This window comes from Taudactylus pleione, unplaced genomic scaffold (genome assembly GCF_031769625.1).
Source record: "Taudactylus pleione unplaced genomic scaffold, aTauple2 ptg000265l, whole genome shotgun sequence".
Taxonomy (NCBI): Eukaryota; Metazoa; Chordata; class Amphibia; order Anura; family Myobatrachidae; genus Taudactylus; species Taudactylus pleione.
Window position 1 is genome coordinate 5,476,919 of NW_028284667.1, and position 144,179 is coordinate 5,621,097.

Here is a 144,179-nt window from a genome sequence, read left to right on the forward strand (position 1 = left end):
GAAATTTACATGTTACCCTGTAATAAACAATTTGCATGCAACAAATGTATAATGCCCCCAACATTGCTGTACATTAATTAAACATAATAATAATGATAATGATATAGCATGGTTAGAATTAAGTATTTAAGTTTAACTAGGGTATACATTATTCAGTGGTGGAGAATATAAAGTTTCTACATATATTAATTGTTGAAAAATCATATATTTGTGAATCAGAAATATAAAAGAAGAACAATGTGTGCAGCAAATCTAGCTCTTTGTTTATGCAGCAAGATGAAATAAACTTCACGCTGAAGCAATCTAACTGTAATTCATAAACCAGCAAAGTGAAACCATGATTTTTAAGAATCATGAGCCAGAAATAGTGACACATAAGTAGACTTATAAATATTGCAATTCTGGATTTTTCTTCACTTTTATATTGTGTTTATTTATTTCAGTTATTTATGTTTTTATTTATTTCATTTTTGCTAATAAAAATAAAAAATATCACTGCTTTCCTGAAATGAAAGTTATCATAAATAACATACCTACAGATGTATTCTCATATACCTAGCGTCTATTCGCCATACTGCACAAGACGCCTGGGGTGACGGAAACACTTTGAAAAGGTGTAGCATACAGTCTTTTTCTTGAAATTTTGCATCTTTGTACATGTTTAATTAGTATTAAACATGGATAAAGACGCAGATGAAGCACTTCATACACCTATTGCATAGAGATATACAACTGCCAACCACTAAATTGATCACTGCAGTCTAACGAGTATTCATTCCAGGACTAAATAGTTTTGTCATTCCTAGTTGTTTTATTTATGAGAAAAAGATGCACATTTTGAGCAAGAAAGACTTAACCCGCGACCTGGTATGCCGAGAGTGGCTATTTGGCGCAACTGAAACCACAATGTACAGTTAGAAATGTGTAATAGTAAAAAAACACACAAAATTTGCTCTAGTCTTTGGAAAGAGCTATGATGATAGTCAATTAATTCTGCCATGCGATTTGGACTGGTAACACTAAGGCCAAATTCTGTAAAGAAAATGAAAGAACTGTTCTGGAGTGAGATGAATATAAAACATAGAAGCGTGGCAGCCAAATCTTTCTGCTTTGTGCAGGGGAAGATTAGGGGTCAGATCGCCCCTATCCACAACATTATTCGCAGCTCTCACCAAAACTTCTAGAAAAATGCACATTTATAATAATAAAACAAGCCATGAGCTATGACTTTTTAATTTTTTATTATGCAGGTTATACACACAGGTCCTTCCTCTATTAACACAACCCTCATAGCTATCACTGCCCTCCTCACTGTTCCATTAGGAGCTATTACTACCCCCTTCACAATCTACCCCAGAGCTCCCACTGCCTCCACACAGCTAACCTGCCTCCACATAGCTCTTATTGTCTTCCTCACAGCCCTCCTCACAGCTCAACTGTCCTCTGCACAGCTCTTCTGCTGTCTTCGCACCCCCACTCACAGCTATCACTCCATCCTCACAGTCCATCTTATAGCTCCCACAGCCCCCTCACATATCTCACTTCCCTCCTCACAGCTCCACTCACAACACAATCTGTAACCTACCACAGATATCACTGCCACCCACCACAGCTATCACTGCCCCCCTAACAGCCTCCCTCATAGCTCCCACTTCCCTCCTCAAAGACCCTCTCATAGCTCCAGCACACTTGCCTGCTTTCCTTTGGTATTGTCTCCTCCCCTACTCAGTCCTGTGACACAGAGCCAGAGGAGAGGAGGATGACCCTCCATGCTGTGCAGCTCTACTGTGGGCCAAGTAAGTGGATTGTAATATTTGTAATATATTTGTCACCCACTGCTTGTCACCCTCTGCCTCTCCCCGTCACCCACAGCCTCTCCCTGGGGGAGCTCTGCCTCTCATTTTTAACCCACTCCATGTTACCGTATGACTTTCACAAACACCCTCTGCCTCTCCTCATCACCTTCTCCCTGTCACCCTCTGCCTCTCACTTTTACCCACTCCCTGTCACTGTCTGACTTTTCCCATCACCCTTTATCTCTCCTCATCACCTTCTCCCTGTCACCATCTGCCTCTCCCTTTTACATATTCCATTTCACTATCTTCCTCTCCCTATTACCTTCTTCCTCTTCCTGTTGCCCACTTTCTCTCCCTGTCACTTGGTCCCCATCACCCTTTGCCTCTCCCTGTCACCTTCTGTCTCTCTCCATCACCCTCTGCCTTCCCCCATCACCCACTGCCACTCCCCATCACCATCTGTCTGTCACCATCTACCTCTCCCCATAACTCTCTCTCTCCATCACCCACTGCTTCTCCCCATCACCCATTGCATCTCCCTGTCATTTTCTGCCTCTCCCTGTCAACATCTTCCCGTCACCCACTGCCTTTCCATGTCATCTTCATCCTCTACCTGTCACCCATTCTCTCTCCCTGTCACCATCTGCCTCTCCCTGTTACCCACTGTTTCTCCCTGTCACTCACTCCCCATCACCTTTTGCCTCTCCCATCACCTTCTGTCTCTGCCTGTCACCCACAGCCTCTCCCCATCACCGACTGCCTCTCCATGTCACTGTCTGCCTCTCCCTGTCACCCACTGTCGTGTGGCATATTATGAACTTGGGGTGGGGTGGAGGAGCAGGGCCCAAAGCATATTTTTGCACCACTCACAAGTTCAGTTACTGAGTCGGTGACAGCATCTTACTTGTGGCTGTTCTGGCTCTGCTCATGTTGAATGGATGGCCTGGCTCCTCGTTATACTGCAGTGATGTGCAGCATAACATGATGTAATGATGTCACAACCGCAGCTTCCACCAAGCTGTGTGCACTGTGTGCCTCCTCCTCACTAAACAGTATGCCTGACAGAACCAAGGGAGCAGTTATACTGGACATGTATAAGCAGGCCAAGTCTTTTCAAATGGGGTCTGGCTCAGGGGGAGCTCAAGCCCCCCTGCCCAGCCTGCCCCAATCTGTGTCGCATCCAGCAAGTGGCATCCCCAGACATGTGCCTTACCATGCCTAGGGTGAAATCAACACCTGCTTTGTGGTATATTTGGGGTAGGACTGTAAAACCTGCCAGCAGCACATGTAACATTTTACAACCAAAGGCAGAATAAGGCAAATATTGCACTGAACAGTTTTGCAACTCTTACTCATCACTACCAAAAAAATAAGTTTGGGAAGAGTTATATGTCCAGATACGTTACTGTTCTTGATTAAACAAAATCCTTAGTACATACTGTAGTTAATAAACCCAGGATGATGGAAAAGCTGGAGGATAAGGGCACATGCACTGAGCCTCAACTGCAGGTTAAACAATCTTGCAAAGAGATTAACAAAAAATTGTATCCTTCTAAACTTCAATTAAGTTTTATGGTATAGGAGGTATTGCTGACTGATGCAAACTTTTATCAATGCTTATCAAAAATGAATCCTTTCTGGACACATTGCTTGCCTTGGTCCTGTAAATAAGCAATTATGGAGTTCAGCTAGCACCTTCTCCAAAATACACTATGATGAAGGGTATGTGATAAAAGAGCAGACTCATATAAAACCACCTGCAAGTAAAGTGCTTCATCTATTTCATATTAATATATTGTGTCTAAGTGAAAATATAATGTATTTACTAAAGCTGTGAAAGGAGGCAGTTAATTTAGCATATTAAGGTGGTGAGAAGTCAGTACTTATTATATAAATCAAGAAACACACTACACAACCATAACGTAAATAGATTAATATTTACTTCAAAGTTTCTAAGAAATACTAAGTGAAAAAAGTAAGGTTTTACTAAACAATATGATATGCAACATGTATTTAATATTTAGAGACTGATATTTGGTGATATGCTTAAAAAAATGAATTAAGTTCTCTGCATTCTGTAGTGTGTCTAAGATATAATTAAAGCTTAGACACATTAATAAATAGCAGTAATACCTTCACAGCTTATTTATACAGAAACAATACAATAAACATATCTGTTTAGCACGTGTCTTTCTTTTTTTCTTTTGATTAAACTGCATGCATGGGATAACAATTGTTAGTATCTTTTGTTACAGTAATTATTTCCTACTGTACATTGTCTTTACTATTCAATTGCAAATTTTATTACATTTCTTCACACACTCGCGCACACACACACATATATATAAAAATATATATTGTTATTGTTTTGGTTATGTCAATAATACAAAGGTGACTACACTTGATACACATTTATTTAAATAGGAGATATATTCACTTAAAATAGTACTGGATTGAGCACTATGTAATAATGGCTCAAAGACTAATTGTTTAGCATAGCTACTGACCTTTAAAAGAGGCCACACAAGTCCTTTATGTACAGATAAAGTACCACAACCTTCCTGATTAGAATGGCTGTGTTTTTAAAATCATCATTCGAATGTTAAAAATCTAATTTCCTGAAAACTAAGTCTCCTGAAATTGATAATGTAAATGACTATGATATAATTTTAAATGATCAAATGAAAACTGTACTTAACATTATAAAGATATCTGATCATAGAAAGTTCAGAACTACATATCAAGGCATGTCTAGTATATCAAAGTATAATGTTACTCTTAATTGGAGCGCTGCTTAATTTAGTGACTAAAATTACTGGGTTATCGCATTGTAAGTAGATAAAATGCTTAGGAAGAAAATCTTGAACATGGTAATTCACATCTAATATTATCTACATTTAGATCTCATTCCTTGTATTCATCAATGTTTTACAGTGCACGTATTAAAATATTATAAATTCAAAAAAACATTAGGTTGACATGAAAACATGTTAATGAAATATCCACACAATGTGCTGTCACGGTATATACGGAGGTTAAATTGATAAATAGGAGTGCAAATTGTTTGTTTCTTCAGTTGAAAGCTGGGTTATGTATACCGCATAAAACCAAACTGTTTTTCTTCTTTCTATTCAGTAGGGCAATAGAGATTATGAAGAAACAGAAGCTGGTAACACCAAGAATAACTACTCCTGAGATAAGTGCGCTGGTTACTGAGTTCATCTGAAATGGCGGACTATGTGGTTGAGCTGCAAAAAAAAAATTAAATGAAATTGGAAAAAAAAACAAATAGCTAAAGTAAATACATTTAATTTCTTAAATTATTAATGCTGTTGGAAATATCAACATTGATAATGGTAGGATTGAAATGAAATGCAAAATGACACAATGGGAATTGTAGCTTAATTGTAAAGAAAGCATTCAGCTGGCATTGTTATGGTAGCATATTAATAAAGTAAAAGATTGTAATTTTGTAATATGTGAATAGGACTAAGGAGTTTGTGAGAAATATTCTGCTCTGTGTAGTCTGCAAGAAGCATATGGGTGTAGGGAGTATGAGATATACATATGCAACAATGGTGTTTGTTAGTGATTTGGGGTCCTCCTGCCCAAGGAGGACCCCAAATCAGGAGTGGGGACCCCATAATTTTTGTGGGGTCCCAACTTTGAGAGGAATTCCAGTCCTTGACTGACCAGTTTGGGGCTAATTAATGTTATAACAGGGGACCCACACTGTGTGTCTCCCAGCTATACCTTATGCCCCCGGGTGGTCAACCTAGTGCTGGTTATTGGAAAATAGGGAGAGCCCCACACTGAATTTTCCCACTATTTTCCAAAACCAGACCAGGCTCAGAGGTACAGGGCTGGTTATGCATTTGGGGAGGGGAGCACATACTTTTAAACTATTTGAGGTCATATAAACAGTCATAATATAGGCATGTCTATAGTTTGATTGCCAACATTTTGACCTGGGGCAGACTTGATGAACCTTGTAGACCACCTGTAAAGAACAAAATTATTAACTATGCAATTACCATTACACCCCCTCACCCACCACTCAGGTGTGTGGCCATGAGCCCTGAGCTTTCAGCCCAGGGCTGGTTTTCCTTCAGAAGGGGAGATCCCATTTAATTTTAGGCTTCCTGAATTTCCAAGGGATTCCAGTCTGTGGCTAACCAGTATCTGGCTGAATAATGTTATGGTAGGGCAGGGGCAAATGCAGGATTTTTAAGGGGGGAGGGGGTTCTAGTGTATATATATATATATATATATATATATACACTGATATATATATATATATTTACACAAACACATAAACACACACACACATATATGTCACACATACTGTACATTACACACACACACATATACAGTATATGCCAAACACACAAACACATACACACACTTTACCATGCTGCAGGTTGGAGATGGAGATGGGACCAGGCACCATGTCAGTAAGTAATGACCTGCGGGTCAATTGGGAGGGGGCAGAGCCAAATGATGCAATTCTAATTCTAATGCATCATATTGCCTCCGTCTCTTCCCCATTGACCCGCAAATCGGGGTATTTTGCCGCGAGTGGGCGGGCTTAATAACATGATGGTGCTTGCTCTCCCCTCTGAGAGGGGGTTTCTGGGTACTCAGAATCCCCCTACATTCGCTACTGCAGGGGGACCCCACACTGTGTGTCTGCCTACTTAGCATTATCCCCCCAGGTGGTTCAGTCTGGTGCTGGTTATTGGAAAATAGGGGGAACCCTGTTCTGTGTTCTCTACCTATTTTCCAATAGCAGATCTGGCTGAGATGTTTGGTGCTGGTTTGGATTGGGGAAGGGGGAAGGACAACACATTTTTCTTAAATTTAACTTTCTGTGGTCATAAAGATATTCATAACATCGGCATGTCTATATTACGAATGTTCACATTTTAAATGTCTAAATTTTGGTTGTCTACTGTGTTGACATTTTGTCTGTCGACATTATGATTTGTCTATATTTTAAATGTCACCATCTTGACTGTGTCAAGTCAACATTTTGATCCTGTTGACATTTCAATCTGCCTATATATTACTTGTCTACATTAAGTACATGTCTACATTATGTACATTTTGACTGTCTAAATGTTGATTGTCAACATATGGTCCATCTCAACATTTTGGTTGTCTAATAAACCTGTGGACATTATGGTATTTTGAGGGTCCACATTTTGACTGTCTGAATAATATATCGCACACCTAATGGCTACATGTCAGGTAAGATCAGATTCCAGCCAAAGAGGTATTTATTCTGGACAGTCAGCTTCGAATGATACATTAGTTAATACAAAAGTAATGCTTCAACAAAATCTATACAAAGCATAGCATTGTAATACATAGTGAGTAGTGACATTGACATCAATTGTTGATGGTTAAATGGAGCATTTTATTAACAGTTAGAAAGATTCTGATGATCTCTGTATTTTGCAGACATCAAAGTCCATTCACTCATATATTTGAGAGAGCTTTTCATGCATTAGGGGTATATTTACTAATGTATGGGTTTATAGAAGTGGAGATGTTGCCCATAGCAACCCATCAGATTTACTTAACATTTATCTCGTACTTTCTAGAAGATAATAGCTAGAATCTGATGGGTTTCTATGGGTAACATCTTCACTTCTAAAAGCCACACTTTAGTAAATATATTGTGCCACTAGGAGTGCCGTAATAAGCCAGAAGTCCCGCCGCAGTTTTGTGTTTGATATTATATATTGGGTGAGGAACATTTTTGGTAATGATCACTAATAATACACTATTCCTGGAACCAGTTTTGAATATAACAGGGTAATGCTGAAAAAACTGCATAGTCAACTGTGTAGTTTGTTCTGTTTGTTTATTTGTTTGATGTAGTCAAATTATTACAATTAAATTAAATAAAATCATCTTACCAAGCTGGGAGTTGTTTGTTGGTGTTTCATCTGCAACAAAATAGAAAGAATAGATTGAGCTATCTTGGCGACCATTATCTATCTATCTATCTATCTATCTATCTATCTATATCCACTTTATTATTGACCGCACATATAATAAATACAATGATGACTATATAAAATAAATGTTCAAATGTTACATATATTGTGACTACAGTAGTCTCAGAAATTTCATGCATATTTCGGTGTAGGAAAACTGTAGCAGTAATGTTTGTTGAAGTCTGGGTCACTGTCTCAGCTGTCATATTGGAGCTACCAAATTTGAGTATACTTTATAATTCTGTAATTATGACATCAGTGGCTGATCTCTATCTCTAAGTTAGGTTTGCAATGGGCAATTATAATGAGAATCCACCTTCTGAGTTCCAAAACAAAAACTAAACATGAATAGTACAGATAGTAAATTACTGATTGTTATGTTGTACCATATAAATATCTCCCACAAACCGTACTTGTATGTGACCATACACATTATGCCTAGCAGTGCCCACACACTATGCCTAGCCAGATGCGTATCTTCCCATTGGCCTGGATGGCCCTCACGCCAGCCAAGGGGGGTGCCGTTGCCATCATTAGCAAATGATCTCTAGTCTCCTTTACTCTTACTGGGGTCATGCAGTCTTATGTCTCTTCTGCTCTTACCATTACCAGTGTCCTCCATTAATAGCTAATGTGTATAAGGCTTTTTATATGTCCCTTTATATCAGAAGCAATTAAAATTAGAGTGACTAAATATATATATATATATATATATATATAATTTATTTATTTTTTAAATATATCTCTTCCCCCACAACACCCACTGCATAACAATCACCACTCACTGATTCCCATATGTCAACCATGCAGGAAAAGAGTGCAAGCACCACATCAAACAGAATGCTCTATTTGCTTACCCATAGTGCATCTTGTTTGTTATTGATGCCCTCTTTTCCTGTGTTGTTGACATATAGAAATTAATAAACAGGGCTTTGCATGTAGTAAGTGTTATAACTGAAAAACTATAAACATATATATATATATATTAATATATATATATATATATATATATATATATATATATAGTCTCCCTATTTCTACAGGCATGTAAATAAAACTACCCCCAGTGTAAGTTTAATATGTGTTTATTTTTTTCTAAATATCAGGGATTTGCTATGACCTTTGTTGGTTGTAGAAAATCCCATGTTAGGAATAGGACATGATCCATATGGGCTTACTTCATACTTTTGTGGGAAATTGGAAAGGTCCCATGTGGGCTGTCATCCAAGTGAATTATATGGTGGAGTGTAACTATCAGTTGTGAAAAAGCATAATTTGTATATATGTAAATTATTTTACTCATAATGCATTATGTTTGTTTTTGATGCATTGTCTTTACTCTTTTCCTGTCTCTTCTGCTAATAGCTAATGTGCATCAGGCTTTTTATATGTCCCTCTATATCAGAAGCAGTTAAAATTAGAGAGACTAAATATATATATATATATATATATATATAATTTTTTCTAATATATCTCTTCCCCCATAACACCCACTACATAATATATGTAAATTATTTTACCCATAATGCATTATGTTTGTTTTTGATGCATTGTCTTTACTCTTTTCCTGTGTTTTTTACATAAATAAATTAATAAATAGTGGTTTGCAATACAGTAAGTTCTATAAAAGAGATATATATATATATATATATTAAAAAGAGAAATAAAAAATATTCTCCCTATATCTACAGGTGTGCGAGTTAAACTACCCCCAGTGTGTGTTATTTTTTTTCAAGTAGAAGGAGGGGGGTAGCCAGCTCCTTACATTGCCAGCTGCACTTGGACCCCTAGATACACCCCTGTGCCTAGCAGTGCCCACACACATTATGACAGTGTCCTCACGCATTTTGTATAGCAGTACCCACACACATTATGTATAGCAGTGCCCACACACATTATGTATAGCAGTGTAAACATACACATATTATGCCTAGCAGTGCCCACACACATTATCTACAGCAGTGTCCACACGCATTATGCCTAGCAGTGCCCACACTCATTATGTATAGCAGTGTCCACACACATTATGCCTAGCAGTGTCTACACACATTATGCCTATCAGTGTCCACACAAATTATGCCTATCAGTGTCCACACAAATTATGCTTAGCAGAGCCCACACACATTATGTATAGCAGTGTCCAAAACACATTATGCCTAGCAGTGTCCAAAACACATTATGCCTAGCAGTGTCCACACACATTATGCCTAGCAGTGTCCACACACAATATGCCTAGCAGTGCCCACACACATTATGTATAGAAGTGTCCACACACATTATGTATAGCAGTGTCCACACACGATGCATAGCAGTATCCACACACATTATGCCTATCAGTGTCCACACACATTATGCCTAGCAGTGCCCACACAATTATGCCTAGCAGTGCCCACACACACAGTGTGCCTAGCAGTGCCCACACACATTATACCTAGCAGTGTCCACACACATTATGCCTAGCAGTGCCCACACACGTTGTGTATAGTAGTGCCCACACACATTATGCCTAGCAGTGTTCACACACATTATGTATAGTAGTGCCCACACACATTGTGTATAGAAGTTCCCTACACACATTATGTATAGCAGTGCCCACACACATTATGTATAGCAGTGCCCACACTCAATATGTATAGAAGCGCCCACACACATTATGTATAGCAGTGTCCACACACATTATGTATAACAGTGCCCACACAGATAATGCACAGAAGTTCACACATGTATTGCCAATCTCCCAGCTTTTAAAGTTGATGAATAAGGACAACAACCGCATATAACCCCCCTTTATGCTCTAAAGGGACACCAGGTTACCAACTCCTATGTAATCTTTTTCACCCACCCTTAAACTCATGTTAAGTGGTGTACCTCCTATTACTAAAATTCAGTGCCTCCACCCAAGTATTGGTAGTAGACCGGTACTACTTGGGAAAACCCAAATGAGAATAAACTCATGCTTAAACTATATCACTGCATGCTTATAATTTTACTTAAGCTCACAACTGATACTCACAAATAATAAAATCTTGTATAGACATTATGTAACCCAATTACAATATGAGTGGTAAAATTTGACTGAACAGAGTAAAACTCAATCCTTGTATATAAATTAATAACTTAGATGTATATAGTGGTTATACAAGTCATATTTTACTGTAACACCTGTGGTCATAAAGTAGTTGATACATTTCAAGTCCTCAACTTGTTTAATACAGGGTAAGTACTTTACCCCACTGTCAGTTTGTAGTCCCTTTGACACTTGTCGATAATATGCTGTTCCTAACTTTTAGTATATAAAAGTTCTGTTGTCGGAATATCCTTTGACAGTAACTTTTCCTTTATGCTGCTGTCTATATCCACTCAAGGATAAATAAAGTTGATACATGTGTTGCAAATGTTTATAAGAGAATAGCATTTAGTTATAATCCACCTCCACCTTCTGAGTTTTTAAATATTTCCCAAGTTAGTAGTTTGCCTTATACCTTCAAATGTATTGTTATGCATATATATATATATATATATATATATATATGCATTTCCCCCTCTCCCAGCTATTTGCTAAGGTATGCAATCGGGAAGCCGACTGCCTAAATACCGGCAGCCATCATATCCCGGCAAGGGTGAAATGCCGGGCGTCTAGATGTAGACGCCCGCATTTCCCAGACGCCGGGAGACCGGTGCCCGGCATCCCGATCGTAGGGATGCCGGGCACTGCGAGTGGACAGCCGCGGGGGGGAGGGTTAGGTTTAGGGCTCCTGGGGGGGACTTAGGGTTAGGCACCCCCTGGGAGGGTTAGGGTTAGGCTAGGGGGAGGGAGGGTTAGGCACCCCCGGGGGGGACTTAGGGTTAGGCACCCCCCTGGGGGACTTAAGTTTAGGCAGCGGGGAAGGGGGTGGTTAGGGTTAGGCACTTAGAGGGGGGATTAGGGTTAGGCACTTGGGGGGGAGGTTAGGGTTAGGCACCCCTAAGTAGGGTTAGGGGGGTTAGGTTATGTTAGTAAATACTCACCTATCCACGATCGGGATTTCCAGCGCTGTCGGCCTTCCGCTGCTCGGAACTCTGCTCATGTCGGGCTGCCGCTGACGGGAATCTCATACCAATTCCATTTGCTAAGGCTAGTAGTTTAGGAGAGTCTGTCCAGCTCAATGGCTGGTAGTACAAATGTCATCCATCAATGCTAGTGTTATTTTTCCCACTTGCACTCCTGTGCTACTAACTTACAGTAGCTATGTATGTGCAGAGTTTGGAGTCTACTCACTGACCAGCAAGTATTCATACCACTACCTTTACGGAACTGAGGATTTCTCTGCCGGGACTCTGCTGCTATCACTACCTCAGCTGCCGATTAAAGAGCATATGATGAGGCTTCAATGCACTAACAGAGTAACCCTAGCCTTGTCCAACAGTAGCCCGCCTCCTTCCTACAGCTGACACCTCTAATGTCTGGTTCCACACCTCCGCTGGCCGCTACTGCTGCTATTCTGCCTCTACCTCACCTCAACTTTATGAGCAAATGTGCCCACATTGTGGAATACAGCCACTCAGCTGCAGTTATGGGCCGTGACTCCGGCCCCTCACAGCCTCTGCTCACCACCGATCCCACCGTGCAGCTCCCCCATCGGGAACACTGCTGCTGCTACATCCCCATGACCTCAGACTCTGACCCAGCTCCTGGGACCAACCACCAGTCAATCCACCAAAGTGCCACATGGTGAGCTGCTTACTGGGACGCCGCTGTCAACCTGCATCCCCAGCTCTGGCTGGGCTCCCTCTCCACCCCCTGTGCCCAGGAGCCTATCTACCACTCAGCTGCCACCTGGGACATGGGGGGGCGGGGGTGAGCACTCCAGCTCTCTCAGTCTGCTGGCAGCTCCTTCTATATGTCTCTGTCCCTGTCCTTCTTTTTTCTGACAGAAACCAAACCACACCCAGCTAAATCACTCCGCCCTTCTTCTAGTGTGTGTATGCCATCCAATGAGACACATCCCCACCAAAGAAAGAGGTACCATATAAACGTCTATGTAAATACATGAAATAGATATTCCTGTATACATAAATTATAGAAGGGCCATGTACATGAATGCAATAAATACATATATATACATATACTTTACCTCACAAATTGTATATTTATAAATATTACAATCATTTATGAGTACAGTACTTATTTTAACTCTTAACCAGAGTTACACACAGTCCATCACGTTTTATTGGGGGGTGTCAAGTACTTATGAGTGATGCTCCCAGTAGCTTTAGAAACACCTTTTCAGTGCTGTTCACACCAATATCAGATGCTTTGCAGAGCAGCAAGATAACTAGATTTACCTTCCTTATTTTCCAATGCAGGACAAAGCTATTGACATTGTAACTGTTTGGCCTAATTCACGACAGTTGGGTGGCATGTACAGGTATATTATGCCAGGTAGTGCCTACATACATACAGTAATACATAGAAATGCTCACGTAATTGTCAGAAGTGGCCAAATACATTTTGCCCTGCAGTGATCACATATAAATCTGGGCTTAATATGGTGACCAGTCTACAAAGCAGGGCCGGATTAAGGTCTGTGGGGGCCCCTGGGCAACAAACTTGTGGGGGCCTCTATGTAACCGCTATATATATATATATATATATATATATACATACATATATATACATACATATATATATATATATATATATACACACACACAGTATATCTGTATATATAACTATACACACACACACTCATATATAGGTGTTAGGGTGTATATACACACATATATACATATACTGTGTGTGTGTAAGCACACTATATACATTATATATATATATTAGGGATGTGCAGGCTCGGATAGGTTCGAGTTTGCACGTTGAGTTCGGATTTTTCCCTCCAAAAAAACGGAACTCAGAAAGAGGCAAAACGTCATCTTGCATGCACGAACATCATCATTCCTGGACAAAAGTCCAGGAATGATGATGTTCGTCCATGCAAGATGACGTTTTGCCTCTTTCTGAGTTCCGTTTTTTTGGAGGGAAAAATCTGAACTCAACGTGCAAACTCGAACCTATCCGAGCCTGCACATCCCTAATATATATATATATATATATATATATATAAGCACACACAATATATATATATATATATATATATATATATATACATACATACACACACACAGTATATATGGCTATATTTAGCCATATATACTGTGTATGTACACACACATAATGTGTGTATATATATATATATATATATATATATACACACATGTGTGTGCATATACACACAGTATATATAGCTATATACATATACATGTGTGTGTGTATATACACACTAAGGGCTACAGTACCTGCCTGTCAGCGCTCTGCACCGCTGAGGTGCACCAAGAGGGAACCATGACTCACCTCTGCTTTATGTTGGAGCCTCGGCTCCCTCTGACTGTCACTGATGACTGCGGCCACCGAGGAGCTTCCTACAGTCAGAGTCTCGCGAGATGATGACGTCAAATCTCGCGAGAATCTGGCTGTAGAAAGCTCCTCGGCGGCTGCTGTTAGGTAACTAACAGCTGCCGACAAGAACAATAGCGGAGCCGGAGACAGCTAAATGCTGTTAACAGCAGCGGAGACTCTGGGCAGTGTGTGGGGGCCCCTTATGTGTGGGGGCCCCAGGACGATCGCCCCCTTCACGCTCCCTATAATCCGGCCCTGCTACAAAGCAAAGTAATACCGTAGGTGCCATTAAAGCTGATTCTAAAGTGGGCCAGTAGAATCTTACTTAAACAATTAGAGGTTACATTTTATAAGGATATATGTATCTATATATCCTCCCTTAAAGAATGTAAGCTCTTTCGAGCAGGGCCCTCTACCCTCTTGTGCTTCTCCCTACTGTAATTTAATTTATCTTACTCCCCATTAGGGCAACTAACACTTGGCTGCTTATGTGGGCGTAAAGGTCGCTAATATAGCAATGTTTATTATCCATGTCCTGTACTGTATTGTATTGTATTGTATTGTATTGTAATGTAAGTCACTGGTTACTTATTTGTCAATGTACTTTGTAAGGCGCTGCGGAACACTTGTGGCGCCATATAAATAAATGATAATAATAATAATATATATATATATATATACATATATATATATATATATATATATTAGGGGTGAGCGGGTTCGGATTTCTGAAATCCGAACCCCCCCGAGCCCCCCCGAGACAACAATATTATAGTTTTTTCATTTTTAATATTATGCAACTTGCAGACTTCATGCATTACCACAATAGACTTTTCACATAACACACTAAACCTATGGTAACACTAAAGATATCAGGAATTTGAGTCAAGCTCAGTGGTAAAGTACTATATATTTATTCAATACATATTCATTTCCTTTACACAGTAATATTGAGAGTGTACTGTAAATGGATTAGTAATGTATTTTACTGTAAAGTTTAGTGATCATAAAGACATTAATAGTACTGATACATTTTCTTGTATCTTTCAAGCACATTTAATTCTTGGAAGACTCCACAAGCACAAAGTGCCTACATTTCTCTGTAACATATCAAGTAATATGTTTAAATTTCAATTGCATTCCAAAAGATATGTATTTCTGATTTTATGTTATGTCTGTCTTTATTATCCACAATAAAATTAACTAAAGATTATGGGCCTGATTCAGCTTCAGATGGAATTGCACAGCAGCACGCAAGCAGCTTTACAATTCCATCCTTACAATTATGGTACTGCAGTAGCAGGCATCACGCCTACTGCATGCATTACTTATCCGAGCTGCGCTGTACAATGCAACATTGCATAATCTACGGGATCATGGGCCGGCTAAGTGACCCATGGGGTCATTCAAGTTGGCAGCCACAAATGAGAGAAAGAGGCCAGGAAATCTCTGTCAACCGACATCCTGGCCTCCTCCCCCCCCCAACGGCGGCAACACGTCTATGTTTTGGAAAATGGGGGCCCTCGTCGCCCTCTCCCTCCCACATACTGTCAATCACTGACATACTGCTGCTGCTCTGCATGCGAACACACAGGAGTCATACTGCACGTGCGCAGTACGGGTCAGACAGCTGCGCAGTTACCTGAATATCGTGCACTGCTAAATCAGGCCCTATGTCATATTACCTGTAATATAACCTCTATAATCTGCAGTCTACTTCAGGGCAGAGGTGTTAGGTTGCATGAACTTATTGTCTTATACCCATTATTTACCTATAACTATGGGTACAAGCAGAGTTTAACAGCACCCCTTGGACAATTCAGCTTATTCCTTATTTCCTGCTGAAACATTATTAACACTTACATTAACTGATTATTTATTGCCAGAATGTATGTTGATGTCTGATCATCTCCTTTCCCTAAATCTTTTGCTCTTTGCCACCATTGTGTTATCTTATATCTCTGCTCCTTCTCTGTGTAGCCATTTTCCCTAATCCTGGAGAACTTTTGCTTGTTGCCGATTATATGTACCAAATATGTTCTCTCCATGGAATTTCCATCTTTCTGTCGCCCACTTCCTGTCTCATATGTTCCCAAAGCCATTAGATGGTAGACTTATTTTCATTTGCGATGTTTTTACAGTACCTCGAGTTGCTATGTATGTTGTTTAGCTTGAACTGCAGCCTACTGTAATGTACTTTATAAATAGTTAAAAATAATTTGAATAATGTGTTGATGTAAGTGCATTCACGTTTCTTTCATTATGAGAATGTACTGCAGCTGAAATTACAGAAAGGTCACTGTTCTGTGGCTTTAGGGAGCTATGCTTTGTACCAATCGCCTGCCCTTTTCACAAATGGAACGTTGTAATAATGATTAATCTGCCTTCAAAAGATCTACAGAGAAACTAAGCAAAGGCACTTGTGTTCTGAAATAGAGAATGGATACATATGGCGCTGGCAAATTATCCTTTTTTCAACTTTTGCTGTTTATCTGAAGTGATTTACAAATGAAAAAATATGACCAATTCTAATTACAAAGTTTGGGCTAGTATGCTTAACTGTTTATGTTTAGCATAGAGTTGTTACTAGAGATGTGCGCTGACCCCCGTGTTTTGGTTTTGGGTTTGGATCTGGATTCATCTTTGTGTTTTAGTTTTGGTTTTGCAAAACCCCCCGCAAGTGTTATGGTTTTGGATCTGGGTTTTTATTTTTTTTAAATTGATAAAAAGTTTTTAACAACAGCTAAAATCATGTAATTTTTTTAAATCCACAACCTCGAAATTCTGATTTAAAATCCAAATTCCAAACTGCGACTCGGATCTGTCCAGATTCAAGAAATTTGTCTGGATTCAGATTTCTGGAGAACCGAACCGCATGTCTGTAGTTGTTACAATGCTTCTGATCTATACAGTAACTAATCTGGTGAACAGCAGGTGGCAGGGTTTTATAGGTAATTAATCATATACAATACTACCATAAAGATGTTCACTGTTTTATATTAAAGTGAATTACATTAGTTCATTTTATTAATAGTTTTTTAGTAACACAATGACTGTACATTATGTTTACATTATGGTTACATCGTGTCACCTTCCACAAAGTACGTGAGTGAAAAGGGTGTGGTATAAAAGATAGACAGTTAAATGGTTGACAATGTCTAGATAGACACCAGGGGGTAAATTTACTAATGTTCCATTTGGTATTCAATTTTATGAATCTATAAAATCAACTGAAATTGAATTGAAATTGAACTGCAAAATCCCTTAGCAAATCCCTAATTTACTAATATTCGATTTTGCATTCGATTTTCAAATCAAATTTGATTTTGGTTGATTTTAAGAAGGGATTTTGGCCCTCATTCAGAGCCACTCGCTAGCGGCAGTACGCTCGTTCCGAGCGATGTTCGCACATCTGCGCATGCGCACGGATCGTTATACGCATGCGTGAACCAGTCAGTGCGGCCGAAATTCATGTGCTCGCAATATAGCGAATGCCTGCTATTTTGAGTGACAGAATGAGGCGTATGTGGGTGGTAACAGGGGAAGGTGCTTGAAAATGGGGAGTGGAGATCCGAACGCAGGCGTGCTTAAAGGTCAAAACGGGCGTTTTATGGGTGTGCATAATTAATACAGCAGCGTCATTGACCACGTCACTGGGTTATTTTATAGCCAGAACTGCTCGCAAGATTGTGGTAGCAAAAACCAACCACAAGAATAGCGAGCAGTTCATACGCTGGTCGATGTACTCGATTAATCTAATAAATAGCGGACATGACGTATGGTGCGAGCGGCCAGGGGGCGTTTTTAACAAATAAACGAGCGTATGTTTTGCTCGCTTGTTCAGACTTAGAGGTGTGAACAGACTGCAATTTGCGAACGGATCATTTGAATAGCCACCCCTTGTTTTTGAACGAACGACCGCAAATAGCGAACGGCTCTGAATCAGGCCCTTTGTGTTTAATTTATGAAATCCCTTCCAAAATCGAACCTCAATCCCAATTAATATTGAATGCAAAATACAATGCAAAATTAAACGCAACTTCCTCATTACTTCCTATTGGGCCAAATGTATCACATGCACACTAACAGGGGAAAAAAATTGAAACACTTGTGCACACTCTAGAAAAGTGAAAGTGATTTATAATGTTCTCATAAACATAATATGCTAATTTTAAATATATGTATATATATATATATATATATATATATAATATATATATATATATATATATATATATAAACATATATATATACATATATTCCATAAACAATAAACCTTACGGTTGCACATGACTCATAAAGGCTCCTCAGACAAGATCTGAAATCTAAAAAACCTACAGAATTTCTACGCAATACAGATATGGTATGCTATCACATCCTGTGGTTAACTGCAAATTCAGCACTCTCACAGAGTGAGATTGCTGTCACTCACAAAATGGTGGAGCTGCTAATTCACAGAATTTTGTGCACATTGGAATACACACATGCAGTCTATGCAACTGAGGTCTGAGCAGTTATGTTTTGCAACATGCATCCTACTCAGTGCCCACAATCTTCCCATTCATTCACTACAACAATCCCACTGGGTTCCAACATCCTTCTCTCTCCATCCATCCATCTCATTCAGAATACACATTCAGCTCCCTAATTTCTAAAACTATCATACTCTGTCTATGCATGTACACTATCTGCACCTCCATTTTGCTCTATCTTTCCCAATCTCTACAGCTGTGTGGTCTCCTTACTGTGCTAGTTCTTTATTCCCTCATCCGCACAAATCAATCTTTGCCCATCCGCACCGCCCTGTCTTCTTGCATCCATGCCACTCTGTTTCCTTCCATCTGCACCACTACTTTCCCCCAGCCATGCCACTCTGTCTTCCCCTAATCTGTGCCACTTTTTCTTCCTCCATCTGCACCACTCTGCCCCTCCCCAACCGTGGCACTCTGTCTTCCCCCCACCCGCACCACTCTGTCTTTCCCCCATCTGCACCAATCTGTTTTCCCTAATCCCTTCTGATGTGTGTTCTCCCATTGTGCTAGTCGGTATTCCCTCATCCGTATCAATCTGTCTTTACCCATCTGCACTGCTCTGTCTTCACACGTCCATGCCACTCTGTACCTCCATCCACATCACTCTGTTCTCCTAAACTGTGCCCCTCTGTCTCCCCCACATCCGTACCACTGTTTTCCACCCATCTGCATCACTTTGTTCCCCTTATCTGTGCTGTTTAATCTCCCCACCCCTCTCCATGCCTTTCTGTCTCCCCCATTCATGACGCTCTGTCTCTTCCCCAGCCACCCCACTCTTATCCCATCTGCGCAGTTCTATCTTCTGCTCAGACCTCAGTTGCATAGACTGCATGTGTGTATTCCAATGAGCACACAATTCTGTGAATTAGCAGCTCTACCATTTTGTGAGTTACAGCAATCCCACTCTGTGAGAGTGCTGAATCTGCAATTAACCACAGGGTGTGATGGCATACCATATCTGTATTGTGCAATGAACACGTCCATTAAGGTGTCAGCCTTAATTATCTGAATTTCATTGCTTTTTTAAGTTTGAGTGCAGAAATTCAGTAGGTTTTGTGAAATTTCAGATCATGTCTAAGAAGCCTTAATGGGACATGTTAAACTGTAAGGTTTTGTCTATGGAATTTCATTGCTTTTTTATTATTTATTAATAAATCAGAGATGGGAGTAGCAAACCGGGCCACCTGCAGGAGAGAAGGGCAACAAAATGGTACACTAGCACTGTTGGTGGAGGAGACAGCACACAGGAGGTGTTTCAGGGGAGCAGGCTGCAGGCGTGCCGGGCAGTGGCAGCAGTGGGGAAGTGCACTGGGGCAGCAATGGGGGTGCGGAGCAGTGGCAGCACCGGGGCAGTGCACAGGTTCAGCAGAAAGGCACACTAGCACTGATTTTGCCAGCCCTGAACTTCTTCTTAAGACCACTACACATGGAACGATGTGCTCACCATGTGATATCGAGAACAATTTCCCTTAAATATTCCCTGGCACTTCAGGACATGATATGGTGCTTAAACAGCACATTTTGACTTCTTTAGCTATCATGCAAGATCTAAAGATAGCTGACTGCATACACGGATCAGTGAGATCCATGATGCAAGCATCTGTGTAAAATAAATTATTTAGAAACACATGCACGGATCAGTGTGATCATCATGTGGCTTGCATCTGAAAAAAAAATCAATAAGACGCAGATGCATGGACAGATCAGAGAGATCCGTCCATGCATCTATGGTAAAAAAAAATGAATAAAAGTATATATTAAAAAAAAGCGTGCTCCCCCCCAAAGGAACAACCATCCCTGTGCTCTGGAGACCACTACTGGTTGTGCTAAATACAGGGGAAAAATTATGTAGGGGTCCGCCGTATGAGGCACAACCAGCACTGGAAATACCCAAGTGAAGCCACTTTGAGTACACCCCTCTGCTGGAGGCACCTACTGAGGCTGTGCAAAAAGTTGAAGCTACCTATCTGTATAATGGCGCAATTGTGAGGTAATAGTTTAAAAACTGCAACTCTCTCAATTACCTGAACCCCAAAAGCACCTACACTGGAACAATAGCTACAGTACCTAATAAAACAAACCACCCTGTACCCTGACTTATGCTTCCCAAAAATTCCCCATAGAGAACAGCAGAAAAGTGGTCCTAACTGAGAGTGTCAGAAAAAACTGACAGTTAGAGCTTTAGATTACTTCTAAATCCTAATTTTTTTATGTTTTTGCCCTGAAATTTGGCATGCAGCACCGAGCCACAGTTCTACCCATCCATGCCAAATTTTAGCTTGGTACTTCCAATAGCTTTTGAGGTGTAGCCCCTTAAACACCATGCCACCCCCTCTGGAGTTCTCTATGGGAGAATGCCATTTTTTCGATTAAGCCTTAATATAAGGACACGACTGTGCCCTTATAATATAGTTTATACCTATATATGTTTATATGTATATGCATATATAATTATATACAGGGCCAACTCAAGGCATGTTCGACCAGTGCGGTCGAACAGGGGTGCCACCCCATAGAGGGCGCACCCCTCCCAACATCCCGATTTAAGCAGGATAGTCCCACTTTTCAGGCACTGTCCCACCCATGGGCCGAAGTGTCACTCGGGTGGTCGGGAGGTTGGGCACCTCCGGTACCACCGCAGCTGTGCGGCGGTACTGGACCCCGGAGAAGCTAAATGGATGCTGCTCGCATGCACACAGCATCCATTCAGTGCAGGGAGAGGGCTGGGGAAAGCCTAGCTAGCGAGGGAGTGCTGGGCTCGCCCCCAGCCTGACATTACACGGGAGGCGTGCCAAGCGGACTTGCCCCCAAATAACATAATTTCAGGGGCATGGCCTATGGTAATTAGGCCACACCCTCATTTTCGGTCACGCGAGGCAAGTACGGGGCAACTATTACCCATCCTGCACAGGGCACGGCTACCGCTGGAGCCAAACTGTATATATGTATTTATACATTTATATGAATATATATACTGTATACATGTGTATATACTTAAAATGTATTTTTTTTTTACAAAAAATTTTTTGTTCGCCTGGCTATGTCGGCTGAACCCCACCCTGGTGGGGGTGGGCAGTGGCAGTGGCAGGCTGGGCCGGGGGGCAGGGTGCCATGTGCCCCCCTGGTCACAGCATCATGCGGGCCGCGGGCCGGGGCAGTCTGTGTCATTGTGACACAGACTGCACCGCGTGTGTAGCTCTGACCGGACGGAGTTCGATCAGCGATACACAAGTGACAAACACACAGCCGCCGGCTCCGGCAGCTGTGTGTTTGTTTTGATCAGCACTCAGCAGCTAATGAGAGTCTGTCAGACTCTCATTAACTGCTGCTGCTCCCACTGCGGGAGCCGCTCCATCTCCCAGCTCCCGCAGTGGGCAATGGAAGATGCGTCATGACGTCTCTCCCATAATGCAGAGCGGCCCGGGAGGACAGATGGAGGAGCAGATGCCGGCGGCGGGAGCGGGGAATCAGGTAAGTGGTTTTTTTAATTCTGCTTTTTATATTACGTGTGTCTACTGGGGGGGTCTGGCACTACAATGAGGAGACCACTACTGGGGGCACTGCAAAGGGGGGGACTACTACTCCTGGGGGCACTACAAGGGGGGGCTACTACTACTGGGGGCACTACAAAGGGGGGGACTACTAATACTGGGGTCACTACTAGGGGGGGACTACTACTGGGGGCACTACAAGGGGGGACTACTACTACTGGAGGCACTACAAGGGGGGGCTACTACTACTTGGGGCACTGCAAGGGGGGTACTACTACTACTGAGGGCACTACAAGGGGGGTACTACTACTAGGGGCACTACATAGGGGGAGGGGACTACCACTGGGGGCACTGCATCGAGGGACCACTGCTGGGGGCTCTATATAAAGGGCAATACTGGGTGTACTGCATAGGGGGAGACTACAACTGGGGCCACTATTTAAGGAGCATTGCATAAGGGTTACCACTATTGGGGGCACTGCATGGGGGTGGACTGCTACTGGGGGCACTATATAAGGGGCACTGCATAGGGGTACCACTATTGGGGGCACTATATAAGGGGCTTAATACTGGGGGCACAAGGGGCACTGCACAGGGGGGACCTCTACTAGGGGCACTATATAAGGGGCTTACTACTGGGGGCACAAGGGGCACTGCATAGGGCGGATCACTACTGGGGGCACTACTGGAGGCCTGCATAAGGGCGTTCTCTCCTGTGGCACACGGGGGCACTGCATATGGGCACTACGATAGGGGGCTGCCCCTAATCTTTATTTTTTCCTTACATTAATCCCATATGGACCCGCCTCCTCCCTGGAACACTTGAGGGGGGGGAGCGCCGTAGCACGCATGTCCTTCGGGCACCCTGGCTACACGCTACTCCTCTGCCAGGGCTGCCTGCATGCATTTGTCCCCCAGGCTAAAAGTTGCCAGCCAGCCCCTGGGGGTGGGCCTGTGTGCACCTTTCCTATGGGGCCCCCAAAGAGCTAGTTATGCCTTGATACCGTAGGTAGGTGCACAGCATAACATAGCATTGAGCAGCCATTATTCCTAAAGCCAGGCTGCCGCACATGCTTTTGGGAAATTTTCAAGGCATCACAATCAATTTCCAGTCAATAGAATGATGTTTAGAAGTTCAAATCAACTGTCTCTCTTTATTCTATTTATTTGGGGATTTCAAGTTCGATTTTCAGTTTGATTTACGTTCGATTTGCAAATCGAATGTTAGTAAATGAAGGGATCCTTCATTTAGACTATGGGAAAACATTGATGTTTTGCCTTTATTCGATTTTCAGTGAACTTCCATTTTCTTTTCGATTTGATATTCAAGTTTGGCTTTAGTAAATCTCCATTATCAAAATCGAATGGAGATAGAACCAAACTTGAATGGCAAATCGAACAGAGGAGCTCATTCAGACCGTGTCGCTAAGCTGCGCTCTCACGCAGCTAAAAGGGGCCAAGTATGCAAATGCCACGATCGAACTGTCTTCTATTTATTAGCGAGCGAAGGCAGATCGAACGCACGCCGGTATAAAGCCGCCCGCTTTTCTCTCTTAACACACGTCATCTCCAGGAAGTGTCTGAACAATCGGAACCATTGAGAGCCATCGGAGCAGCACGCAGCGCCGCCGCAAGCACTGTGATCACTGTAGGCTGAAAAACAACCAAGTGACGTGCACAATGATGCATCTTTGCTAATTATGCACACCCATAAAACCCCATTTTGATGGCCAGACACGCCTGCATTAGCAGCACCATTCCCCTGTTCACAAGCACCTCCCCCTGTTACCACCCACAAACGGCGCTATCTGTCACTCAAAATAACGTCCAGTTTGTGTACTACGAGAGCACAATTCCTGGCCGCAGTGACTGATTCAAGAATGCGTACTTTGACGCATACACATGCGTAAATGTGCTATAATCGCCCATAGCATGTGTTCGCAGCTTAGCAAACAGGTCTGAATCAGGCCCAGAATCCAAAATCGAACTTTAGTAAATATACCCCCAGATGTTAGACAGGCAATAGGTCGACAAGGATAAAAGGTCAACAATGACTAAATGTTGACACACTAAAGGACGACATGGAAGAAGGTTGACATGTATAAATGGTCGTCAGGGTCAAACATTTGATGCAAAAGTGGTCGACACATTTTTTATTTTAAATGTCGAACCATAATCTTCACCATAATCCTAACCCTTCCCTTGGTGCCTAACCCTAACCCCCCCCCCTCCTGGTGCCTAACCCTAACCGCCGAGGTAGTTGCCTGACCCTAACCATCCCTTCTAGTGCCTAACTCCAACCCTCCGGTAAGTCTCCTGACCATAACCATCCCTTCTACTGCCTAACCCTAACCCTCCTTCCTGGTACTAACACTAACCATTGGGGTAAGTGCCTAACCCTAAAAAAAACATGTGTCGATCATTTGTGTGTCGACAATTTGACCATGTACCTGTTGACCTTCCATGTTGACATTTAGTGTGTCGACCTTTTGTCCCTGTAAACCTATTGTCTGTCTTATCCTGGCCATACACTAGCAAGATTTCGGGCCGATTGCCCCATTTTAGACACATTGTACAATAAATTGTTTCGAAATCGTGTAGTATTTAGGTAGGATACGATCCGATGCGCACTCCCATCGCTATTCTATTGTATCGTATGATCAGATGTGTAGCCCATATTATCTATCGTAATCGTATGCAGAATGTGTGTGAAAAAAGCACCAAATTGTACGGCCGGGACTTCCAGGGAGTTGCCGAGGAGTTCAAGGGAAAACGTATGATGAATCGCATTGTACTGCATCGTACTAGTGTATGGCCAGCATAACATCTGGTGTCTATCTAGACATTGTCGACCTTTAACTGTCTGTCTATAGTCTAAATACTGAGTGAATGATGTGTGTGATACACATTAGAAGGAGTCTAGCCTTTTTTGTATGTTTAAAAAGTTTCCAGTTAAAGATTTAATCTTAGGTATGATGCTGATGAAACTGACTGTTGAAATCATTAGCCTGGACTTAAGTTCACCTAACAATGGGCGTAATTCATAGCCGCTCGCTAGATGCGATCGCTCGCACGATGTGTATGCAAATTGCGTAGGCAGTGCTATCAACCAGCAATGCATTTGCACGCCCAGTATTTCTTAGAGCGAGATCACATAGTGTATGCAGACACCCACCAGCCTGTTTAAAGATGCCCACTTGCGCATGTCATGTCCAGGAAGTGTATGCAACCATCGGTACATCGGGTAACATCAGATGCTACCACAGAGCTTGAGGTTGACCGTACCCTGCCACAAGCACTGCGAGCACTTCAGTGTAAAAACAAGCCAGGTGACGTGTACTAAGATGCTGTCTTTTAATTATGCACACCTCTACAACGCCGTTGAGATGCTCAGGCACGCCTGCGTTTGCTCCTCCACTCCCCCGTTTTTAATGGCCAGCCCCTGTTACCACCTACAAACTGCTTCTCCTGTCACTCACTCTGCTGAGCTGTCTGTGCACAGCGAGCTAATGCATTGTGTACTTTCGCTAAGGTATGCGCGTGCGCACTGGGATGCATACGCATGCGCACGCGCACAATGCATACCATCAGCAGCAGCGAGAGTATGCATCTTAGCGAGAGGGTCTGAATGAGCTCCAAGGGAAGCAGTCGGGAAGCTGGCGGACGCAATGCCAACCGCCCGCTTCTCGACTGCTTAATCCCCGGCAAGGGTTAAATGACAGGCGTCGAAGTCTCGACGCCTGCCATTTTACCTACGCTGGGAGACCGGCGCCTGGCATCCCGATCGAAGGGATGCCGGGTGCTGCAGCGGACAGCCGCGGGGGGGAGGGTTAGGTTTAGGGGCTCCCGGGGGGGGGACTTAGGGCTAGACACCCCCCGGGAGGTTAGGGTTAGGCTAGGGGAAGGGGTGGGTTAGGGTTAGGCAAATGACAATCAGCAATTTTCTCCCAAACGCCGGAAAATGGACAAAAACTGTTTGAACAAATTGTTTAGATCAAACATTTAACAAACTTGTCTAACGACCATTTTCATCTGTTTTCTGGCATTTAGGAGCAAATGCTGATCATCATATACTCCCATACGTTACCAGATTTTCATTCCAACCAATCAACTATTTGGATGGTTGGACAGAAAATCTTTAGGTGTGTACCCAGCTTAAGTGCTATTCATGGGTAGGATATTAACTTTTTTTCCTTCATGACATTACCTACTAATAATATGTGGGACACTTCTTAGAAGACATTAATAACACCATTAGTGTAGGAAATGCTCTAGCAACTCTGTGAATCAGGTATGAGAGCCTTGGCTCCTATGTCATAAATATCCACTCTCTTCATATATGTTATTGGATATATTTTGTATTACACAATAACAAGCAAAGCTCTTTATTTCAGCTAACCTAGCATTGAGGCTTGTCAAACTAAATAGTAGTGATTGTTCATTCCTAATGTCTGTTATGTTTGCAAAAATGCTATATACCCGTATTGTTATGTTGCCCATGGCATACACTGGTTAGATTCAGTAATACGTAGAATTACATAGCCTAATACCTGTAGTTCTATTCAACTCATTCTAGTGAGGCTTTGTTTTACATGAGAGATTATTGCTTTGCCTTATTTAATTAATGTTCAGCACTTGTAAATGCTGACAGGTGAAACAGTTGTTGTTGAAATCTACATAAAAATACACACATTGCTTCTCGTCCCTGTACATGTGCAAAACTCAATTTTCATGTTAATCAGGGTTTTGGCAATAAAACCAAAGCAGTTACATGTTTCCTATTTCCCCTGTCCAAATGGGCTTATAGTGTTTGTGGAATCATTTAGCCTCAAAAAAGCTGCATTAATTGCAAAGGATTGAGCATTTTCCTGCCAGTTCTATACGCACACCAATTGCTGGCAGCGTTACTTTAGCTCTTACAGAGTTGAATTAGCCCCAAAAACAAATACCATTTAAATAGCTGGTCAGACAGCACTCACACCTAATACCAACAATAGAATGGGAGGGCAGTATACTTTAATTAGGAGTACCTTTTGTGTTATCATTGCAGCTTTGATATAAAATGAATTCCACTTCAGAACAAATATATGTCAATTTATCTTCTGGAGGTATGATTAGAGCACTTCATTTCATAAGTACTACTTTGCTGTATTATTGATTAGTGGCTTTTAGTTGTATTGATTGAAAGATACTGATGGGTCTGAAGGACGCTATCCAAGTACTCTTGCCTAAGTGTAGGAAGGTGTTAATTTCCTATTACTGTGTACGCTTTCAAACAAACAGACTTTAAATGAAAAATAAAGATTTGAATTGAATTTGAAAATATGTATTTTTATGAAACATACTGTAATGTAGCAATGAACAGTAGTGCTTCTTTATTAAAGGGACAATAACATCAAAAATACATTGTATTCTATTGAAAAAAAAATGATCTTACAAATGACTAAGTAATACAAAGTACTAAGGTTCTGATTCAGAAAGGAACGCACAGATGCAGAAGCACGCACCCGGAAGCTGCGAGAATATGCTAATGAATGCATACGCATGGCAATCGCAGAAGAATAAGCAGACGCCCAGCACTACATGATACCACCCACTTCCCTTTACTTGTGTCCTCTATACCTGGCAGGACAGCAGAAACATCGGTAACATCAAGAACCATCGGACCCATACGCACAATAGTGATTGACCTGACCCTCCTGCAGACATAGCGAGACTTCCTGTGTGCAACTAGACCTCAGGCTGCGTCCGCTACCACAAGAGCTTAATTATGCATGCCCCTGAAATGCCATCCAAATGCACATGCCTGCGTTTGCCCGACCACTCCCCTGTCACCACCCTCAAATGGCACTTCCTATCAATCACTTGTCCCTGGGGCTGCGGACTCCCTCCGTACGCATACTCCATCGCACTGGCTGGTTCGCACACGCGTGCTGCAATGCATACACTTGTGCAGAGGAAAGCCATTGAACGATTGTGTGCGTCTGCATCCATGCGTTCCTTGCTGAATCAGGCCCTAAGTACAGTATGCCTTTCTTACAGAAAATGGTTTATAACAGGAAATGGTAGAAGACATTATGGGGGTGACTAGAGAATTAATTATTTAATTTTTTTTGTTTGTTGTAGGCTAAGGGCCTGATTCTGAGTTGGATACTATTCCGATATTAAAGCATACGGCAGATGTTTATTCATCTGCGCATGTGTCAGAGACGCTCCGCACATGCATCACAATTGTGTACATACAGAGTCTCAGTACAGATTTAGATGCATGGTAGCAGAAATGTAAGGGGCGTTCCTGGACACTGACTGGGGGTAATGGGGGTTTGCTAAAAGGATGCACGGAGATGTTGCACCTTATGAGAGTGTTGCAGGCATGTCACTTGTGTGTAGCTGAAATCGGTTAGATGCTGTACCGCTCACATAGGAGGCCATACTCAGATGGTGAAACTGCACCTACCATAGGGCAAGTGCAAGTTTCAGGAAGACGCTCTAAGCGGTATTCCAGCATCTGCGGATGCTGACAGTGGGCGTCTCAGTACTTGCAAGTTTGGATGCACGGATGTACACCAGGGAAGGACTTTGTGTATGCATTGTGCGCATGCGTATGCATCGCAGTTAGCATGTGCATACCTTCAGGGCCGTAGAGAGCTGCAGTGGGCCCAGGTACAGCCCTAGGGGTGCGTGGCCTAATAGCGGGAGGTGTGTCCATGCCCCCTCGAGCAAAAAAAACAACACAGTACTGCAGCGCCGTGAAGTGGCGCTACGCGCCGGGCAGGGAGGCGCTGTAAGCCCCTCAGCCCAGCGCAAAGCCAGGGGGTGTGATCAGTGTGATCGCTCACCCATCCACAGGCAAAGGAGACTGCTGTGGCTGCTGCTCAGCAACCACAGCAGTCTCCCAATGCAGCTCAGCACACGCTGTGTGCTAGGCTGCTGAGAGAGAGAAAGGAGGAGAGAGTGGCATCGGACCCGGGCCCCCGCCGGGTCCCTCAGGAGGCCCGGGCCTGGGTAATCTATACCTGCTCCCCCCCCTCTCGGCGCCCCTGCATACTTTAGTGAAAGTTCACAATGCATTCGCTCGCTGCGCACAGACAGCTCAGCAGAGTGAGTGACAGGGGAACCCGTTTGTAGGTGGTAACAGGGTCTGGCCATTAAAAATGGGGGAGTGGAGGAGCAAACACAGGCGTGCCTGAGCATCTCTATGGCGTTTTAGAGGTGTGCATAATTAAAAGACAGCATCATAGTACACGTCACCTGGCTTGTTTTTACACTGAAGTGCTCGCAGTGCTTGCAGGAGGGTATGGTCAACCTCAAGCGCTGCGATAGCATCGGCTGCTACGCGATGTACCGATGGTTGCATATACTTCCTCGACATGACGTGCACAAGTGGGTGTCTTAAAAAAGGCTGGTGTGTGTCTGCATAAATTATGTGACCGCTCTCTAAGAAATATTGGGCGTGCTAATGCATTGCTGTGCGGGAGCACTGCCTACGCAATCTAGCGAGCAGCTCTGAATCAGCTCCTAAGGGTCATATTTATAAACAAATATTTATGGTATATGCCCCCAAAACACCATACTTACAATGAGAATCCCTAGCATGTATCTAGGGATATCAAAATGGAATTTATATTACTGCTGCACAGTGCCTTTTAAATATATTACATTACTTTATTTTAGCAGAAACAGCCCTTTTCCTTTTATTGATGTTGCATGTTTGCATATCACTGGGAGACTTAGCGCCTCCCTTAGGTGATGCAGCTCAGCTAACTCTCACTCAGTGGCTTCACCGGGTGTGGTGTGGTGACACCTGGTGTGGCACTATAAACCCCTCATATAGCACTGATGTTTTGGTGTCACCCTGTGCAGTCGGCACCACCCTAGTGACGCCACTGCTCTCACCAGGTTTATAAAACCCTTAATACACAGTCCTGAGCAGTGGCAATTCCTTCCAGTTCCAAGTTGGGGAGATACCTCAATTGCAGCTCATGTCAATTCCGACCCAGACAATCTGATGCACATGTGCAGAAAATCTTGTCGTAGAAAAAAAAATGGGATGGGCACAAAACCCAATGTCTAGGGACTGCATTGGCTGCAGTCCCTAAAAGCCAGGTAACGCTTGCATTCTAGCAACCGAAGCAGCTTCACATTGGAAATGCCAGTGCACGGATTGGAGGCTTTATGGGAGTGGTGGTTTTTACTGCCTGGTCATGAGTTTAGGTCAGTGTTAGGTCTACCCCTAAAGGGGACTATCCATTAGGCGACCTGAAAAACTGAACATTTAGCAATCAATCCTTCAGGTCGCCGGGTGCGACCTCCTATCTGTGAACATGTGGAACCTGATGCACGTCATCAGGTTGACGAGCATGTTCCACAGATAGTCGGCGTTGGCAAGGACCAAGCATGCACGCGCATCGCTGGTCCTTGCCGGCTATCCATTAGATGACTTTCTGAACTTTCCAACCAAAACCTCCCGGTTTTGGTCGGATCGTTCAAAAAGTCATCTAATGGATAGGCCCCTTAACAGAGATCTCCTTGTCACTGGCAGGGCTGCAGACAGCCAGGCCGGGCCCAGGTGATAGGGGGTGTGGCCTAATCACTGGAGGCTTGGCCATGCCCTCTTAGAATTTTTTTTTTTTAAATCATTTTTGCAGCGACGCGAAGCGCTGAGGAGGGGGGGCGCTGTGTGCCCCTCAGCCTGGCGCACAGCCAATGTGGATTATGTTTGGTGTGATCATTCCCCCCATAGGCATAGAAGACTGCTCTGGCTGCTGCTTTAGCAGCCACGAGCAGTCTCCCGGTGCAGCCCAGCACATAGCAGCGTGTGCTGGGCTGCTGTGACGTAAGAGGGAGGGGGAGCGGTGCCACACCCGGGCCCCCGCCAGGCCCCTCCAGCAAGCCCAGGTAATTAAGGGCCTGATTCAGAGCTGAAAGCTCTGAGCAGAACGCTCGCTCTGAATCAGGGCCATCCTATTTAAATGTGGAGCAGCCTTTTGGACGCTCGCATTGCTGTGGGTTACTACCTTCAGCTTATGCGAGCGTCCATGATGATGGTCGCGATGGTCAAAGACCATCGCGACCATCGGGCTTGCGATGAGACCCTGCGGTAGGGTCTCGCTGCCGCAAGCCCAGGAGTGATTTTGGCTCTATCAGAGCCAAAGTCACTCCCACTGACATCATTACTTATGTCAGTGGGGCCGGACTCAGGCGGGGCGTGCTGTCAGTCACCATCGACAGCTCGTCCCCTTTGGTGCGAGACCCCGAGCGACGTATTTCTCTTCGCTCGCCGGGTCTTGCGCATGCGCACGACGGAGCTCCCTCCGTCGTGCGCATGCGCATTCGCACAACATCAACCCGCTTGCGAGCGACCTTTGCTCGCGATCGGGTCTGAATGACCCCCTTAGTACCCCTTCCCTCTCGGCGCCCCTGAGAACGCCTACCATCTGGGGATGGCCCCACTGACATCACAAGTGATGTAAGTGGGAGAGCTTTTGGCTCTGTTAGAGCCGAAAGCTCTCTTGGGCTTGCGGCTACGAGACCCTACCACAAGGGTCTCGTCGCAAACCCGATGGTCGCGATGGTCTTGACCATCATGACCATCATCATGGCCGCTCGCTATAGCTGTGGGTGGTCACCCACAGCTATGCGAGCGGCCAGGAGGCCGTTCTTAAAAAAAAAAGACCGGCCCTGATTCAGAGCGAGCACTCTGTCAGAGCGACCGGCTCTGAATCAGGGCCACTGTTTGTAGGAAAGTGGTAGAAAAGGATATAGGATTAGACATACTGTAGTTGGATCTGGAGTCGTTTGCAATCAGAAACCAGTGTTTTAATTTCTTGCTGAGCATGCAAAATGGAGCGAAATTCAAAGCAGGAAAGTTGGTTGCATGTTTGTCAGTCCTGGAACTCGTCAAAGGTGACTCTAAAGACACAGGGGTGAGCTTCTGCAGAGATACAGTGGGTTGGGCTGGAGAGATGCAGGAAGATGGTTCTGAAGCAGATGATATCGGAGAAACTCAGGGGGAGATGATGCTGGTGAAACACAGGAAGATGGTGCTGAAGAGAAGTTGGTGGGGATGGTATTGGTGAGACGCAGGGGGATGACACTGGTGAGATGTAAGAAGATGGTGATGAAGATACACAGAAGGGGATGATTTCAGAGAGACTCAGGGGGAGATGATGCTGGTGAGACACTGGAGGGGATGAAGCTGGTGAGACACAGGAAAACAGTGCTGAAGAGAAGCTGGTGCGGATGGTATTGGAGAAATGCTTGGAGGATGATGCCAGTGAGATGCAAGGGGAGGATGGTGTCGATGAGAAGCAAGGGAGATGGCGCTGATGAAAAGCAGGGGGGTAGTACTGTAGAGATGCAGAGGGGATGATGCTGTAGGCATGCAGGGGAGAAGGTGCTGGAATGATGTAGGAGGATGGTGCTTCTAGGATGTTTCATCAGGGAACTTCACATTTTGTTCATATACAAAAGTCGAGTCCACACAAGATTAGTTTCCAATTAAGCATCAGATAAATCCCAACATAATGGCTGTAAGGAACATATATAGTAGAGCCCTTGGTTGGTTGGTGCTCCCAATATTTAAGTATCTAAACTTATTTTCCTTATTCTTTGCAAGAAAGCAAAGAAAAGACAAAAAAAAACAGCTTTCTAATGTGTGCCCCAAAAAGCCATTTTTTTTCGTCTTTGCTTTGCTTTCTTGCAAAGATTAAGGAAAATAACTTCACATTTTGTCCTGCCTCAAAACTTATATCACTATATATTATCTTGTAAACATAATTTTTTCGAGCCTCTGTGCTTAAATTACAATTATTTTGATGTGGATAATTGATGTTATTCTCTTTAACTATGACATTTTGATGTACCTATTATCATGTATAAAGTGGTGTTGGCAGATTATCCAACACTGAGTAGTAACATTATTTGCTATATTATAACTATTGCAGGAGACTTGCAATTTTTGTTTCCATTATCATAATTTCATATCTAACCAGCAGTTTATTTCTGACCTTAAATGTCTAACTACAGAAAATTGCCTATTGATGTATGCACTGACATGGCTTAAGGATTTCCTTGTTTTTATTTAAGTGACATCTCCATAATATCTCTTTCAACACTGGGACACTTATTACTGTACATAGATAATTTCCTGGTCTTTTGACACATGTGAAATATATATATATATATATATATATATATATTATAAGGGCTCGGTCATGCCCTTGTATTAAGGCTGAATAGAAAAAAACGGAAATCTCCATAGAGAATTACGGAGGGGGGGGCAGGGTGTTTAAGGAGATACACTTCAAAAGCTATCAGAGGTACCGGGCTGAAATTTGGCATTGATGGGTAGAACTGTCGCTCTGTGCTGCACGCCAAATTTCAGGGCAAAAACATAAAAATGAGGATTTGGGAGTGATCTAAAGCTCTAACTGTCACTTATTTATGACACTCTCAATTAGGACCACTTTTTTGCTATTCTCTATGGGGGATTTTTGGGAAGGCATAACGCAGGGTAGGGGGCGAATTTAGACTTGGGGTTTGTTTCATTAGGTAGCTATTGTTCCAGAATAGGGCCTTTAGTGGTTCAGGTAATTGAGAAAGTTACAGTTTTTAAACTATTACCTCACAAATCTCCCATTATACAGATAGGAAGTTTCAATTCCTTGCACAGCCGCAATATGAGCCTTCAGCAGGTGTAGTCACTGTGGCTTCACTTGGGAGCAGCAATATGCGGCCGGGATGCGTGGGAGAGGGGGTAGTGGTTAACAGGCGTTAGCTGCGGCCGTGAACTGGGGATGGTAGTGGGTGTTGGCGGCGGCAGTGCGGGTGGCGGTGTAGCAGGCGTTTGGACCCAAGGGAGGTAGCAGCACACAGATGAATGCTCAGATCTGGAATATTCGTAATACCTGCATATGTGGTTAAAAAAACAAACACAGAAGCAGGGATGGGTCAGTGAGATCCATCTGTGCTTCTGTGTTTAATTAAAAAGAAACCTGTGTAAGAAGCAAAATGGTATGGCCCCCTCCCCAAAAACAACAACCGGCACTGAGCTTTGGAAAGCCAGTACTAATTGTGCTAAATACAGAGGACAAATGACATAGGGGTCCCCCGTATGAAGCACAACGAGCACCAGTCTTTTCAAAATCAGTCCTGGTTGCCAAAATACGGGGGACAAATGATGTAGGGGTCCCCCGTATTCAGCGCAACCAAAACTGGGATCTGAGCCGGCCCTGGTTCTTGAAATACAGGGGGAAAAAATGAATAGGGTCCCCCTGTATTTACCAGAACCAGTACCGGACTCTTTCTAGCGGGGGGTGATGCCACAGCCAGGGGAGCCCTTTCACCGGGCCGCCCAGCTGAAGCATAACCCCTGACAGCTAGTCAGCCCAGGCCGGGGATCCCTGGGGAGCTGGGGACCCCCCCATAAAGGAATCTGCCTATCAGGGCATCCCAGGCCCAAGCTGATAGCCCGGGGCTATCCCAGGCACCCCTGGCTGGTCGGTGCTGGGTTGATTGTGTAGTGTTGTGCATAAGAAAATATAAATATTGTTTTTTGCTGTGGAACTACAGTTCCCAGCCAGCATCCCCTGCATGCTGGTATTGGAGAACCACAAGTATCAGCATGCTGAGCATTACGGGCCTGCTGACACCTGTAGTTCCACAGCAAAAGCAATATTTAAAAACCACAGAACACATACACTGTAGAAAAGTACAATTTTATTAAAACATACATGCACACACACATGTACACACACATGCATACACACTATCTCACATACTTACCTAGTATCCCTGTAGCCAATCTGTCCTCTTCTCCAGTAGACAATCCAGCCAGCCAGAGGCGCCGTGCACTCAGTCATCAGCTGGGGAGCTGGAGAGAAGACCAGCAGAAGCAAGAAGATAATGTGGAAGCCCTGGATGGCAGCGGCTGTGAAAAAAAAGCTTAAAGGCCGCCGCCCTCAAGGTGAAGACACTGTAGAAGTCCTGGGGGAGCGGCAGCCATGAAAAAAAGCTTAAAGGCTACCATCCCCCAGGTGAAGGTGCGGCTAAATAAAATATTTTAAAATACGGTGTGTGTTTGTTTTATTTTAATATTTCTTTTGCAGGGGTGCTATAGGTGCCAGCAGGCCCTTAATGCTCCACCTGCTGGTACTTGTGGTTCTCCAAGTGCCAGTATGTGGGGATGCCTGCTACGGCCTGTAGTACTACTGCAAAAGACAATATTTATATTTTCATTTGCACCACACAATACAATCAACCCAGCACCCACCGCCCCGGGGTGCTGAAGATAGCCCTGGGCTATCAGTCTGGGCCTGGGGTGCCCTGAAGAGGGGGGACCCATTATTGGGGGGTCCCCAGCTCCCCAGGGATCCCTGGCCTGGGCTGACTAGCAGTCAGTGGTGATGCTTCAGCTGGGGGGCCCGGTGAAAGGGCTCCCCTGGCTGTGGCATCACCCCCTGCTAGAAAGAGTCTGATGCTAGTTCTGGTAAATACAGGGGGACTCTATGCAGTTTTTCTCTCTGTATTTCCAGGGCCGGCTCAGAAGCCAGTACTGGTTGCGCTGAATACGGGGGACCCCTATGTCATTTGCCCCCACTATTTTGGCAGCCAGTACTGGTTCTGAAAAGCCTGGTGCTGGTTGTGCTTCATACGGGTGACCCCTTCATCATTTGTCCCCTGTATTTAGCACAACCAGTACTGGCTTTCCAAAGCCATGCCATTTATTTTTTTTACACAGGGGTTTTTTTTAATTACACAGAATCACAGATGGGTCTCACTGACCCATCCCTGCTTCTGTGTTTATTTAAACACAGGTATCATGGATCATTCAGATCAAAGCCTGCATCAGTCTGCTGCTACCTCCCCCTGGGTCCTGCCACCTGCACCACCGCCACCGCTGACACCCATGGGTCCCAGCCGCAGCTAACACCTGCTATCCCCCATGTCTGGCCACAGCTTACAGCTGCTTCCTTCCCCCGACCCCACCGCCACTACCACCCACACTGACCTGCCATCTTGGTGCACCCAAGTGAAGCCACAGTGAGTACACCTGATGGAAGCTCCTACTGAGGCTGCGCATCAAGTTGAAACTTCCTAACTACATAATGGCAGATTCGTGAGGTAATAGTTTAAAGACTATAACTTTCTTAATTACCTAAACCCCAAAAGCACCTACCCTGGAACAATAGCTACCTAATAAAACAAACCCAAAGTATAAATTTGCCCCCTACCCTGAGTTATGCCTTCCCAAAAATCCCCCATAGAGAACAGTAGAAAAGTGGACCTAATTGAGCGTCAGAAAATACTCACAGTGGGAAATTTAAATTACTCCCAAGTTCTCATTTTTTATGTTTTTGCCCTGAAATTTGGCATGCAGCACCGAGCTATGTTTCTACCATCCCATGCCAAATTTCAGCACCATACCTCCAATAGCTTTTGAGGTGTAGCCCCTTAAACACCATGCCCCCTCGTGATTTTCTATGGGAAAATTCTATTTTTTTCGAGAGGACCCCTACGTCGCTCGTCCCCTGTATTTTGGTAAACAAGACTGGCTCTGATTAGTCTGGTGCTGGTTGTGCTTAATACAGGGAACCCCTATGTCATTTCTCCCCTGTGGTTGCTGGTTGTGCTGTGGAGGCACATAATTTTCTTTTTATATATTATACATTCATTTTTTAAAACAATACATGGATGGATCTCACTAATACGTCCATGCATCTGTGTCTTATTGATTTGATTTTCTCAGGTGCATGCCCAGCACCAGTGAGTCCCTCTGTTGGCCACTGATGCTTCTGTGCATGCCCGTTGCTGCCACTGCTCCGCACCTCCACTGCTGCCACTGCCCTACACACCTGCAGCCTGCCCTTGCAGCTGTCTCTCCCTCTGCACCCTTAAAACACCTCCTGCGTGCTGTCTGCTCCTCCACCCATGTCAGTGTACCTATTTGTTGTCCTTCTACCCTGTAGGTGGCCCTGTTTGCTAATCAAAACCCTGATGGTTAATAAATTAGAAAAAAGCAACGAAATTCTATAGACAAAAAACCTTACGGCTTTACATGTCCCATTAAGGCTTCTTAAACATGATCTGAAATTTCACAAAACCTACTGAATTTGTGCCACTCAATGCCTGCTGCCTTAATGGACGTGTTCCTTGCACAATACAGATATGGTATGCCATCACACCCTGTGGTTAACTGCAGATTCATCACTCTCACAGAATGAGATTGCTGTCACTCACAAAATGGTGGAGCTGCTAATTCACAGAATTGTGTGCTCACTGGAATACACACATGCAGTCTATGAAACTGAGGTATGAGCAGTTATGTGGCTCCCACAACCCATTAAGTGCCCACAATCTTCCCATTCGATCACCACAACAATCTCACTGGCTTCCAACATCCTTCTCACTCCAAACATTTATTTCATTTAGAATACACGTTCAGTTCCCTTATTTTTATAATTATCATACTCTGTTTATGCATGTACACCTTCTTCCCCTATATGCCTCCAAGCTGCTCCATTTTTGGAAATCTGCGCATGTGCCTGACCCGTTCTGCGCATATACGGGTCTGCGAGGCCACACGCAAACTGGCAGCAGACTATCAGTGATTGACAGTCTGCTGCCGTTTGTGAGCGGGGAGGGGGCGGCGATGCCCTCCATTTCCTGAAACAGAGGCGTGTCGCCACCATTGTGGGGGAGGGAAGAATCCAGGATCTCCATCAGCTGATGGAGATTTTCTGGCCTCTTCCCCTAAACTGCGGTGGCTGGCTGCAGGACCCCATGGGTCACCACAGCAGGCCAATGGTACGCAGATTAACCAATGCTGCGTTGAACAATGTAGCTTGGTTAAGTAATTCACAGGAGATGTGATACCTCCTGCTGCATTACTATATCTTCAAGGATCACAATTGCCTGCTTGCAGCTTTGCAATTACGATCCTTACAGAATTAGGCCCTTAGTGCTCTGTGAATCCAGATGCAATTTAGTGTACTGAGTGCACTGTGGGTCCAGATGTGTACTGAGTGCACTGAGAATCCAGACACACGAAGAGCATGGGGCATAGACACTGGAAACTTTTACTGGATGAAGTACTAAGGGTGGAAATTGATCCTGTTCCTGGGAGAACACAAGCGGAGGTAGCTGGTAGTAAAACTAAACAGACTTGAGAAAAAGATACTAGCACACATGGGTATCCAGACTTGGCACACTCTAGGAGGTGCCTAGATAATACTGTAGCTGAGAGTCCTGCTGCAGAAGTATGATCATAGGACAGTGGAGGCTGAGACGTGGGAAAACACGGAATATGAGGCTGGATGTCCAGACATAGATAGAACACTGGAAACCAGCCGCAGGCTTGCTCAAAGTAGCAATGATAAGAATACACAGTGAGTAGTCTCTGGTAGAAAGTATAACCATAGGCAAAACTGTGGGGTGGTCCGGGGGTGCACAGGAGCACCCATGCCCAGCAGCAGCTCTTCCCACAACCAGCAAAACAACGGAGCAGAAGGTAAGTGCTGGCGGCGACTGCAGGGAGGGGGATTGGAGCTTTGCACAGTGCTAAGGGGGAGAAAGGATTGGAGCTGTGTACAATGCTGAGGGGGAGGGGGGATTGGAGCTTTGCACAGGACTGAGGGGGGAAGGGGGGATTGGAGCTGTGCACAGTGCTGAGGGGGGATTGGAGCTGTGCACAGTGCTGATGGGGGGATTGGGGATGACTGCACAAGGGGCTGGGTGGGAAGGTTGGAACTGATTGCACAGGGCTGAGGGGGGAGGAGGTATTGGAGCTTATTGCACAGTGGGCTGGGGGGTATGGTTGGAGCTGACTGCACAGGGCTGTTGGGGATTGGAGCTGACTGCACAGGGGACTGGGGGGAGGTTGGAGCTGACTGCAAAGTGCTGGGGGGGAGGTTGAAGAAGTGGATGGTCACAGTGTAAAAGGCTGTGGAGAGATCAAAAAGGATGAGGAAGTGAACATTAGATTTAGCGCAGAGGAGTTCAATGTTGAAAAGGTCAGGGAGGTTTCTGTAGAGTGAATTGGGAAAAATGCAAATTTCAGAGGATCACGAGGAAGTTAGCTAAAACAAGAAAAGTGGAGAGGCAGTTGTAGATAAGTCTTTTAAGAAATATAGAGCTGAAGGGAAGCATAGAGATTGGTCAGTATTTTGACATAGAGGTAGTGTCAAGAGAGGGTTATTTGAGGATGGGATATACAAGGGCATGTATGAGGAGGAGGGTAAAATGCCAGTATAGAGGAAAAGATTGAAATGGTAAGCAAGGAGTAAGCAGATGTTTGTGCAAGAGGACTGAATCAAGAGGGCAGATAGAGAGGGAGAATCAGAGACAAGAGCTTGGATATATTCCTTGGTGCTGAAGGAGCAAAAAACAAGGGAGAGATGGTGGAAGAGGAAGTGGGGATGTGGAGAGGGCAGGAGTTGATTTTCTGCCTAATAGAATCTTACTTGCAGGTAAAGAAAGAAGCAAAGTCAGAGGGAATTGGGGAGAGGAGTGGGAGGATGGAAGATTGGGAGCAGACCATTTGGCTAGTCTGAGGGAGGAACTATAGGAAAAGAAAATAAGAATGACAGCAAAATTTTTTCACATGTGTTCAGTAGTGCAAGTGCATTTTTGGATAAATCAGGTCAATTTACAACACCAGGGTTGGGGCTTGGTCTGGTTGTGAGTGAGAGTGCAGTGTGTCAATAGGAAACATGTTTGCAAGTATGTGTATGGCTATCAAATCAGCTTTTAGGTTTGCAGATGATGAAAATAATTTGTTACAGATTGGCCTCATATTTTTTTCAACTTATGTGAAGGGTCTAAGAATAAAAAAAGTTAAAAGAAAAAATAAAACGGTACTTCCTCATCTTTGTGGCCCCCTGCTGGAGGCGCTGGTTACGCTACTTACGTAGCATAAAGATGAGGAAATACCATTTGGCCCCTTGCAGGCTCGCTTAACTCGCCAGGCTGCGGGCACGGTGGCTGGCTTCGCTCACCACAAGGATATATTCCCCCTCTACTTGGATGGTAGGGAGTGATGTTGGACACTGGCAGATACGTAAGTAGCATAACCAGCGGCCTCCAGCAGGGGGCCACAAAGATGAGGAAGTACCAATGAATCCTAATGAACCCAAATGTAATGCTTTGGTTCTTTTAAAATAAGGATCAGGACACCTATTGCATCAATTCTTCACATCTAGGTACATACAGCTGAGAAGCAGATAAAGTATTATAGGTTATAATACTGTAGGACAACATTTAGCAACAACATTTAGCAAATCATTACATTAAAACATCAATGTGGTAAAAGTTATTTTAGTATAGCGAGATGCCAACTTTGTAGACAATTGTTTTAAGTGAGAAATACTAGGCCAACAGCTTAGATTAGTGCTATGCCCTGTCACATTTATGCAGGAAGATATGGTATCAAACACACATCTATAAAAACAATGTTTACACAACTTATTTATTTATTTGTGATTGGATGCAAAGTCATTATTCTTCCTTTTTAAACATAATGGGCCTCATTTAGAGTTGGATACATTTTTCATGCTCTACATATGTGAAAAATTCACTAAAATAAAGTCAATATTTACGGTGTATACTGAGTCAGACGCATTTTACGATGCATCCAGCGCAAAATGCAACAGCATCTCTGCATAATTTGTGTGGCAGACATACTAAAGCGTATTTATACACCCAATGTAAGAGATGCATCTTTACAGGACTAGTTGTAAATGCAAAGTCACTTTATTCTATTGTATACAATATAATGTTAATAAAAATGTGAAAGTTGTATTTTCTTTATAAAATGACATGAATTGCAAACATACCTTCATCCATCTTTTACAGCTTACACGGAATCCAAATAGACTGCCATAACAACTTAATTTATTATAGCTGCAATGCTAATGAACAACGTTCTATCCGTGGGAGGGATCAGTTTGCAAAAGTGGTTTGATTGAGATGCTGGTGTCATCATTATCCTCATGTATCTTTACACGAATAATCCAGTACCCGCAAAAGATATGCCCCCTAAGAAGCGTATCTGAGAATGTATATTCCGGGGGCATGCTACATTCACGTAAACACAACTTATGCTTGGATACACCCCTATTCTGCCTTTGTAAGCATAAGTGATTGCAAGTCATAGATATGCACAAATGTACATACAAATGCATTTTCAAGCAGAACTGAAATGCAAACAGTATACTGTATTTACAACACAAAATGTGCCTAATGTCCATTTATATACCTAATCTACAAATCTCTATATAGCAATATATTTATAGTTCAGACATATTTTTGTTAGTGTATTTTGTAAAATTTTAACAAAGTCTGTCCTGTGTTTGTGTACACAGCCTAGGTTGGTAGTCCAGCTATAGGCATCTATAATATTCAATCCTCTACAATAAAAAGCACACAAATGTATTTCTTCATTCAGTTTAAAAAAATGGATGGCAAATAGTATATTAATGTAATTATTATTGTATGCAAAATAAAACATTACAGCAAATTTAATATTTTCAGATTCATATATCATTAAAAGGATTCAGCAATGTGTTTTATGTTAATAAACAAATAACATCTATAAAGAAATTAGCATTTCCCTTATATTTATTAATATGTGAATGAATATTATTGCATTTTCATTTAGTTTCATTATAAAAATACTGTATTACCCAATTAATTGCATATAGAACTCAAACTTCTTCATAATTATGACCTCAGCCTCCTCTGGCAAAAGGTACAGTACAGGTCTGTGACCATAGCTGCAGCCAAGAGGGATAAGAAGATAAGAGGCCGGTATGGCTGACCCTTACATGCCCCAGTGGTACCAGACCCTGTTCCCTAAAGAGACTCCTGGCTCTCCTCTCAAAACTATCAGCGGTGCACTGACACCACCTCTTCCCTAATGTAGTGGATGGGGCGGGGGCTGCAAATTGCATCATCATGCTTCCTTCTGATGTGATGTAATGCGCCAATGGCAAGGCCATGAAAATGACATCACCATGTCCCCTGCCCTTGCCACTAGGAGGTCTCAAAAGTCAAAAGTATGAAGGAAACTGACAAAATCACAATTACACCCAGGCAGAGAAAGAAACTCTCTACCACCTCATCTTACTTTTCCTTCTGCTCTGCAAGTGCTCATGATAGGGAAAAATCTGTAATTGGCTCCAAGGATATAGCCTACAGGAAGCTGCTACTTCCTGTTTCTCAAGACACAAATTGCAGGGACTAATGGAGCAGCGATGAAGGTAAGTGAATAATGTTTATTGGAGAGATAGACAGAATGACAAAGAAAAAAAATCGATTATTACCACTTCTTGTAATAATGGGCCCAGCAGATACAACAGCATTTCCAGAAAGACTCTGAGGGGCAAATGTAGTCTTTGTATGTACATCTCTTCTTTCTCTGTTGTGGCACGTCTGTAGTGATATAGAAAATACATTGTTAACATTAATTTTCCCTGACACATAGTTTACAGGGCAGTTTCTACCTTCACTACTTGAAAGTATAACAGTTGCATTTTTATTAATTGTATCGCTTTGTCTTTACAACTTTGTTTTTGAAAGCATAAAATTTGTAGCTGTGGTCATGTATGTTTAACATGGGTAACATAGGATATAATGCACTATACAATACATTCTAAGGCATAGGCGAAACTGGCGTGGTCCGGGGGTGCACAGGACCACCCATTAGCCCAGTTCACCGAACCACCGCTGCCCGCCCACCGCTGCTCAGGGCAGTGGCTGGCAGCCGCCCTGCTCCCTCCCACACCCGCTGCCACAATCGGAGGTGAGCTCTGTTCAGGCAGCTCTAGGCTACAGCTTCTGCGCAATGTGCATGCACAGAAGCTTACCTTAAAAAAAATGGCCACCAGGGCAGCTTCTGCGCATGCTCAGCAGCAGCTCTTCCCACAAGCAGCAGTGCAGACAGAGCAGAGGATGGAGCAGGTGGTGGCAACTGCAGAGGGGAGCTGGGAGGGAGGGGGGATTGGAGCTGACTGCATAGGGGGCTGAAGTGGGGGGAGCTGACTGCACAGAAGGCTGGGGGGGATTGGAGCTGACTGCACAGGGGGTTGAGAGGGGGAAGGTGAGCTGACTGCACAGGGTGCTGGGAGGGGGAAGGTTGGAGCTGACTGCACAAGGGACTGGAGTGGACTGGAGCTGAATGCACAGGGGGTTGGGGGAAGGCTGTAGCTGACTGCACAGGGGGCTGGGTTGTAGCTGACTGCACAGGGGGCTGGGGGTGATTGAAGCTGACTGCACAGGGGGCTGGTGGGGGTTAAAACTGACTGCACAGGAGGTTGGGGGGGAAGGTTGGAGCTGACTGCACAGGGGTCTGGGGTGACATGGGCTGGGGAATGATGCTGACGCACACTGGGGCTGATAGAATGGGGCAGAGTGATGCACACTGGGGCTGGGGAAATTGTTCTGAGATTTGCACACTGGGGTCAGGGGGAATGTGGCCGAGAGACGTACTCTGGGGCTGGGGGAATGGGGCTGAGAGACGCACACTGGGACCAGGGGAATGGGGCTGCGAAACGCACTGGGGAAGAGAGACGCACACTGGGGTCGGGGGGAATGGGGCTGAGAGATGCACACTGGGGCCAGGGGAATGGGGCTGAGAAACACACCCTGGGGCCAGGGGAATGGGGCTGAGAGATGCATACTGGGGACGGGGGAATGGGGCTGAGAGACACACACTGGGGCTGGGGGAATGGGGCTGAGAGATGCACACTGGGGCTGGGGGAATGAGGCTGAGAGCCACATGTGGGCCTGAGAATGGAAAGATGCAGGGGTCCTGGGGATGGAGAGGCCCAGGGGGTCCTGGGGATGGTGAGGCAAAGGGGGTCCTGGTGAGAGACAAGGGGGCCTGGAGAAGGAGAGACATGGAGGCCTGGAGATAAAGAGACACAGAGAGCCTGGAGAACCACTTGGGGGCCTAGGGATGGAGACATTGGGGTTTGATCAGGGAAATTCACATTTTTCTTGCACAAAAACTTCTGTTACTACAGTATATATTATCTGGTTATGATGATGACATGGGTTATATTTCTATGTAAACAGGCATCTTCCAGACAATATGATCTCCTACATGAATATTGCATACCGGCTGAAGACACTGCCCAGGGAGGCTCAAATTCGTCAGAGGTTCCTCGTTGCAGAGGAACTACCATATAGGTAAGAAAAGACTTTATAACTGACTGGGGCCCCAAAAACCTGCTGAGGGGTGACACCAAGGTAACAGGAGCCGGGTGCTGCACTGTAGCATTAAGTGCAGCACTCGGCTCCTGACAGTGTGAGGGAGCTGGCAGTGCACAGTGCTCACCCATACTTCTGGCACTCCCCCCACCACACCGGACCACTGGGGTTCGGGTGGCAAGGCCATACCCCTTCCCAAGTGACCATGCCCCCTGTCCTGAGGCCACACCCCCTTTCTGCTGGTGCGCGGCTTCGCCTCATATACAAGGTCCCTCCCCACACAGACTAACACTGTGGGAATAGATGCCACTGGTGTGTGTGTGATACTATTATCTTTTCCAAGAAGCAGTAACATAATATCTGACGTGCTAAAACTGGGACCACCCATTAATAGATCTATAGTTTCGCCTATGCTCTAAGGATATTAGAAATCAACAAAGTTATAACATTATGGAGCAGTGGTTTGCAGTGTTGAATCAAGGCATTGGGGTCATGGGTTCAATTCCAACCATAGCCCTTTCTGTGTGGATTTGGAATAGTTTTACAGTAGTTTGCATTGGATTCATCCGGGTACTCAATTTTTCTCCCACAAACATACTGGTAAATTACAGTACTTCAAAAAATAACACTATGGGCACACATTATATATGTGTGCCCATGTGGTAAGGAATATAGGAGCCTAAGTATAATTTTCACATTATTTTCACATTATTTTTGTGAAAACAATCCTCCTAGTATCGCAGAGTTTTGCAATGCGGAAGGTAACAAAAGAGTTAAGTGCAAATTAAGGTAAGGTAACAAAAAAGTTAAGTGCAATTATTTGGATGCTGACTCTCAATGCTCTATAAAACATTACATAGAAATGATATGAAGAAAACAACATTAAGAGGCTCATGCTGAGTTGCACGCATATGCATAAAAAAATTAAGCTCTAAAAAGCTAGCAACCAGTCACAAATATTTGCTTGAAGTCATTACTACTTTCTTTCATTTAAAAGTTGTAAACATTTTCAAGACAAGTGAGTGGATCAATGTGTTTAATGTACATATGCATGAAAATATCATTTATATTGTATATTAAACTTTTATTTATTTATTGATAGGACAATGAAAAGTATCTATTCAGAACATTTCAAAATAACTTAAATTTCTGGTATAATTCAAATACTACAGGAATATCCTCTCCATCAAAAAGTTAGAAAAGTTACTATGCAAATTTAAAAGTCTAGTGCTCTACTATATATTTCACTCACAAAGCAAAAAAATAATACATGCAAAAAGCCTATAAACCAATTGGACATTTTTATTTTTTGTTGCACTCAATGAACCACTAATTGCTAAATGGTTGCTACAGGTTACTTCACTTTTGCACTTTCATACTTTTTCCATAGTAAATAACCCTAGAGACTGCCTGTATGGAAATAATCCTTTAATTATGTCCTACTGCTTGACATAAACTGCCTTGTGGCATTGAGCAGAAGATCATAGAGAAATTATTCTTGGTCGTTGTTAGCATGTAATAACTGTTTAATTTATTTTGCACTTGAAGCCCACTCTAAGAAGAGATGCTGCAAAGTGTATCACTGAATGATTATTTTTCCTGTGAGTAAACCAGGAATCCAACATTGCAGATTTGTGTACTTTTTGAGTGCTAAACTCCTTCCGTATGTCTATCACAGAAAGTATATTGCCCAATCTCAAGGGGCATCTAAAGATGGCTATTGCCTGAAAGGTACTGCAATAATTCCAGCATGACATCTTTATATCATACATAAATAATTCAATCTAATTTGGGAAGTTCATGAGTGTGTTGGAAAGATTTTGCATAAGTCATGTACAATACCTATACTTTCTCCAAACCTGGACCCAACACTTAGGAATCCATAAAGGCAGCAGTGGAGCTTAAGGCATGAGAACAACAACTACTGAACAATGCAAGAACAGGTAGGAGAGCACAACAAAGTCTGCCAACTGTCCTAATTCTGGTAGAGTAGTCCCAACTCAGTCAGGACTTTGTCCTAAATGCAGGGATATTTGGGAGGTTTGTTCTGCTTTACACTGCTCACTCATGATGGGAGAGATGCATACTGGGCCGTAACTAGGGGTGTGGGAGTAGTGACATCACTCAGGGTGCAGGTCCCTGGGGGCAGTACTGTCCCTGCCCCACGGCACCAGCTTTTGGCTTGCAGGGTGCCTTGAATGGCTCATGCAGAACTGTCCCAGAGTAAAAAAAATATATTCTGGGCAGTGTTCTACTTCCTGGTTTTGGTGGCCCTGCCCCTCTGTATGACATCATGATGTCATATGTTTGAGGGCGGGACCAGCACAGGTTGCACAGAGCCCTGCTCCAGCACTGAATGCATGCATATACAGTAAAAGTATTGAATTCAGCATTGCTTGTCTATTTTAATGGCTTGGACTATCACCTAGAACTTTCTAAAATGATAGCTACACCATTGGCATGCTATTTATGCCCAGTCTGGCAGCATGGTGTACATTTGCCCATTTAGATTACTATAGGTATTGCAAAAGTACAATATAATAGGTAGAACTTCTTGGCTTTAGAGATGGAGAAACACTATAGAAATTCAGGCATTTTATTAATATTGTCTCATAAATGCTTCTCACTTCCCATAAATAGCTAGTGCAGATTTGAACAAATGATTCATTATATTTGTAGCAGTCTCTGTAAATAAAAAATGTATTAATTAATATTTATTGATCCTGTATGTTCAGTAGGATATGCAATATTATGAAGCAAATATAGTATATGTTAAAGTTATTACATTTGATTTTGAGTCTTTGAGTTTCTGGAAATCTGTAACTAGGGATTATTTAAAAAAATAAGTTTCGCTAAAGGTGTTAAACTCTTTACATGGCAGTTATTTGAGTTACTATCTCACGTCTTCAGATTTTTGAGCAAGGCGCCATATACTGACACAAATTTCCAGAGAGATATATTTGAGGCTCGTCTGGGCTCATCAGTGTAGGACAATTTCTTAGGAGTTGTTACTTTAGGGACAATTCCACCTTGAGAAATATATTGAAGTAATCCTCTTTTATTCCCAGGGAAATTCTTCACAATTTGTAATTGCAAAAAATCCATGTGCTTGTGCATTCTTTATAATGATTTAACAACTACCACACAACTACCACTACATTTAGATGCAAATTATAAATTGCTCAACAGCAACCAATCAGCAGTTAGCTTGTATTTGTTTAGTGGAAGTTAGATAGTGTAAATATGTGCCAAACAGAAGAGAAAGGTGCCAGACGCTGGAACCAGGAGAGACCCAAGATGAAAGGGATGCCACCACTGGATGAGGCAAGAAGAGGACCTCTTACCTGGATGTCATTGCTGATATCATCACTGTAGTTATTCATGCAGACACTGCCATCTTAGAAGACTTGTATGGTAGTTCATGCTTCCGTTTATAGAGAACTTGAATCTGAAAATTCTTGGAGTGTTATTTCGAAATCGGCACCAGTGGTGAGCCAATCAAGGCTTGCTGTGGGCTGGCCAACCACATATGGCTGCAGTGAACCAATTGCTGTGAGCCATGCCATTACCTTGCCTGTGGTCCAGCTTATATTGATCAGTTCTAACTGAGCGGATACTGTTTGACGGTGGACTTGGAGCAGTGAAAAACTCCCAAAAAATGAATGCATAGTTGGAGAGAAGAGGTGCCACTGCACGGAAGAAGACAGAAGATGCAGGAAAAAAATACGATGATGATATTGTGGAAACAGGAGAAAATGAAAGTCCTGGAACCACAAGGGATTCTTCATAAAAGAGCTTACACTAGCATCCTTGTGAAGAAGCAGAGGGTCAAGATCAAGAAGCTGTAAAGAGAGGACCCAGTGCCCATTAAACTGAGGATCTTTAGGAAAGATGCTGACACCTATAAGGAAGGACCAGTACAATGAAACAACTATTTAAAAAGAGCTACCGCCATAGTTGAAATCCATTGTGTCTGCTGAATATAACTAGAACTGGTAAGAAGACAGTGCAGCATCTATGTTGTTTCACGGTCCATTAGTCACAAAATGAATATTAAGCCCAAGGGGTAAAATTACTAAAATGAGAGTTTTTAGAAGTGAGTTTTAAAAGAGATGTTGCCCATAGCAACCAATCAGATTCTAGCTATTGTCTTCTAGAAGGTGCTAGTTAAATGTTAAGTAGAATCTGATTGGTTGCTATGGGCAACATCTCTTTTAAAACTCACTTCTAAAAACTCTCACTTAAGTAAATTTACCCCCAGGTCTCCCCACCAGTGCCACATAATCAGTGCATAGGGCCATACTCAAGGCCCCAGTTGCTTTATGTGGTGGTCCTCCAATGCTCCCACCTTACATTTAAGCCAGCAAGACTGTCCCTGTGCCAGTCAGACTCATGGATGACCTTGACATTTGCACATGGTGTAATAGGCATTTTGCCTACTATACTTAGCAGCCATCTAGGCCTGAGAGCAAGTCAGTATGTGGTCCCTGATTAAAGGTGTGGTACACTGGGCACAAGGTCCAAGTGTTCCTATCCAACAGGAAGTAATGCCAGACCTGGAGACACCATAAACCATGGTCCACACTGCCAAAATCCCTTTATTTCTAGCCAAAATTGGGTGGTTAAAAGCAAGTATTGAAGATTTAAATAGATAGTCCAGGTTAAACAATGTGTCATATGTTTCTAGTGTAACTCCCTTTGTCAACCTAACAATATGATTCCAGCAGTCAGGGCTCCATTAAAGTTAGTAGGTTAATAGAATTTACTGTTGTATAATTGTACTGATTGTATGATGCACTGTTTTGACCCTGTACTTTGGGTATGTGAAGGTGTGTTAAGAATATTTAGTATAAATGTAAAATAGCTAGGGTAGTACATCACACTTAATTATTGCTGTTCATACACCAGGGTCAGTTAGTGTTATATAGCCCAAGAACTGTTATTGATTAGTTTGACTAGTGGGGAGGTGTACACTATTTTGTTAGCTATGAGAGAGCAGCTGTGCTGGAGGAATCATATACAGTATGTAGTGATTCTTTTGAATGCTATAGTACACTGGAGGACAAGAGGTTTTCCTGGCAAACATACTTCCTTTGTGTTTTTGCTATGTGTTGTCCCATGTAGGCTGGGTAAGTATTACAAACAAGATAGACAAAATGGGTGTCTGAGATGTTTGTGCCATTGATGACGTAACATCCACCTGGTAAATAGGTTGCTTGGCACCCAGTGTTCCTTATTCTGTGAGGTTGTGTTGTTAGGTTCTGTGCAATGAAAATTTATTTAATACAACACCTAAGCACATCAAGGTAAAGCAGCCAACAGTGGGAACACTAGCGTACCTTAAACCGCTAAAGTGAAACTGGTGAGAAAAATTGTAATACGTGTAACCACCATGTGGCGCTATAACCAACCAATCAAGAAAAAAACAAATGGTTAACTACTTTCCTTTCCTGCTCCCTCTTTAGACGGTGTGTCAGGAAAATTCTCAATATGTGGAGAAAGAGGTATACACAATAGTGTGATATTGAAAACAATGGGTGAATTTATTCATCAAAACACACAAACATAAAATAGGCTTATTTTAGCCACAAAAATGCCTGTTAGGACATAGTATGATTATCTTTAAAATAGAGAGGGGGGCCCATATGCGATGAATGTGATCGATTGTTCTGTGATTGGTTTGAGGTGGTGGCACTAATGTGTTTTATTTCCTCTTAGGGGTCAAAGGACTGACTGTTGGGGGACCGGTGCCCTGAAGGAACAGTTAAGTTTCTAATTTTGCCCATCTTACAGTAGGAAAGTATATTTTGCACTTTTATGCATTGGCAGTCAGGGCCGTAACTAGGGTAGTGCGACCAGTGCCATGGCACAGGGCACCGCAGGGCAGGGGCCGCTGTTTGGGCCTGACAATTTTCCTCTTTATTATCATTCTCACTTGTAGCTTCCTCTTCTTTTATCCCCAGCATCTCCTGGCCTCCCCTATCTTTTCCCTGGCCCTTCTTCAGGTGCACTTCTTATGTCCCTATTTAAAAAATGGGGGGGTGCCAATGCGCTCTCTGGCACAGGGCACCAAAAAGTCTAGTTACAGCTCTGTTGGCATTAATTCAATCTAGAGACTCTCAGAAAATGGGTATGGTTGTAAAAATAAAATAAAAAAAGTTACATTTGCTATTACATATTACTTATTATTATTATTATTATTATTATTATTATTATTATTATTATCATCATCTTTTAATTATAAGGCACCACAAGGGTTCTGTAGCGTTGGTACAAAGGGGATAGAACAAGCCACAAGTAACATACTGTACATGTTTGTGCAAATTTGTACAGTCGATTCTCAACTTTATATAAATACATAATTAGAATGTGCAGTTAACATAAATATGTAGAGAAAAGAAAGGGAAAGGGACATTTTTATTTACTTAGTTTATCAAATGACAAGAATAAGCCAGAACATTACTTCTCACATTAAATAAATAAATACATAAATAAATATATTATGTTCTTATTAGAACAATTTTTTTCTAAAACTTACAGGTGTTAGGTAGGGGCAGTCATCTGATCTGCACAACTTTGTTACACAGTGTAAGAACACAGTGGACATTTTCTGGTTCTTATGCTTGACGAATCGGAACACTTCAAAAGAAAATCTCCCCATCTGGCTTTTGCCATTTTCAAAAATAGTTGTCTGTGGGTCTTTATCACAGCTTTAAAATAATGATTAAAGACACAAACATAATTTGCTACATGTATCAATCAATTGTGAATGGAAACAGAAAATGATGTCAATAAACATACAATATTCAAAGGGAAAGTAAAATAACAGAGGACAAAATATATCAACATGTCTATGCACCAATATTATCTACAGTTATGTTTATAGACTAATTGCAGCAAAGGAATAGAAGTAGAATTATAATGCTGGGTACACACTGAAACTACGGATCGGTCAGCAGTCCGATCTGCCATCATAGAGGCCAATTGGTAAACTACACACTTACCAATTGGTCACTCGATATATCTGGGCTGACATCACAACTGGGCGGGCATTTAAATTTGCCCACCCAGTTGAGATGTCAGTGTCGGCGGTCCCTGCAGCAAGTGTGCGAGTGGTCGGCTGTGCTGCAGGGCCGACCTGAACGATACACTCACAATATATTGTTTGTTGATCGAATGAACGATATAGCAACAAGTTTGTACCCAGCATAAGGTAAACAAATGAAAATCTGATATAATAGCTATTTCTTTTATTCTGTGTATTATATAAATATATAAGGAAAGTGACAGTTCAATTGTTTTTAAAATTTGCAACAAGTAATAAAACTATGTTAACTGGCTATTCTCTAGGCGTAATTTAGGATTACGCCAATTCATTTCTAGTTTCTCCAGTATTTAATGAGGCAAAGATTTGTGTTACGTAATCTCTAATTTGTTTTTGATATTATGTTTGTCACATGTTAAACCAAGAGTTCAATTTAATACCTAGAATTTGTAAAACAATAAAACACGTAAACATTAGTCAAGTGGGAATATGGAATGGACAAATTGAGAGTTAACATTATTAAAACATTTAAGGATGAGAGAGGAGTACAAGGCCTAGTTGCTTATTACTCCTATAAAGTACTTTTTAATATTGTAATACCTTTATACTGTATTGATACAACCATGCTTCTTCATTACTTTTTTAATTTAGTTATATTATCCATCTGTATTTAAAATTAGGTTTTAGAATTATTAATTTTGGGAATTACAGTAATTACATGTTAATTTGGTCAAAAGTAAGCATTACAACGAAGAAATATAACATACAAACAGCTTTCTAAAACTTTTTTTTGCTATAGTTAAAGTAGATAAATCTAATCGTTGAATGCAACTGTTTATCATTACAAACATATACCTGAGGAAGAGATCATATCTGATGTCATCATTTGGATGTCCAGAAGGGGTGGTGTAGCAGTAATCCATTAAAACATTCCACCTATTTTAATAAGGATCAGGCAAATCATTTATTTACAAACTTTACTCTCTTCTCTGTACACACACACACACATAAACAGTATATATATATATATATATATATATATATATATATATATATGGTCGAGTGCCGTGGATTGAGCCTGTCGTTTATTTAAATTTTGTGGTCACACTTGCTAGGGCACCCTGTTTTTCAAATGTAAGACAAACTTTTTTCTTTTTCCAGGTGCTTATTAACTGATAGCCCTGGGTGTGGTCCTGTCTCTTTAAGGCAGGACCCAGTTTCATGTTTAAAATGTATGCAAGCATGAGCCCAAGATGGCAGATCAAGTTCATTTATCTGAGAATCAGTGTATGGACTGGCTAGATGGGAATGACCGTGAAGCGGTGGCCAGCTTAACAAATTATTGCAATATTTTGGAACCAACATTCCCTATGTTGCAGTTTGAAAAGCATGTGAGTGCCGAGTTTGTATGATATTTTTTATGTAGATGGTGTGGTCACATACCAAGGGCACCCCAGATGGTCGAGTGCCGTGGATTGAGCCTGTCGTTTATATATATATATATATATATATATATATATATAGATAGATATATATACACACATACACAGTATATATATATATATATATATATATATATATATATATATATTTGTTATAAAAAAAACTGATTGCTGATAAATATCAGGTCATCACGTTGGCATGTACATGCAGGTCAGATCCACCATGCACCTCTGTTTACTGCTCCTTCACCAGCACTGCTTAAGCACAACAACACACTGTGCCCCTACCAGTTCTTTATGCAAAAAAAAGAAAGAGAACAAGAAATGTTTTTGTATTTATTTGCACAGTAGGGCCTCCATTTATTAATGATCGCACTTGCAGTGCGATCTGGGAATGCCAGTACCTCCCATGGTCGCATTGCAAGATGCAATCATAGTGCCGGGATGTATTATCTGGCACATGCAGGGAGAGGGGCTCTGAAAGGAGCCCATCCCTGCGATGTGCCGGAGAACTGCCATGGCTGCTGCGCATGCGCAGTCCCGCTGACTGCACATGTGGCAGTCATTGCCAGGCGAAGGTTCCGGAGGAGCCCTCTACCGGCAAATTATGCAAACCTATGGGGGATGCTGCTACCTGTGTGAATGGAGGGATCACAGCATTTATCGGAGATACCTACTGCGGTCCCTCCTTAATACATGCTGGGCATACTAAATATTTATGGTGAACCCCGAAAACAGGTGTTTTCGGGCACATAGCCGCAAATATACGATGAAAAATGGGACCCTAGTTTTTTAGATGATTTACATGTAGAATTTTGTCACTTTATTAACCCAATAGTACATTTAGAAATATTTTATTTATCTTTAGAGCTTCAGTATTATTTATCTTGTGTTAATTAAAAAATGATGGGGGAGATTGATCAAAGCTTGAAGAGAGATAAAGTGGAAAGAGATAAAGTACCAACCAATTAGCTTCTGTCATTTTACAGGCTGTAATTAAAAAAATTACAGCTACTACAGGAGCTGACTGGTTCGTACTTTATCTCTCTCCACTTTATCTCTCTCCAAACTTTGCAAAATCTCCCCATGTGACTTGTATTTGGTATGCTTTAAAAAAGACAATGTCATTTAGTATATCGATTTCAACAACTGCAGCAGTTGTTGCCCTACCACAGCAGTGATAGCACTGTCCTTGCTGCTGCGGCTGCCAGGCTCCAGTCTCCACATGATAGCTCTCAACGCTTACGAGATCTTGCATATGCCAAGTACAGCCAGCTGGGAGGTGAGACACAGCACATCAGCACTAGGCTGATGCACTGTGGGCTGTCAGGGAAAGCCAGAGGGGGGAGTTTACACTCCACCACACGGGCAAGCAAGATGGTCTTACATCTCCTCAGTACTGCTTCCTGCTTCGCCTCAGAAAAAAGAAGCAGGAAGAGTAATAGCAGCATGATAATACATCTCCCCCTCAGTCAAAATGGTATTCAGTATCTCACGCTGTCCCTCATGCTATGTCCCAGCCAAACACCAATGCATGTTTTGCTTTGGGCTTTCTTTATGTTAAATCAACATCGACAAGCTTTCCTACTGTAAAATCTGCATACTGTATTTATTATCCGTAGGGTTTCACCTTCATTTGAAGAAAGATTAATGTGCAGATTTTTCATTAGGAAAGCCCATCGATGTTGATCGATTTTAAATCGATCTAAATCGACCTTTAGTAAATTTACTACACATTGTGAGACTACCCTAATAGCAAAATTGTGGCACAGCATGCTGGGATGTGTAGTCTAACAGCAGCTGGTGGGCTGCTTATTGCCCACCCTATCTGGAAAACCATTAGCTCTAGACTATAATTTATATTTTTTTATAAACCCCTTTTGTAAATGTAACACTTTAGGGCCTGATAATGAGTCAAAAGCGAATTCCCAATAGATGCAACTGCATTGAGCATATTTTTATATATGTACATATATTATTCACCCATATGGACACAGGTGCAACCACCTCCATCCATATGCTAGGTTTGCTACTTGTCATTACCATCCGTGTGGGGTTGCACTAGCCTATACCTGGTGCACATTATAAATTAATTAGTAGGCATATCTACATGGGATACATGGCTACATGGCTGTCAGAATACTGGTGCTCAGAATGCCGGTGCCAGAATCCTGACACCAGTCAAAATCCCAATGGTAAGTTTTGGGGCTAGCGGGAGGGTTGGGGTTAGGCTGCGTGGGGGGGGGAGTTAGGTTTAGGCTACAGGGTGGGTTAGGATTAAGGGTTGAGTTAAGGTACTTTCAAGCAGGTGTCAGTATCCTAAACCTGTCAGGATGCCGGTATCTCTGACTGTCAGGATGTTAACCAATCCCTTACACTTCCTTCTAACTCTGTATAGCATGTATTGTAGTGTAGTCGCTATGCCTTTATTAAAATGTGCCTATATGGCTCAAATTCATATTTCACTGTGTATAGTCAGTTCCAGTTCAGTCCAAAACCAGGCAAGTTAAGCTCCGTAAGCAGGTGTATGTACAACTCAGTATTAGCCTTATTTAAATATTTGCTTACCAAATCCTACTTTAAAAGCTATGCCCTATATAGCAAATTCTGTGTAGGTTGTTAAACTGTGAAGTCCACAAAAATACTTCTTGCCACATACAGTACATTGCCAGTTGAAGTACCATCTTTTGTTGAATCTAAGAATTCAGAATAATGAGATAGAATTGGCAATACACCCCCATATCATATATGAGCCATTAAAAAAATAAATTGTTTTTGTGAAGGGACAGACATATTATATTATTTGTTTGTTTGTTCTTTTCAATTTGTTTTATTAGAAGTTACACCAATCATTTTTATACTTCGAGATGTAGATCATGTGCCTTATGCAATGTTTGCTCCATCCCAGTACATATTTGTGGCTTCTTTTTACGGAAAATATCTTTGGACTTTGATTAAAGAGTCTGATCTGTAAAGTGCATCTCTGTATCTATTTAGAATGTTTTGTAAAGTATTGTCCTTCCAAGTCATCTACTTCAAAGTACATTCCTTAATTCCGCAACTACTGTACACAATAATATAAAGTAAAGGTCTGTTTAAGTGTAGTAAAAGTCCCTGTTTACTGATATAAAAAATGGTTGTCCTAGTCATTCCTGTGCAAGGTCAAAAAACAAACAGACAACAACAGAAATATTCAGCTTCACAATACCGTCCATCAAGGTTGGTTGCTCTCACTGCTGCATATATTTTTGTTTTCAATGGTAATCCAGTGCTTGGAATCAACAGCTGCTGGCTGTAGGTTGAATCCTGTTATAATATGAAGTATATATATATATATATATATAAATTATTGTTGAAAATGGCAAAGTTGGTTCTTTCAAATAAATTCACAGCATTAAAAGCAAGAGTATTGCTGAATCATGTCTCCTTGGGTGTGATCATATGATGCATGTCACAAGTTATTTTACATTACTGTACATTACTATTCATCATATGCTTCACTAAGTGTCACTTTTATTTTGTCTGCAGGTCTTTCGATTTGTATGCTATAATGGCATAAAGTAAGCCACGTAAAATATTATGCACAAGACTAGAAAAACTCTAGTAATCACTAGAAAAAGGTATGCATTTTGAGTACATAAAGTTAGTGACATTGTTAAAGGGGGACAAGATGAAATATACACAGAAAGACGAACAGGAGGGTTGATAACATGGATGTGTTGGTGGGGAAGGCACCTGTTAGAGCCTTAACATGGTGATCCACCTGTGAACCCCCCCCACCCCCTGCTATCCCCACCATTGCATATGACAGCCCCACCCACAATTCACCCCTGCCCAGTGGTGGTGGAGATGACAGAGATCAGAGAGAGTGAGGTGGATGGGACGGGAGGGGGGAATGAGATGGACAGGGGTGACAGAGATGGGTAGGGGGACTTACATGAAAAAGACACGGGGGGGTGGCCACTCTAGCTAGCGACCCAGCACATAACAGGTCAAAATACTAATATTAAATAACAGAACTGTCATTTTATAATATTACTTTATCCTATCATTTCTTTACTTGGGCTGAAGAAAACAATGACATTTAATTATGCTTCAGTATTTTCCTCTTCCATTGTTCTAACATTTAAATGTCATAAAAGATGTTTTATTTTGTACTGAAACATTGCAGGGAATGATTACAACATTCAAAATATAAAACAAGCAAACATTATTTTGTACTTACATTATAGAGGAGTAAATTCAGTGTGCTGATGAATGTACCATTACCGTCTCGTACAGAAATAGCGGCTGAAGATCTATATAGATAAATTAACAAGGATATTTTGTTAAATTTATATTGTATTAGAATTGGTACATTCATGAATACTGTATACAGTATATATTCGGCATTCTGTTCTAAAGGATAAAAAAATACATCTGTAATGTGACATATTAGCAATTAACACAAAGTGACAAACAGATGTACTGTACATTGACACATACATTTTATTTTTATTTTATTTATTACTAGGTAATGAGTTAAAATAAATATTTTATTGTGAAAACTGGTCTTCTTTACTTTCGGGCATCATCATTGGTAGGTTCAACTCAACAACATATCAGGATCCAAATTTAAGATTCTTCTGCATGTGGTCATAGCTTTGACTTTAATTAGTGAGGTGCTCGATATCATTAAAATGATTGGTTGAGAGCAAGTGAGTAGGTAATGCAGTTTTGGCTGTTGTATGGACTGCACCAGTTTTCTTGAGGATGAAACATTTCAATTCACTAGTAAAAATTGCCTCATGCGTAGTCTGTATATCACGCCGGTGTGTGGATGGTGGGTGCTCTTTAATGGAAATAAGGTACAGTTCTAGTAGGTCACATGTATGTTAGATAGTTGTATTTCAGTTTATACTAGAAATTAGAGGAAAGGTAAAAGTATTCAGTTGATCAGTCACATGTGATATAATGAATCTGTAGAAACAACTCTAGAAACACTATACATTAAGTTAATTCCTTAGATCATCTAATCATATGGTCTAACTACAATAATATTACTTGTGAACAGGGGCACCAAGAAGGTGTGTATGGGTACTTATTACCTGGCTTGCTGGAGTAGCCCAGAGGTGGCTCAGACCTAGCCACTCCCCCACATGTCAGCTGCAGCAGCGCCCAGTATGTGCGCTGGGCTGCAGTGAGTACAGGGAGACTGCTGCTGTCACTGAGCACAGCAACAGTCTCCTCTGCCTACACCAGATAGGAGGGGTGAGAGCAATCACATCTCCCCCTCTGGATCTGACCATGATTGGGGGGCAAAATGGTACCCCTCTGTGGAGTATGCATCATTGTAAAAGTTTTATTTTTATTTTTTGCTTGGGGTGTAACCATGCTTCCTTACAATAGACCATGCCGCCTTGCCATTACACGGGCCCAGCCAGGATCTCAGCAGTCCTGATGGGGAAAATCTGTCCATACACATCTGTCCAAATCCTGGAGATCTGGGAAATATGCCTGAATACTTTACAAGCTACTGTAGTATATTTACAATACTAGATCACCCTGAATTCCATTGTTGCAGAGAATAGCCAAGGAGAGAGGTCCTCTAAGAAAGCTAATGGTACATGTAGATTTAGGTTATATGCAGGCATAATTTATATTGCAGAAATAAAATATCAAATTTGATCATATAGTGACTATAGAACATTTTTGTAAAAACCTCATGAACATATACAATAATGAAAGTTGATATGATACTGGTTGTAAAAATTCAAAAATGAACAAATACAACACTAATAGCCTTACAACTGCTTGGGGAACAGTACTCAACTTTGGCATTATAGATGAATCTTAGTGGTCTTTTGTATAAAATGGAATTTATCGGTTTGGATATAACTATATGCCATTTTTCCCATTGTCTGATTTGGTCATTTATGCTTTGTGAAGTTGTATAAAGTCTGTCAGAACTGGAAGATAATGAGAGTTGATAATGAAAGTTGCTGCAGCATGATGGTAGAACTCTCAGCAATATGATTCGACTCCAAACAGAAGTAGTAATTACTGCAATCTCAGGTAATCATTAGTTTGGACTTTAGGATTGTACAAAATCTGTAGGCTCAATAGCAAAGCAAATGGACTGTTAAATAAATGGAGAATAAAAAATAACATCATATAATGTTTTATATTGTTAATATAATAATTGGATTCAGCACATTGAAATTAATTACATTTGTAATAAATGCCAAAATGATGCCAAAAAAACTGCAAGGTGATATTGAGTCAACAAAGTGTAAGACTCTCACATTTCACTAACTCACATTTTGAATTGAAATATAAAATAGAAGGAAAACAAAATGAATGTGTTATTATATGCTGCATGCATTCATTCTCTCTGTACCTAACCATAATCTCGGAAGTAATTTTCTTTGTTATTTTAATGTCTTTTTCTGAAAACAGTTGATTATGTTACATTATATTCCAAAAAAACTATGTCTTGATTCAGTGTTTTGCTTTATGCACCTTATATTGTATATCTACTGATACGTACCTTTTCATACTGTATGTTGAAATATATAAGTAATTTATACTTACGATGCAAGTTGAGTGTTGTTTACCAAATACTCCAATGGATAACTGCAGCTAAACTTATACAGAAGTCCCGGCAGATAGCTAATAATTGTGGGAGGGTCTGGTGTATCTATATATCCAGAAACATTTCCTATTTGTACCATTGATAAGTTCCCATAAACATTGACTCCTGGTACAGTTGACACCTGTTAAATAGTTATCACATAATAAATTGAAAGGTTTTATGAAGAAGTATACAAATTTTTTGCAAATGACAACTTGATTAGCCAATCAATCATTTTTCAGTATAAAAATATGTTAATTACAGGCATGTTTGAAATTTTTGCTACTTGATCTTAAAAGTCTATTGTGAACTATATACACAGTATATATACTGTCTCCTGAGGATGGTATGACAAAACAGCTGTTGGGGCTTTCCCACATTTTGTTCATGTGGACATCATGGATCTATACTTCTAAGAACATGATGAGTACTGATGTCTGCATTTATGTCTGATTTGTAGGATGGCTTGTGTCCCCTATTTCTTCATGGATATTAAATAAGTAATTTTTGTGTATTAAGAGGTGTGCTGGTCTATTTCCACTTGGAGTTGGATATTTTATACATATATGTATATATATATATTATATATATATATATATATATATATATAAAGTTTTGGTTTTACTTGGTACTGTTTGGATGCCACAAACAGCATCTTTTTGGCTATCCGGCTCTCATGTATTTTGGATGGCCAATAAGATAAATCTGAACTAGGGCTAATTCTGTAAAAGAGCAGAGTAAAAAGCGATCTGCTCATCTCTAAAATTATATATATCTATATATGAGGGTGGTTCAATAAATAAGATTTCAAGACTCTCATTGCTTAAATTTATTCAACTCGTACATATATGTATAATCAATAGTAACAGATTATTTTTCCACATAGCCCCCATACTTGTCTAAACATTTGTTCCAATGGTACACCAAGGCATTTATCCTGGCATAGAAGAAATCAGTGTCAAGCAAATGAAGCCAGGACAAAACAGCATGCTGAACTTCACCATCAGTTGCGAATAGCCTTTCACCCAGGTGCTTCTTAGATGGTCCACAGAGATAGAAAACAAGTCAGAGCCAGGTCAGGGCTGTAGGGAGGATGGTCCAGTACCTTCCAATGGTAGCGCCGCAAGTACTCACATGTGCGGTTGGCAGAGTGTGGCCTGGTATTATTGTGCAGCAATATGACACCTGTTCACAGCAACCCAGGTCATTTTCGAAGAATTGCCCCTGCAACCAACTCAATGTGTCACAATAGTGGACAGCATTCAAAGTATCTCCCTTGGTGAGCAAATCAACAAGAAGCACAACATTGTGGTCCCAAAACATGGTTGTTATTACCTTCTTTGCTGATGGAGTTGTTTTGAATTACTTGAAGAAGGGGACGATGTGTGTTTCCATGTCATGGATGCTTGTTTTATTTTTAGTGTCACATGATGCACCCACATTTCTTTGCCTGTAACAATATGCTTCAGGAACTGCACTCCCTCCTCATGGTACCATGTCACATACATGAGAGACAATCCCATCCTATTGTTGTTTTGTTTTCTTCTGTGAGTTGCTTCAGTTCCCAGTGTGAACACTTTTTCCTGTACTGCAGTTGCTCATGAACAATGTTACAATGTTTGCACAGTATCCACTTTCCAGTTTGTCACAAATATCCATAACTTGAATGTGTCTGTCCTCCTGAATCATACTGTCAATGCAGCACAAATTGTCATCTGTGGTGGACGTGTGTGGCCAGCCAGGTCGCTGCTCATCTTGAACGTGTGTTATTCCCTTATCAGAGACCAAACCCAAACCTGTTTCCATGATATGATGTTATCACCGTACACCTCAACAAGTTGGCGATGAATTTCAGCTGCTGATGTGCCCTTTAGATGCATAAATCTGATCACACTAAGCACATCAATGTATGACCTTGTTTTCTCCAGCCCCATCATCTTACAACTTATGTTGGGACAGTATGACAGATATGAGGCTCTGTCTAATGGCTGTGTTGAGAAGTAGTGGTTTACCTGCTGTGGCCTGGCTGGAAAATAGAATGAAACAGAGAACATTATACACATGAGAGGTCTTGAAACCTTACCTATTGAACCACCTTTTGAATAGCCTTATGAATATTAATGTTTATTTTATTTACTTTTCCATTCCTACCTTTCATTACTGTGGTGTAGAGATTTTTAAAATCATATATCTAAAATAACTTTTCCTGTAACTACTGTATAGGCCTCCATTATCTTTCTATGTCTTTGCAGTCCATGCATATTTTTGATAAGACAAAAAGGCAGCAGTTGCTCCCATGTACAGTACAGTATGCTGCCTTTATTTTGACAGTGTCAGTCTAAAGGTCCAAGAGGCAGACTTCTTTTGTCCAAATGCTGAGGGTTCTTTTTACCCTTGTGATGAGGTTATTTTCACATTTGCACTTGTCACATTCCAACATCAATAGCAATGAATTTTATTATTTTTTTGGTGGTACCCCCACAAATTAAACCTTGATTTTTCAGGAGACCTTTCTATTTACCATTAGTCTTTATCCTCATTCTAACATGTACATTTTTTTTAATTGAAATGTCAAGAAAAGGAACCAAAAGAAAATATGTCTTATAAATACCACAAGAAATTTTTTGTGGTTCTTGTTTCACCAGTAATCAACCTTTCCAAAATAATAAAACTTGGGAATCTACAGTATGTATAGGTTTTGACAAAAAAAATCTGCACTTGAAATGAAAATGCATTTTGATTTAAATGCTTCCTTTGTGTAGGGAGAGTATGATAGCCCAACAAAGCCTACCGTTTTAAAAACCAACCTACCGCATTAAATGAGGGACCACTTTTTTTATTTGACACAAGATGGAACATATAAGGGCTTTAGATCTCGATTCATTCATTAAAGAAAAATTTTAGTTTTTTGTGTGTGTTCCGTTTCTGTTATTGTCTGGAGATCACCAGACAATAACTACTAAGGGGCAAATTGTTTTTGAAAGAGGAGACTCTCTTATTTCAAAACAGGGTGTCCCCGTGTGTTCGCAGGCCTGTATGGGGATAAAAAAAAAATTCCGGAGCACTGGGCAATATTGTCTGGTGATCACAGCTGATCCCTAAGGTATGAAAAATGTTGATCAGATTAGGTGATAAAATAATTAGTACTTAGAGTGCTATCCAGAGGGTAATCATTTCTTTGGGGGTTTTTTGTGTTTTATTTACATTAATTAATATTATTTTTATTGTTTCATGTAAATAAATATTTATGTGATCATTGGCTTCCTTTATAACCATATTACAAGTTACTGTACTCATCCATTTAAATCATAAAATATATAGTACACCTTAGTTCTAAACATATTAAATAAATGTCTATAATTTACTTTAACATTTTGAAAAGCAAGACTCCAGCTACCCTATTGCAAAAAAATCAACACTATAGGCCTGGTGCAGAGGCAGATACAGTTGCTGCTGCAGTTGTGTTATTTTGTGGAGCAGCAGCGGTGGTAATTTGCAAATGCTACTTTAGTTTCAGCCTTCCCCTTGTGCTCTAGCATGTGCCGGACTGTGCAAGCACTGAGATGCCCACTTTCATTGATCATGGACAATGTAACTCTGATGGTGCTTCTGAACACTCCACCACTGGTGCACCAGTGGTGGAGTCCACTATCACCACTTGCACCAGTCTATGGATGGTGCAGTGTCTCCTTCTGAATTCTGGCTAAACATAGCCTCTGTGGCTATAGTTCAACATTTGGGAATGCAGCCACTTTCAGTGACATGCCCATGAAACTCCAATACTATGCCCATTAGTGCTCACTTCATGGCAACCTCTCCGACACCTCTCAGGACCACTCATGGTTTTGGCTCGACAGTTCTAATGACATCAGCTCCATCCACAACAGAGGACTCTGCATACACTCAGTAGAATGCATGCACTGTAGGGGTTAACAGGACTTGCGGATACAAAGCAGGAAATAATCTTTTAACTGCGCAAACTTCAGCATTGTGTTCATCTCTGAATCAGACCCTATATTCTTCTTCAACTGGAATGTCTGCATTCTGGTTATTCTCAAGTCCAAAATGTAATAACTCTTTATTAATATTCTTGCACCTTTCAGCAGCTTTTAGATCCCTCTTAATACATCATCCTACTTGCATTTTCTGCTTGTTTGCCTGCACCTTGTTTTCCTGTTTTCCTTATCAATGTAAGCTACAGTATAATAATCAAAAATTACCACTTACATGACCAAATAGGAGATGGATTAGTTCCTTAATTTCAAAATTGCAAATATTCTAGGAGCAGGAACCTTTACATACAGACTGATCAAGCCCACCCATGGTAGGTGACAGGAGACACGTTTGGTCGCCCACAACTACCAGTTTTTGAAGCAAAGCTTCTGCAGAACCAGATATGCAATTTGTGCTCCCTCCTCCCCAGCCAACCCTCATCTGTCTTGTGCAGTCTACTCCCTAACTACATATCAGCACTGCTGACTGGTGGCTCTTGTAAAAGTAGTGGTTGATTTCCATGAGCACCTCTGCCAAATAAGATTAATATCTGCTCTTTTACAAAATCTCTCCCATAGCATCCCTGGATTGCTACCATGCATTCTCATCATACATCTTCTCTGGCTGCTCAAAATGAAGTAAAAGGAAAAAAATACTTGAGTGTGCCAAGCAAAGAAGTTTCACTTAAAATACACGTGATGTCACACACACTTTTTAGTTAATGTAATTCTGGCTGAACAAGAATCAAGTTGCTAACAAGATTTTTTTTTTTTACTCATTCAGAAACCTAGGGGCCCTGTATCATAATTTGGCAGGGTGCCCATAATTCTTAAAGGTGGCGTGACTGATCACTTTATTTTATTTATGCTGTCAGTCAAAGAAGGGTCAGGGTGCCCAAGTTAACAAATTGTAATCAATATTTACTTACCCTTTCCCTTCTTTTCAGTCCTCAGCCTCTGTTTATTAAAAAAGAGCCACGAAAAATAAAAAGAAATCCTAAAAAATAAAACAAATATTTTTAAATCCACATGCTTCTTTTTTTCTTGATCACAACACATAATTTCTTTATCCCACATCATCTTCTGTCTTTCCTTTACGTCCAAATGTAACAAAAGTAATAAATTTAATAAATAATTGCGAAGGCTTTCCTAGCTTACTTTCTAAGGATATTGTAATTAATTAAGACTGTGATCTTTTAATATCAGGGTGAGCAACTCTTAACTTGAAACAAAAATTCCTGGTGATATAAAGTAGAGATATGATATTTCTTATAATTCCTTTTTCCTTATAAGGCAGGAAAGTGCTCTTAATGAGTACTGAAATAATAATGATGATGATACATATAACTAATGACCTAACTGCTTTACTGTAATAAGAACATCACAGTATAATGTTACTCATAGATTATGAAGAGTTTTTGCAGCCAATTAAAAATCGGTTGTAAAAATTAAAATTTGCTGTTCGCAAAAATGAATTCAATTTAGTGGTTTTGCTTTTGCAGTCCTAATTCTAAAACTGCTATGACAATAGCATAATATAAAACTAAAACATTCTAAAGGTTGTTATTAACCATTTGCCATTTCTTTAAAACTGGCTGCTACCGTATAAAGGTATTTATTTATATTTTTCAACCAAGAGAAAGAAAAAAAGATGTTGGGATCAAGAATAATCATATGGACTTACAAATATTTGTATTTTCATCTCTCATTACAGATTTTATTTTATGTTTATAGTTCTGTCTTTTAAAAATAAAATAGCGGAAATATTCAAATGGCTGAAAGAACACAAAAAGCAAGGAAGGAGCATGCAAATAAAAAAGGAACATTCTAAGAATTTTTCCTGTTATTCTGGAAAGTAATTGTTATGAAGGTCAATGATGTACATCTCACTAATTTATAAAACATTTATTATTTAGTTAACCCTGCCTAACAGTAGACCACACAATGATTATTAAATGCCACTGAACTCTCTAAGCAATAATAGCAGCAATAACAACATGAATATTTGCATATATACAAACACACTTAAAGCTAAGTTATAACATTACTCTTAATCTCAATAGCAAGTTAACTGAATATATTTAATCAAGGGAAGAGACACCTTACTTTAATAACATATCAACTGGCCTTATAAGCTATTATAAACTAAATCACAACAAAGCAGTAAGGAACTGGAGGTTGCAAGTAAAGGCTTGGAGGGCTGCATGTGGCCCCAGGACCACCTGTTGCTTATCACTGCAATAAAGAGTATAGCTAAATAAAAATAGAAAGGAATAAAATGACCTTTTCCAATAGTAGAGTTATGGTGCATACACACGGTCAGATTTTGTGTCAGATCTGAACGATAACGATTTTAAAAATCGTTCAATCGTTCATGTCTGATGCCAGTTAAGAGACACCTTACTTTAATAACATATCAACTGGCTTATAAGCTATTATAAACTAAATCACAACAAAACAGTAAGGAACTGGAGGTTGCAAGTAAAGGCTTGGATGGCTGCATGTGGCCCCAGGACCACCTGTTGCTTATCACTGCAATAAAGAGTATAGCTAAATAAAAATAGAAAGGAATAAAATGACCTTTTCCAATAGTAGAGTTATGGTGCATACACACGGTCAGATTTTGTGTCAGATCTGAACGATAACGATTTTAAAAATCGTTCAGTTGTTCATGTCTGATGCCAGTTAACAATATCTGACATCTGATGTGTTTGCAGTCAGATTTGAACAATTGAATTCATTTTAATAGTCTGAAATCATTCAATCATTCAAATCGTTTGTAAAATGGTTCAAATCGTTGGTAAAAATTGATCAATCATTCATCGTTCATCGATCATCTGATAAATCTGACCGTGTGCATGCACCATTAGGTTTTATTTAAATATTATCCTAATGTAAGTGTAGCCCAGTGTGTATAAGGGGCATATGTATTCATTTACTGGTTTTAGACCCAATAATTATAATTTCTATTTTCCGCTTATCACAACAATAAGGAATTAGAGGCAGGGACTCTGATAAAAGACTGTCCCTGCGATGGTCAATCATTTTACTGCCTGGTTTGGGGGCTAACCACAGTACTGCACATGAGCGGTCATCAAACCATACATGTTCGGATACCTCTCCTGGTAAATTATGCAGAAAGTAACCCATAGACTACAGATGATGACAGCCACTGGGACCAAGCTCCAGAATGCTTTCAGTCAAAACAGGAGGACTACAGCAGATTATCTGATATCTCTTAAATCTGCTGTGGTCCTCCCTTCATACATACTTACAAGGCTTATTATTTGCGTGAAACCCTGAAAGCCATTGTTTTTAAGGCATATCCTGCAATTATTGTTTGATAGATATTCCACTAAGAGTAGTGCGGATTGAATGTACTTAATAAATAGGATCCATTCACTTGTGTGATAACATTTTATTTTAATTGTTCCTAGGTGGAATTTGTTAAATAAATATTTCAGTCAAAACAAATCTAGATATAAGGAACATCTTATATAAACAAATTGTTTCTATATGAAAAAGTTTGAAAAAAATCTTGAAATCAAAAGCACTGCCTATGGCCAATTTGTTGCTATTTTGGAGTAGTTTTGCTTACCACTAAGCTATTTCCACATGATTCCAAGGTGCTGAGGTTGATGGTAAAAATTACTACTGCAGGAAAAGTGTTATTATTTATGAATCCTCTGCAATGTGCATCTCCATGTCTTCCATTAAGTGATAAATCTGTTTCTGAATAACCAGAAAAGAGAACTGTGCAAAAGTTTATCTTCATTGTAATTGTCTGCACTCCACAATAGACGCTGATATCTCTTTCAGCTGAAAATGACAAATACAAAAATAAATAGCGTGTAACATGAAGAAAATACAGAAAACCAATAACACCTTACACTTGTTGCAAAAATGTGAAATACATTTTCTGTAGGATGACATAGATATAAAGAACATTACTACTACTGTGAACAAACCTGCCTAGATTTATGATAATATACATTTATATATATATATATATATATATATATTATATATATATATATATATTTTATATATATATATATATATATATATACAGTGTATATGTATATATATATATATATATATATATATGTATATATTATATATATATCTGTCCTTGAAGAAGGTTATTAAAACCAAAACGTCGGACGCACCTACCTGTGACTTTGTGCTGTGTTATTCATATACAAGCCATTTGAGTGCTGCCTGTTTTTCCATTGCTGTGTATTACCTTTGAGGGGGCACCAAGGCATCTATACCTTTTAAGTTTGCATGAGTGCTGGACTTAGTGATGGAAGGCAAGTATATTTGCCCCAGATTTCTTATATATGTGTTGGATCTGCTGAGAGCTGTTGGGCTTTTGGTAAGAACCAGATTAGGTTCCTGGGGTTTGAATGTGAGAAGAGAGGGCAGGTTCTCCATCCATTAGGCCCAGTTCAGTTCTTTGGGCTCACAGCCAGATCATTAGTCTCTCACACTGCCTGGGGGAGACTCTGCAGTCTCTATCATAGAGAAACCTGAGGCTTTGAAAACCAGTGAGCGTTGTCTGGTAAAACTTCTTGTGTTGGTGTTTTACTAGTGAGTTAGGAATATCTTTTGTGTAGTTAGCTCCGTATGGAAAGGATTTGTTTTGATATTTTTTTTTATTTCTGTTTTCCTTAATAAACTGGTTGAGGCCAGTGGCACAACACTAATGGACTGTTGTGTGATCTGTCAGCTGCTGCATCCTGCCATATACCCCAGGAGATGGTACCTGTTCCCCTGACACTGTTACACTTGCTGGAGAATGTCGGCACCCAGATCAGCGCATAATTCAAGGGCGCAGCAGCTTTGAGAGCCATTTAGAAAGCAATGGAAACATTTAACACATGGAAAGCAAGCTACAATAACTGTAAACTTACAATCAGCCATTACACTTTTATTGTTTTCTAATACAAACATTTTTCATCATTCATTAAGATGGTCATGATAAAGCCTGTTATTCAACTAAGGTGAGATGCCTTAAATAATAATTTACTTTTCTCATGAAAAGTGTATTAATGTGTAACACATGTACTTGCTACTGGTCACGTTTAACTATTAAATATAGCTGGAAATAACTAGTTTCCAAAAGCCAGATTTAGAGCATTGGAGAACATTAGCGCTTGCCCGCAGCTTTGCTCACGTGGATGTCTGTTATTTCTCAGCAGAACTAATTTTGCAAAGACAGTAGTGGCATCTAATATTGTGATGTATATTTTATATTGTAGACATTGAACACAACATGTCTTTGTAAACAATATTTACAATTTTCAGGGATTAACACAAATAGATGCTTGGGGCTACTAACTTGTGAGCAAGCCACGTAAAGCTTCCCATAGGAGAAGCAGCTGGTCCTGAGATCTATGCCTGCAGCCCTGAGCATTTGTCCCTTACAGGAAACTGTAGGCACATAAATTGAAAAGGAAAATCATTGGGGATAAAGGGTGTACGTGGTAGAAACACAGTCTCACCTGCGCTAGATCCCAATAGAACCTGTGCCTAAATTAGGTTCCTCTGTCGAGCGTATATTGTACTTCTAAAAGAACTGCGCTATATTGACCATGTTATAGAGTGCAAACACAATATGAGAAGATAATACAATTTATTAATATTAAATTAATAATTAACATTCATGCATGGGTCCCAGCATAAAAAATATATTAAAAATAACAGATGAATATACAATGTATAAAAAATATATATAAAAATGGATCTAATGATGGTATTCCAATATCATCTCCGGAGGACCCTTTCTCAATATTATTAGTATATTTAAGAATATATTGATGTAAGTGTCCTTTAAATGTCAAAGCTTGAAATTGAAATTAATGATCCTGCATTACCACGCAACAAAGTCCAAGACAATAGAAGCAATGGTTATCAAAACCTTGGAGATACTGGTGTAAGTAGGTGGGAGAAAACTCTCTATAAATTGGTGACTATGGGCTCTATTTATTTATTCGCATTGCAAATTCAGGCAATATCACAGGGATTTACTACAAATCCCTTGCAGGGACAGAGCTTGCGATAAAGCTCTGTCCCTGCTAATCCCCTTCGGAGCCTTATCACGGTATTTTCGCAAAAAATACCATGATTAAGTGCCTGCGCATGCGCTGACCGATCGCCGCTGCTACCCCCCGGTGCTAAGCCCCACCCCCCATGATCGCGGACCCCCCCACAACCCCCCTCTCCCTTACTTACACTTACCTGCATACTGCTGGCCTCCGGTGATGTTCTCCATTCCTCCGGTCAGGTGATCTCCCATACTGCACTGGGGCCCGATCACCTGATGACCGGGCAGCAGTACACTGTGGGAGACCAGCTGACCAGAGGGGAGACATCACCGGAGGCCTGATCACCGGTCCCTGGAGTCAGGTAAGTACATTTTTTTTTACTATTTTTTTTTCTTTTTTTTTACAGTAATCAGCTTGCGGTCTGTTTAGACCACACAGCTAATTACAGGGACCGACTCCCAGCTCTGCTCTCCCCGTTAGAGCAGGGCAGGAGGCCGGTAACCGGGGGAGACCCTGGATAACGCCACCTCCAGGTGGCGTTATTATCACAGGGCTTCCCCCGATATTTTTTTCACATTTATTTTTAGTAACTATGGTCAGATCACATTTCCCATTACAGTTATGGTAAATATGATCTGCTTTACTAAAAATAAGTGATACTTAGGGGTTGGAGTAGAATTTTACAAATTCTACTCCAATTGCCCGGTAATAACTATAAGTGATACTAAAATAATGTGAAAAGGGTGTGAAAACACCCTTTTTCACATTATTTTAGTAAAAATAATGTTGATAAATAGAGCCCTATGTCTCCACTAGTTGCAACAAAGTAGTCACATATATTTCAATTAGGTAATGTGTGTTGTTAATAGTCCGGTATTCCCAGCTGCTTACCCCAGCAGCGTGTGCACACAGGTCTCCAATCCATCTGTTCCCTGCTGAGGCTACCTCCAGGATCCATATATATTGTTGGCATCCTCATGTTCTCTCTAGGGTGAGACCGCCGTCTCTACCCTATGGGAGGTGGTGGCGACCAGGTGTTCACGTATCCAAGCACAGTTCCCAATTGTCACAGGGAGTGATGTAAAGTTTGTGGCAGGGCAATAGACAATATCAGTACCAATAGCCGCTTATTCTGGTAGCAGTTAATCGCAGATTGTGCAGGCTTTCTATTTGGGTCCTCGCAGTCTGTATCAATAGTAAACTGTGTAACAGTATAAGTACCAGTAGCCGCTTATTTCTTATAGCGGTAAAGTGCAGATTTTGCAGGGTTCCCACCACTATGTAGCAATGGTGCACAACATAGCAGTATAGGTGTGTGGGTATTCAGGATAAAGGCAATCTTCCCTAATGTGTTTCTTTACACCTAGTAATTTTGTAGAGCAGTGACTTTAAGTCAGGTTCCATTGCATAACTTGGGTGGAGAAAAGTTCAGCAGAAGCAAGATCTTCTGTGTGCTGGTAGTCTTTGCTGTGTGCTGGTAGTACAGCTGCACTATATTGTAGATCCCAAATCCATTGCTACTTAACCTACTGTAATTCTGAAAGGTTGCCTATAACATGAACAATCACTCTTTGATATGTAGTATTTGTCTTGTGGTGTCATCTAGTTGATTGACATGTATACTATTACTTCATTAGTTAATATAAGCTGCCTGATTAGTGCTTAATATATAGTTAGAATTCCTACAAAATAGATCTTGAGATATAAATACCTATGTATTTATATTTGCTTACATGTGTAACTGTTTGCATTCAGGGTGTGCAATATATGTATATTGGACTTGAGGAGCCTGTGAAAATTCTGATAGAAAAATGCTGTCTCCATAGTTCATAAACAGTCCCTAAAAGTATATATGTCCCAATATATATACATCTAGTCACTTTTGGCTTGAGGAGCATGCAAGGAGCACCTGGTTTTTCCTTTATTGCTACTCTCCCTGATGTCACATTGAGATAATACATACCTCAGTTTCTTTCCTGGTGACTCAGCTATATAATATTGAAAACGCAATCTAAATTCATCCCTTAGTTTTTGCATGATGCCAAAATGAGTAGATGGACAAACAAGATTTTCAAGGAGTACATTTCTCAAAAAAAATTCTATGTACAGGAATGACCATTACAACTTTATTATGAGTATAGATGACCTATTGAAGACTTAGTTTAAAATATAATTCAAATAGCAAAACTGTAATATATCCAATATGATATATGTTGTAATTAGCATAACGTGCACCACATGGTTGTTATTAGTTACATACATTAACTAATTTATAAAATACAAATGACTTCTTATTTGACATCAAGCACATAGACTTTGTGATTGCAGCCATTTATGGGAAAAATGTGATTTGATACATCAAGATGGTGTAGATTGTAATATTGTAATGGAGATCTAGAATTTATCTAACCTGTTGTGTGCTGCAGCGAGAACTCCTTCGAGTCTTCCCTTATTTTTAAAGCTGGTTTTGCCTTTCAGATGATTGCTGCTTTAAAAATGTGGGAAGACTCACAGGAGTTCCCACAGAGGCTGCAGCTCACACCGCCAAGTTGGCGGAGTTGGCATCCTCTTATCCCCCAACTGCACCTTTTGCATTATCCCACCTGAGCCCTCCCTTTCTTTCTGCACCTTTGAGGTCCACTCTATCTGTCTCTTCTACCCAATTCATCTCCGTGTTGCAGTCATCTACCGTCACCCAGGCTCCCCCACCCAATTCCTTGACTACTTTACGGCCTGGATTCCCCACTTTGTCTCTGCTGACCTCCCCTCTATAATCCTTGGTGACTTTAACATCCCTATTGACATCACAAATCCTGCATCCACCAATCTTCTTGCCCTCTCCTCCTCCTTTGGACTTTCTCAATGGACCTCCGCTGCTACCCACTCCTCGGCCACTCCCTTGACCATGTCTTCACCCATCTGTGTGCTCTCTCTGACTTCTCCAAATCCCCCTTCCCCCTCTCGGACCACCATCTACTATTCTTCACTCTCTCAAGTCCTCCACTCCTCCCCTCACCCAAAGCCACCATAACCAGATGCAATCTTGAGTCTCTCGACCCTGCTGTCCTGTCTTCCTCACTTGATACTCTCCTTTCTCCTCTATCAACCATGGCCTGCCCTAACCAGGCAGCCTCCTTCTACAACATTACCCTCATTTGTGCACTTGACTCTGTTGCCCCCTCCTCCTCTGTCCCCCTCCATCAGTCCAAACCCCAGTCCTGGCACTCCAAACTGACCCAGTTTCTCCAAAAATGCTTGCGCACAGCCGAGTGCCTCTGGAGGAAATCTCGCTCTTTGATGGACTTCCTTCACTTCAAGTTTGTCCTCTCTTACTACAGCTCGGTCCTCTCCCTCGCCAAGCAATCCTTCCTCCAGTCGCTCATTTCCTCTCAGTCCTCCAATCCCCACTGCCTCTTTGGTACTTTCAACACTCTCCTCTGCCCCCCACCTTCACCCCTTCCATCCTCCCTCACTGCATTTGACTTTGCCTCCTTTTTCTCTTCTAAAATTGAGGCAATTTGTCACAGTATATCCTCCAATCTCCCTGCTGCAACCCCACCTCCCCCACCATCAGCACCTCCCAGCCACCCCATCTTGTGCTCCTTCAGCCCCACCATGGGTGATGAGGTCCACTCCCTCATCTTGTCCTCTCCCCTTTCCACCTGCCCCCTTGACCTCCTCCCTTCTCGCCTTCTATGCTCCCTCTCCTCCACTGCCTGCTCCCACCTCGCTCACCTTTTCAACTTATCTCTCTCTACTGACATCTTTCCCTCATCATTCAAACATGCTCTTGTTACACCTATTCTTAAAAAACCCAACCTTGAAACTTCCTCACCTGCCAATTAGCGCCCCATTTCTCTTCTCCCTTTTGCCTCAAAACTACTTGAGCGGCTTGTCTACAGCCGCATCACCAGCTATCTCTCTGACAACTCCATCCTTGATCCTCTCCAATCTGGCTTTTGCCAATGTCACTCCACTGAAATTGCCCTGGCCAAAGTCACCAATGACCTGCTTGCAGCCAAATCCAGGGGCCACTTCTCTCTGCTCATGCTCCTGGACCTCTCTGCAGCCTTTGACACTGTGGATCATACTCTCCTCCTTCACACCCTTCAGACCTTTGGCATCTCTAACACCGTCCATGCCTGGTTCACTTCTTACCTCACCAACCGCTCCTTCTCTGTGTCTTCCTCTGGCTCCACCTCCCCCACTTCCACCCTTCCCATTGGTGTCCCACAGGGTTCTGTCCTGGGCCCACTACTCTTCTCCCTTAACACTTTTAAACTAGGAGAACTCATCAGCTCCTTTGGCCTCCAATACCACCTCTATGCCAATGACACACAACTATACCTCTCCTCTCCTGAACTCTCCCCATCTGTCCTCTCTCAGGTAACCAGTTGCCTCTCCGCCATCTCTTCCTGGATGTCCAAGCACTCTCTGAAGCTCAACATGGACAAAACAGAACTCATCATCTTTCCCCCTAAAAGAGTCTCCACTCCAACCAATCTCGCTATCACTGCTGACAACACAATCATCTCTCCTGTCCCCCAACTTCACTGCTTGGGTGTCACCCTTGACTCCACCCTCTCCTTCACACCCCACATTCAATCTCTGGCTCAATCCTGTCGGCTCCAGCTACGCAACATCGCTCATATTAGGCCTTTCCTCTCCCAGAATGCTACCAAACTGATTATTCATTCACTAATCATTTCTCGGCTTGACTACTGCAACCTTCTCCTTACTGGCCTCCCATGTTGCCATCTTGCTCCCCTCCAATCCGTTTTCAATGTGACAGCTTGACTCCTCTCCCGCCATTCCACTTCTGCTGCTCCCCTCTGCCAAAACTTGCACTGGCTCCCATTCCCTTACAGAATCCTCTTCAAACTCCTCACCTTCACATACAAGGCCCTCTCTAACTCTACTGCTCCTTACATCCCAAACCTCATCTCCTTACATACTCCCTCCTGCTCACTTCGGTCTGCCAATGACTATTACCTCTCCTCCACCCTGGTTACTTCATCTCATGCACGTATCCAAGATTTTGCTCGTGCAGCCCCCCTTCACTGGAATGAGCTCCCACGCTCAATTAGGCTCTCCCTGACCTTGCAGAGCTTCAAACATGCACTGAAAACCCACCTGTTCATCAAAGCATACCCTTGCACCACATAACCGTCACTAAGTCTCTGTCCCTCCTGCCTCAGCCATCTCTACCTCACCTACTTCCTGCACTCAGGTCCCCTTCTACACACTCTTGCCTCATGTCATCTGTTTGTCTCCCCTCTCCCCTAGATTGTAAGCTCCTAGGAGCAGGGTCCTCCTCCCCACTGTCTCACAGTCTTCTTCTCTAGCACTGCTATGACAGCCTTCACCTTCCAAGCTGTATTGTGTATGGAGAATTGTGTTGCTAATTGTTACTTGTGCTCTGTCTAGAAGTTGCTTACTGTATTGTAATGTAATGTTCTGTGTACCCTTTACTGTATTGTATGGCGCTGTGGACCTCTTGTGGCACCCTATAAATAAAATGTAATAATAAAAATAATAATAATATTACATAAGCCCCTTGGTGTAATGAAAAAATGTTCTACCCAAAGGAGAAAAAAATAATGGTAGTTTACATGACTCTATGACATCCAAACTTTATTTGTTATAGGGAATAGGATTGTCACCTAGCAACAGCAGGTACTGTAAATATAGACAACAAGCCTCACAACTGCCCTGAGGGCATCAAATGTGGATTTCTTTATTTTCTTTTTCTTCCAATGGATTCAGTGAAGTCATGCATGAGCAGTGGTGTGGGCCTCACCCGCAAACAGATGAAAGAGCATCTGCTACACTAAGGCAGATTTCTGAAAAACTTATAGGTGTCAATCCTGTTTCCCAGAATATACTAGGTGATGTGAGAAAAGATTTCCCATGAAATAACTGAGAGATGGGAAAAAGTAGTGGAACATAAACTACTTTATTACAAGAACAAAAAAAACAAGTCCTAAAGATCATGAAACCACATATTCCATGTTAGCAGGCATAACGTATAAATAATATTATTGTCAACAAAAAAGCATAAGTCTGAAATAACAGGCCATGTAAAGTTTCCACCATGTCAGTTTCATCAAGGGAAATTTGTATGTAAGTGTTTCCCTTTTTTATAGTTTTAGGAAAGACTTCTGAAAGCATGTGAGGAATTAAACTTTACAGTCTTTATGGACCATCCCCTGTATCTTTTTTGGATTAATTGGTAGACCTGTGATGAGCATGCAAAGAAGAAATTCATAGCAGTTTCAAAACAAACAGATAGCAATAGAAATTGGGAGGGTAAGGATGGGAGCTATTCATACATAGCAATCCTAATCTATAAAACAAATAAAGTTTAATGGTTTTAAATTCCTGCAAGCAACAGGTGAGCAGAGTACTACATACCAGGTCATTGATCAGAGGAACCTAATTTTTTTTAAAACACTAGGGGGTACATTTACTAAAAGTCAATCTTAATCAATTTGGATTGATTTAAATTGATGAAAATTGATCAAAATTGATGTGTTTTGGGGGCTAAATCACACAAGTACTGATACTTAAAAAAACAGATCAAAAATTGTCTGTTAGTGAATGTGTGATTTAGCCCCAGAAAAACAACATTGATTTTAATTAGTTAAAAATCAATTAAAATCAACCTTTAGTAAATATACCCCATAGATCTCCAGTTATATTTAGGTAATATTCTCACAGAAGTCTATTGTATAATGGTGTAGCAGCCCCACCATATAAAGATCTCTCTGTGTCAATGCCTGCCTCTTTCATGGCAGACACAATACATCCTCTACTTGTAGAGGGTCTAGCTGGTCGGCAAGTGATGAATAATTGCTGTACATCTACAGTACTCCAGCTAGTGCTGTGAGAGAAAGGTAAGTAGCCAAGTAAGTAACAACAAACTAATTTGACACCTTATCATCTTAAAATATATCACATTTTACATTAGAATTGCCAACAATTGAATTATTGATGTAACCCTTAGATCTATATGTAAGCCCTGAGTGTTCTTTGTTAGCCATGGATCCAAAATATCAATTAATGTAAGCAGCAAAAATTCAAGGCTTAGAGAAACACCATTTTTCTTGAGATGTAAAGTATAATAGAATAAGACTTAATGAGGATAAGAATGACAAGAGTGGATGAATATCCAAGATCTTTTGATATTTGGGCAAATAGGCCTGGATAGAGGAATATGTCTGAGCACGAAAAGGTACATTGTGTTCTCTGTAAATCCAGGAACCAAAAGTGTGAGAGTTGAATCATATGACATGATTGTGGCTTAGACTATATCTAGATTAAAATAGTGTGCTAGAAAATTAAGACATAATTGAAGTAGAGAACCCACCTGTGACATATTCCTGTGAGAACATCACAAATAAAATTATTTTAACATGGAAGTATAGCTAGATTTTGTTCTTTGTCTTAAATAAGTGTTAATTAATGAGGAAGCTAAGTAAGTCCGTTAACAACCTAGCAATGTTTCCATCAACATGCACATGCACCACGGAAAAGACTTTAGCATGTCTATTGCACCTTGGAAACAATCCTTGGAAAGCCCTAGACTAGAGGTATCTTGGGGCCTATACTGAGATAAGAGATCAGGGGGAACTACACTTTAGAGGACACGCTGGGTAGACTAGGGTAATCTTTGGTACCCATTCCATTTTGATTTTGAACAAAACACATAATAATAGGGTTGGAGGAGGGCGTGTGTATCCAAGTTTTGGATACACATACAAGTGTACAAACATTCAGAGAGGATTCACTGTTGGGGCTTCTAATGGTAGGTATAAGTTCTGGAAAATACTGTCTACAGATAAATGTTGAATGGAATGGGAATCTGTTAACTCATTCATGTTCCCTGGAACATATATAGCCAAGAGAACAATGTTTCTCTCTATTGCTCAGTGCCACATCTCTAAAGCTTCCTGTCAAAGTGAGATGAATCCCTACCTTCCTGTTGATATAAACTACTGCTGTCATGCTATCTAGGCAAAGGATAATAGGAGTACTATCAATTAAAAATGTACAAAGAATTGAAGAGCTAGCTTAGCTGTTCTGAGCTCTAAAATATTTTTGTGAAGTAGAGACTTTTCTGATGGCCATTTTTCTCTTCTCACTTTGTTTAGTGTGAAAGCTCCGTAACCTGAAAGGGAAGCACATGATGCAATTGTGAGAACTAGAGGAGGTTTTATTAGAGTTTTGAAATTTGGGATAGGTAAAGTGTGATACTCCACTATCACCTGATAGACCTGGGAAGACAGATGAGTGGTGTCTGTCCAGTTTTAGAACTTTTGGATTACAGATATCAGTAGTCTTTGGGAATTTCTGCAAAGAAGAGACACATGAAAATATCATGGGGAAAGACCCAACATTGTCCCCAAATTACAGGAAGCTCCTGGAGAGTAATGTACTGTCTGAATAAACACAGATACTGAACTCTGAACTGCTCTCCATTTCCCCATGGGAATGCTAAGAGAAATAATGGGCATCCAGGAGAAAACCAAGAACGTTTTTTGACTGGAAGGAGTTAGAATATATTTTAGATAATTAATTGTAAATCATATAACTAGTAGGAGTGATAGATTGATGCTTTGATGAGTCCCCGGAGTTTCCAAAGCTGAGTGGATTAAAGGAATATTATCTAAATTGTTGTTGAACTGTACCCCTTGCATCACCCAGGTGAAGGAAGGATGGGTGTTCGCTAACCCAAATACCAGTACCGTCCATTGTAAAAGTTGGTCCTTAGAAATGAACCTTAACAGACGCTCATGGTTGGGGTAAATGGGAAAAGCATATTTCAGATCTACTTTAATACAGAAATAATTTCTTGTTGGGATAAAGAGTAGCTCTTCTACGACTGAAATACTCATACTGAGGCAATGTAGGTTAACCAGGAGGTCATAGCAACAACAGAAAATACTTAGAAATGGCAATGCAGGCTTATACAGAAGTAATAGCAGAATGCATTTGTTCAAATACTGTGAGTCCAGAATATATACAAATCAAACTGAGGTAACTGCAATAAATGTAATCAGAGTTTAGAGTGGTCACAATGGCAAACCTGCTGAGTACTCAGAAGTTCCTTCTGGGAACTGGCAGGTACAAGAAACACAGGAGATCATAACAAAACAAGAATCCAGAGACAAATGATGATCCAGTAATTAGTGCTGGATGAGACAGACTTAAATAGCCAGGTGTCAGGTGTAATCCATGCTGGTGATGAGTAGGCAATTACCTGAGACCTGGCTAAAGAACAGGCTCAGAAGATTAGCACCTATGGAAGCTTCCAGAACTGCAGCTCATATTACACCTGAGGACTGGTGACTCATAACATATGGCATGTGCCAGGAATCATAACATATGGCAGGTGCAGTTTCTTCATCAATGTATGGCCTCCTTTGTGAGCGGTTGAGCGTCTGTGTATGAAAACACTTTCACAGATGTACCCATGACACACCCAAAATACAGACAATCTCCATGCGTGCACAAAGACACCTTCCTGTTACTGCCCAGAAACACTTACTACATTATCACTATACTCCTCCCTATTTGCACCTGAAATTAGAACGGTGAGTGCTCAGACACAATTGGGTGCGTGGTGCGACTTAGATGCATTTACAGCAGCAAAAAAATTGCTCCTCTATGTCTATGTCTTTGTACTCTGCACAGAGTACACCTCTGAATAAGACCCCCTAATATTTTTCCTATATGGGAGCTGCAATTTTTATATATAAGACTGGTTTGATGTGGAAAATGGCAAATTTATGCCAGATTGAACAGTTTTCAAAAACAACCTGTCTAAAGTAATCTGGATCCATTTGTATAAGAGCTGGACAGAGTGATATGGGGAAAATTTATACAGGCTGGCATTTCTCTCTTTATCTGAGCTTGCCCCTTTAGTAGAGGTAGTTCATCTGAGTTTGTAGGAGCTGCCATTATATGCTCCTCTTTGTGTTCTGGTGAAGCCATTAGAGTTTTAAATCGTGCCCCCAGCTCTGAATGCTCAACCCCATTGTAGAAATTGGGATCTCACTTTGTCTATTAATTCTGCACCAAACAAGTCTGCATTTGTAAATTTAAGGTAGTCAATGCCTTTTGGTGTGAGACCCACCATACCTGCTCTGGAAAGCCACCTGGCTCTATGAGTGTCTGTAATATAATTAAAGGTTTACCATACTATAAGAGTTTCCCTTCTGATAGCTTTTAGAAATGCATATTTAGTCACCACCAATGTTTCTAAGGATGTGACTGATTCACCATCCTTTTTAGTTGTGTCTACTACTTATAGTAGTGCATCTGCAGCATCAGTGTATATTGTATTTTATGTAAGCTTTTGTCAGTTGAGTCAGTGGAAACTTTGTCACTCACCAAGGCATTTAGAGAGGGATCAATGTCAGGAGCAAAAAAGGTTTGCACACTAGGAAGACTGGTATGGCTGTGACGTACCTATTCATCTTCCTTAATTAAAATAGAGCAGAAAGCTAACCTTGCAAATTTAAAAACTTTTGTTTGCTCTTTGCAAGGAGGAGTTTGACCTGTTAAGGCTTCTCTAGCCATCTTGTGGTCACTTAATTCACATCTCTTTGATGAGGATGGACTACATCTTTAGTCTCCCTGTCCACTGTGTGGGAGGAAATATCAGGGGACACAGGGCAGAAATGAGATGGACCCTGTGGTGCCAAGTCTTTGGAGGTCCCTTTATTCTGGTGATGATTTTTTTCCAGTTACGGGCAAATGGTACTCTTTTTGCTATATGAATGAGTTTATGCCTGCTATGGGAAATACCAGGGAATGTTAATTGTTTAAAATAATAGAGCAGGAAGCTCACTACTGACATCACGAGTGATATCAGTAGGCAGGCATTCCTAAAGGAACGCCTCTGTTTGTCCAGCAACCCCCCCACCCCACCTACAAAACGGGGCGAGCTGTTGATCAACATTGACAGCCTCCCCATTTGTAGAGATCCCCGGAGCAAGTGAATTTCTCACTTGCTACGGGGCTTGCGCGCGCCGCACATGCGCAATGCACTACCATCGACCCACTTGCGAGCGCATAGCACTTGCTAGCGGGTCTGAATGAGGGCCATAGCGTCCTCCACCTCCACTGAGAGAAAATCTTCCCTAATGAAGAAGATGCTTTCTCAGCTGTTTACGACATGCACATTACAACATCACAGCGCATGTGTGGCTTCACTGATTCCATTGATAGGAAAGTGAAAAAAATCACTTTCCCTGACTGCAGTGGGCAGTTGTGAGGCTTGTTTCCTATAACCACCTGCTACTACTACGTGGCAAGGCCCATTGAACAAATTAGTATTCCTGTTATTAGTTTGGATATTCTTCAATGGGTGACGGCTGTGCAAAGGGGACATTCCCAGGTTAGCTGTCACCTACAGAGCAACTCAGAATGATTGATTTTTGCATGTCCTCGATGTCACTGATCAGGTGGCCCTTTTACTTTTAATGTCATTTTAATCATTTGTATTATCTTGACTAATGTTTTTCAAAGATATTTTTTATTTAATATTTTTTTAAATAGTATAAAATGAAATAAAGAAAGGAGGTGAGGGCAGAGCATGTCAAAATCATAACCACAGCATATCATTTAGCCAAAACCTGCATTATAATTATGAACAAGTTAACAATGAGAAGAACATTTCAGAATCATTATAAGAGCCATTACAAACACTGGTGTGGTGGTTTGTAACATCGTAGGTTCAGACTGAAGCCACTGATGTGATGGGAAAGAGATAGCATTTTATGACTTTTCCCTGAAGCATTAACTGTATCTCATACACTGTTCTGTGACCGTCTGCTAAAGTATGTGGGATTAAATAGTGCTTGCTAAATAGCTATATCTGCAAGCATAAAAGTATAATTTTGTTAGATGTGTAAGAGGCTATTTTCCTCATTTATAAAAGTAGATGTTGCTATTTTATGCATGTTCATCAAAGTGTATTATGCAAAAGAAAACAATGTTTGAAATAAATGTAGGGTAACAGATGTTAAACAGTAAAAGTATAATTTCATATTGTTGTATTATTAGTAATTGGAAGTTGATCATCCACATAGCCAGTTTTTATCCATGCATTACATTTTCTGTTGCATTCCATACAGTACACTAAGGAAACAATCAGAAGATATTCTTATATCAAAAGATAACAGATGCTTCCTATGCTACTTCTAAACTAACTTTTTCCTGATAAAGAAAATTGAGTTGCCCTGGTGATGAGATTTCCAGTTTAGTATTTTCTTTCTTTCTTTCCTGTGGATCATATTGAAATGTGTTTATCAGCAGCTGTAGGATCTGACATTTTTTTTAAACACAAACGCACAATTTTTATTTTTTATTCTTTGTTCATTTATTTATATGTATACAGAACATCTGTGTATTAGGCCGTATTCAATTAGAAGCGAAAAGCCGAGATCCGCGAAAAAGTATCGCCGATTGCGACTTTTCACCAGTCGGAAACTTATCTCTGTATTCAATTCCCAATACTTTTCATGTATGCAGAAAGTCAATGCAATGTAATAGGCGAAAAAGATTTACCTCTGAATAGCAGGAGAAGAGAAGTGCATCTTCTTTATTTTGGGGTGCAAAGGTGGGGAAACCACGCAGAACCCTTGGGACAGCTCCCCAAAGGATAATTGCATCAAAAAATCCCTATTTAAGTACTTCATTTTGGGGGCGAAAAAGCACAAAGTGGGGGGACAACTTAAAAAACTAGCGAAGTAAGGTTCTGGGGGTGCTCTAAGAAGGGGCCAAGTGTTTTTGGGATCGCATCATGATGGGGGCTTTCATGATGGAGGACTTTCACTTTTATTAAAACTTCACTTTACAGACATTAAAAGTTGCTTGCACACATTTTCAGGTACCCAAAATCTGCCAGGACTACTTCTTTTCTACAAAAACTGCTTTATGCCATTCTTCACCACTTGTGCATATACGCTAATTAGTGGCAACTGTACCAACTTAAGTACTCCAAACAGTTTTAATAGGACTAATCGGGCACTACTACATTGATCCCCAATGTTTCTGCATCCTTTTGTGGGGTTCAGGCTGATTTCCCCGATTCTTGCAACACTTTTCGCCTGTTCTGACTTGGAGTGTAACCGCTTTTGCGTCTTTTGGAATTGGATACGGCGAATAATGTGTACACACGATAAGTTTCCGAGGCCAAAAGATGCGATGTAGGCGAAAAGTCCAGCAGGCAGAACTTTATCATGGTTGCGAAACTAATTGAATACGGCCCTTAATGTTTAAAATATATAACTAATACCAACTATATATTGTTGCTTCCTTTTTTTACATTGGTTGCCAACTTTTATTTGTGTCTTCCATCTTGAATTCTATGTTCTGTGTTAGATGGACTGATACCCTTTTTAGACAATAATGCTCATGTCTTACAGCTTTTAGAGTTAATTTCACTACAGTATGTGGAAAAGATCCATCTGGAACAGACACCCCATATCTGTTCGCATGCCTCAAACAAGCATGGTAGTTGGGCTACATGCCCATGAAGCTCTGACACTCCCCCAAGACACATCTATCCTTGTGTTTACATGGTAACTGCACAGTCATGATGCAACATGTATGGAGTTCCTTTCCATTGTGGATGCTTCAGGCAATGCAGACCGCATTTGCTGTTTACCATGCATGTGCAGTCTGCTGATAGCCTCTTTTGAACTTTTATCTGAGTCCGAAACAGGTCCCATGTCAATAAAATGAATAGATTAAGTAGGTAGGAAATTGGTTCTTATACCATTTAGAAGAATGGGAAATATGATTTAAGGGTAATAGCATGGAAACTGATTTGGTTAGAGAGAATGTAAATTGTGAAACTTTTACTTTCAGTCAAGGGTTGTGTCAATCTTTTTTAATCAAATAAGAAGCAAACGCTAATAAAAGGAAATAATATAGCATATTCAGATAATATGTAACTGTTCTTTTCAACTAAGAATTATGGCAACAAAAATGCTAAAGTTTATATAATGTAAGCAAGCTTCCAGCACAATGTAATGGTGGGCTCTATCAGCCTGATCGTATATGAGCATCCAGGTAATGAAAGAGACCAGGCATCATCAGTTTGCATGGGAAAAGAGGGTATACCTTATAGAGAATGACATTAGCCTTTCTGGGGGGATATCATATGAGATGCGAGGGAGAGGTATTTCCCAGAGATTATAATTTGGTTGGGCAGGGAAGGTTCTTCCAATTTAACAGTTTTAATTGTCCTGTTGCATTTCCTTTTTTCTTATTTTCCTGTCTTTCTCCTTTTGACTTTTCCATACGGATTTAATTCCTATTGTATTTATTTCATCTGCTTTTCTTTCCTTTCATCCCCTCTCCCCATTGCTATTATTCAGTTATTTCCTGTCATCTTTTTCCTATTAGCCATGCCCTGTCCCAAGCACACTGCTCCCCCTGTAGTGCCTTGGTGAAATAGCTCATCCCCTCACTTTTCCTTCCGTGTTCCACTCTGTCATGCCACATTCTGCATAAGTAATTCAGTAATGTTCTTGGTTACATCCTAGGACTCTGCTCTCATTTTGTCCACTGGTTATGGCTGTTGAAGAGTACTTCCCCCTTCCCCTGGTCTTGGCCGCAGCCGGCACTTCAATTCCACTCCTTGCATCAGGCCTGCCACTGACAACACTGCAGACAGTGGGCATACTGAGTATTGTGAGTGCTACCTCCCTAATCAGCATAAACTGGGCTGCAATCCTGCTGATTATTCAAGCCCTGCACCCCTTCCATTTCATCTCTCAAAGTCGGTACTGCACCCAACCAAGCTGCAATGGTTCTTCAGCACTAAGTGTGGATGGTGAGAGTGTTTGTTTTCCAGGTTGAAGCAGCGGTTTGCCTTCAGGTGTACCTCATGTACTGCAGCAACTTGTGGAATCCCAGGAGCTGGCGGATACAGACACATTAGACAGCAGAATACGTAGGCTGAGAATGGTCCATTTGGAGTCAGTAAGTATAAGATTCAGGATGATCCTGGTGAGTATTCTGGGTCTGGGTTTAGAATCAGTGAAATTTCCACATAAACAGATCCTCTTGCAGTCACAACACTTGCAAGAGAAGCATTAGAAGTTGGGGGGAAATAATGAGTAAGCAAGTGCATGTGGTTTTGAGGATCATACAAGTATAGTACACTAAGATAGGATAAGATGGGGTGATTTCAAGGACTTGCTTACCATTACCAGTGAGGCTAACAAAGGTTTGAAGGCAGGTGAAAGAAGGTGAAGATGCTTACTATTGCTACACTAATAGACTGGGGACTTGTTTAGGTTTGCTGCATATTATCTGGAATCTTCACCAGAATAGCAACAGAAGGAGATAAATTATATGCACATGAACCAGAGAATATACATGTAGTCCAAAGGAAGCAGTTAGTGTTATTAGCTTCTATTTCAAGGATGTAGAAAGGTGGCTGAAGATGACATAGCTACTGAAGGGTCCATAGTAGGGGCAGCAATGTAGGAAATCATTGAATCAAGGGAGTCCTGGCATGCAGCCTCCTTCAAGAGAAACATACTTAGTATTTAACAATGCATCTGCATCTACAAAAGTGGTAATTCAGTCAAGGACTGCACTATGCGCACCAGGCTAGAGGATGATGGTGATGCATTTCAGAATTAGATAAATGGTGGGTGGTATCCTCTCAGGGAAGAGGGCAAGTTTTTTACTTGGGGTTTCTCTGACAGCTATTATTTGCTGCTTAATGCAAGTTTCATTATGCAGGAATATGCTCTGATTTGCTAGGAATAATTAGGGACACAATGACGTTGAAAGGTACTTGAACCTTAAAGTGCCTCTGCAGTAGATGTTATCCCTTTTGGATATCTACAGCAAATTTCACATGCCACATTATTCCCATGGGATTATTTTTTGCGGGAAGCCTAAGAGGGTGTCGACAGAGGTTTACAAACACCATCATTTATTTAGATTGTCTAAGGAGATTAAGTATAATATTTTTGTGGGGTGTCTTCCTTGATAGGTTTTAAAAGTTAAAGCATTTTACACCCTTCCTGGTTTCTAGCAAAGTGCTGCAACTGTTGGTTCTGTAGATTTTAGGTTGAAATGTAGGCCCCCAAGATTTGCGATAATTACATAATGTTTTGGAACAAAAACATACACGTTGTCCAAGCAATAAATAACCAGCAGTCTTCCTCTCCTTAAGCATTGCAGCTGTTAATGAATCTGGTGCTTGAGTTCCTTGAGGCTAGCATTGATTTCAGGGCCAATCACATGCAACAATGACAAAACTGATGAGTTGTCACATTGTAACTTTGCTAAATTTAGGGCATTTGTACCAGGGATTAATTCTGTTGGTTCATCAAGTCCTTCTCCTGATTGGTAGACTCTTGGCTATGTAAGGAAGATCTTGATTGGAAAGATCTGACCCCAGCTACACAGAGAGCCAACACAGATGCTTAGCATGACTGGGAAGTACTGTATTCCTCAAGAGGCAAAACCTAGGAAGTAAGAGTTTGTAGCAATGCATTTTATGTTAATATGAAACTGTTACCAGAGGAGTCATGCCAATGTCTTCTGCTGTGGCTGGGATTTCCTACATTGTGAAATTGCACAGACAGATATACCTCACAAAATAGTTTTTACTGGTTGTTGCAGTGAAGGAATCAGCATATATATGCCTCAAATGGACCAGCTATGCAAAGGCAGATGGATTACCATGTGAGGTAATGCAAACATGGTGATTTGTACCATTTCGTTGTTCACTGTCTTCCTGGATTTAAGACGACAAAGGGACTCTCAATGGTTGGTGTATGCAGATGCCACACAGATAAATATTACATTGTTTCAGTGTTTAGGAAGTGTCTGGGTACACTACATTTTAGCAGTGTGGGGCTGTGAGTTGTGTAATAGCATTGGTTTATTCCTTTGCCTAAGTCCAAACTCTAGAGAGATGAAAGTTATTGTCTTATAAATCTTACATTTGTAGTGACCAGCATATTGAATTTCTCATGCAAACTGCTTTGGCTAGCACAGGATGTATGATGATCGCCAACATTGTTATGAGGACATGAAGGGCTTTATCTAATATTTCCTTCTTTAAGTGATCCTGGTTGGCTGGTGGCCTCTCAGAGGTTTTCACAGTTGTCACCTTCATATGAGTTACCTGTTCTTTTTTCCTTGCTAGTCACTGCTTTGTGTAGGCAGCAATTGTATCATGATGCCACATTTTACAGATAGTATTGAAATCCTTGCAAGTCTGTTCATACATATACAGGGCCAAACATCACTCCTTTTATAGAAAGGTGGACCCCTCCTGGGGTGGCACACTGTCTGCTGCTTCAGGGTATGGGGGATACAGAGGTATTGCTTATGGGCTTACTGTCCCCCATTGGAGAGTCAAGAATGTTTGGTGGTGCATCTTGGAAGCAATGATATGGCCAAGCTAAAAGTGATTGATCACATTATCCAGGTTAAGGCTGACTTGGCCAAGGTCAGAGCAAAGTGCATAAAAGTAACAATAGTTTGGTCAAAAATGGCACCTTGGTAGGATTGGAGGGGTTCTAAGGGGGTATAGTTATGGACAACATGCATTGAAAAGTTAATACAGCTTAGTCCAAATTTCTAGGAAGGTACTGGGTGTTCAAGCACCCCAACTTATGTTTTGAGAATGTGCAATTGGATAGAACAGATGGGGTGCATCTTAATTATGTGAGTTTAGCATTTTTTATGTTGCAGCTTTTTCCTTCCAGAGATTGGCATTGAAGTAAGTCAAGAGGCTGAGATTCATTTTGAATCTGGCTGTTGGTGGGAAAATATTGCTCTTCAACAGCCAAAGGTGCTTTTGAAGCTTGGAGCTCTTCCTTTTTGAAGGACAGTTGAGTTTGTCACTACCCATGCATGAGGACCTGGATACTTTCCTTGCAGAAGGGTCCAGTACTGTGCCAGGTAAGGAACAGTGGGATTCTCTACAGCACAGGTTGCATCGGGGCAGACAGACCCCTTTGGGTTATGGTTTTTTTGACTGGAGCATATTGGCTGCAATGCTTTCTCAGGTTCTTTTCTTCTAAATTTTCCTGAAGTTGTAAATTAGTTGGGCATTGAAGGTTCTTCCTCTTTTACAGTTTGGATGCTCATCTGCCCATTTTTTGTTTTGTTTTTAAATTAGTGAGGGTTTTTTAATTTTTGCCTTCATTAGAGGAGGCGCAATTTGGCAACATAGCATTGCTCTTCGGCAGTCACTGATGGTGTAATAACTGGTTATGGATCATTTCCCTTTTGAAAAGAGACAAATTTGTCTAAACACAGGTGGACCTGGATATCTTCATTTTGGTAGGGTCCACTACTATGCCAGGTAAAGTAAAAATAATTTCTTCAAAACTCAGTTTGCGATGGAGGTACTGTATAAGGACACCCTCATTGTGTTTTGGTTTAAAATTGGCTGGTACTGATTGCTGCACTTCTTTCTTGTCCACCCGTCTTTTCTTCTGATTCAATTAGTAAAGCTCTGACTTCTTTCATGTAAATTACATCTGTATGTCTTTATATTAGTGATAAGTTATTATATTAGGATAAGTTATTAATTGAGGTTTTTGTTGCCTAGATGAAGCCATCAACTGCTGGCAACTTACATATAAAACTGGTAAATTATTTAGTTGCAGCCTTGGTTTACAGGACAATAGTGTACAGGTAAATGTTACACATCTTACAAATATCAAACTACAATAAACATCACTTTAGACTTTGTCCCCACTACAAGGACAGTTGGGAGGTATGTCTCATAGCTGCTTGTGCCCAAGAGTAATGCACACATCACTGCTCATGTTTTTGAGGGAGATAATAAGTGGTTGGAGAGTAGCATCACACAGGGTAAAATGATAGACATATTACTTTCATGTTGGTTATGCCCACTATTGTAGTGTGGCAATAGTGGGCATAACCAACTTTTGCCCCTGAGTGACAATCAACATAAAAAACACTTCCAATACTTTCCCTTCTTTAAGCTCCCCCAGCATAATATTGGTGTAGTGATAACTATTTGAACCCAATGAGCATCCTGGTGTTATTTCTTGACTAACAAATTCTGCTTATCCACTGCTTTAAGAGTGGGACATCTTATTTTGCCATTTTGAAATTATGCCTGCAACTACTAAGGTAAAAATTCTGATTGGGCAGAGAGTTCTGTGACATCAGGGAAGATAGAGAATTTTAATATAGTGTAAGCATTAAAATTTAGCTGTCCACACATGCTGCAAAGGGACCAGTCAGAATATCAACATTCAGAATGTCAACAGTTAGAATGTCAACACCAGAATGTGAAAAGGTTCTGAATGTTGACAATCAGAATGTCGAACTAGGCTTTAGCTTGATAACCAATGTGTTGGCATTCAAAAATGATGACATGGTTAAAATGTCATGTTCATAATGTCAACATACTTAGGGTTAGTATTAGGGTTAAGTTTAATGTTAGGGTTAGGCTAAAATTAGCAAAAAATGCAAGTTGAAATTTTGGTGTCTATATGTTACATTTTGACATTATGAACATGTTGATATTTTAACCATATCGACATTTTTATAGGTCGACATATTGGCAGTCAACCTAATGTCCATGTTGACATTCAGAAGCTGTCTACATTTTGATGTTGACATTCTGAATGTCATCTTTTCATACCACACCCGCTACAATTCTGAAGTTAATGTCGGCAATGGGCATATGGGGCTGCACAAAGACTGCAATGCAAGAAAACTTACAGTATCATAATTTATAGGAACATTTTCTGCCATTGTGTAATATGTGGTAGAATGTCATTTGTTAATATTAATCAAAATGGTGTTCATTTTAAATGTAAAGTACAGTTGCATTTTTGTTAAAATATATTATTTGTAGTCAGCACACATTTCTATATAGCTGCAGGCTCTATGTTTTAAAAGAGACCATGGTACTCAGGAAAATGATAACACATACTGATAAAAAGGAGTTTATTGCTCTATCTGTTCCTCTTCTGATAAGATATTCTGTATTTGCTTGACACAGTACTGTGTAGACACGTCTTCATCATAACAAACATGGCAACTTGCCATGCTAGAAACAATGTATGTCTAGGCAACTCCTTTATCATATTGATACGTATATTCTTCCAGGATGTGCAAGCAATGTCAGGAGCTGGACTGTCAATTTTATCAAGGGCAATGCATGGCTCCCTGATCATCCTGTACTGCATGTTATTATTGTATGATTGATTTCCTCACAAAGCTTAGTTCAATATATTATCATTATCTTCCCCAAACTGTCTCATTTATTACATTATTGATTTCTTCTAAACCTGTTACTTTGTTTATTTGTGTTACTTACTTGCTACAAATCCATATTATACAATGGATTCATTCATGTTTTTCTAAAGCAATGTATGTAAAATATTGAAAAATAACTATGTACTGTTTATTTTAATATATATAGTGTGGCCTATGCAGAGTGTGATCAGTAGGGTTACTGTAGTGACCATTGTCCCTTATTTGTCTCTTATATGCTTTGTGTATTGTATGTCCTTGTCTTTAAACTGTTTGAATAATATTACGTCTCTCAAGTATGTTTTATAAACACTGAGGTGCACAGAGATATGTGTAGAAAAAGCAGTAGGCCCTGGCATATTGCATGCATGGATAAATAAGCAAACTAATATGTATTATTCTCTATTTATACTCTTAGTTGAGGCAATACTGCCCCTGGTTGCTACTAAAAAAAGAACACTGACATATGTATTCTTAGGGACTGCCCTAGGTATACTAGCACCCTGTGCAAGAAGTTTGGGAGTGCCACCCCCATCCTCAATCCAGCTTTATTCATAATGAATTATTCTATTAACCCCCCAAAAATATCCTAGTTGTTAATTAAATAAATTATTCCACAGAAGAGAAACAATGTCCCCCACAGAACAAAACAAACATACACATTGACCTCCACATTAAAAAAATAAAAACACACATTAGCCACCACAGAAGACTGACCTGATCTGAAATGAAAACAGACTCTGTCAGACTAGTTGTCATGGAAGGAAGATGTTGGCACCACTTTGCAAAACGAAGTTGCAGACTTGCTGGAGAGGAGCAAGGGAACTTGTGACTAACAGTATTGAGCCCAGTGTGTGTGTGTGTCAGTCACTGGAACTGCACTGCAAAACCTTCTCTGTGAGCATTATAGAGCCGGAGGATAAGGAAAGGATTACACTGCATATACAGCACACTGTAGGAATCACTGTACTAACACTACACAAACACAGGAACAAGGCTACAAACACAGGGACTGTTCCTGAGACACGACACTTAGCCAATGTTATCAGTCACCAATCATCGCCTCAGCATCCTCAGTTACAGCCCCACCCCCTCCCCTCCATGGCAGCTCCTGATTGGCAGACACTTGCTCCAAGACTAGACTTGGCCCGCAGGACACTCGGATGAATTGACACCACTCACCTCCTGTACCATGCCCGTGTCCCCTTAACATCCAGTCAGACTCCCCGGCCGCATACATTAAGATGGTGTCCAGACCTTTGTAGCGGCTTCTGAGGAACTCCTGCAGCACCTCTCTGCTGGCATGAGCACCCATCCAGTGCCCAAACTCATTGTGCTGAGTACAGTGAGCAAGGGCCAATGGTGCTTTGGGCAGAGAGCAAGATATGAGACAACAGAAGAGAGGCATCATAACCAGGCCTGTTAGCACTGAGCAGGGCGGAGTGACCTGGCCGTGCATTGCTGTCTGTAGGTCACAGCCCAGCACTGTCCAGGCAGAAGTTACTATCTCACTGTGGAGGTCCTGGGCCCCAGCGGCAGCTGCACTACATGTCCCCTGTGGACTGGCACTCTCATGTGGCTGCTCAGCTGGAACTGCCCTCAAGCCAGCTCTGTGTATTCTATGAGTCTGGATAAGTCCTGGGGAAGCCATACTTACTACACCACCCCTAATCAGTGGGATACAAGGTGAATTCATATAACACATGTTAGCCTCACTTGGGACCATGCTGATTGATGGTGCCCCATTTTCCTGAAACATCTCCAGGCTACACATTCTGTGATCTGGGTATATGACTTAGGCACTGTTGTTGAATCAATTGAATATAGTTTACCTGCTATATATATATAAAATATATTTTTTAAACTTGAGCTCCAGAGCTGCACAGAGGGAAGGAGAGAGATTGAAGTTAGAAGCTGTACCACCAACACCCCATTTGAAGTTTAAAGTTGCCCAGAACTGCACAGAGGGAAAGTCAGAAATAATTTGTTAGAACTATTTAAAGTTAATCTTACATAAGGAACTTTAATAGACTAATAATGTCCAATAATAGGAGTCTGTGCGATTTAACAATTATCGCGTTAGCTATATAAAAATAGCCAACTAGCAAAACACCCCTGAAGAAGTCGTTTGCTGATGAAATACATTGGGTGACATTGTTGATCAAAATTAATCTGAATGGTTAATAATAAGGGCAAAAACATAAGGGCAAAAACAAGTAAAACCTCTGTTATGAAATGGTGATTTTTTTATATGTATTACGTGAGAAAAGCTTTTAAAAATTGTTGTATTGGAAATTAGACTGTTTTATAACTGTATTTTGAATTTGAAAGTATTATTGGGTGTACTCAGGAAAGTTGTACAAGATTAAGAATTGTCAAACGAATATTATCAAATACTGTAGAATAGAAAGTATACTAATAAAAGGTAAAAGTGAAAAGTGAGCTATATAAAATTGGAGAAACCAGGTGCTCCCCAAAAAAACTATTTTGTTCTATAAATCTGTTTAGGTCCCACTGGCGAAGGACCATTTTAGGGAAAAGCAGCCTAGCATCAAAATTTGACACATTGACAATAATAGTATTCTTTAACTAATAATAGGTATTTTTTATATTTTTTATAATATACACTGTATATATACTAATATATATATATATATATATATATATATATATATCTGTCTTTTACTTAAATGATGTTTGTTTATATAATATTCCCATTTGATGAGTTGAGAGCAAAGTGGGAGCAAAATATCCAAAAAAATAATGGAAGCACAAATTGTGTATTTCTGCACATAAAGATATGTCCACTCGCATATTTGCTGCTTGTGCGGGAAATCTTGCCACGTATGGCGTGAGCCGTGCTCCCGCACCTGGGTACATGCACTGAGGCCCTGATTCAGAGCCGGATGCTCTGACAGAGCGCTCGCTCTGAATCAGGGCCATCCTTCTCTTTTTTTAGAGCGGCCTCCTGGCCGCTCACATAGCTGTGGGTGACCATCGCGACCATCGGGATTGCGACGAGACCCTTGTGGTAGGGTCTCGTTGCCGTAAGCCCTGGAGTGCTTTAGGCTCTATCAGAGCTGATGGCACTCCCACTGACATCACTTGTTCCCATAGGAACGCCTCCGTCTGGGCAGCCACACCCCCGGCACGCCCACCAAAGGGGGCGTGCTGTCACTCACCATCGACAGCATGCCCCCTTTGGTACGAGACCCATAGCGACGGCTTGGCCGTCGCTATCCGGGTCTCGCGCATGCGCACGACGGAGCCGGGTCCGTCGTGCGCATGCGCACTGGGCCAACATCAACCCGCTTGCGAGTGCTCAGCGCTCGCAAGTGGGTCTGAATCAGGGCCTGAGTTCACAAGCTTGATCCATAGGATTACATGGTGCAAATGCAGCTGCGGCATGGCGTACCATGGTGCATGCAGCCATGGGAAATTGCATGGCATGAAATGTGCGCACGTTTGCCACGCAAGTGCCAAAGATGCAAGAGGACACATCTGTATATAGAGCTATGGACATCTCAATATACTTAAAACTGGTGCAAAAGATATGCCTCTGTACAGATACTGTATGATTATGAACATAATTGCTGGTCTGAATAAGCCACACCTCTGTTACCTCCCAATCACAGTCCAGGAATGCCCCTTACATTTCTGCTACCATTAGTCTAAAATTGTTCTGTTACTCTGTATGAACAAGGTTCAGATGCATGAGCAGTGCAACACTTCTCCATTGCATCCGACATCGCCGCTGTGTTCGAATCAGTCCCAATGTACAGTATGCAATTGCACATTTGCATCTTTTTTTATTCTGGGCATGTGCAGGCAAAAATATGCAGAATACACCACGCTGACTGGTATTGTGCTTAAGGCGGGTATCCACTACCCGATTAAAATGAGCAATTGAACAATAATGATATCGTAATCGTTCATTAATTGTTCATAAATCGCTCATGAAAATGTCAAAAACTACCAGCAATGCACGCTTCCGCTGGTCATTTTTTACATCGATCATCGCCTGAACATGCTGGCCAATCTGCCGATAATGACAGATTGCCCATTTTCAGGGATGAGAGAGGGTGCCTACACTGAACGACTGATCGTTAAGTGTAGGCAGAGCACAGATTGTGAAACGACTGCAGTCTTTTCACAGTCTGCTAGTACTCTGCATCAGCCCAAGACCTAGTTAGAGCTCATACACATAAAGAACAAAGTTATGTAGAAGATACATAAATAAAAATCAAGAATAAAGAATGGAAAACTGGACCTTCCCATTTTGATTTTGTTTACAATTGCTTGCCAGTTTGGACAGAGCCATAAAACAACGTCTGAATAAATTGATAAATAGCAGCATTGCCTTATATGATTGCCTTGCATGTAGCCAACTTACGAAGTACAAGTAATTAATTGTTATTTTGTACCTTTGATAAAAATGTATATGCATTAGTTACTTAAATGAAGACATCCTGTACAAATACTTAGAATACTAATAGATGAGGTCTATCGCAGTCTACAGTTTTTGTACACATCAATTTTATTAAGCATCTTACCTGGAAATCTGCTATGTTGGTTGGCATCACAATTGTATCCATTAAACTGTGCACCCACTGATAACTGGTTAGCTGACAACAGCAGTAACAACCATATCGGTTCCATGGCCAAGCCTATCAAAATATAATCAATACAAAAATGAACAGACTTACACATTATTTTATGCTTAATTACCTTCTGATTCTACACTCCTTTCTGTTAATAAATCCATAAACACAATAACTTTCTAATGCAATCTATGGTGTAATAGATAGCTAGAAATCTATTTGATATATGATATAATTAATAAAAACATATATAATAATTTATGTTTTGTGCATAACTTTACTGTGACTACAACATTTAAAAGTTATGCAGTCTGGCTATCCAGTAGCCATTTACAAATACCTAGCGTACCACAATGCAGGTACTTTCAGAAATTTAGAATTATTCCTTTATGACCATTGTACACCATCAAGGTTCATGCACAATAACAACGTCAGAAATAAGCCCCTCTTTTGGCACATTTTTCATCCAATGTTAGCCCATCATACTGTGTGTTCACTATGTTTAATGGCCCATGTATCTTCTAACAGTAAAGGGTATATTTACTAAAGTGCGGGTTTTTAGAAGTGACAATGTTGCCATAGCAACCAATCAGATTCTACTTAACATTTATCTAGCACATTCTAGAAGATAATAGCTAGAATCTGATTGGTTGCCATGGGCAACATCTCCACTTCTAAAAACCCTAACTTTAGTAAATACACCCCTAAGAGCGTATTGGGGTTACCCCTTTTTTTTGTGTATCAAATATTTTCTTGGCACATCTTTTCTTTGTCTACTGAAGTTTGGATACCAATACAGAGCCTTCCCTAAAATACATAATCCCACAGCATTATTGCTTTGAAAAGTCTGAGGGTCAAAATCTTCCTTACAAGTTTTGTTTTCTTCTTGTACAGAAAATGACAATTTAAAAAAAAATGGCAGATTGAAAAATCATTATTTCTAACTAAAAAAAGAATTGTGGCATTATTTCAATATTTTTTGCTAAATAGACATGTTGGTTAAGTGCAGTATGTAACTCTGCAATCAGAATTTAATGGGAAGTAATTACCAAACTGGATCAGTAACTATAGACTGTTATAATTAGAGATGAGTGAAATTCCCGATAGTAGTACGCTGATACATTTAGAAATGATAAGTGCCTGCAATGCTAAAATGAACTAACATAAGCAACAAAATGCTTCTCTGTCATTATTATACACTGAATTGGCAAAACTTTGCCCCCAGCATTCACAATCACAATAATACTTGTATAAACTCACAATTTGCAGAACTATTTCCATTATCATTAGTTGCAAAACAATAAGTAATTTTCAAAACCGTTTTCTTGTATATTGATTCACCTTTATGTTTAAAATGAAACATAGATCCACAGTCTTGTTTTATTCTAGAACAGACATGGTATGTATAAAATAAACTATTGGGACATTTGTACATATAATTCAAGTTAGAAAACATTAAGCCATCATATAAAAAACAACTTTGTCTTCTCATCTCTGCATTGCTGACGAAAGTTCTAGTCTGCATTAAAAACATAAAAATATCAAGTTGATCAATCAAATACCATAATACTACACTACTGAAGCTTTGTTGTTTTCATGGTAGTTTTTGGTCATATTTATGTAAATAATAAAAACAAAAGAACTAGGTGGAATTTGAACTGAAAGCCTTGCTGTGACTGGAGTGCTACATTAGCCCACTACACTATTATAGCTATATTGCTTTTATGGTGTTTTTGATTATTTTTCTATGTTGATGATGAAATAAAAATTAGATTATACTAGGTGAGATTCAAACTAAGGGCCTGATTCATTACGGATTGCAGCTGCGATTGCAATAGCGATTACACATGCAGTCTCACTGAGATCGCTATGCCGTCCCAGCACAACATAAGGATGCCCACTTTACCTTACACACATCCGTAATGTTTAGCAAGACTGCAAAACCATCAGTACTATCGAGTACCATCGCAGCATCATGCACACTTGCACAAGCTCTGACCTTACTCAGGAATTGCACTACAGAAAATAGGAATTTGCCCTCCAGCACACTGCAGCTAAATCAAAAATACTTGAATCCTACATAATAAAAGGAATTCAGTGGTATTGGTTACATACATTTGCAAATATATGAATAAGCGCTGGGCTAATGTCAAGGCTCCTCTATCCCAGCGTCCCTAACATTAAGGGGTTCACGTCCGAGAAGCAAGGCACCCCAAAAAATTTAATTTCTATTACTATGTAGGATTCAAGTATTTTTGATTTAGCTGCAGTGTGCTGGAGGGCAAATTCCTTTTTTCTGTAGTTCAGTGTAAACCCCGCCCTTTACAAGCACCTGTAGTATGTCATTAAGCTGATTGAGCAACTACCATATTTTTTGCTTGCTCAGGAATTGCTCCATCTACCCTGATTAGCACCCTTCCCACCTGTTCCTGGGTGTTTTTAATTAGCAAAGAGTCCTTGCACTCTAATGGGCCCCATCCATCTGCGATGGATTTCCGCGATCCCGCGATGCTGCAACCTGGCATCGCGGGATCGCAGAAATCCAACATGTTGAATTTTCCCGATTTGACGATCGCAATCAAAAAATGATCGCGATCGTCAAATTGCCGACATTTAACATGGAAAATGTCTGCGATGCGGCAACGGATCGCAGAACATCGATGGAGGGCGATCGGAAGTTTCCGATGGCCGATCGGAAATTTCCAATCACATCCCTGCATCGCGACGATCTGTCGCAGATGTATGGGCACCTTAAGACTGCACATCTAATAAGGCACAATGAGTGTAAGACCTACTAAATACATGCTGTGTGTTAGTCTTTGGGACTGGGTCTGGGGCGTGTGGCTCTCTGGGCTGGTGTGGCTGGACTGTTTCATGGCATCATAATGTACACTTTTTTTATCATCTTTTTAGTTTGTTTTTATATATGTATCACTTCACTTTTAATTATAACCTCTTACTCATGTAAAACTTCACATATAGGAGTTTCTTTATATTTCTCTAACTATCACTTTAAATCTCACACTGGTGTGATGCCTTGGGGCGGTTATGCTGGGTTGGCCTGGGGGTCCCATACCCTGTACTTGTTCCATAGCAGTGTTAGGGACCTACCTGAGAGAGGTACATGGACGCGGTGGGCAAACCCATAATTATGGCCATTATTATGCTAAGAACCTCTTTGATGCAATTTAGCAGAATTATTATTAGGTTTAGCATTATTAGAGTGTGCACTTGCAAGTTTTCCCTTGCAGCACTACAAGTCTCAGCAGGTAGCACCTCATATTGTGCTTAGGGTGTGCAATCTAGGACCTCACCCCTATTTATAGAAAAATACCACCAACCTGAGTTTTATTCAACTGGAAGCCACAAATTTAATTTGCAGCAAGACCTGATTGCTCCTATTTCATACAAAACGTACATGCTTTGGGACTTGTAGCTCCACCTTTAATTGTTAATATATTTTTTGTGTGTACTTTTTATAATAGTAAAACTGTATTGAACATTGAATATTTTGCACTAAGTGATGACCTATTTTATTACGTTTTTATGAGCATTTGTTAGAGATACTTTAGAGAAACTACATGTAATCTGAAAACCATTTGGGGTAACTACTATTTTTTTTCCATTTTATTGGTGGGATTTGTACTGATAACCTTACCATAACTGGCATGCTGCATTAGCCCACTATACTACTGCAGCTGTATTGTCTTTGATGTGTTTTTAGTTATATACAAATAACACATCTTAATTTGTTCCCGAAAATATATTATATATAATTTTGTGAAATAACATAATACTCAAATGTTGTAAAGAAAGTAATTTTATATTTTAAATGCGTAAACTACTGTATACATTTTATTACAAAATAAAACACTACCTAAAACTAACCATGAGCTTCAATGTAATGTTTACTTTTATGCTAAAAATAAAAGGTTTATTTATGCTAAAGAATGTTTAGAAATGTACAAAAATGCAGCCCGGCGGATATAATTTTGTGGTGATATGCACAATTCTGTGTGCGCCTGTGCTTGTTTGGGTTCACAGATGACTTAGCATGTCAATGCTAGGATATGAAATCTTCTAAATGGTGTTTAAGCACTGCTCACATGCAAAATTGGGATTTTGAGACAAGATATTTAAATAGCCTTCAAAGGGTGCTTTAGCAGATGGTTTCAGAATGTCTTTTCCCCAGCAAAATCATCAGATTCTGATACATCCTATATAAACAAATTCTATTTAAATAAAAAAAACATGAATGAATAACAGTGACATGTGTACTCTTCCGCTCCTGATTTTTTTAAAATATAAATAAAGATTTGATCATGCAGGACTTTTGAGGAAAAGGTGGATTATCCAAAAGTTACACTGTAGTAGACAGGATGTGACACTACATTTTTACGAGCATAAGCATTTAACATCTTGTTCCATAACATTGTAAGAATGATTGCACTTGTGCACTTCCCAAAACTATTATAATTGCAGTTGTGCATTATTAAAAATGCAGCATGTCCAAATATTGTGCAGTTAGTAAATTATCTTATGTTTCTAAACAACTTTATTGACACATAATCCATTTCTAAAAAGGAATATGTTACTCAAAATAAAATGTTGTATTTAAAGATCAAGGGTTACTGTACAATTACTATATTGCTCTTTTCAAAAGCGCAGAGTCTTCAGCGGTTCGGTCACTATATTTAAAGGGGCAATTAAGTGCAAAACAAGGCATGTTTTGTATACAATATAATTTCATTTTAAATCCAGTGGTTGAAACCTTGCTGGCTTTGAAAAACACCACATAGTAAATTTGGCATCATAAAATAGTTTTTTTTTTTCAACCTGGTTTATCATTTTTATCTGTTTTATCCAGAGAACTATTATATTTATTTTGTTGAATAGTAGACTGTAATCTCTTATGGACAGGGGCCTCTTCTCTTGTTCTCATCCCCTACCATTATCTCTTAAAACAGTGCAGCTTGGTTGCCTGTCTCCCATTATTTTTCCCCCAATATCTATAAGCCCATTGGTTCACCCAGGCTCATTGAGTGTGTTTTTTTTATCCTATCCCCCCCTACATCCTTTACACTAACTGACTCATCATTACTGTTTCTTTTAGCCATAGTAAGTCACCCTATCCTCTGATTTCCCCTGTCCTTTTTTTGCAGTTGGTTGTATCATTGTATTACACCTATGTATTTATGTATTCTACTTGCTTATCAATGTATGGTGCTGCAGACTCCTTATGGTGCCCTATAAATATTATTATCATTATTATTATTATTATTATTATTATTATTATTATTATTATTATTATTATTATTATTAATCCAAGTCTCATATTCTACCTCCCCCTCACTGAGTCCCTGTTTGTATGGCTGACATTATGGTAAAGACCATAGATTATTGTCTCATAATATAAGATATACATGTTAGAGACATTAACCTGGTCAGCTTTATAAACAATAACACTGACATTTAAACTGAATTAATATGGTCTCAAATAATTAATTTATATAAATCAAGTCTTTCACATCAAGTATTCATTGTGGACGTGGTTGGATGATTAGGGACATGATTTGGCCTGGATCATTTGAGGGCTTATTTTGTCCCAGCGTTGCTTATTAAATTGTAGGTAAGCAGTCTATGATCATACTAGAACCCTTCAGTGGGCATTGGAAAAACTGAAAATATATGAAGCACTGTTATTCCAGATAACATTAATTAATAATAATTAAATTAATAATTGAATATGCACTTAAAACCATTTACATTAATACTAATATCAATAATCTAAAATTTGTGGTGGATGAAATAACTGATCACAATCATAGCAGGATGATATTTATAAAAAAATATCCATTAGATATATATACACAACTATAGTCTTTATGTATACCTATAATATTAGTGATTGCTAGATTGATACAGAATAATTCAAACTTTTTATTTTTATTGTTAATAAGTTCAAATAAATAGTCAATATACAATCTAAATTAAATTAGTAGTTAATGAGTCCCGGATTCAACCAATTGGTTATGTAGTGAATATATGACCCAAGCAATTCATAGTTTTTAATATACTCAACTGTTAGCAGGGTCGAAACTAGGATTATTGTCACGACATCTCTCCCATAGTGCCCGTGGGGAGAGCCGGAAGCTGGACTTCAGGAGAGAACCCCAGACTCTGGCTACCACGGCGATGCAGGGAAGGAGCCGGGCACCCGCTGGTAATAAAATCTCAGCAGGCGTCCGACTTGGGCCTTCCTTCGGCCTGGGGCTGGAGGACACTGGAGGCGGGTGCAGTGGTGCACCCAGTGCATGTGCCTCTCCAGCTCCTTCTAGTTGCAGCCCTGCTGTTAGATAATAATCCACAGACCTTAAATGTTATAAAGTTTGGTTCACTGGAAGTTAGTCTAAATGCATTAAAAAGTCCTGCAATTGACTGTAGAATGAACAAGTCTTAGCTACATAAGCAGGATTGGTGTGAATTTTTTTTATTTAGATTTTTTTTTTATTAGCTTAGAAGAGACAAAAAAAATACAACCGAAAGAAATGAGACATAATATACATGATCCATATAAATATGAAGTTATATAGACAAAATATAGTATAGTATCAAACTTAACAGAGTATAGTCATCTAATAGTATTTTTAATCTAGGTCAAATAACATAGAACAGTAGCAACAAATTTGGTGCTACCAGCGGTTAAAAAATAAAAAAAAGGAAAAAGAAAAGTAAAAAATAATTATGGTCTCTACTTAAAGTCACAAGATTTGATAAAAAGTTTTGGCCCAAAAAATCAATGTTCAAGCCAAATAATAACTAAATAGATTGGTGTTATTAATCAAGTAGGTTGCCTACATAGATGATCATTTATTTACATACTTTTTGCATTTAGGACTCTGGGTCCTTCACCTAGTTAAAACATTTATATCTTAAGAAAGTGGCATAAAATATTCAAAACAATTTATAATGGTTATCTGATAAAGAACCACGAAGGGCTTTCAAATAATTTCACAATGTGTTCTCGGGTTGCAGAATCCAGAGTTTTAATATTACGTCCCCATTTGACATAGAAATGAGTAATGTCCTTCTCTATGTTGGGTAAGATAGCTCTGCAATCAAAATACAATATTTGAAGCAACATTCCTTTTAATGTACTTAGAAATGGTGGAGAAGGAGTATTCCAAGATTTCAAGATAACTTTTTTAGTAACAGTAATTACCAGAGTGATAAAAAATATACTATCTTTATAAGTGGGATTTAAATTACAGTTTTTAAAATTGCAGCAAAGCATAGCGAGTGGGTCTCGTTGAACCTGTACATCAATAATAGATTATATAAATGATGCAAACTTGTCCCAGAATTTCTGTATCTTTCGACATTCCCAAAATTGATGAAAAAAGCTTGCTACATCGTACTTACATTTCAAAGATATTCCAGATTCCCCCACTATCATATAGCTCCTCTGACCCTGTGATATGTAAGCTCTCTGTAAAGTTTTATAATGTACCTTTTGAAGTAAAGCTGAATGTAGAATAGACATAGTGTAGACATAGTTTTATCGAAGTGTAGCATTAAATGATTAGAAGATAAATCTGGACCCAATTCACCCTGGCACTTAGAAGTTCATTTATCCCAGAGTTTAGTAGCTGTATTTTGCATTAAATCTGCAGTTAAACAATTAGTTTTATAAGGTATAGTACATAAAGAATAAATTCAAGTCATTAATGGGTCTTTACCAGAAAAAGAGGGAACGGTGTCAATAATAGATTGGATAAAATGTTGAGCTTGCAAATACATAAAAAAATGTGATCGCTGGAGTGCATACTTCTCAGATAAGGAAGAAAAAAACATCAGTATACCCCCTGTACCAAACACATTACGAATTGCCTTAGTTTCTCCATGATGTAAATAAATGGCTATCCAATCCAGGCAGAAATAATGGATTTCCCCATAAAGTGGTATATAAAGTAGCCAAATAGTTTCTGTGAAATCCTTTATAGATCTCCTCCCAGGAACAAAAGGTTTCTATAAAAAGAATATTATTAAGTATGGACAGTGGGATAGCAGAGAGAGGGAGGTGTAGTAAAGTCACCGGGGAATATGGGGCAAAGAGAGCTTCTTCTAGTAGCTGATTAGTATATATATCTCTGCTCCAGAACAATTCTAGTATATAGCGAAAGTACACTGTTTTAGAAGAAAAATTAAATTCTGGCATCCCAAAGCCCCTTGTTTCCTGGATAATCAAAGCTTTATAAGAGCAATTTTTGTTTTGTTTTCCTTGCCATAAAAATTTGGTTAACAGTTTATCATAATTTTTATAGTCGGAATTGGAGAGAGCAATAGGTAGCATTTGGATAGTATATGAAATTTTAGGAAATATTATATTCTTTAGCAGAGCCACCCTATCCAGAAAAGAGAGCTATAAATGGATCCATATATCTAGCAACTGGGAATTTTTTTTTAAATATAGAGGGAAAATTAATTTTAGAAAGGTCAGCTAAATCAGAAGTAATATAAATCCCTAAATATTTGATTGAACAAGAAGTAGCTTTATAAAAATTGAGTAGCAGTCGAAATAATATTGGGAAAATAATGACCAGATTTTTTTTAATTGACCTTATATCCCCCAAAAGAGCCAAATGATTATAATGAAAGGAAGAGATATATCTGGTTTAGAGACAAATAGCATCATATCATCTGCAAAAAGTGCAATTTTGGTTTCAGTATTACCAATCTGAATACCGAAAAACAGCTTTTCTCTTCTTAATACTATGCCCAAAGGCTCCAAGGCCTGTGCGAACACAAGGGGAGATATAGGGCATCCCTGTCTGGTGCCTCTATAAATTGTAAATGCAAGGGAAATATAACCTCCGCTTACTATCTGTTTTGTAGAGAGTATTTAAAATATGAATAAAGTCCTCTGGGAAACCGAACCTTGCCAGTGACTCAAACAGGTACTCCCACATGACAAGGTCAAAAGCATTTTCAGCATCTGATGATAAAGCGATGGCAGGGTCCGGTGTCCAGGAGGACCTTTGAGTTTGAATTCTAGATAATATTTTCTGAATATTTGGGATGAAATGGCGATGCCAAATAAACCCTGTTTGATTTTTGGCTATAATATCTGGGAGAATAAATTTTCAAATGTTCAGCTAAGATTTTAGTCAATAATTTATCATCTACATTAAGTAGCGAAATGGGTCTATATGAACTTGGAATTTCTTGATCTTTTCCCTTTTTAGGTAATAGTTTCAAAATGTCTGAATTAAAAAATCTTGGCATATAATAGTTTGAAATAATATAAATAAAAAGAGAAAGCAGAGGTCATTCAATTTTCAAAAACAATATTGAAAAATTTGCCACTATAGCCATCTGGCCCTGGAGCCTTACCCACTGAGAGAGATTTAACAGCCTTAGCGAGTTTAGCGGATGTAATAAGGACCGTAAGTGTCTCTGCCTGGTTTATAGAAATTTGGGGAAGGGAAATATTTTTCCAAATTCTAATTTATTTTCTTCATTGATAGATTCTTGGGAATAAAGTTTCTCATAAAAAAGTTTAAATATCACCAGTATCTCAGAACCACTAGTGACCCTAGTAACATCTGGTTTCTTTGGAGCTTTAACTGAGGTAGTGCCCCTTTCCCTACGAAGGAGAACTAAAAGTAATTTCCCAGATTTATTACCTACCCTATGAAAATTATATTTATTATTCGATATATGTTTTTCAACAATTTGTGTAATCAGGGCATCAAATTGAACTTTACAGTCTAGATATGAAGATTTGAAATGAGAGATAGAGGAGGAATATTTGTTAGCTTGGTATGCTGTAGTTAGAGCTAGTTGGGAAGTTTCATATAGTTTAAATTAATATTTTTATTTTCTGAGTCATATAAGAAATATTCGCACCTCTAAGAACTGTCTTGGATGTTTGCCAAAATAGTAGGGGATCTGTTATGTGTTCTTGATTTGTAAACCAAAAATAATTCCAAACTAATTCCAACATAGGGCCGTATTCAATTAGTTTCGCACCCGCAATACTTTTCCGCCTGCCGCAATTTTCGCCTACTTCGCGTATTTTGCACGCAAAAACTTTTTGTGTGCACCCCTCTATTTGCCGTATTCAATTCCAAAGGACGCGAAAACGCATCCCGGCAAAACTCAAACAGACGAAAAGTGCTGTCAAAGATGGGGAAATCAGCCTAACTCCCCCTAAAGATGCACTAACATTGGGGATCAGTATAGATGTCCCCGGTTAGCCCCCCTGTAGTTATTTCTGGTACTTAAATGCTTTCAATTGCCTCTATATAGCAAGTTTTATTCTTCACAAGTGATGAAGAATAGCATTAAGCAGTATTTTTTCATGAAAATAAGTAGTCCAGTCTAATTTGGGTGCATGGTTAAAATTTGATGAAGTGAAGCTTTCAAAAATGCAACCTTCAGCAATCACCTGCAATAAAAAAAACACCTACCCCATACTTGCAGACCACCCAAAAGTCTATTTCACTTCTTTTTATGTGTGTACTTTTTTGCCCCCATTTTCAAAGTAATTTTTTGGGATGTTCCTCTTTTTTTTTCTATGCAGTTATCCTTTGGGGGGCAGTCCCAAGGGTGCAGAGTAGTTTCCGCGCCTTTGCACCCCAAAACCGCAATTCTGCACTTTTTTTCGCCTGCTATTTATAGGCAAAACTTTTTCACCTATTACATTGCATTGACTTTCAATATTAGCTCCAATTACATTAGGGATAATAGAATCTGAAATTAGTAAGTAATCAATTCTGGAAAGGGTATTGTAAGCAGTGGAAAGACACATATATTGTCTATCTGTAGGATGCAACACCCTCCAGACATCTGTCAGAGATAATTGTTTACAAAAAACAATTTGATAGGATGCCAATTGGATAGGAATGGGCAAAGGAGAATCTAGGGGATTGCCTATCCATTATACATGAGGCTATAATATTAAACCACTAATAATCAGTTGGTAATCTGCATGTGTTAGCAGTTGGGTAAGCAAAGACTGGAAAAACTGTTTGCATGCATTAGGGGCATATAGGTTGCATAAAACATAATGAGAAATTTCAATAGACACATCAAATAGCACAATATGTCCATCTGGATCAGATTCTTTAGAGTGAATAATCATAATCAAAGCCTTAATCAACAATATAACTAACCCCCGAGCGCTTGAATTATAAGAGGCAAAGGAGAGTACCCGGAACTGAGACATTTAAGTTTATCAACCTCTTTAGGAGTGAGATGAGTCTCCTGTAATAAAGAGACATCAAAATGCTGTTTCTGAAGATACACAAGGATTTTTTTCTCATTATAGGTGAGTTAATACCACCCACATTCCATGAAGCTATTTTAAGAGTACTCATATATTAATCATATGAAGTATGATGATGGGCTGTATAACTTGTGCATAAGCTGAGATAATATAGCAAAACCAAATGCTTATTTCACTGGAGAGATGTAAATCATAATGCCACCCTACCACAACATATATAAACATATCCACAATTATATTTGATATGAAGGACCATATTATGACGTAGAGACTAAAAAAAAGGAGAAACTTTTCCTCCATAAGTAGGAAAAAAATATTGAAAAAAAAGAAACATTTTGACTTCCGGACAAAAAAAAGGGAAACACTTATCACTAAATATGATAGTTAAGTATTCGTCCCAGGTACAGGCGCTATAGCAGGATCCATAAAAAAAAATGAAAATATAACATTGTTGTAAACAAACAAGGGAGGAGCAGAGAAGTTGATATTAATACTTCAATAAATTATCATTTAATCGTTACAATTGAAGTCAATACTTTTCCAAATATAGCTTCCCTATTATTTCAATAAACTCTAAACAGATTATCATATAGTATAGATTATATTGAACTAAGGACCTCATTCATAGGCGCTCGCAAAATGCGAGCCCTCGCTCTGAATGAGGGCAGCCGCATTTATAAAATGATCCGGCCTCCTGCCCACTCGCTAGGCTGTGGGTTACCACCCACAGCTTTAACGAGCGACCAGGATGATGGTCGCGATGGTCAAGACCAATGCGACCATCGGGGCTTGCGACAAGACCCTTGTGGTAGGGTCTCGTCTGCCGCAAGCCCCAGAGAACTTTCGGCTCTAATAGAGCCGGAAGCTCTCCCACTGACATCACTGGTGATGTCAGTGGGGCCACCCACATACGGCAGGCGTTCGCTTGGGAACGCCTCCGTTTGTGAAGGCACCCCCCGCCATGCCTACAAAACGGGGCAAGCTGTCATTCAACATTGACAGCCACCCCTTTTGTAGTGAGCCCCGGAGCGAGAGAATTTCTCCCTTGCTCTGGGGCTTGAGCACGCGCAGTGCGGCCGCTGCGCATGCGCACAACCAAACATCATCCCGCTTGCGAGCGCTCAAGCGCTTGCGAGCGGGTCTGAATGATACCCTAAATGTGAACTAAAATCTATGAAGCCTGACTCCAAAAAAATCTGCAAACAAGCAGGGTACAATAGACAAAGTTTTGTCCTTCTTTGTCAATCTAGCACAAACTGGTAAAAAAAATCTAGCTTTTGATACAGTAGATCAGCTGAATAGTCCTGAAATAAGTGAAATTGATGGCCTTCCCATTGCAGGTAGGCCATCTTTCTCGAAACAGTCCATACAGTAGTGCCAAGTATTATTATATGAAGGAAGTTTAGACATCGGAAAATCACTGCTCTGGTAGGGCGAAAACATTGGGCTCTTTCAATATCCATATTGGCACACTCATTACATACCAATAATATGTTTGGCAAGGTATCAGATAAAAATTTGTATAAAGATATTCCATGAACATTCTCTGGGAGACCAATTACCAGAAGGTTGTTTCTCCTAGAGTGGTTTTCCAGATTGTCTAGTTTGTCAGTAATCTGATTTTGTGTTTTAATAAAAAGAGCAGACTCTTGCTTCAATATTTGTAAATCCTTAAAACTTTCTCCCAAACGAGTATCTGTTACTATATGAGAGGAAAGCTGTATAATCTGAGATTTAAATTCCTGTACAGTGTATGCTAATTGTTTAGCTTGTTCCTGAAACAATGATTGCATTGTATCTTGAATTGCCTGCACAATATCTTCATAAATCAAGGGTTTTGGGGATAAACCCTGTGGAGATTGATCTGTACTACTGGAAAGTACAGAAGAGGAGCTTATGATTTTAACTGCTGGAGATCCCCTGACTCCAATAGAGTCTGTAATGGCAGCCAAAATAGGATCTGTTTTTTCTTCTTTCTCCACTCTCTTTCTATTTCTTCCTAGCATCAAGGATGGAATTTTTCCATTCACAGCAGAACTTTTTTTTATTTTTTTTATTTTATATTTTCTTCTTCTCCTCTTTTCCACCTCCTCTTCTCTTCATTCACTTGTTCCTTCCACCTCCTTCTCTCTCTCTTGCCTGTAACTTCTTTATAATCTATCCCTTTTCTTAAAGTCGCAATTAATAAAGACTGGGTACATGTCTTGTACCTGACTTGTACAGCCATGGCCAAAAGTTTTGAGAATCACACAAGTATTGGTTTTCACAAAGTGTGTTGCTTCAGTTTTTATGACAGCAATTTGCAAATACTCCAGAATGTCATGAAGAGTGATCAGATGAATTACAATTAAATGCAAAGTCCCTCTTTGCCATGATAATGAACTTAATCCCAAAAACAACATTTCCACTGCCTTTCAGCCCTGCAACAAAAGGACCAGCTGACATCATGTCAGTGTTTTTCTTGTTAACACAGGTGAGAGTGTTGACGAGGTCAAGGCTGGAGATCACTCTGTCATGCTGATTGAGTTAGAATAACATACTGGAAGATTTAAAAGGAGGATGGAGCTTGAAATTATTGTTCTTCCTCTGTTAACCATGGTTAACTGCAAGGAAACACATGCAGTCATCATTGCTTTGAACAAAAAGGGCTTCATATGCAAGGATATTGCTGCTAGTAAGATTGCACCTCAATCAACCATTTATCGGATCATCAAGAACTTCAAGGAGAGAGATTCAATAGTTGTGAAGAAGGCTTCAGGGTGCCCAAGAATGTCCAGCAAGTGCCAGGACTGTCTCCTAAAGTTGATTAAGCTGTGGGAGCTTGCTCAGGAATGGCAGTAGGCGGTGTGAGTGCATCTTCACGCACAGTGAGGCAACGACTTTTGGAGGATGGCCTGGTGTCAAGAAGGGCAGCAAAGAAGCCACTTCTCACCAGGAAAAACATCAGGGACAGATGGATATTCTGCAAAAGGTACAGGGATTGGACTGCTGAGGACTGGGGTAAAGTTATTTTCTCTGATGAATCCCCTTTCAGATTGTTTGGGGCATCTGGAAAAACGCTTGTCCGGAGAAGAAAAATGGGGTGTAGAGAGCTAGAATGCACAGCCAGAAAGCAGCTGGTGGGAAAGTGTCAAAAAGGAGGTGCCCTTCACCCTCCACCAAGACAGTACACAATCACAAATAGACACCACACTACCAGCGCTGATCCAGAATGTGAATACTTATAACCAAATGTTGGTATAATACAAAATCCTCCAAATTCCATCGACAATGGATGGTAAAGTGACTCAGAAGCAGTACGTGTTCTGTGGAGATAGTTATCATATATGTCCCCATTAAAAAGAAAAAAGGTGGACATATAGTGAAGTACAATTTAATATAATGGAAAACAGCAATAAAACAACAATGAACACAACACAAAATGCACAAATATATCCACTTGATTAAGTATCATCAAGAAACCAGCTGGTGAGGATAAGCAATATGCAAAGTGACATATAAAAATGTGGAAACAGGAATCCCCAAGTGACCAAAATGGCAACAATACCAGCTAAAGGGAAAGAGCTGACAACATTCAGATATTTACAAGCATGTGAGGGTGCCGTGACCCAGCGTCTGTCTGGAGCATAAACTGGATACTTGGCGGCATCCGTCACACATTCCCTGTAGTGCCATAAACTTGGGGTCCCAGTATGATACCAATTTTCTGATATATTTTTGTAGGTCCACAAACGTGGAAAAAATTTTCAAAGCTACAGTTGGGGCGTATTTCAAGCCTTTTTCCAACATCGTGGTTTGTTCCTTTGAAAGAATATGTCTGCTTAAATTAAAAAGTTTAACTTTTTGTAGTTTAGAGATATTTATATTCGTTATAGTCCCAATCTTTTTATTAATTTTCCTTTTTTGTAAAAACTTCCTTTTTATTTTATATTTCAACTTCCCCCCTACATGCTCTTTTTATTTTAGTGGTTATCTAGGGGCCGGGGGCGCCTCCCTCTGGATAAAAAAGATGGTGAATTTTCTAAGTCCTGTAATGGCTGAAATCTATTAGTAGTTACTGTTGCCCGTACATTTGGACCAACTTCTCTCCAGTTTCGTCTATCATTGTATGAATTCATTCTTATAGGGGATTTGATAGGATCTCTCATACTTGTCCGGAGAATGAAAGGTGAGCATTACCATCAGTCCTGTGCCATGCCAACAGTGAAGCATCCTGAGACCATTCATGTGTGGGGTTGCTTCTCAGCAAAAGGAAGTGGGCACACTCACAATTTTGCCAAAAAAGACAACCATGAATAAAGAATGGTACCAAAACATCCTCTAAGAGTAACTTCTTCCAACCATCCAAGAGCAGTTTGATGATGAACAATGCTTTTTTCAGCATGATGGACCACCTTGCCATAAAGCAAAAGTGATAACTACAGTAAGTGGCTCAGGGAATAAAACATACAAACTTTGGATCCATGGCCAGGAAATTCCCCAGACGTTAATCCCATTGAGAACTTGTAGTCAATCCTCAAGTGGCAGGTGGACAAACAAAAACCCCAACCATTGATTAGTCAAGAATGGGCAGTCATCAGTTAGTATGTGGCCCAGAAGTTGATTGACAACATGCCAGGGCAAATTGCAGAGGTCTTGAAAAAGAAGGGTCAACATTGCAAATATTGACTCTTTGCATAAAGTTAATGTAATTGTCAATAAAAGCCTTTGACACTTATGAAATACTTGTAATTTTACTTCAGTATACTATAGTAACATCTGACAAAAAGGTCTAAAAACACTGAAGCAGCAAACTTTGTGAAAACCAATACTTGTGTCATTCTCAAAATTTTTGGCCATGGCTGCAGAGCCGATGTCAAAGAGATTCCTGAGCTGCAGACCGTAAGCTGCGTTCCACGTTAACAACTTGAAACTTGGAGATCAGTATCCAATGTTCCAAGGCCAGCACGTGGTTTTAGGACCTCCCAGAGTCATACAGCCCAAGGCAGCAGACAGGAGGAGATCCCAGGAGGGCGATAGTCAGGACAGTCACAGCCGGGAGCCACACACCAGCAACTACCCCCCGGCACCCAGATGAGGCAGGCACAGAGACAGCGCAACCACGGTCCTGATGCAGTGACCAGGAACCACAAGCCCCTGCAGCATGCGGCACTTGCTGCTTACATCATCCACAAGGCATCCACATGGGTCCTGGAACAAGAGCACAGCTGGCAAGCCAAGGTAAGGGTAGCCAGTAACAGGAACAATTTGGAACAGCGGTAGAGGGTTGGGATCGAGTGAGGAAAAAGGGTAGAGGAGTAAGGAGTTTAGGGTAAATATAACCGCTGCTAAGAGCCCAGAAATGGAGCTCAGGAGACAAGCTTTTTACCAAAGTATTCCACTAGCATCAGCAGAACTGGGACACTGCGGTCACTTCATATGCTGCTGGAACCCATGTGTATATTTATTTAAGGGATTTTTTTATAACACCATGTTGCTATGAATGTGATCATTTGTTGCATTCACAACAATTTTTTAATTATTGCATTAATTTATATGGTTTTGAGTGCATATGCAATTATTAATTTAATATTTTAATTATAGTAAATACATTTTATCTGGATTAACGTTAACAGTGCTGCCTATATTTTCTGTTTTTCCAGTGCCCATTGATGGCTTCCACTAATACCTCATATTGAGAGCTGAAGTATTTCTAGTTAATTTATTCATTGCCAATTAAGGTCAGCACTTGGTTGTGTGTGTTTTTGATCATTTTTGCCTAAACTCATGGAATGTTTGGGAGGCTCCCTAATTTTGAGTACTTCTGCACTCCTGGGAGAGTAAACCAGCATCAAGAATCTTGCCCCATTTCCCTTGTGAGTTGGATGATCTGGGACATGGCACATCATCATGGCCTGGTCGCCTTCTGCCAGATGCCACAAATGGCTTAGATTAAGCAATTTGTGGCATCACTTCTAAAAGTAGGCAAGCATGTTTATAATACTACTGCACATATTCAAATTTCAGGTAATAAACAAATGCAGCCTTTGATCATTTATCCATTTTTAAACAATGTTAGAAGTTGTAAACCAGCTTCACCTCAAGAGCTGGTACCAATGGTACTCACTTACCAAGTTAATAAGTAGGGTTATGCTAGAGGGGACCCACTTCTGGGTATAATACTGAAGCAAGGGGCTCAGGATAATTAACACTTAGGTTATATTGTTTAATTGAGGGAAAGTGGATAATTTCCATTATGCCAAAGCACTTTCCATAAGAAAAAAATTTGTTTTGCTTCCTCTACAGTATTTCCTCTATGGAAAGAAGCCATTTTACAGCAACAGGGGAAAGCACATTTGTTTATATTATACACTATTGCTGCAGTCATAAGTGTCACATATCAAATTAATTTTGATGCATCTTAGACACATCGCAATGTAACCAAGACTCATTTTTGGGTGAAAAAGATGCTCTGTGCAAGTAGAGTTGCACAGGACCTGGTGGAGGTGTATTGATACTTGGTGTATGAGAACACATCTATATTCACATATTCTGATTTATGTTGGCTTCACCCATGTTACTGTATCTCATATGTATCTTGTGCTATGTCAATGAAACCCTATTGGTTGTCTCACTGTTCAGTGGAAATTCACATAACAATGAAATAGTTTATCTGGTCTCATCATAATAACTTGGTAGGAATAATGTGTGAGTTATTCTTAGTGAATTCTCACAGTAGAGCAGGGCTCAACAAATTTTTGTAAAATCTAGGAGCCATCTTAAAAGTTTAGGAGCTAGACCATTGTCCATTACCAAAATTATGAAAGCTTTTATAGATTACCACACATGCCCATTCAGTGCCCCTCAACCTAGTAGTAAGCCCCCTGTAATAGTGCCCTCAGTAGTAAGCCCCTTGTAACAGTGCCCACAGTAGTAAGCCCCCTATAATAGTGTCCCCAGTAGTAAGCCCCTTGTAAAAGTGCCCCCAGTAGTAAGCCCCTTGTAATAGTGTCCCCAGTAGTAAGCCCCTTGTAAAAGTGCCCCCAGTAGTAAGCCCCTTGTAATAGTGCCCCAGTTGTAAGCTCCATGTAATAGTGTCCCCAGTAGTAAGCCCCCTGTAATAGTGCCCCCTGTAGTAATCCCTCTGTATTAGTGCCCCCAGCAGTAAGTCCCTTGTAATAGTGATCCCAGTAGTAAGCCCCCTGTAATAGTGCCCCCAATAGTAAACCCCTTGAAATAATGCCCCCAGTAGTAAGCCCCCTGTATTAGTGCCTCCAGCAGTAAGCCCCTTGTAATGGTGCTCCCAGTAGTAAGCCCCCTCTAATAATGCCCCCAGTAGTAAGCCCCCTGTAATAGTGCCCCCAGTAGTTAGTCCCTTGAAATAATGCCCCCAGTAGTAAGCCCCCTGTAATAGTGCCCCCTGTAGTAAGTCCCCTGTAATAAGCCCTCTGTATTAGTGCCCCCCAATAGTAAGCCCTTGAAATAGGTGTCCCCAGTAGTAAGCCCCTTGTAATAGTACCCCCAGTACTAAGCCCCCTCTAATAATACCCCCAGTATTAGTTCCCCTAGGAGTAAGCCCCCAGAAGTAAGCCCCCAGTAGTAAGCCCCCTTCAATAGTACCCCCAGTACCATGTCCAGTCTAATAGTGCCCCCAGTACTAAGCCCCATCTAAGTGTGCCGCGCACACAAAAAAAACAGAATACTTATCTTAGGCCAGGATCCTGCATCCGCTGCCATCTGCCGCTCTTTGGAACTATGGAAGAGACGTCATGACATTTCTCCCATAGTGCCCTTGGGGGGAGCCGGATGCTGGAGCTCAGGAGTGAGCTCCGGCTGCTGCCGCTCCTCGTTACTATGGGAGAGATGTCATAACCTCTCTGCCATGGTGCACATGGGGAACCCCTACGCCGGAGCTCAGGAGTGACTTCCGGCTGCAGCTGTGGGGTGTCGGGTGGCCTCTGGTAAAATTTCAGCAAGCGCCCGACAAATGGAGCTTCTCTGCGGCAGCGGGGAGGGGGGGTGGCTTGCAAATCCCGGTCGCCAGGACTAAAATCTTAGTCGCCATGGCGACCTGGCACCCAGGATTTGTCGAGCCCTGCAGTAGGGTCCTCCTTTCCCCTCCCTTCCCCTACTCATTTTCTTTTAACTCTTCTCATTAATTTAAGTTTAAAATGATAAAAATGTCACATTGATAATTTTTTTATGTAATAGATTTAATTTATTTTTGCATTACTCTAACATTTTTAAAGAGTTTGTATTACTCATTAAAAATGTAAGTACAAGTCATCATTTGAAAAAATAGAACATTTTTAACAGCATCCTCTTAAACAACATTTTTGCTGAAAAGTAGACGGTATGACCAATGTTGCAAATCATTTCTCAAAGTGAATCAGGGGAACTGCTAATCTGTACTCTTCTCTCAGCATCAGTAGCTTCATATTGTAGGTGCCCACAAATAGGTCAATTTTTATCTCTCTCTCTAATTCAGTTCATGTGGTTAATTAAAAATCACCATCTGAAACCTTTGTAACTGATGGTTTATTAGGTGGGTTACACTCCATTCATTTGCTGCCTACCTGCCAATATTTTCCATTTAAACAATTAAAATATCTGTTGCCATTTTCAGGAGTACAGCAGCTAGGTAATAAATATTCATCTGTATTGATAAGAGTTATACGTTATTTACAAGCACACATTACTATGGAGGTGTTTACTATATATAAGAAAAAGAGAATACACAGACTGACTATACTGCTCAGGAACATGCTGTACCATGTCAGTAAAACATAATAGTCAGCAACAAACAAACAAAAGCTATTGCGGGTTGCCAAAATAAGGGAAACAGCAAACCAGTCAAAATCATTTATCTTTAAATAATTGGAGCATTAAATACAAGTATTTTGGCTCTTTTTTCATAGCAGCACAAAACTTCTACTTTTATTGTCAGCGGTATTTAAGATTAAATATCTTTAGAACTTATAATTTGGCATTCTACAAGCCAGTTCTCAGAAGCAACTCTCAAAATGGGCAAATGATGTTAAAACAATATTAATGATTCTGCATTGAAAATAAATGTATAATATAGCATTGAGAGAATAGAATAGTGATTATCTTTCAGTAGACCTTGAAAGATTATTCAGCATTGACTGCTGGAGGTTTTTCAAATTAAAATTATTATTGAACTAAGAAAGAGGCAGACTTAATGAAATTAGAAAAGAAAAGGAGAAATTAAATTAGTCTTCATTTTGCAAATACTGTATATATAGATCTCCTGGTGCACTGGATAAGAATTCTGATTCCATGCATGTGATACAGTCCCGATTCTTTACCTTGTCTGAGTAAATGAAGTCTTCACTTACATTTTCATCATAAAAGTAAACAAAATTGCTTTATTCTATTGATCTTCCCAGCATGTGTGAATTCAAATCAATATCATCCTATTAGAATGGTGTTCCAGGACTTGGTTTCATTAGTGAAACTGTCTCTGTGGGACATGCAACACAAGATTCTCAGTCACCCTAGAGAGATTGCTACACATACAGTAAGAGATGTATTGATCTTAATTGTCATCAGATTCAGCAAAATACCAGAACCCAGCTAATTCGTGAATAACCAAGCATTACACTGCACTGAATACATGATTTGGTGATTTAAGCATGTGACAGCTCTAGAAGCTGGTGGCAAATTGCAATATTAAAGGTCCAAATGTTATTTTGTGTAAAAACTATCCTTTACATGAATTTCATTAAGTATGTATATGTTTGCATTGTACCATACACAGAATATTTAAAAAGCTAATGACAGCTAAGATAATAATAGTTTGGTCACAATCTAGAGTGGATAGCTAAATGCCAAGTTTAATTAGAAGCATTTCAGATGTTTTAACCTTATTTATGTCCTGACTACATTTCACAGTTTTGTTCTGTCATTTAAACTAAAAAAATATTTTTAAAGCCCTACATATCTTGTAAATTTCATAATGGTTTTTCTTGAGTTATATATGACTTTTGGTAGCATAATTAAAAACAGAAAATCGTGCCTTCATTTACAAATCATGAGGAAATAACAAAATATAAAACTAATGGAAAGTTTAATAAAAAAAAATGTCACAAATCCTAGATGACTGGCAAGTAAACAAGAGAGCTTGAGTTGCTGGCATTATGAACATTATGATTTGATTAGTGTTGCTGAAACATGGTTGGATGATTCACTTGACTGGTTTATTACTATTCATGTGTGTACTCTCGTTAGAAGGGACAAATAGATTAGAAAAGGCGGGGGAGTATGTATCTATGTTAGAATGATCACAAAGAAAACACCTAGGCACCCAGTGTGGACCTGTATTGAGTAGAGCTCAGAGTATGTAGCTGCCAATTTGCAGGATTGGAGATTGCCTGTCTCCAAAACAAAAAGAGCTAAAACAAGAATATACTGCAAAGGCGCTATGACAACATGAGCAGAATGTCAAACCAAAAATTTATTTAAACTAGGGGTGAGCGGGTTCGGATTTCTGAAATCCGAACCCCCCCGAGCTCCCCCGATCCGAGGCTGATCCGAGTCAGGCTCGACTTTTCCCGCCTGACTCGGATCTGAAAACGAGGCAAAACTTCATCATCCCGCCTTCCGGGTCTCGCAGGTTTTGGATCCTATATAAGGTACCCGCGTCGGCGCCATTTTCTCACTCGGCTGTGGACAGTGAAGAGGGAGGGTGGGAGTTAGTGCTGGCTGGGCTGTGTAGTGTAGTGTAGTGTAGTGCAGTGTAGTGTTGTGCTGTGCTGTGCTGTGCTGCGCTGTGCTGTTGTTGTCCATAGGGGCTGTGTCCACTACTTCAAAGTCCATAGGGGCTGGCTGGATTGTGTTGTGCAGTCAGTTGTCCATAGGGGCTGTGTCCACTCCAAAGTCCTGTGCAGTGTCCCAGTCCTAAAGGGGTGCTGTAGTGTTGTCCAGGGGGTGCTCTGTCCGTCAGGGGTGCTCCCCCCAAGTGCAAAAAAAATATATTTTTTCTGTGTTTGTGAATTGTGTGCACTGTGGCTGCACGTGCATCAACAAAGGAGCAGCGCCAAGCGTGCGCCTGTGTCCCATAAGTAAAAGGCCGGCTGGTTTGTCCATTAAAGGGTGCTGTAACCCCCAAAGGGCACTCCAAACAAAATAAAAAAATAATTTTTTTGTGTTTGTGAATTGTGTGCGCAGTAGCCGCACGTGCATCAACAAAGTAGTGCCAAGCGTGCGCCTGTGTCCCATAAATAAAGGGCCGGCTAGATTGACCGCTAAAGGGTGCTGTAACCCCCAAAGGGCACTCCAAACAAAATTAAAAAATATATTTTTTTGTGTTTGTGAATTGTGTGCACAGTAGCCGCACGTGCATCAACAAAGTAGTGCCAAGCGTGCGCCTGTGTCCCATAAATAAAGAGCCGGCTGGATTGACCGCTAATGGCTGCTGTAACCCCCAAAGGGCACTCCAAACAAAATGAAAAAATATATTTTTTTGTGTTTGTGAATTGTGTGCGCAGTAGCCGCACTTGCATCAACAAAGTAGTGCCAAGCATGCGCCTGTGTCCCATAAATAAAGCGCCAGCTGGATTGACTGCTAATGGGTGCTGTAACCCCCAAAGGGCACTCCAAACAAAATAAAAATATATATTTTTTTGTGTTTGTGAATTGTGTGCACAGTTGCCGCACTTGCATCAACAAATTAGTGCCAAGCATGCGCCTGTGTCCCATAAATAAAGGGCCGGCTGGATTGACCACTAAAGGGTGCTGTAACCCCCAAAGGGCACTCCAAACAAAATAAAAAACAAAATTTCTGTGTTTGTGAATTGTGTGCACTGTGGCTGCACGTGCATCAACAAAGGAGAAGCGCCAAGCGTGCGCCTGTGTCCCATAAGTAAAGGGCCGGCTGGCTCATTTCTTAAAGGTTGGTGTAACCCACAAAGTGCACTAGTCTCCAACAAAAATAAAAAATTATTTTCTGTGTTTGTGTGCGCCTTAGCCACACGTATATATCAATATAACATAAATGGAGGACCAAACTTTCTCCGATAAAAATAAAATAGGGAAAGATCAAGAACCAATTCCTCCTAGTGCTGAAGCTGCTGCCACTAGTCATGACATAGACGATAACATGCCATCAACGTCGTCTGCCAAGGCCGATGCCCAATGTCATAGTAGAGGGCACATACAATCCCAAATGACAAAGTTCAGGAAAATGACCTTGAAAAAAACATTTAAATCATCTGAAGAGAAACATAAACTTGCCAATATGCCATTTACGACACGGAGTGGCAAGGAATGGCTAAGGTCTTTCCCTATGTTCATGACTAGTGGTTCAGCTTCACATGATGATGGAAGCCCTCCTCCCACTAAAAAAATCAAAAGGGTTAAGCTGGCAAAAGCACAGTGAAGAACTGTGTGTTCTAAGAAGATATCACAAATCCCCAAGGAGAGTCCAAGTGTGGTGGTGGTTGCGATGCCTGACCTTCCCAGCACTGGACGGGAAGAGGTGGCTCTTTCCACCATTTGCACGCTCCCTGCAAGTGCTGAAAGGAGCACCCACAGTCCACTTGCTGATATGCAAATTGAAGATGTCACTGTTGAAGTACAACAGGATGAGGATACTGGTGTAGCTGGCGCTGAGGAGGAAGTTGGCGAGGAGGATTCTGATGGTGATGTGGTTTGTTTAAATCAGGCTCCAGGGCAGACAGTTGTTGTCCGTGGGATGAAAAAGCCCATCAAGGTCATGCCTGGGCAGAAGACCAAACATTCCACCTCTTTGGTCTGGCAATATTTCTATCCAAATCCGGACAACAACTGTCTTGCCATATGTACCATATGTAAAGGTGAAATAAGTAGGGGAAGGGATGTTAACCACCTAGGAACATCCTCCCTTATACGGCACCTGCAGCGCGTTCATAAAAATTTACTGTCAAGTTCAGAAACTTTGGCTAAGACCGTAAGCTGTCCAGGGACACCTAAATCCCGTTGTCCTGTTGTATCCAAGCGCCTGCAAACCACACCATCAACTCCCTCCTTGTCAGTTTCCTCTTTTGTCAGGATCGGAAGTATTCCTGCAGGCCATGTCACTGGCATGACTGACTCTCCTATCGGGGATTCCTCTGGAGGATCCTGCATTGCTACGCCTCCTGCTGCCGCTGCTGCTGTTGCTGCTGCTGGGAGTTGTTCATCATCCCAGAGAGGAAGTAGGAACACCACTACTTTTACTAAATAATTGACCCTCCAACAGTCCTTAGCGAGGAGGATGAAGTACGACAGCAGTCATCCTGAAGCAAAACATATAACTGAGGCCTTCACTGCTATGTTGGTGTTAGACGTGTGCGTCCGGTATCCACCATTAGTGCAGTGGGATTTAGACAATTGATGGAGGTAGTGTGTCCCCGGTTCCAAATCCCGTTCTAGATTCCACTTCACTAGGCAGGCCATACCGAGACTGTACAGAAACATCAGAAAAAGTGTCCTCAGTGTCCTGAAAAATGCCGTATCACCTCACGCAGCAACAGCAGCAGCGTCACCAGTAGCAGCATCTCAGAAATGCCAGCTCGTTCCAAGGCAGGCTACGCTGTGTATCATTGGTTTCAGTAAGAGGCACACCGCCGACAACCTCTTAGAGAAACTGAGGGAAATCATCGCCCAGTGGCTTACCCCACTTAGACTCTCCTGGGGATTTGTGATATCTGACAATGCCACCAATATTGTGCGGGCATTACATCTGGGCAAATTCCAGCATGTCCCATGTTTTGCTCACACAATAAACTTGGTGGTGCAGAATTTTCTGAAAAGCGTCGGGGGCGTGCAGGAGACGCTTTGGGTGGCCCGAAAAATTCCTGGCCACTTTCGCCATTCAGCGACTGAATGCCAAAGACTGGAGCGCCAGCAAACACTCTTGAACCTGCCCCGCCATCACCTGAAGCAAGAGGTTGTGACGCGGTGGAACTCAACCCTCTATATGCTTCAGAGGGTGGAGGAGCAGCAAAAGGCCATTCAAGCCTATACATCCACCTATGACATAGGCAAAGGAGGGGGTATGCACCTGACTCAAGCGCAGTGGAGAATGATTTCCGTGTTGTGCAAGGTTCTCCAGCCCTTCGAACTTGCCACACGTGAAGTCAGTTCAGACACTGCCAGCTTGAGTCAGGTCATTCCCCTCATCAGGCTTTTGCAGAAGCAGCTGGAGAAAGTGAAGGAGGAGCTAAGATGGAGCGATTCCTCTCGGCATGTGGGACTTGTGGATGAAGCCCTTCATTCGCTTTGCTAGGATTCCAGGGTGGTCAATCTGTTGAAATCAGACCACTACATTTTGGCCACCGTGCTCGATCCTAGGTTTAAAGCCTATGTGGTGTCTCTCTTTCTGGCCGACACAAGCCTGCAGAGGTGCAAAGACCTGCTGGTGAAAACACTGTCAGCTGAAGCAGAACGTGACACGTCAACAGCTCCTTCTTCATTTTCTCCCGCAACTGGGGCTGCCAGGAAAATACTTATGTATCCTAAGCAACCTGCTGGCGGTGATGCAGGGCAGGCAGGACCAAGTTTGGACATCTGGTCCGGACTGAAGGACCTGGCAACAATTTCTGACATGTCTACTGTCACTACATATGATACTGTCACCATTGACAGAATGGTGGAGGATTACATCGGTGACAGCATCTAAGTAGGCATGTCAGACAGTCCATACCTGTACTGGCAGGAAAAAGAGGCAATTTGGAGGCCCCTATACAAACTGGCTCTATTTTACCTGAGTTGCCCCCCCTCCAGTGTGTACTCCGAAAGAGTGTTTAGTGCAGCCGGGAACCTTGTCAGCGAAAGGCGTAGGAGGGAGACCAGCCTCCAGAATGTACAGAGGGACCTGTGGTGGTGGATTCCAGTGGGGATGAGTTAATACTCTGTGAGGATGAGGATGTACACAACACTGAAGAGGGTGAGGAATTGGTGGATGAGATGGATGAGGACGACATCTTGCCTCCGTAGAGCCAGTTTGTGCAAGGACAGATTAATTGCCAGCTTGTTTTTTGGGGGCCCAAAGGAACCAATCATTTCAGCCAAAGTTGTGTGGCAGACCCTGGCGCTGAAATGATTGCTTTGTTAAAGTGTGCATGTCCTGTTTATACAACATAAGGGTGGGTCGGAGGGCCCAAGGACAATTCCATCTTGCACCTCTTTTTTTACTTTGCATTATGTACAGTTTGGGGCCTAGTTTTTCAAACTGCCATCCTGTCTGCCACTGCAGTATCACTCCTAGATGGGTCACGTGTTTGTGCCGCCCACTCGTGTCGCTTAGCATAGTCATCCAGCTACCTCGGTGCAACCTTTTGGACATAAAAACACTATTGTGAGGTGTGAGGTGTTCAGAATAGACTGGAAATTAGTGGAAATTAAGGTTATTGATGTTAATAATAGCATAGGAGCAGAAAAACCAACACATTCTGTGATTTTAGCTGTTTTTATGTTTTGTTTTTTTTAAAATTCAGATCCAAAACACAAAACCCAGAACCGAAAACACGGAAGGGTGGTTTTGGCAAAACCAATCCAGATCCAAAACACGAAGAAAGATCCAGATCCAAAACCAAAACACGAAAAGTGGCCGGTGCACACCCCTAATTTAAACAGTATTTAATAAACATGTATTAATAATCAGTTGCTCCCGGGAGTACATAAATAACATCACATATAGATCATAAAACCATATTTCGAATAATAAATGTTAAATGGCTAGTGCACATATAAACTAGAAAAAACTAAAAAGAAAGCACCTACAATGGTCACGTGATCGGCAAAGTGAACCATGGATATAACTTTGACACTTGCCATGTACCTAAACATTGTTGTCGATCAAGTACACCCTTTCTTGGTAACATTATTCCCTGATGACGGTGGCACTTTCAGCAGTATAATGAGCCCTGCCTCAGTACAAAAAATAGTCTGGGCTATGGAGGCCCCACCTCGCAACTTACAGGACTTAAAGGATATGCTGTTAACAACTTACTGTTCCATAGGTCAGAGTTGCTTCGGCGGCATGAGGGAGCCTACACAATATAGACATGTGATTTAAATGTTAAGACTGACAGGAGCCATATTTTTAACCAGGTAGCTTGTTTTACATCTCCCCTTTTGCCAGTGTTTGATAATTTGGAAGATTCAGCATCACCTATATTGTAGCTAAAAGCCGCTTACAGAGTAACTACTGTTAAATTCAGGTTACGCTGGACCTATCAGAAACAGATAATAGATCTTCCCTTCTGCTCACTGGGAATCCCTACACTGAGATCTTGCAAACATTATGTCCATGCTGTGATGTTGTAATATTACCTTTTCTGAAAGCATAAGTGTACAGGAATTAAATGTCAAGGAAACATCAGCAATCATTTCTGGTAGAGGAACATAAGGAGTATATTGATGGAACAAGACATTTGACATAATCAATGCTCAGACCATAAAAACTTCCACTTTTGTTTCAACATTCCTCACTGTATTTGTAAATTAGCATTACTTTGAATTAGGGGTGAGCGGGTTCGGATTTCTGAAATCCGAACCCCCCCGAGCCCCCCCGATCCGAGTCCGATCCGAGTCAGGCTCGACTTTTCCCGCCTGACTCGGATCTGAAATCGAGGCAAAACGTCATCATCCCGCCTTCCGAGTCTCGCGGGTTTTGGATCCTATATAAGGTACCCGCGTCGGCGCCATTTTCTCACTCGGCTGTGGACAGTGAAGAGGGAGGGTGGGAGTTAGGGCTGTGTAGTGTAGTGTAGTGTAGTGTAGTGCTGCTGTTGTCCACTACTTCAAAGTCCATAGGGGCTGGCTGTGTTGTGCTGTGCTGCTGTTGTTAATAGGGGCTGTGTCCACTACTTCAAAGTCCATAGGGGCTGGCTGGACTGTGTTGTGCAGTCAGTTCTCCATAGGGGCTGTGTCCACTCCAAAGTCCTGTGCAGTGTCCCAGTCCTAAAGGGGTGCTGTAGTGTTGTCCAGGGGGTGCTCTGTCCATCAGGGGTGCTCCCCCCAAGTGCTAAAAAAATAATATATTTTCTGTGTTTGTGAATTGTGTGCGCAGTAGCCGCACGTGCATCAACAAAGTAGTGCCAAGCGTGCGCCTGTGTCATAAGTAAAGGGCCGGCTGGCTTGACCGTTAAAGGGTGCTGTAACCCCCGAAAGTACACTCCAGTCCAAACCAAAAAAAAATTATTTTCTGTGTTTGTGAATTGTGTGCGCAGTAGCCGCACGTGCATCAACAAAGTAGTGCCAAGCGTGCGCCTGTGTCATAAGTAAAGGGCCGGCTGGCTTGACCGTTAAGGGTGCTGTAACCCCCGAAAGTACACTCCAGTCCAAACCAAAAAAAAAATTATTTTCTGTGTTTGTGAATTGTGTGCGCAGTAGCCGCACGTGCATCAACAAAGTAGTGCCAAGCGTGCACCTGTGTCATAAGTAAAGGGCCGGCTGGCTTGACCGTTAAGGGTGCTGTAACCCCCGAAAGTACACTCCAGTCCAAACCAAAAAAAAAATTATTTTCTGTGTTTGTGAATTGTGTGCGCAGTAGCCGCACGTGCATCAACAAAGTAGTGCCAAGCGTGCGCCTGTGTCATAAGTAAAGGGCCGGCTGGCTTGACCGTTAAAGGGTGCTGTAACCCCCAAAGTACACTCCAGTCCAAACCAAAAAAAAAATTATTTTCTGTGTTTGTGAATTGTGTGCGCAGTAGCCGCACGTGCATCAACAAAGTAGTGCCAAGCGTGCGCCTGTGTCATAAGTAAAGGGCCGGCTGGCTTGACCGTTAAAGGGTGCTGTAACCCCCGAAAGTACACTCCAGTCCAAACCAAAAAAAAATTATTTTCTGTGTTTGTGAATTGTGTGCGCAGTAGCCGCACGTGCATCAACAAAGTAGTGCCAAGCGTGCGCCTGTGTCATAAGTAAAGGGCCGGCTGGCTTGACTGTTAAGGGTGCTGTAACCCCCGAGAGTACACTCCAGTCCAAACCAAAAAAAAAAATATTTTCTGTGTTTGTGAATTGTGTGCGCAGTAGCCGCACGTGCATCAACAAAGTAGTGCCAAGCGTGCGCCTGTGTCATAAGTAAAGGGCCGGCTGGCTTGACCGTTAAGGGTGCTGTAACCCCCGAAAGTACACTCCAGTCCAAACCAAAAAAAAAATTATTTTCTGTGTTTGTGACTTGTGTGCGCAGTAGCCGCATGTGCATCAACAAAGTAGTGCCAAGCGTGCGCCTGTGTCATAAGTAAAGGGCCGGCTGGCTTGACCGTTAAGGGTGCTGTAACCCCCGAAAGTACACTCCAGTCCAAACCAAAAAAAAAATTATTTTCTGTGTTTGTGAATTGTGTGCGCAGTGCCGCACGTGCATCAACAAAGTAGTGCCAAGCGTGCGCCTGTGTCATAAGTAAAGGGCCGGCTGGCTTGACCGTTAAGGGTGCTGTAACCCCCGAAAGTACACTCCAGTCCAAACCAAAAAAAAAATTATTTTCTGTGTTTGTGAATTGTGTGCGCAGTAGCCGCACGTGCATCAACAAAGTAGTGCCAAGCGTGCGCCTGTGTCATAAGTAAAGGGCCGGCTGGCTTGACCGTTAAGGGTGCTGTAACCCCCGAAAGTACACTCCAGTCCAAACCAAAAAAAAAATTATTTTCTGTGTTTGTGAATTGTGTGCGCAGTAGCCGCACGTGCATCAACAAAGTAGTGCCAAGCGTGCGCCTGTGTCATAAGTAAAGGGCCGGCTGGCTTGACCGTTAAGGGTGCTGTAACCCCCGAAAGTACACTCCAGTCCAAACCAAAAAAAAAATTATTTTCTGTGTTTGTGAATTGTGTGCGCAGTAGCCGCACGTGCATCAACAAAGTAGTGCCAAGCGTGCGCCTGTGTCATAAGTAAAGGGCCGGCTGGCTTGACCGTTAAAGGGTGCTGTAACCCCCAAAGTACACTCCAGTCCAAACCAAAAAAAAAATTATTTTCTGTGTTTGTGAATTGTGTGCGCAGTAGCCGCACGTGCATCAACAAAGTAGTGCCAAGCGTGCGCCTGTGTCATAAGTAAAGGGCCGGCTGGCTTGACCGTTAAAGGGTGCTGTAACCCCCGAAAGTACACTCCAGTCCAAACCAAAAAAAAATTATTTTCTGTGTTTGTGAATTGTGTGCGCAGTAGCCGCACGTGCATCAACAAAGTAGTGCCAAGAGTGCGCCTGTGTCATAAGGGCCGGCTGGCTTGACCGTTAAAGGGTGCTGTAACCCCCAAAGTACACTCCAGTCCAAACCAAAAAAAAAATTATTTTCTGTGTTTAGCCGCACGTATATATCAAATCGATATAACATAAATGGAGGACCAAACTTTCTCCGATAAAAATAAAATAGAGAAAGATCAAGAACCACTTCCTCCTAGTGCTGAAGCTGCTGCCACTAGTCATGACATAGACGATAACATGCCATCAACGTCGTCTGCCAAGGCCGATGCCCAATGTCATAGTAGAGGGCACATACAATCCCAAATGGCAAAGTTCAGGAAAATGACCTTGAAAAAGACATTTAAATCAGCTGAAGAGAAACGTAAACTTGCCAATATGCCATTTACGACACGGAGTGGCAAGGAACGGCTAAGGTCGATCCCTAGTATGTTCATGACTAGTGGTTCAGCTTCACATGACGATGGAAGCCCTCCTCCCACTAAAAAAATCAAAAGAGTTAAGCTGGCAAAAGCACAGCGAAGAACTGTGCTTTCTAAGAAGATATCACAAATCCCCAAGGAGAGTCCAAGTGTGGTGGTGGTTGCGATGCCTGACCTTCCCAGCACTGGACGGGAAGAGGTGGCTCTTTCCACCATTTGCACACCCCCTGCAAGTGCTGAAAGGAGCACCCACAGTCCACTTGCTGATATGCAAATTGAAGATGTCACTGTTGAAGTACAACAGGATGAGGATACTGGTGTAGCTGGCGCTGAGGAGGAAGTTGGCGAGGAGGATTCTGATGGTGATGTGGTTTGTTTAAATCAGGCTTCGGGGGAGACAGTTGTTGTCCGTGGGATGAAAAAGCCCATCACGGTCATGCCTGGGCAGAAGACCAAACATTCCACCTCTTTGGTCTGGCAATATTTCTATCCAAATCCGGACAACAACTGTCTTGCCATATGTACCATATGTAAAGGTGAAATAAGTAGGGGTAGGGACGTCAACCACCTAGGAACATCCTCCCTTATACGGCACCTGCAGCGCGTTCATAAAAAGTTACTGTCAGGTTCAGAAACTTTGGCTAAGACCGTAAGCAGTCCAGGGACACCTAAATCCCGTTGTCCTGTTGTATCCAAGCGCCTGCAAACCACACCGTCAACTCCCTCCTCGTCAATTTCCTCCTTAGTCAGGATCGGAAGTAGTCCTGCAGGCCATGTCACTGGCATGACTGACTCTCCTATCCGGGATTCCTCTGGAGGATCCTGCATTGCTACGCCTACTGCTGCCGCTGCTGCTGTTGCTGCTGCTGGGAGTCGTTCATCATCCCAGAGAGGAAGTAGGAACACCACTACTTTTACTAAACAATTGACCCTCCAACAGTCCTTAGCGAGGAGGATGAAGTACGACAGCAGTCATCCTGAAGCAAAACGTATAACTGAGGCCTTGACTGCTATGTTGGTGTTAGACGTGCGTCCGGTATCCGCCATTAGTGCAGTGGGATTTAGACAATTGATGGAGGTAGTGTGTCCCCGGTTCCAAATCCCGTCTAGATTCCACTTCACTAGGCAGGCGATACCGAGACTGTACAGAAACGTCAGAAAAAGTGTCCTCAGTGTCCTGAAAAATGCCGTTGTACACAATGTCCACTTAACCACGGACATGTGGACAAGTGGAACAGGGCAGACTAAGGACTATATGACTGTGACAGCCCACTGGGTAGATGTATCACCTTACGCAGCAACAGCAGCAGCGTCACCAGTAGCAGCATCTCAGAAACGCCAGCTCGTTACAAGGCAGGCTACGCTGTGTATCACCGGTTTCAGTAAGAGGCACACCGCCGACAACCTCTTAGAGAAACTGGGGGAAATCATCGCCCAGTGGCTTACCCCACTTAGACTCTCCTGGGGATTTGTGATATCTGACAACGCCACCAATATTGTGCGGGCATTACATCTGGGCAAATTCCAGCACGTCCCATGTTTTGCTCACACAATAAACTTGGTGGTGCAGAATTTTCTGAAAAGCGACAGGGGCGTGCAGGAGACGCTTTGGGTGGCCCGAAAAATTTCTGGCCACTTTCGCCATTCAGCGACTGCGTGCCAAAGACTGGAGCGCCAGCAAACACTCTTGAACCTGCCCCGCCATCACCTGAAGCAAGAGGTTGTGACGCGGTGGAACTCAACCCTCTATATGCTTCAAAGGATGGAGGAGCAGCAAAAGGCCATACAAGCCTATACATCCACCTATGACATAGGCAAAGGAGGGGGTATGCACCTGACTCAAGCGCAGTGGAGAATGATTTCCGTGTTGTGCAAGGTTCTCCAGCCCTTCGAACTTGCCACACGTGAAGTCAGTTCAGACACAGCCAGCTTGAGTCAGGTCATTCCCCTCATCAGGCTTTTGCAGAAGCAGCTGGAGAAAGTGAAGGAGGAGCTAAGACAGAGCGATTCCGCTCGGCATGTGGGACTTGTGGATGAAGCCCTTCATTCGCTTTGCCAGGATTCCAGGGTGGTCAATCTGTTGAAATCAGACCACTACATTTTGGCCACCGTGCTTGATCCTAGGTTTAAAGCCTATGTGGTGTCTCTCTTTCCGGCCGACACAAGCCTGCAGAGGTGCAAAGACCTGCTGGTGAACACACTGTCAGCTGAAGCGGAACGTGACACGTCAACGGCTCCTTCTTCATTTTCTCCCGCAACTGGGGCTGCCAGGAAAAAACTTAGGTATCCTAAGCAACCCGCTGGCGGTGATGCAGGGCAGGCAGGACCAAGTTTGGACATCTGGTCCGGACTGAAGGACCTGGCAACAATTTCTGACATGTCTACTGTCACTGCATATGATACTGTCACCATTGACAGAATGGTGGAGGATTAAATCGGTGACAGCATCCAAGTAGGCATGTCAGACAGTCCATACCTGTACTGGCAGGAAAAAGAGGCAATTTGGAGGCCCCTGTACAAGCTGGCTCTATTTTACCTGAGTTGCCCCCCCTCCAGTGTGTACTCCGAAAGAGTGTTTAGTGCAGCCGGGAACCTTGTCAGCGAAAGGCGTAGGAGGTTGCTTCCACAGAATGTGGAGAAGATGATGTTCATCAAAATGAATTATCAGCTCTTCCAGGGAGACCAGCCTCCAGAAGGTACAGAGGGACCTGTGGTGGTGGATTCAAGTGGGGACGAGTTAATACTTTGTGAGGATGAGGATGTACACACTGAAGAGGGTGAGGAATCGGTGGATGAGGAGGATGAGGATGACATCTTGCCTCCGTAGAGCCAGTTTGTGCAGGGACACATTAATTGCCAGCTTGTTTTGTGGGGGCCCAAACTAACCAATCATTTCAGCCACAGTTGTGTGGCAGACCCTGGCGCTGAAATGATTGATTTGTTAAAGTGTGCATGTCCTGTTTATACAACATAAGGGTGGGTGGGAGGGCCCAAGGACAATTCCATCTTGCACTTCTTTTTTTTCTTTGCATTATGTACAGTTTGGGGCCTAGTTTTTCTAACTGCCATCCTGTCTGCCACTGCAGTGTCACTCCTAGATGGGTCACGTGTTTGTGCCGCCCACTCGTGTCGCTTAGCATAGTCATCCAGCTACCTCGGTGCAACCTTTTGGACATGAAAACACTATTGTGAGGTGTGAGGTGTTCAGAATAGACTGGAAATGAGTGGAAATTAAGGTTATTGAGGTTAATAATAGCATAGGAGCAGAGAAACCAACAAATTCTGTGATTTTAGCTGTTTTTATGCTTTTTAAAAAAAAAATACAGATCCAAAACACAAAACCCAGAACCCAAAACACGGAAGGGTGGTTTTGGCAAAACCAATCCAGATCCAAAACACGAAGAAAGATCCAGATCCAAAACCAAAACACAAAACACGAAAAGTGGCCGGTGCACACCCCTACTTTGAATATATAGTCTATAAATAGAGGAATGAAAATGATTGTCAATTAACTTTCTTTTGTTGTGGTGTGTGAATTTAAATTGTTATGAAAAAATATAGGGATAAGGGAAGCAGTCGGGAAGCCGACGGACGGCTTCTCGACTGTCTAATCCCGGCAAGGGTTAAATGACATCCCGACGCCTGTCATTTTACCTATGGCGGGAGCCCAATGCCTGGCATCCCGATCAAAGGTAAGCCAGGCACGGACAGCTGTGGGGGGGGAGGGTTAGGTTAGGGGCTCCCCAGGGGGACTTAGGGTTAGGCACCCCCCCGGGAGGGTTAGATTTAGGCTAGAGGAAGGGGGGTTAGGTTTAGGCACCCCCGGGGGGAGGTTAGGGTTAGGTACCCCCCCGGGAGACTTAGGTTTAGGCAGCGGGGAAGGGGGAGTTAGCTTTAGGCACTTAGAGGGTTAGGCACTTGGGGGGGAGGTTAGGGTTAGGCACTCCTAAGGGAGGATTAGTGTTGGGGGGGAGATTAGGGTTACTTACCTTAATCACCGTTCTGGATTTTCACCCATGTCGGGCTGCCGCTGTCGGGATTTGAACCGGCCAGCAGTAAATCATACTGATCCCAGGGAAAATACATGTGTGATGGGCTTTGGGTCAAAGTCCATTAGAGACTTTCCAAGTACAGATTACTTTTTCAAGGGCATTTCCAAGAACATTGAAAGTGAATTTATCATATCACCATTCACCATCGCTTCTGTGTGATTGGCTGCCGAAACAGGCAAGTAAGCTAAGTTGCCTTCCCCCCCCGGGTGTTTCTCTAAGTAAAATTATATTTAATGTTTATATTAAGCTTCCCAATCCCTCTGTATAGTGAACAATGTGTAGAAATTGTGTGGTGTGTGCAATTTTTGTATAGGAATTAATATTAGATATTGGTGTGACTGGTGTATAGTCATCATTGTGTGACCTGTGTATAGTGATCAGTGTGATATCAGTATGACTTATGTATAGTGTTCGCTGTGTACCAGATGTATGATATCAGTGTAACCTGTATATAGTGATCAGTGAAGTGTGCATTAGGTGTGTATAGAGTAAGTTTATTGAGTGGTACAGATTGATCAGAGAAGCTTGCCTAAGGCCCCATTGTCTCTTAAACTATCTTTCAGCGCCAATATAGAGGTAGTCAAAAATGTCTCTCTAACACAAATCTGTAACAGCTGTGCTTGGAAAACTTGAACCATTCAGTATAAGTGCTGTTGCTCATTTATTAGAAATGCTTGTGTGACAAGGGCATATACATGTCTGCTTATACCTACAAACATGTATGTCCATCTCTGCATGCCCCTTTTTTTTCTCTCTCTCTCTATTTCCCCATGTTTGCGTCCTTTATGGTTGTGTGCATCTTTGCGTGTATTTTCCCTTTCACCATATAGCTTTTTTTTGTGTCAATACCTTATAGCTTGTCAGTGATTTAGGGCCTAATTCAGAGATTAACTCAATGGTGATTACGTCCGCAGATCGAGCGATTGTTTGCCAGTGCGCATGTGTATAAGTCACACTGCTCATGCACTGCGATCGCATTGCGATTGCCGATGCACAAAGTATCCACTTGCAAAGTGAGTGACAGGTAGTCAGCATTTGGGGGTGGTAACGGGGAGTGGTCAGAAAAATGCAGGTGTGTCTGACCATTTGCACGTTGTTACATGGGCGAGCATAAATTAACCCTTGTGATCATCTACGCAGCTCTGCGTGTCAGGAGAGCTGCCAAGGCTGCAGCTGATCAGACCTGCAGCAAAGGCAAGATGGCGTCGAAGTTACCGATATTTACGTAGGTAAGCAATGTTTTAAGCATGTAAGAAGGCAACAGTGCCTTATGCTCGGGTGATCTTTGAAACTAGAAGTATATTTTCACAGCTGCTGCATACGAAATCGCAGCTGCAGTCGCATTAGCTTCCCTCTCTGAATCAGACCCTTAGAACGCTGAAATCAACAGAGCAGACAAGAATCTTAAGCAGCAGAAGCTTGCAAAGTTTTGATTGTTTTTTTATATACAAGTAAAAGTGTCCCAGTGATACATTGATAGTAACACTCTCTCTCTTGTAAAGGATGACACTAGGATCTTAATTTTAAACCATAGGGATCATCCTGTCTTAAGTAAACTGGGCATGCAAATCTTTCATTCAGATCTGCTCAGCAGCATCTCAAACTGGTATTGCACTGGAGTAATACAATACGTAACTTGCACATTGTTAATTCAGCATCAATTTCTGTTTTTAGCTGATTTCCAGCTTTAAAGTTAATAAAAATGTTTACATCCTTCAGTTTCTGAGAAGAAAGACAATGCTTTGGAACAAAAAGCAGACGGAAGATCTCTGCCAAGTGCACAAGCAGTCCTTATATTATATAATTTGTCAGGACATCAGTGTAAACAGCAGACACTTTCTGAGAGATCATCTTCACATATTCTACAGACATGCTTCATCCACTGCTGCTGACAAACAATGCTTTCTAAATCCTTTTACACTTCAATACCACTGCATAGCATTAGTCACTGACGTACTTTGTTTATTCTAAAACATAGCAATACTGTATAAAGCACATAATTCAAATTATATTATTCATATAAATTTAGTCCAAGCAGTTCTTATTTTTAGGATGACTACAAAGTAATTCTAGGTAGTATTAGATTTCTTTGCAATTAGTAGCCCCACTTAATATATAAAACAAAAGCAGCAGTGTGCAAATGCATAGAATTAGTTATATATAACTAATATGACCAACCGTAGCAGCAATAACATGTTTTACATAATATTGCATCAACATAACAAGCTTTAACATATATTTCTTATGTCATCACATGAAACCACACTTTTATTGTGTTACAAATGTTCTATTCCTTGATTGTACAATCAATCTTTCCAAGCCTTAATTTCAGAATACCCCATAATTTCTCAAAGGCGGTTAAATCAGCTGACTTCCCAGGAGAATGTTTCTCCAAGTATGTTTGTTTTAAGCTCTTTATTAATGTTCCTTGCTTTCATTGAAGCATGGAAAGGATCAAGCTCATAAAAGAACAGTTGTCAGCACTTGTCCTTTATAAAATTTGTGTATCTCTAGCAAAATTAAAATATAAGGTATTCGTTCATATTTGGATCAAAATGTACCCTCACAGACCCTCAAATACTGCATGTCCTATGCCAAGATCAGGCTTTAAATAACAGTTGAACTTGAAATCTATTACAGTCACTTCAGTTTTAAGGGCTGCCATGCCACAGGGTTTGTTTGTAAACTACACCCAAAAAGACCATATATAGACTTGATAGATTGCAGCATTGACAACATTAGGCAGTGTTTTGAAACACAAACATAAAAGTGGTTGGTTATCCTCAAATTATACATGTCATCATCTGCATGGCCATAGGCTGTACAATAAATGTACTATATGATATAACATAAACAGACCATTGTCATTTTGTAGGCACATTACAGTCTATAGACAGAAATAATTGGTCTGCACTATTAACCACATTTAAGTTGTTCAACCCTCCTCCATCTCACATCCATAAGTAAACATTTTACTGTGCCGTTCAATCCAGCTAAAAAATTAACATGAATATAGATTCTGACAGTGATATGACTGATAGTTCTTCATCACCTATATTCTTTTAACACAGTGCCAAGAAAGTCACGGACTCAGTTCCAAGATACTCCAATTTTTAACTGCTGTCTTTAACTTTGTCAAGATCAACATTCACTTAAGCCTATGTGATGTGGGTCTGCCACAGAGTTAATAAAAAAATCAATTACCTGGTCTGTCTACAGAAATGATTACACTCCCCAGTATCTCTCCCACTCACTATTAATTTGCCACTAAAAATTGTCACCACGGAAAAGATTTCAGGAGCTACACATTGCAATCTGGCTACACAATTACAATTCAGTCCAAGGTATCATTACCCAAATAATAACCTGCAGTATAGATATGTAGCATTGATAAGCTGAATCCACAGGCAAAATGGATCCAATGAAAATAAAAGAGCCCACTTTTATTAAATAAAGTTTCATATGACAAAGATACTCAAAATTATTTAAAATATATTCAAAAACAATCAATAGGAATTACATACAAAGATATTCTTAGGTAAATAGTTTTCTTATAATAAAAATTAAAAATAAACAGAACAGTCTCACTTACATGAATCTGTTTGCGGGAAGATGCAAAAAGAATGCGCAATTCCAAATTTCAGATTATCTCCCAATAATTGTACAAAGTTTCAGAGTTCTATGTGGTATTTTATGTCTATATGACAAAAAGAAACACTAAGCAGGCGCTAATAACAAAAAAACCGATGTACTTATAAAAAATTTATATATATGTATAAAAAAGCAGCAAAACAATTATGAGCTTGTGTGAGTTCAAATACTGTGGCCACAAAATGGTCACTGGATACTAGATTAGTTTTGCGCTAATTGATTATATATAGCTATAAAAATAAGCATATGATAAGGATATGGTAGAACCCACAAAAGGATCAAGATGCCACTAATATTACCATAGAATTTTTATATATAAAATGAATAAAAAATAATAATAGCATAATAATAATAAAACAACAGTTCACACACATCAGTACTATAGTAATAGCATCATGAATATTAGCAGCAACCTATTGGGATCTAATGAGCTATATTATGTGATCCAAAAGTCCAGACCTGAACCTTCAATAATCAACTTTGATAAATACAAGTCTGTATATATAGAACGTCCGCATGGGAACCTCATTACATCCAACCGTAAAATGAGCAGCAGAGTCCGCTCTTATATACACAGGTCTCCCGACCTGTCGCAGTGTGCACCATCTCATACTGGTAATAGCACTGTGTGTGCAATGGTGGCTAGGTGTCCAAATGGTTTCACAGGCAGAAGTCAAGTTAGCATGTGATGACCCCTATTGATGGTATAATGGACTGATGCATTTCGCTTCCCTGCTGGAAGCTTTATCAAAGAGCATATTATTATATACTTATTTTTATAGATATATATCAGCAAGTAATGCAAAACTAATTTTTGTTTATAGTACTTTATGCCTGCCTGGGATGTCAGACAGACCCCATCCTGCTGGCTCACTGACTTGTATAGATACAACTTAGATTTTAGACCCTTTGTCTCGAGCATGCTGTCAATCAGGTATTGAGGGGTGACACTTCCCAGGCCAACCTCATGTTGGTGAGCAGGGCAAGCACCAAAATGTATAAGATCCCATAATTTTACCATTATTTGTGTGTTGGGTTATTTGCTGGCAGACCTAATGGGCTATAAATAAATCTGCCAGCCTCCCACTCAAATGGCATTGTCTCATACATATAATTAACCATGCAGCTGGGCCATAAACATCAAGGGTCAATGCAGGTCACCATGCTGGTAACTAAAATAAATACATTTCATAAATGTAAAAGGATACATGTTGCCAAATATCTTGTGATCCATAACATGATCATGACACAAGAAATAAGTCATAAATTATCTAAACGACAGTCAAAATTGCATGACAAAACTTTCTGGTTTGGTTTTGCCCAGTGCCAGAGTCTTTGCTAGGTCTTGTCTGGTGCCACCTTTGCAAAGATATTGCCAGAAAGATGGCACCAATGGATTTTAGTATGTGAGCGGGAAGCATTGTACTGAAACAGCTACAGTGGTGTTTTGTTTGGTCCTGGATGTTGGGTGTGTAGTGCAGCACCCACTGGACACATGAGCCCTTGTACACTGTACCTATGATATATATGCCACTGCTTACAGCTACAGCAAGACAGAAAGCATGACACAAATTAAGATACTGAAAATTGTTTTACTGTAGTAAAGATTCCATGCAGGTGTGGAAAAAAAATACCAATCTCTCTACAGTAAAGACAGAAAGCCAGTGCTGTTTTGTGTCTATATATCTCTATAGGATTTAAGAGCCCAATTGCATTGGGTTTTTGGAGTTGCCAGAAAGCATCAAACTATGTACAGGGAAAATAATATAATATAACTGAATACTCTCTGAAATTGTGTTGGCCAGTACAAATGAAACATGAGGGCTCCCCCTATACTCCAACCCTCCTCCCCCACTGTTTCTTGGACCCCATCTCAAAAAGGCAGGTGGGCACAGAGATTTAGCATGTAGCCTTGGCTCGCATAGAAATATCATGTTATGGTGATTCCCATAGTACAACATAGGCAACATATGCTCATTACATATGACTCAAACTTCCCAACATACTCTCCAGACATAATCACATGCTCCATAACATTAAAAAAAACATTTAAAAACCTGCAAACATTAAAAAAAGCTCTATTCAAAGGATAAATAATAATAAATGAAAGCATTACACTGATATGGTGCACACAGGGACAGGGTAGAGGCACACTCAAGAATAGGGGTGGAGGCAAATAAGGAGATAGAAAGCATAGGCACACATGTAGTGACCGCAGGAGATCCACATGGGAGATGGAACAGAGACAGGCAAACATACAAAACTGTGCAAAGGCAAATAAAGAGGGAGAAACAGGGGGACAGATAGCTTCAGACATTGGGTGATATTACAGGCACTGCAGTTACTCACAATGCAGTGTTTTGGTTCCTGCACTGTGTGGTGGTCAGTAAGAGGCCCAGCCAATGGAAATAAAGTTGGGGAAGACAGAGAGGAGGGGGAGAAGCTATGGAGGGGGATTTGGGGTGTATAGACACACAGAAAAGATGCTGTGCTGCCTCTCCAATGAAGTTTGCACTGGGTCCACCATGGTCCCCTGAGTGAGGTAAACCCAGTAAATATGCACCCTCCCTAACTTTTCTCATCTGTGCTGATGAACCCCGTGGATAATTGCTTATCATTTACAGGACTGTCTGTGAATGTAAATGCAAAAAAGGGGCTAGATAGATGCTGGCAGTCTAAGGTGAGAGCTGGCAGTGGTCATGGCGTGTAGCCTAACAGACTTCCTTGTCTTCACCAAAGAATCGACACAAGGTGTCATGGGCTTTTCTGCCAGGAGCCCACAGGTTGTGGCCCTGTAGGTTCAATCTGGACTTCACCAGTTTGGAGTAAGGAGGAACTACACAAATTACCGAATTAGCAGACAGTATAATGGTCAAACAAAGCTAAGATCTGGCTCACAGACAAAGATGCATAATGAAGTAATAGGCTAAGGTCTGGGACACAGGCACTGGTGCCAAATAGTAAACAGGCTGAGGTCAAGTAGACAGGCTAAATACAGTGTCAAACAGAGCCGTAACTACACTTTTTGGTTCCGTGTGCCAGAGAGAGCATTGGTCCCCCCCACCCCACCCTGATTTTTTAAATAGGGACATAAGAGCACCTGAAAAAGGGCCATACACTCATGGGGAAGGGCCAGGGAAGAGATAGAGGTTAAAAGAAGAGGAAGCTACAAGTGAGAATGATAACAAACAGGAAAATAGACAGGCCCAAACAGCGCCCCCTGCCCTGTGGTGCCCTGTGCCATGTCGCTGGTCACACTACCCTAGTTATGACCCTGTTGTCAAAGGCATGCTGAAGACTGTAGAATCAACAATAAATATTTAAATTTGGCACCTCTTGTGCTACCAATCACATAACCAACCCGTTAGACCACAGGTTCTCAAACTCGGTCCTCAGGACCCCAAGCAGTGCATGTTTTCCAGGTCTCCTCACAGAATCACAAGTGAAATAATTATCTCCATCCTGTGGATCTTTTAAAATGTATCAGTGAGTAATGAATACACCTGCGCTCCTGCTGGATGACCTGGAAAATGTGACCTGTGTGGGGTCCTGAGGACAGAGTTTGAGAGCCACTGCTTTAGACCATGAACAGAGCTCAATGCCCACCCTCGGGTAGAAGCCAATAACAGAACAGAAAGATGCCGGAGGCACGCAGCAGGAGATGTGCCCTGGGGTAAACCCTGCACTGACTGACCTGGTAAGCCAGAGCAGAGTTCTGTCTTCTGAAAAAGTCGAATTTTTCAACTGGAATCACTGGGTTTGGAATGCCCCCTTATCAGCTTTGACCCCTTCCATCTATACCCTTGATTTTGGCTTTTCTGCTGGGGGTTATATAGCAGTCCATATACAACTCTCTGGGGAATACTTACTAAAGTGAGAGGTTTTAGAATAGAGCTGGTGCCCATAGCAACCAATCAGACTCTAGCTATTATTATCTAGAAGGTACTAGATAAATGTTAAGTAGAATCTGGTTGCTATGGGCAACATATCCACTTCTAATAACTAGGGATGTGCAGGCTCGGATAGGTTCGAGTTTGCACGTTGAGTTCGGATTTTTCCCTCCAAAAAAACGGAACTCAGAAAGAGGCTAAACGTCATCTTACATGGACGAACATCATCATTCCTGGACTTTTGTCCAGGAATGATGATGTTCGTCCATGTAAGATGACGTTTAGCCTCTTTCTGAGTTCCGTTTTTTTGGAGGGAAAAATCCGAACTCAACGTGCAAACTCGAACCTATCCGAGCCTGCACATCCCTACTAATAACCCACACTTTAGTAAATATACCCCTATATGTCAAATTATTCATGCATTAGAATAATTGTATTTTCATTTTAATTAATCTTTTATGCAGTATAATGGATCTGCATTTAATCAGCCCTGTTGCAAATACTCTGTTGCAAATTATTATGTATTTTTCTTTATCAGGTTATATACTGTACTAAGACAAATCATTAGTATCTATGTTCATATATTCAGATCTTAATTAATAATTAAAAACAATTTTCTAAAAATGATTTTCAACTAGAATTATTTATTCATTTGTATCAGGTTTTACAGATATTGCACGAATTACTAGTAATAGGAAATAAACCCTGCAGACATTTTGCTATAAACTTCTTAAAATATGCACTGTAATATTTGTATCTTTTTATTATTGTATTCAACACAAACATTCCTAATTGATCATATACATTTAACATTTGTTATACTGTATGCTCTAGGGATACATGTACTAATGTAAAAGGGCTTAATGAAGTGCTGCAAATAAATAGTGCATATGTTGTTCCCAAACTGCTTGCACAGAAAAAATGCTTCTGCCATACTCATCTTCTTGATATGTGCTCGTCCCGGGATGTAGTCAGGAAGTCGGCGGTCTAAATACCGACCACCGACTTCCTGACTGTGAAAGCCCGGCAGGGGACTAAGGATAGGCGACACCAATCATTAGCCTCACGCCGAAATGCTGATGCCCGGCATACCGAATGTGGGTAAGCCGGGCATCGGGAGCTCTTAGCCGTGGGGAGGGAAGGTTAGGTTTAGGGACTCCCGGGTGCACTTAGGGCTAGACAACCCCCTGGAGGATTACTGTTAGGCTAGAGGAAAGGGGGGTTAGGCACCACTGGGGGCAGGTTCGGGCTAAGTACCTCCCCGGGAGGGTTAGGATTAGGGAGCAGGGAGGGGGGGATTAGGTTTAGGCACCCCTGGGAGGAGGTTAGGGTTAGGCACTAGGGGTGGACATTACCCCTAGTGCCTAATTACTAAGGGACGGTTAGGGTTAGGGGGGAGAGGGGTAGGGATATCCTACTTACCTCCCCTGTCGGGATTTCAACTGCCAGGCTTACATCCAGTGGTATTACATACCCAACCCGCTGGTCCCTTGTGTTTACGCTTGGTTTACTACTAGTCATCATCGTGCAACATTGTCGATATGCCTGTTCTTTCCATGTGAATCAAAATGAGTATGATCCTGCTTTTGACCGTACCTGCATACACTCAGTTCTGGAGCATGAGCAGAGTGAAAACAGGTAAAACATGCACTCCTGTTATACTGTGAACTTACTCTGGGCCTGATTCAACAGCAATCGCAGCTGCGATATCGGTCTGAATGCAGCTGCAGAAATATGCTAATGCCTGCCAAAGCACAGCCGGCATTAAGACGCCCACTGATACCTACTCATATCCATCCAACCTCGCTCTTCTGCATAAACATTGGTACCGTCGACGCACAGAAGCCAGTTCCGAAGAATTTACAGAATCGGTATGTAATGCCGGTGGCTGATTAGCCTCCGGATGAAATACCAACGCCGAAAGACCAAAGGTTCTGCATCAAGACTGGGGCTGGTAAGTACCCTAACCCTACCCTGCCCCCCCCTAACCCTCCCTTAGTGGTACCTAACCTTAACCTTCCCCCGGTGGTGCCTAACCCTAACCCCCCCTTCCTGCACCCCAAACCTAACCCTCCAGGGGGGGTGCCTAACCATAACCTCCCCCGGGTGATTTCAGTGTCGGGCTAAAGATAGGCATCAGTAATTCAACGCCTATCTTTAATTCCACCTCGGGTTTTCCGGGATTCTGGCATCCGGCATTCCAGACACCAGTACCTTAGCTACATCCCAGCATTTACACCAGGTCTGACGAGCCAGAGATACTGCAAGTCTCCTCTCACGCAGTGGGCTCTCAAGTTGTGTATGCATTTGCAGTGGCTAACTTATGCACACCCAAGCGTTTTTCCGACCACTCCCCCGTCATCAACCCCAAATGCTCACAGCCTGTCACTCATTCTGCAATGGATTCATCTGTGCATGCGTACTCTCAGTGCGATCACAGCGCATGAGCAGTGTGGCTTATATGCATGCATAATGGCTAATAATGACTCGATAGGCGTACATAGTATTTGCAATCACTGCTGAATCAGGCCCTCCAGGGCACACCAGGGGTTAAATCCCTAGCTCCTGAGCTAATGCTTTATGCACGTGTGTGGACTTTTACTCTCTGCTTCTTTCACAGGCATGTTCTGGTCATAGCTTCATGATTTTTGGATGTTCTGCATATGCCTAAGAACAACCTGATCTTGCACAGTTCCTGCAGGTGGATTATTTATTAGTACTATTTCATGCGGGACTTGGTTAAATATGATTACATACAGTATTTTGGACTGCCTTGTATCTGGAATGTCTGCTAAGTTATCGGCAAGCAATATTACATAACCTGAACTGCTTTCAACCTGCTATTACTGCTTCTCCTGTGTACTGGTGCCAACATTTAGGGGTACATTTACTAAAGTGAGAGTTTTTAGAAGTGGAGACGTTGCCCTTAGCAACCAATCAGATTCTAGCTATTATCTTCTGGAAAGTGCCAGTTAAATGTTAAGTATAATCTGACTGGTTGCAATGGGCAACATCTCCACTTCTAAAAACTCACTTTAGTAAATTTACCCCTTAATGTGTAATCCCTGTTTGCATGTTTCTTTATTATCACATATCACATGTGTGTGTTTCAATAGATAGCATTTTTATCCTTTACTCCTGCCCTTGCTGTTGACTATCTGCTTGTACTGTGGATTCCTAACAATAACAAATAGGCTTAGATTCAGCTCTATATCAGCACTAAAATGTCTATAAAAAAAACAATTTGTGGCTAATTCTGAGTCAGTTGGATCTCGGTGCATGGCATATGCGCAGATGCAAATTTATGCTTTATTGTGCATCTCTGTCCTATTATGACTACGACTTGGACTGATCTGTCTTTCCATGTCACTGGGCATTTCAAGATGGCAAATGAGCAGCAACATTATGACATAGCAAAACCACTCTTTCATGTGAGAGTGCCATGAGCATGTATCTAATGCGATTCTGAGTTGTGCTTAAGGTGAAGGGAAACATGTTTCTGACAGATCTCTAGCACCTAGCATGAGGCTGACATCTTTTATGTTCAGTTGCTCTGATTGTGTTTTAATTACATTTAGGGGAAAATGTATTTATTAACACATTATTTAACAGTTATATTAACTTCCCATATCAATTTTCTTAGTCTTATTTATCAAAGCTTGGAGAGAGATACAATTCTTAGAGATAAAGGGGGAGATGTATGAAGCCCAGAAGCAGTATCAGCATTATGTGTGCTGATACCGCTTCTCCCTGATGCATAATCGGGGGTCTGGGCAGTAAATGATGGGGTGCTATACAAGATAGCAGCGCCAATAGCCTGGGCCATGTATGAACGGTCAGATCGCCTGACCGCTCGGCCCACTGTAGCTGTCGCTATCGACAGCTACAGCCTGGTGCTGCCCTATACCCACAGCAGGGATAGCGCTGTCCCTGCTGCGGCGGCTGCTGGCTCCAGGCTGCATGCAGGGATCTCGCGATACTTGCGAGATCCCACGCATGCTCAGTGGAGCCGGCCGGGACTGACACACAGAGCATCAGCACTAGGCTGATGCGCTGCAGTCTCTAGCAGGTAGCGCCGGAGGGGGGGTAAACGCTCCCCCTCTCCAGCCGATGAGATGTTCATACATCTCATCGGTAGTGCTTCCTGCTTCGCCTCGGTAAAGAGGCGAAAGTGGGAAGCGTTATAGCGGCACGTTATAATACATCTACCCCAAAGTACTAACCAATCAGCTCCTGTCATTTTTCAAATACAGCAGGTAATATGTAAGTTAGAATCTGATTGGTTAGTACTTTATCTCTCACAGCTTTATCTCTCTCCAAGCTTTGATAATTACCCCCATGTAGTGCTTGGCAGCAGCTAACTATTGTAAGGTTTATACAGTGACTTTTCTTTGTTACGTGTCTTATCATTTCAGCAATGGTGCACCAACGATGCACAGAAAAAGACCGGTCACCAAGGACGCTTTACTATTGCTGCTGTCTTGTAATAATAACACACATTTTCCTGCCCATTAATTAAAATATCAATTCAGCTTCCTTATGTGAAGAGATGTGGCTTGACAGTGGTAGTAGTAACTGCTACTGTTTATGTGTCCAAACATAGACAAGATAGCATTATAATGAAATAACATATATGTAACACATTCTTTCTGTGTGTGAACAGTGTTAATAATAAGTACTAAGTGGCATATGCCATAAAATATAACTATATTATGTATCAGATGTTCCAGTGGCGTAAGGTCCTCATTCAGAGCTGGACGCTGAATGAGGGCCGTCCTCCATAAAAATGGAGCGTCCTCCTGGACGCTCATATAGCTGTGGGTCACCACCCACAGCACATACGAGCGTGCAGGATGATGGTCGCGATGGTCTTGACCATCGCGACCATCGCCAGTGCGACCAGAAGCCTGTGGTCGGGTTTTTCGACCACAAGCCCTGGAGTGATTTTGGCTCTATCAGAGCCAAAATCACTCCCACTGACATCACTAGTGATGTCAGTGGGCCGGCTTCTGACGGTAGGCGTTCCCTTGGGAACGCCCCCGTCTGGGAGGCACGCCCCCGGCACGCCCACCAAAGAGGGCGTGCTGTCAATCAACATCGACAGCACGCCCCCTTTGATCAGACACAACGAGCAAAGGAAAGTCCTTCGCTCGTCGCGTCTCATGCATGCGCACGACGGAGCTCCCTCCGTCGTGCACATGCTCAGTGCACACCATCGACCCACTTGCGAGCGGACAGCCGCTCGCGAGTGAGTCTGAATCAGGCCCTAAGTTCATTCCAGATGCCCTGAGCAAGTTATAATTTAGTACCCCCCCATCACAGACGCTGATACTATAATGTAGCATTTTGCAAGCAGATACAACAACAGTTGCACACAGAATGTAGGCATGCCATGGAGGAGTGAGACTGAGAGGTGTGGGTGAGGGGGCACCAGACGTATCACACTGACAAAAGAAGCTGATGTGGAGCAGCTACACCAATGAGTAGGGATAGACTATAGATAGACAGAGGCGGCAGCTGATGGTCTGACACGGAGCTCTCCACTAATGTATGGTGGCTTCTCAGGTGCCAGGAAGAGGTGCCATGTAGGTACACTCCGGATACATAGTTACAGCCCTAAGTGGGGTGAATATATTGTGGGCAATGGAGGAGGTGCCCCTTCATGCCCCTTCAGTGCTGGAGCCCGGCGGCATTGTCTACCATTGTTTTGCCCCTGAGATGTTCCACAAACCTAAATGTACAGTGCTGCATATTATGTTGGCACTTCAGAAATAAATCAAGAGGATTGGGGCTGCGCAGGGTGACCTCTGATGCCATGGTCACATGCAGCTGCTCTGCCACAGCCTGCACAGCCTGCCTGGGCCAAAATCCTGGATCCCACTGATCCAATTCCAGGATTGGCTTCCCTAATGATGATATCAAGTCATACAGTAAAGAAACAAGAGAATTTTAAATGTTTAGGAAAACAGAAACAGAATTAATTTGCAAAAGAGTCCAAGCAGAAAGTTTAAAGCACACTCACTGCTGCATGCACAAATTCATAGAGTAGAAGTTTTAAAACAACAGAAGGTCATTACTGGTACTCAGGACAAACAAGTCACATGACAAGTGAAAGGTACTTACATAGAGAACGACTTGATTCACAAGGAGAACATTTTGCAGATGTAATTATTATCACTGCTGAAGGAATTGGATATGGTCTACTCATCTATGCATATACTGTACAAAAGTTAAAAACAATCTGACTGTACCAATAAAGGATGTGCTATGTGTTCCTAGTATGGAAGGTGGACTTTTGTTTGTAAGATGTGCGATGGGCAAAGGACTCACTATCAAATTCAAAAGTTTATTATCTGAAATGGTGTATAGGTGAAAATCAGAGATAAACAAAGTGAATGAAAACCGGTCTCAACACACCGAAACCTAGAAATCATATAAGAACAGGAGATGTGGCTTGACAGTGGTAGTAATAACTGCTACTGTTTATGTGTCCAAACATAGACAAGATAGTATTTTAATAAAATAACATATCTGTAACACATTCTTTCTGTGTGTGAACAGTGTTAATAATAAGTACTAAGCGGCATATACCATAAAACACAACTATATGCAGATGCAAGTAGAAAATAAACAAAGGAATTAAGTTCAATTTAATACAAAATAAAAACATCTGTTGAATTTCCTTTTAAAATTTTCAAACAGGAATCTGCTTACATGCGCGAAGTCAGATTTGTCATCGTAAGTGTGTATTTTGTAGAGATGTGCAGGCTTGGATTAGATTGAATTTTCCCACCAAATTTGGATTTTTCCCTCCAAAAATCATTTCTCAGAAAGAGGCAAAACATCATCTTTCATGGACAAACATCATCTTTCCTGGACAAAAGTCCATGAAAGATGATGTTTTGTCTCTTTCTGAGACCCAATTGTTGGCAGGAAAAATCAGAATTTGGCAGGAAAATCCAAACTAATCCGAGCCTACACATCTCTAGTATTTTGTACAAAGGCTCAAGCCCCTACAAGATATCATATCCATTATGGTCTGCATGAGATGCTTGCACAAATCCAACCTTACTGTATTTTGCCAATGCTTTCACTGCCCCTACAGTACCTTGCCCATTCTGCCTCTCTAAGCGTAAGGTAGCATTACCACAAAAAAAGTTAATTATGCATATGGATGAATGCATAACAATTTTTTGTAAACATTCAGAGTACAAAAAACACA

General features: G+C 41.3%; 1 protein-coding gene across 1 annotated transcript; it reads right to left on the bottom strand.

Annotated features, from left to right (window-relative positions):
* Window positions 1-4,703: 4,703 nt before the first annotated feature.
* On the bottom strand, window positions 4,704-94,559 carry LOC148513972 (zona pellucida-like domain-containing protein 1). The gene is made up of 10 exons (XM_088481190.1): window positions 94,454-94,559; window positions 67,157-67,377; window positions 59,527-59,708; window positions 57,179-57,251; window positions 56,162-56,259; window positions 52,367-52,447; window positions 51,005-51,176; window positions 42,579-42,687; window positions 7,721-7,750; window positions 4,704-5,044 (listed from the first exon to the last, which is right to left on the bottom strand). Exons 1-10 carry the CDS (start codon window positions 94,557-94,559, stop codon window positions 4,869-4,871), a joined length of 1,248 nt encoding a protein of 415 aa, XP_088337316.1. The 3' UTR covers window positions 4,704-4,868.
* Between the last annotated feature and the right edge of the window lie 49,620 nt (window positions 94,560-144,179).

Coding starts and splice junctions, on each gene's coding strand:
- LOC148513972 (XM_088481190.1), bottom strand. CDS start 94,559: ATGGAACCGATATGGTTGTTACTGCTGTTGTCAGCTAACCAGTTATCA. Junction 56,260..57,178: donor TGAATTTACTCCTCTATAAT/GTAAGTACAAAA, acceptor ATATTATAACAG/GATTCAACCTACAGCCAGCA. Junction 52,448..56,161: donor GCAACCAACCTTGATGGACG/GTATTGTGAAGC, acceptor TTATTAAAATAG/GTGGAATGTTTTAATGGATT.